This window comes from Sorex araneus, chromosome 7, assembly GCF_027595985.1.
Source record: "Sorex araneus isolate mSorAra2 chromosome 7, mSorAra2.pri, whole genome shotgun sequence".
NCBI lineage: Eukaryota > Metazoa > Chordata > Mammalia > Eulipotyphla > Soricidae > Sorex > Sorex araneus.
Window position 1 is genome coordinate 65,311,933 of NC_073308.1, and position 144,179 is coordinate 65,456,111.

A 144,179-nucleotide genomic window follows, 5' to 3' on the forward strand; every position below is an offset into this window, starting at 1 on the left:
TGACACGGCGACATGGTTCATCGTGTTTCTCTTTAATGAGAATTTGTAAATTAACCTCAGGTGTCAGATATAAACACGAATTGAGCTGGGCGGGGGCGGGGCGGGGGATCTATTGGTCGGCACGACCTGGAGCCGAGAACGTTGTTTAACGTGGATTTGAAGGCTGAGAATGGAACCTTGCATACATGAGGTCCTGGGTTCGATCCCTGACACTGTGATGGATTAAATCCAGTACTTCTGGTGCGGAGAGGTGAACAGGGCGCGTGGGCTCGGTCAATTTGTACAACTCCAAAGGAAAGAAATGGCCAAAAGGGGGTAACCTGTAGACCCATAAAAGAAAATATTATGTTTCACTCTGCTGGAAATTTCTCCTCCACCCAAGGCAGGACTATAGCTCTTTTTTTTTTTTTCCTTTTTGGGTCACACCTGGTGATGCTCAGGGGTTACTCCTGGCTCATGCACTCAGGAATTACCCCTGGTGGTGCTCAGGGGACCATATGGGATGCTGGGAATCGAACCTGGGTCGGCCGCATGCAAGGCAAACGCCCTACCCGCTGTGCTATTGCTCCAGCCCAGGACTACGGTGTTGTTTGCCTTGAAAGGCAGCATGAGGAGAAGGGAAAGAAGGACAGGGAGGAGGAGCAGGTGTGAGAGCCAGCGCCCTGCGGGGTCCACCAGCTGCTGTCAGAGCAGCAGGACGTGGAGGCCGGGCTGCCCCTCAGGTCCACGGGGGCTCCCTGTGGCGTCAGGGGTACAGATCTCCCCCGGTCCTTCCCTGTCCCCAAACACACGCAGCTCTGGCCCAACGGGCTTGGCAAGAGCCAGGGACGGCTCCCGAGTTCCCAGTAACGCTTCTCTTTCCATCACTCCCCGCCACGGCAGGCCAAGCCTGTCCACCTCCCTGCAACGTTGGGAATGAACGCGACGTCTTCGTTCCTAGAGAACAAGCCTGTGCCCCGCTTCCCGAGCAATCACTCACCTGGACGAGCTGGTTCAAACCATCGAAGGCGGGTCAGCCGCACAGAGAAATCCACCCTCGCTCCCTGGGCAAAAGTCGCTTCCTACTCGGAGATCAATCACCACTGGGATGGTTTCTCTGCACGCCACACACGGCAGGTGATTCGGGCTCTGGTTGGCTCTCCCCGAGGTTCTGCCTCCTCACTGCGATTTCCTGGCAGCTCTGTCCCATGAACAGATGAAATCACGCCAGAAGTCATGCCCAAGAAACATCTGCTGAGTAAAAGAGAGGGCACGGGGATGATCGAGTGGAAGACACCGAACGCTCCTCGCACCTTCCTCCCCGCTTCCTTCCTTCCTCTCGCTCTCTGGTCTTTGGACGGGATTCCTAGAGAGAAGGACAGGGCTGCTCTCCCCTCAGCCCGCTGTCTAAGGCTGGGAACGTTCTCTCCCTCTCTGCTCTGATTCATGCAGCCCCGAGTGAGATCTTCTTCGGCAATCATCCATGCTTTCAGTCGTGCGCGGCCTGGGAAGAACTTTGTTCGTTTTAGGAAGTCTGAAAGCCAAGAAGATGGGGAGGGTGGAGGATAGCCCATTTGTGGCACTTTCAACAGCCACTGGGCAGTCTCCAGCGGGGACACCATCCAAGGAGCCCAGGTTTCTTTCTTCCCCTTCCAGAACTAAGGCTCCATCATGCTTTTCTCTGAAAGTCTGAAACGGGAATTGAGGGGCTGCAGAGACAGATCCAGGGGCTGGAACACATGTTGTGCATGCAACTCCTCCCCACCCCCCCACAGTACCCCAGAATGTACCTAGATACAAGTACCACGCCCCTCTCCAGCACCAACAGGTATGTCCACACTCACCTGTGCCCAGAGGGAGCTGAAGCGAACAGTTTCCAGGGAATCTTGGATTGTCATTTCTTACAGGAAAAATACAGCCATAAGGTGTACCGTCCCTTGAGGAGATTTAATCTTTGACTCAGGTATAACTAAAGCAAGTCACCCAAGTTTTAAAAGCGAAGAGCCTATGAAATTGCCATTTAGAACACTCCATGGCTCAGCGTTCCATGACGACATTTGCCATCTGACCAGTAGAACAAATTGAAACGGAATTTCAAAGTGTCTCCAAAGTATGGGTGTGGGTGGGGAAATGAAAGTATCAAATAGCCCTTAATTGCAGTATAGTTATATAATCTGGTGTAAAGCCGAGATCAAATGAAACAAGCATGTTATTTACCTCTGATCTAAAGTGCTTCCCGTGGCTTCTGCCATTTCATTTCGGATGCGCAGAATCTCGCCATCCCTTCCAGAAGTCTTTGAAGGAGACGGTTTCTGCTTCGCTCATGGTCGAGGAATGGAAGATCTATAGGGCCAGACCTGGGGGCCGGGGACGTGTACCCACAACCCACGGCTCCTCTTTCTCATACTGGGCTCTTGGGTTCCATCTTAACCCTTTCTTGGTTACAGAGGGTTTAAGAATTGAAGGAATTCCTGAGGCAAATACAGTTTGTGACTCTTTGAACAATACATGCCTGAACCGTGTGGCCCTACCTATGACAGCTTTTCTTAGGAACGCACAGACCTTACCTTATTGATAAACAGAGGCTGGCAAATGTATTTGCCTTCCTGTGACTTCCTTTTCTTCGACTTACTTACTTATCTACTAATTTATTTGGGTGTTGGCCAACAGTAGTAATGCTCAAGGGCTATTCCTGACTCTGTGCTCAAGGCTTACTCCTGGAGGGGCTCAGGGGATGCACACGAGGTGCCTGGAATTGAACCTGGGTCGGCTGCATGTGAGGCAAGCACCTTGGACCCTACCTCCCCGGTCCTCTCTGGCTGGTAAGGGAGGAGAAAGCCTTTCTAGTCATTTGAGTCAGAGTAACTGAAACAGAACCGGAAGGCTATACCCACCCTAAACCCACCAGGCACAGAGTGCCCAGAACAGCACTTTGACCTATCACCGCGGGATGAACTTTCCGCCAAAGTGGCACTGGTTGAAAACCTGATTTGCATAGGCAGACTAAGTGCAAAGTCGCTTTCTTTGTTGTGCATCTGAAAGTGCTCTCAAGCCTGGTAACAAGGGCACACAACTGGAGTGCTTCTTGGATCATCTTCGTGCCCTGAGCTCTAGTCCGAACAATATCCCCACACAAACGCGTGTGTTTGTTTCAACTAGGTCTTGTTCATTCTGGGACAACCAAGGGATATGAATGGGACACACCAAAATCCAGAACGGAGCAGACAGAAAACCCTGCTGGTAGGGCTCAGCCCAATGGCAGGCTCTTAGCTAAGTTTTGGGGGAGTCAAAGGTGTGCGCGTGCGCGTGTGTGCATATGTGCGTATGCGTGCGTGCATGTGTGTGTGCACGTGTGCATATGTGCGTATGCGTGCGTGCATGTGTGTGCACATGTGCACATGTGTGCATATGTGCGTATGCGTGCATGCATGTGTGTGCGCGTGTGTGCATATGTGCGTATGCGTGCATGCATGTGTGTGCGCGTGTGTGCATATGTGCGTATGCATGCATGCATGTGCACGTGTGCATATGTGTGTATGCGTGCGTGCATGTGTGTGCACGTGTGTGCATATGTGCACATGCGTGCGTGCATTGTGTGCATATATGCGTATGTGTGCGTGCATGTGTGTGCGCGTGTGTGCACATGTGCACATGCGTGCGTGCATGTATGTGTGTGTGTGCATATATGACAGCTTTCCACCTCCCAGGGATTGGTCCTGAACTCTTGCCTTGCTCTGGGGCACAAACACAAAACACTTGCAATTTTTGGGGCGCTGCCTCTGCCCTCTGATCCCACCCAGGAACCCTCTGAGGGTCTTAGGAGTTACCTGGTATCCTACCCCTCAAACCCTTCACTCCTAGCCAGGTCTAAGCCACCTGGGCCACATCCTCCACTTTTGGAAACTCCCCGACGGCCTCTGGTCACAAATATTCCCAAGATCTTGTTGCATGCCATGGACGCAACTGCTCACTGGCCCACACTTGTTCCCTGCTTTCACTGAATACTATTCTGAGGAGGCCGAACACGAGACCCCCAGGAAGGACACGCTGACCTGGCATTCAGGACGAGAGTGAGTGTCTCCTACGGAAAAAGTCACCCGGGTTCAAAGGCGGTTAAAGACATAGTGCGGGGCACTGAGCACATGCCTTGCCTTCAGGGGTTCGATTCTCAGCACTGTTGGTTGTGGCCTGAAAAAGCAAATCCAAGGAACCAAGCAACCTTGTCTTGTGCCCACAATCATCAGTTCTCAAGACTTCCTCCTTGCTCTGTGCTCAGGGATCACTCCTGGTGTTGGGGACTGACCCGGCTTGGCTGTGTGCCATGTAAGAGCCTTGACCCCTGTCCTGTCTTTCTGTCCCCCATTGGATCTGAGTCGGAGACTCCAATTTTAATGTTTTTGATTGTCCAGCTGCCGGGACATTTCTTCACCGTGTCACATTTCGGGGCTCATGCTTCAGAACAGTGACATGCCCTGGAAAGGTTAAATGGACTTATTTTGGGTCAGAGAGATAAGACAGGGGGTCAAGGCCCTTGCTTTAACCCTTTCAACACCATCTAATCTGGGCTCTCCAGTTGAATCTGAAGGGCTTTCCAGGCAGCAACGGGAGAGATTCCCGAGCAGCGGCAGAAGGCTCGAGCACCGCTGGGTGTGGTCGGTGGGTCAAGAAGAATCACCCAAACAGTAGCCAATCTTGTCCCCGCCCTTTCGAAGGACAGACACCCTGACATTTCTCCATACGCTTAGTGTCAGGGTAGAGCTGGGAAGTTAGCGGACCTGATCCTCCTGCATCCCTGGGAGTTATTAATACCCGGTGACCGGTAACGGGAGAACCTGCTGTGTACTTAGGCAGACACCCAGGGCGGGGCAGCTGCCAGTCACCCTCTTTGGAGCCATCTGCGCCTGAGAACAGGGGCCTCTGATGTCCCGTCGGGAGCAGCAAGGACTTGGCCAATCAAGGGGTCAGAGTTTTAGTGCAGGGATAGGTGTTTGCATGCAGCTGACTGGGTTTGACCCCCAGATCCCTAGGTGGGTCCTGAGCTCTCCAGGAGGGAGCCCTGAGCACAGCCAGGTGTGGTCCCAAACCCAAACCAAACCATATCAAAAACAAAAACAAAGAACAACTTTACCACCCAACTAAATCGTTTCTACAAAGGGATGCCCACGAATTTGGGACCTCAGTGCTGAAGCGATGGTCTGGCAGAGGGGTGTTTGTCTTTCACACAGTGATCCAGTTTGATCCTGGGAATTCCATATGGTCCTCCCAGCAACATCAAGAGTGACTCCTGAGGGCCTGGAGCAATAGCACAGCGAGTAGGGCGTTTGCCTTGCACGCAGCCGACCTGGGTTCGATTCCCAACATTCCCATATGGTCCCCTGAGCACCACCAGGAGTAATTCCTGAGTGCAAAACCAGTATTAACCCCTGTGCATGGCCGGGTGTGACCCAAAAAACAAAAAAAAAAAAAAAAAAAAAAAAGAAAAAGAAAAAGAAAAAAGAATGACTCCTGAGTGTAGAGCCAGGAATAAGCCCTGAGCATCCTTGGGTTTAGCTCTAAAACAAACAGGCAAACAAAAGAATTTGGGGTGTGGAGTAGCCTCATATGTGTAGATGGCTACAGAGGTGCTGAAGGGGTCCACTGGGGCCCCCAGGGCATGGGGGTGGGGGTGGGCCGGAGCAGATGGGGGCTGGAATCGTCTGGGCCGGAAGTGGGTGGGAAGTGATGGGCCGCGGATCAGGGGTGACCAGTGTCAGGATGGAAGAGCCCAGGCTGGGAAGCAAATCCGTTCAGCCCTGGAAACGCCGAGGGGAAGAGGCGCTCTCCCCAGCGGAGAGCCGTGGGGACGGCATCATGCGAGTGAAAAGAAGCAACGCTGGTAAGATCCTGACAGTGCAATTAGTGACCAAGGTGACACCTGCAATACGGTTTCATGAAGCATCTTCAGGCAAGAGGGTCAGCTAGACAGGACACTGGGTGAAGGCACTTGTCCTGCACGCAGCCTAATCCTAGATCAATCCCTGATGCCCCACAGGGTCCTCCAACAACTGCTAGGAGTGACCCCTGAGCACAGAGCCAGGAGGAAGCCCTGAGCCACGCCACACCCTCAGCTCTGTGCTCGGGGAACCCTAGTCGGTGCCAGAAAAGAGACTTGAACCCAGGTGCAAGGCATGAACCCTACTGAGGCACTATCTTCCCGGCTCCAATACTTCCTTGCTTGTTTGTTTTGTTTGGGGACCACACCTGGTGGTGCTCAGGGGTGACTTCTGTCTCTGTGCTCAGGAATTACTCCTGGTGGTACCCAGGGGACCATACGGGATGCCAGGGATCGAGTCCAAGTTAGGCACATGCAAGGCCAGAGCCCTACCTACTGTATTATCCCTCCTTACTTTCTAGATTGATGTCGGGCGAAGGATTTCATCAAAGCCTTGTGGAGCTGAAGTTCTTTCTGATGGTCTTCCCAGCCTGGGTTAATTAGCAGCATCACTGTTATACAGAGCTTCAAAGTGCCGAGCATGTACTGACTTAATCTCGGGGATAAGCTCATGATGACACAGGCTTTCTTGCCTTGATGTAACAGAGGGAGAGATGGGGGCAGAGGGCAGTTTGGTTCAAGAAAGTAGTGACGTTCTCTGTTGCTATGCATGTGAAAAAAATAAAGAACACAGCCATGAGGTGAACCAGCTAAAGGCAAGCAAGGGTTGGTGACGTGGCTGACACATGTCCTCCACGGGGGACTTTCCTCATGAACTCCATGGTGTTTTTGGAGACAGCCAGACTCAGCAGAGAGGCCTGGAGAAGCAACAGGGCTGGTAAGTAACTCCAGGAAACAGATCTAAAGTGTGAGGGAGAAAGGGGAGTGGGTGGAACGGGGCGTCAGGCACTTGCCTTGTATGGGGCTGACTCCACCTCAGCATCACATTCGGTCGCCCGAGCACTGCCAGGAGAGACCCCAGGGCAGAGGCAGGAGTCTGCCTGAGCACCACTGGGCACGGCCCCCAAAGACAGAAAATATGAATGAAGTATGAAGGCTAACAAGGGGCATGGATTTGGCCAAGGAGCTCTTCAAATGGCGTGTTCCACGGAAACGTCTTTGGGTGGGCACAGAATCAGCCCAGACCCGAGGAGAGCGGGAAGCCACCATTTCTGCGGTTGGGTTTTAGTTCTTCTCTCCCTCGCCTCCTTCCACAGTCGCCCGTATATTAGCCAACTCTGAAGCCTGGGAATCGGTACTTTCAGCTGACTGTGTGGTACCCCAATAATTAACTCTGTGGAAATTCTTTTTTTTTTCCTTTTTGGGTCACACCCGGCAATGCACAGTGGTTACTCCTGGCTCTTCACTCAGGAATTACTCCTGGCGGTGCTCAGGGGACCATATGGGATGCTGAGATTTGAACCCGGGTTGGCCGCGTGCAAGGCAAACACCCTACCCGCTATACTATCGCTCCAGCCCCTTCTGTGGAAATTCTTCATGCAGCCAAGTGTATGCATTTAAATCAGGGGGGTCAAGTTACCTTAATTTTTCAAGTTTCATATATTTTTCCCCCCTGAATTCCTACATGCCTTGAGATTCAGTCTTCCTGCCTCTGGAGTCATAATTTAGTTAGTGATGTTTGTCAAGGGATGCTTGGGAAATAAACCTCATCCAAAGAGGACCTATCCTCCTGAAAATCTTGTGTGTGAGAGAAGGAAACAACACATTTTTAATCAAAGTAAGCAATAATGACAGGTTTATTTAAAATCTCCAGTAGAGAAACCCCCACTAGTTTGGGAATAAAAGTATTCAATGGATGAGAGCATTAAGTAAATATAAAAGATTAGCAGAAGGAAAATAAAACAACCATAGTACAAAGAAATTAAGTTTGAAACGGATTTAAGCAGATGTTCTTTAAATCTTTCAAATATTTAACAGAGTCCCTCGGTTTGGCAAACCACTGGTGTGAAAATGAAAGCCTATTCCTGTACTGTAAGCGCCATAAAAACCTGCTGATTAAGATCCAGCCCTCAGTACGATTGGTATTGAAACACAGAGGCAGTACAATTTAGAATAGCAGGAATTATTCATTTGCTCTCACAGTTAGCTGAAATAACCAACTGCAAAAGTGCTGTTTTGGAGAGAATAGATGTGGTGGGGGGAGGGTTTGGGGGGTGCGGTACAGGGTAAAATCTCTTTTTTTTTAAAAAAAATGGAAACACAGCAAAACTCAGACATCAGTTAGTTTCTTTAAAGCAACCAACGGACTTTTTACAGGATATTCTACAACTGTGCCTGGCACCTCCCACCCCCCCGCCCCTCCAATCTGCCTAAGCCCACTAGCCTAATCAACTCTTAACGTCCAAATATTCTGTACATATATATTTTGCAAAGAGCATATGCCTAACATTATTTTGACTGCAGTATTGTCAGCATACCATTTTTAGAAAGATTACTATGTATAGCATCGAGATTAACCTTTACTTAAAAAAACAAACAGAAACCCATGACTAAACCAACAATTTTAAAAGATCATGAAATCCCATGGGGGGGGGGGAACCAACTCAGCATGGGCTCCAAACCTGATAAAAACACACTCCAGGAGAGCTATTAATGCGAAACTTTTGCCAGATGATGATCTTAAAGTGCCAAACAGAAGGGGGGGGGGGAAAGCAACCCTTAGGACTGGTTTTCTGATCACCTGATTTGTCCTTGGCTTGACCGTCTCTCCCTCTTTCCTTTAGAGGCCCAGTCCGCTGGGAGTCTGCTTTTAGGGCGGTTTTACAATAGAATGTTACCATGTAAACTTAACAGGTTCTTGAGATCAACAGTATGTTACCACGGTTTGTAAATTTCAGAATCCAACAGTTGGTCACAGAGGTCAAGTATAATCGAGACTCCTTGGCAGTTCTCCATCCCGTCTGTCTGTCTGTCTGTCTGTCTGTCTGTCTGTCTGTCTGTCCGTCCGGTGTCCGTTTCGTCCATCCTTCAAGTACGTGCAAGGCTCAAGAGTTCGCCAGAGGCAGCAGCCAGCGGTGGTTTAGGACACGGAGGAAATGGGGTTATGTGGCGAGCCCATCTGGGTGAGGACTTTATCCAGCCACTGGAGGGGTCCGTGCAGATGGATCTCAATCCAGCAGGGGGTGCTCGTGACATCCTGGCGGTGGTACTCCGCTCCCCAGCCCTAGAAGCAACAGATTGGCAGTCACCCCACGGGCTGGACGCAGCAGGGCCCATGCAGCAATTAAAAGAGGGTTCACATCCTCAGGCACGTTGAAGGAAGCGCCGTGGCGTTCCACACGCACAGAAAGCCCACACAGCTTGCCCGTCCATTTTGGGGGTGGTGGGGGTGAGGGGGTGTTCAGTGGTTGCCCAAGCCCACCCGTGAATTCCGGATTCCACAAGTCCTGTCCCGCCGAAGCGAAGCTAGTCTCCACCAATGTGCATAGCAATAAAGTAAAACCAGAAAAAAATATATATTATTTTAAAAGGCACCGATCTGGGGCTAGGGAGACAGTTCAGAAGGCTAAAGAAGGGGCTGGAGCAATAGCACAGCGGGTAGGGCATTTGCCTTGCACGCGGCTGACCCGGGTTCGATTCCTAGCATCCCATATGGTCCCCTGAGCACCGCCAGGGGTAATTCCTGAGTGCAGAGCCAGGAGTAACCCCTGTGCATCTCTGGGTGTGACCCAAAAAGCAAGAAAAAAAAAAGAAGGCTAAAGAAGCTTGGCACACGGAACCCCGTTACTCCATGGTACCCAGTGCTCCCAAGAGCCAGCACTCAGTAAGGCCAGGTGTGGTGCCAAGGAAGACAAAACCAAAAAAGTACTGGTCGTGGGAAACATCAATTTAAAAATACATCACGAAGGTGTTAAAACCACCTTGCACTTTCCGTGCCCATTATTAAAAATAACAGTCTTGTAATCATTATGATAAAACGCTCGTGTTATTATCAAAGAAGGAAAAGGACAAATTGCCATTCTGCTTCTTTCTCCTTCCCGTCCACACTCCACTCTTGGTCTCTTGCCCTTAGAGCAGGCCAGCAAGAGCGGGTAAGTACCCGGAAGCATTACTGCTGGCAGCCCACCTCTGCCCCATCCGAAGCTCCCTTTATCACTGACTTGCCAGACACCTTCAGGATTACGAAATTAAGAGAAAGTTCGGTAGCAGTCTCTATGCAAGAAAGCAATTTAACGATTGCAAAAGCTCAGAAACTCTGGCATGGGGAAGACCAACAGAAGCCGTCCTGTTTTCTGTGGGACAGCAGGAGGCAGAGTGCTAGTTGACAGATGAGTGGCTTATCTCTACACAACCCTGCACTTGTATATATATCTCAACAAACTGCTTGCTTTATCCCAGTTTTTGCTTGGGGGGTTTATACCCAGCAGCATCAGGGGCTATCGCCAGCTCTGTGCCCAGGAGTGACCCTGGTTATGCTTGGGGGCAGTACATGGTGTTGGGGCTGGCTGCAAGGCAAGAGCCTTGATCCCTGTCCACTCTCTCTGCCCACTTTAATCTTTGAATGTTTTTCTGCGCTGGTTTCTTCCGGTAGAAAGTGAATTCTTTGAAGGCAGGGATCAGGTCTTATTTCATCTCTGATCTCCAACATCTACCACAAGCTCTAGAAACACTACTCAGCTGAACTGACCCGGATTTTTCCCAGAAGGAGTCATCACTGTGCAAATAATTGATAAAATATGCATCCGTCTTTAGCAAAGCTCCAGACTGGCCGTTCTATCCGCAAAGTGCTCTATACCATTTCCCGAAGATGCTAAGGACGGCGCAGTCCTTACAGCAATGGAAAGAAGTGTCACCAGTGACAGAGTTCAAAGATGTTGCCGTCTGCACAGTGGCTGTCATTTATCAGACTAGGGAGTTTTTTTTTATTAAGCTGTATTTGTCCTAAGCCCCCAAAGGTGGCTTCCTAGTGACATGCAGGATAGGGGGTTGACCCCTCCAACAATGAAACAGAGAGTAGAGCATCCACAGCACCTTGAAGCCAGAGACAACACGGGCCAGTTTACCTTTCTCCCTTCCCTGGGAGCGTGCAAGTCCTCTGTGCCGGGCGAATAAAACCTAACCAACTCCGCATGCATATAAGCACTCGCGCCGGAAGCGTTTGATAGGCTAAGGCTCTCTTAGCCCAAAGCAGAGCCAACTGTGTAAAAGGCAGGATCATCAGAACTGCCTGGGTCATCAATATGAAGTGAGCGTGAGGCGAGAGCCTATTGGAGCCTCGGAGTCATAAATTTCGTCTAGTGTGGTCCCGTGAGAACAACTGACTCTTCAAGGGGCCTGAGTAATGAGAACCCCAGCCCCCGGCTCCACCCACCTACTCCGAAGATGCTGACCCTGCCTGAACGGCACCTAGCAAGGCAGACGGACGAGAACCTCGGCCTCTTCCTTCCTCCAAAGCAGAAAACAAAGCTGATACGCTGCTCGCACATCACTTGCTCACCTTTAACATTTATGCTGGTGAGCAGGCCAAGTCAGATTCAACAGAGACTGTTAATCATGAACGAGAGAAGTTTTGGTAAACTCACTGGAACACGGTATATAGGTCACCCACTTGAAAAAAAAAACAAAACCAAACCACAAAACCTCTTTAACACTAAGAGAAAATAAAGTACCAGGCTCAGCAGCAAAGTATATTTTGTGAGAACAGGCAGTAAGAGAACATGCTGAAAATCTGCTAATAGGAGTCCACGATGTGGGAGGGAAAAGAAAAATCAGATGTCTTTGATGTAAAGGAGGATGAACAAAGTAAGGCTCCAAAATTGCCCTCTGTAATACACGCATTACAGAACAGGTTTAGCAACAAGTGAGCTGAGCTTCTGAAGCGAAGACATGAAAGGGGATTGCCTCACCCAATATATAATTAGTTCTGTTCCACAAGCTAACAGTGGATGCAGGTTCCTCTCTGAGAACTCACGAAAGCCCGCCAGCCACCAGAATGAACGTACTGATGGTGGGTGAAATTCAATCCGATGTTTAATTAAAGAAAAGAGATCTTTCACGTTTCAGTGGCAAAGCCAGCATCACTCTGCCTCGGAAGAGGCGGGAGCAAGGGAAAGGTTTGTGGAGGACCGTCTTCAACTCCCTTCTCCCTCCTCACGCCTCCAGCAAGGCCCCTGGTTCTCTTTGGGACAGGGGCATATTAACTCAAAACATGTTGTTTGTTTGTTTTGGGTCGAGGACTGGAGTGACAGTACAGCGGGTAGGGCGTTTGCCTTGCATGTGGCTGACCGGGGTTCGATTCCTCTGCCCCTCTCGGAGAACCCAGCAAGCTACCGAGAGTATCCTGCCCGCATGGCAGACCTGGCAAGCTCCCCATGGCGTAATGGATACTCCAAAAACAGTAACAACAAGTCTTACAATGGAGACGCTATTGGTGCCCACTTGAGCAAACCGATAAACAACGGGGCGACAGTGCTACAGTGTTTGGGGTCGCACCTGGCGGTGCTCAGGGCTTACTCTTGGCTCTGTGCTCAGGGTTCATCCTTGGCCAGACTCAGAGACCCCGTGTGGTACCAGGAGTGAAAGAATCCTGGTCAGCCACGTGCAAGCCAAGCTCCCTACCTGCTCGACTATCACTCTGGCTCCTTATTAACTTAAATTAAATCAAATTAACTCAAATGGCCTCAAATTAGAACTCAAGAAAAAAAAAACTCCAAAATCAAACCCAGACTGATCAAAACTGAGTTTCAGCATCACAAGTCTTTATTTTTAACCAAAAGTTCACCTGTTTACTGGTGAAACCTAAGCGCTGTCATCAGAAAGGTACTTTTAAAATGGAATAAAAAGGAAAGGGGGATTGACGACTGAACTGATCCACTGGGACACCCGGGCACTGAAATCTGTTTAAGATAGAGCAGAACGTATTCTGATAGACAAGGGCTCAACTAGCACCTTTTTTATTTTTATTTTTATTTTTTTGCTTTTTGGGTCACACCCGGCGATGCACAGGGTTCCTCCTGGCTCATGCACTCAGGAATTACTCCTGGCAGTGCTCGGGGGACTATATGGGATGCTGGGAACTGAACCTGGGTTAGCTGCATGTAAGGCAAATGCCCTACCTGCTGTGCTATCGCTCCAACCCCTCAACTAGTGCTCTTAGCATGAAGAGAAGTCACCAAAGCTGCTGCTCTGAGTGTTTAAGCCTAATGTCCCCTAATGATGAATGTCGCCAGCCTGGTGAAAGCAGAGTGTTGCTGGAAACTGCTTTCTCAGATACACAGCAGAGGGTGCAGACTTAAACGGGGGGAAGGGGGGAGTGAGGGGAGGAGGGTAGAGGGGGGCAGGACACAGCCAGAGTGAGCTCCCGCAGAGCCCACTTACCTTCACGAAGCTCATGCGGATGGTGCACATTTTGGTGAGTTCGTAGACCGTCTCGAAGCCGTGGTTCACAGACTGCGCCAAGAGCTGAGCAAATTCCTGGTTGTTGAAAATTTTCAAGCTGCAGCCACTCGGGATCTTGCAAACGGTCGTGGGGTGAAATCCGTGATGGTAGTTGCAGTTCCGACTTTGCACAAAGATGCTGCTGTCGCTGAGGCACTCGGCGTAGACCTCCCCGCCCACGTAGTAGAGGTGCACGCCTGCGGATGGCACAGGGGTTTAGGCCGCCGTGTGCAGAGACGCTGCGTGCCTCTGGGCGGCTCCCCTGGACAAATGCGCGTGGATTCCAAGGGTGGCTAATTAAACACAGGCCCTCAAAATCTTGCACAACGCAGATAAGATCTTAGCTCACTGGATCAGTTCATACAGTGTCCCTATGTCAGCCTGCATGAGTAGCTTTCTAGGAAATGACATGACAAGGTCTCATAAAAACGAAAAAATCAGTAATAAAGGCAGTGATTGCCTTTTGATAGTGTATGGAGTCGGGGATGTGGGGGACCGATGGGCTGTACCCAGCAAGACTCAAGGCTTACTCCTGGCTGAGATCACCCCGGTACTCAGGGCTTACTCCTGGCTGAGATCACCCCGGTACTCAGGGCTTACTCCTGGCTGTGATCACTCCTGGTACTCAGGGCTTACTCCTGGCTGAGATCACCTTGGTACTCCGGTCTTACTCCTGACTGAGATCACCCCGGTACTCAGGGCTTAGTCCTGGCTGTGATCACTCCTGGTACTCCGGGCTTACTCCTGGCTGAGATCACCCCGGTACTCAGGGCTTACTCCTGGCTGTGATCACTTCCGGTACACAGGGCTTACTCCTGGCTGTGATCACTCCCAGTACTCAGGGCTTACTCCTGGCTGAGATCACCTTGGTACTCCGGTCTTACTCCTGGCTGTGATCACTCCCGGTACTCAGGGCTTAGTCCTGGCTGTGATCACTCCTGGTACTCCGGGCTTACTCCTGGCTGAGATCACCCCGGTACTCAGGGCTTACTCCTGGCTGTGATCACTTCCGGTACACAGGGCTTACTCCTGGCTGTGATCACTCCCGGTACACAGGGCTTACTCCTGGCTGTGATCACTCCCGGTACACAGGGCTTACTCCTGGCTGTGATCACTCCTGGTACACAGGGCTTACTCCTGGCTGAGATCACCCCGGTACTCAGGGCTTACTCCTGGCTGTGATCACTCCTGGTACACAGGGCTTACTCCTGGCTGTGATCACTCCTGGTACACAGGGCTTACTCCTGGCTGTGATCACTCCCGGTACACAGGGCTTACTCCTGGCTGTGATCACTCCTGGTACTCAGGGCTTACTCCTGGCTGTGATCACTCCTGGTACTCCGGGCTTACTCCTGGCTGTGATCACTCCTGGTACTCAGGGCTTACTCCTGGCTGTCATCACTCCCGGTACTCAGGGCTTACTCCTGGCTGTGATCACTCCCGGTACTCAGGGCTTACTCCTGGCTGTGATCACTCCCGGTACTCAGGGCTTACTCCTGGCTGTGATCACTCCCGGTACTCAGGGCTTACTCCTGGCTGGCTGTGATCACTCCCGGTACACAGGGCTTACTCCTGGCTGTGATCACTCCTGGTACTCAGGGCTTACTCCTGGCTGTGATCACTCCCAGTACTCAGGGCTTACTCCTGGCTGTGATCACTCCTGGTACTCCGGGCTTACTCCTGGCTGTGATCACTCCCGGTACTCAGGGCTTACTCCTGGCTGTGATCACTCCCGAAAGTGCTTTGGGAAGGAACCTTATGAGGTGCTAGAGATGGAGTCTACTGCGTGCAAGGTAGACACCTTAACCCTGGACTGTCTCCCCGTGCCCTTGAGAGTGTCTTCAGACCCTACTTGGCCATGGAGTAAAAGCAGTCCTGGCTCTTCAACATACAATAGCACACCAATTCAATCAGCTTAATCAATGGCTGAATAAAAAGCAGTACTCCTGCATTAAAAAAAATACAGCAGCATAATAAGGCTGGGCTCTATGATGAGATCCTACACATCTCTGTCCCTTATCCTTTCTTGCTTTAAGTCTGCAGCTAAAACCGGTGGGTAGGAGGGGGGGGGGGAAGCTAAAAGAAGTGAACCAGAAAACCACAGGCGGAAGAAGTATTGCTGAGAGCTGGATCCAGGGGGAAAAATTCCACACTACTAGAAAGATGATTCCCTGTGTGCAGTCTGATCTGACCAAACCGCCATCTGCTCCAAACTCCTCCCGGTGAGCTGAGCAGCACCAGTAGCACAGGAAATGGAGAGTGCCCGGCCCTCAGAAAAAGGAAAGAGGGGAAAACCGTCCTGGCAAAGCCCCAACCACGCAGGGGGCTTCTCCCAGCCACCCAGCACAGGGTCACCCCCACTGCCCACGCGGCTTCACACGGTGTCCCTGACACAGAACTCTGCCCTGGCATAGTCAATGTTGCAACAACTGTCCCACACAAAATATTATGTGCGGAATTTGTATGTACACATTGGCTAGATTCCTACAATAATTAAATAGTTGCTGGGCCAGAAGCCCGCTTTTCTACCTGGTACAGAGACAATAATTGGAGTACTTTGTGTATTATTATTTTGCTCGGACTATAACATCAGGAATTCTCATTTAAACATTCAGACTGAGAGCCAGCCTGATTTACAAAAGGCCCAGATTTGATCCTGGGAACCGAATGATCCCACGCTGGGGAGTAGCTCCTTGGTATCATCCGATATGGCCCCTAAACTCCAAAATTATTTTTTTCTTTTTGGGTCACACTCAGCGATGCACAGGGGTTACTCCGGGCTCATGTACTCAGGAATTACTCACGCACTCAGGAATTACTCCTGGCGGTGCTGGGGGACCATACAGGATGCTGGGAATCAAACCCGGGTTGGCCATCTGCAAGGCAAATGCCCTACCCGCTATGCTATCGGGTGGCCCCCAAACTCCAAAATTAAAAAAAAATATATCTGATTGTCTGGCTATAAACCAATTTATTTACCCATTCTCCCCTTACTTAAACCATTGTGCGGATACTACTTTTCTACTGTTGTAACAATGCCATGATTCATGTCTGCTTATTTTGGATAATATCTTTAGGAGAGATTCCTGGAAGGTAAATCATTGGATCGAAGACTTTTGATTCACTTTGGCCAAACCACTTTCAGAATGCTTGTCTCGATTTACATCCTTGCCAGCAGTGTATAAATGCCTCTCTCCTGATTTCATCCAGGTCAGTCTTGAGTCAGTTTAAAATAAAAACAAAATTTTCCTGATTTATCCCTGGAAAACAATACCCTCTTAATCTGCACGCGAGGCTGGATGTATATTTGTAGATTCATAATCCTCTGTGCTTCTGGAAAGTTAATCATTTCTGTTGATCCCACTGGGGTTCTAGCTCTGTTATTACTCTTAATGAGGTACATATACAAGAAAGGTAGGACAAAATCTGGGGGGTGGGCGTTTTGGTACTTGAGGACTCCTGGTTCTGTTCTCAGGGATCTGTCCTGGTGGCGCTGGAGGGACCACGGGGGTACCTGGGGCGGGGCGGGGTCAGCTGCATGCAAGGCAAGCAGGCACCTTCCCTGCTCTGTGCTCTCAGCTCCCACAATTCGTTTCTGCAGGTGTTCCCCAGTTTTTCATTTTGTTCATGGTATTCTTGACTCTATTCATTTTTTTCAGTGTTGGGGCTGCACCCGGTGATACCCAAGGCTTCCTCCTGGCTGTGTGCTCAGGGGCCACCCCTGGGACAGCCCGGGAGACTGTGTGAGGTGCAGTGAGTGCTAGGGACCAAGTCCAGGGCGGCTGCATGCGAGGCCGGCGCCTCTCCGGCTGGACCAGCTCTCTGGCCCCAGAGCTACTGTTCTTTTTTTCAACTTAAAGAACTGTGAAATCTTTCAGTTAAAACGGTTCTGATCTCTCTTAATACTTGAAACGCTAAAGAAGTGTCTTAGCCCGCTAGTGAAATCTACTCCCTCCCAGCCTCTTGGCTTGCAACTCATACATCTCTCTGCATCCCCGGGGACATCCGACGTCGCCCCTCGACCTCACCCAGAAGTCACCTTTGTTGCTGCAGAACCATTAGATGTGACCTTTTATGTTTCACTTAACATATATTAAAATCTTAAGCTCAGGACAGCTGGGAGGTTGTTCCGAGGTTTTGCCTACACATTGATTTAATTGTAGTTTCATGTTTTACTAAGCCTCCCGTTAAGACTCTTTTCTCCTTTACTTTAAAATGCAGCTATTTCCAATGATCTGAGTTGTTATCGCTTATCTGAGTTTTTATCACTTGTTATTCCGAGTAGTGTCCTACCCGGTAATGTTCAGAAAACATTTTCCAGCTTTCAAAAAAAAAATTACACTGTTATTCTGACATGGATAGTTTAAAACTATAAATTAAATTGGGAAGAATAATATCTTTAAAGTGGTCTAACAATATTAAGTCATCTCTGCACAATGCACTGACTGCCTATTTATTCAAATGTTCTTTCTCTGAATAATGTGGCTTTCTTCGCAGTATTCTCACACACTGCTACTGCAGACTCATTCCAAGAAATCTGTGTTCTCTGTTGCTACTGGGAATATGATTTCCTTTATATTGTACTTTCAAACTGGTCACCGCTACAGTAAACTGACATGAAATTCATAAAAATCGATCCTTTGGGGCTTCTAGATAATCAATCAGATCATTTGCATAGACACACAATGACTATAAGCAATACTGAGCCGCGGGAACACTTCTGGTATGGGTGGAAATTAATAAAAGCTTTCTGGAAAGTAATTTGGCCAAAATGTACCTTGAGCTTTTGACCTGCTAATTTCAATTCAAGAGTCTATCCCAAGATATTCTATCAAAGCATCAGAAAATAATGATTATTTTGGCTTATTTCCCACAATTATAACCCCAGAGAGGGGATTCATTTGAATTACAACATTCCAGTAATCACTACTTTCCTCCTAATTGTTCACAGGGATGTTTTAGAAAAGTTTTTTTTTTAAATTATTATTATTTTTTGGGGTTCCTGTTCATCTTTAGAACTTGATGAAAATTATGTCCTGCCAAAACAAATGTATCCAAGATTGGCATATATATATATATATATACACACACACATATATATGTATTGGTATATCTATGTATACACACACACACACACACACACCATGTCAAGGGCAGCAGACCACAGAGAGATAGCTATATGTCATGAACCTGAGTTCTAGCATTTATTAAATTCATTTCTTCCTTAGTCATAGTAAGAAAAAATGAGCCAGAAATTCCTGTTTTAGGAATTGTGTATTTTTTTTTCCTTCAAGGTTCATAAAAGTTAAACTTCATCTCCAATGCCTTTGAAGCCGCTATTAATAGCCTTTAAAACTTTAAGTCCCACTGCTCTAAATATCATAGTGGGCCATTTGTAGAAATGTTTACTCTGGAAAGAAGAAAATAAAGTTTACAGGCTAGTTTAAAATAGGACAAAGAAATGCTGAAGAACCCCCGTCTAATCATGCATCCTCAGTTTCAGGGTTGCTTTAAATAGATGCACACACTCGCACACACGCACCACGCACACACTGCATGTACACACATGCATATACGCACGTACTGCATACATGCACACACATACGCACACGCATGCACCTCGCACACATGCACACATATAAGCACCACACACACACACACACACACACACACACACACACCTCGTGGCACGCATGCACACACCATACAGCACACACACATATGGCATGCACACACCACACAGCACACACGTACACACCACAGGTACACACGCGTGCATTTCCTTCTCACCATGTCGGCGGCCCCCTGGGTCCCTGAGCGCGGTTTCCCTTGAAGCCGGAGCTGCCCTTCCACACAGCACAGCCAGAGTACCCTCGCTTCCCGGACCCCCAGCCCCGTGCTCAGAGGATCAGATGCGGTGCCAGGGATGGAAGCCGGCCTGGCTGTGCACAAGACAGACACTGGGGCGCCGAGCTCTCTCTGCGGCTCGGGATGCGCCCCTCCTGAGACCCCGCAGTCAGCGTCCGTGAGCAGAGAGGTCACCCTACTAGCTGACCACGCACAAGTGGGGAGGGGACCCTCTAGGGGGCTGCCCCGCTGCGACGTCACACAGGCTGGGCGTCTCTTCCGTCACGCTCGCTGTGGCTCAGCCACTATGATTTCAGCGTTTCCCTGCGACCTGCCAGGAGGCAGGCTGATATTCTGCGAGGGTGTGCGTGGGCCACATCTGTGCTCAGGACTCAGTCCTCGTGATGTTCAGGGGAACTGAACCTGGGTGGGCTGCGTGCAGGCAAGTGCCCTACCGGCTGTACTATGGCTCTGGTCCTGGGGCGTTATTTTCACACCGGGGGACGCTGACCATATTGTCCCGACAAATGAATGGCAACTGCTTCTTCGCTTCTTCGTTTATGCCACTGGATATGAGGAGCCTGGGGGGACCTGAACATCTGACAGTGATGTAATCCTTCCATCCTGTCTGCCATCCGCGGGGCTGGAGCGATAGCACCAGGGCGTTTGCCTTGCATGCAGCCAACCCAAGTTCGATTCCCAGCATCCCATATGGTCCCCTGAGCACCGCCGGGGTGATTCCTGAGTGCAGAGCCAGGAGTAACCCCTGTGCATCACCGAGTGTAACCCAAAAAGAAAAAACAAACAAACAAACAAACAAACAAAAAACAATCTGCTGTCCGCGCTCCAGCCACGCCTGCAGACCCAATCGTGGCCTCAGGATTCAGTCCTGCCTGCTCAGAATCGCGTAGTGGGTCAGGAGTGACACCAGGTTCTGTCTGTCGGTTTTGAGGCCACGTCCAGCCACGCTGGAGACTGGTGGGCAGCTTGGCCAGCACTACAGCCCAGGCCTCAACATGCAAAGCCCACGGCCAGCCCTCTGAGCCACTTCCCCGGGCCCAGGAACGACAGGAGACTTGTTCCGCATTACGCATCTTTTCATCGGAACCTCCTCACGTTCAAGCATTAAAAGCCTGGAAGAGTAGACCAGCCCCACCCACCTTCTTACCCAAATCCTCTGCTGCCTGTCTCAGCCCTGGGTCCCAGGAGCCCGGGGCCCTCTGAGTGGGAAACGGTGCGAGAGAGGCCGACCAGGATGGCACGTCTGCCCGTGGCCACTGGCTCTGGGTGCCTCCTGCTGCTTTCGGCAGACAGAGCAGAAACCCCAGGCAAGAACTGACACACGTACATACACATAAACACACACACACACACACACACAAACACATGTGAGAATACAGAGATTCACACACACAGTGGTACTAAAAGCACAGTTTCACCTGAACACCTCGCAGGGTGGAATTCTAATCCGTTTCCACACTTGAGTGTCTCCTCCCCCCAGTGAACACTCAGGGTCCTGCCAGTAGCTGTGCTTCCGGTCACCTGCCTCATCTCTGAGTCCAGGGCTCAGGACGGGCGGTGACCATGTCCTCACCCGCACAGAGGACAGCCAGCCGTATCTGTTCACATCACTTTCCTACGGGCCTTCTTTGACTTCAGCCACTCGCCTCTCTCTCCCAGTCACTTGGGAATATTAGGTTTCTTTGTTTTAATTTGTTTGGAGTCTTAGGTCCCGAATTATTTTTTATCGAGGGGAGGGCTGGTGGTGCTGGGGGTAGAATCCGGGGCCACCCACATGCGAAACACGTGCTTTACCCCCTGAGCTACATCCTGGGCTGCCACACGTCAGCTGACAAATTGGCTAATTGCTGTCAGCTCCAGCGAGCTGGCCGACCACAAACATCCCTGATTGGAAAGGGAAGAACTTCCTGATGATACATCTTAGGAGGGTTTGCAAACTGGAGCCAGTGTACATGAGGGGGTATTCGGCACGGAATACCCCCTTCTGCCACCGGAAGGAGCACGTTGGTTGGGGAGAGAGGGGGGCCGGGGCGGGGGAGGGGGCCCGGAAACCCGGCAGATAGACACGGGAAGGGGCACACTTGCCTTTCCCGATGTGCCGCCTGGTGTTTTCGATGGTGGAGTTGCGGTTGACATTGGAGAGCAGCCCGAGGCAGAAGCGGTTCTTGTTGTTGGACGGGTCGGTGAAGCCGTCCACCAACACGCTGGTGGAGGAGGCGTGGAACGCTTCGCCCACACGGTTGTTGAGCTCATAGTAGACAATAGAGCACCAGTGTTTGGGCTCCTCGTACGCCACGGCCTGGACACCTGCAGGAGAGAAAAGCGCCGTGTCAGGCACAGGAGAGACGAGACTGGGTGGGGCAGGGGGGGGCCCCCCAGCATGGCCACGGAATAAAGCCATGGAACGGGAAGCGGCTATTCCAAACCAAAACACATGATCGACGACGCCCGCTGCACGGGGCCCTGGTGGGCCGGGCGTGACATGCCCCTGGAACTGGAAAATAACGGTCCGCAATGACCCTCGGACACCCCAGCTGCTCCCAGGTGCCCCCACACCACCCCCCACAGAGCCCCTCGAGGGCAGAGCTCCCTGCACCCTCCCCCTGCAGCTGGAACGACAGGAGTGGAGGGCATAACCTTGGTTTTCCAATTAGGGGGCCACTGTCCATTTGTTCACTCAAAGGAAGTAGATTTCCAGGGGGGGCAATGAATTTGTTTTTTTCTGAAGGGGGCGCAGTCAGATCAAGCAAGTCCAGGAACCTTCGCTCTAGGAAGTGCAAGCAGCGGCTCAGGGAGGGTAAAGGGGGAACGACGGGGAGGGCAGCAAAGACGCCCGAGCTTTGCCCAACCCCCCCCCCCCGAAGCTCCGAGCAGGCCCCACTGTTGAGAAGCCCGGGAAGCCAGTGCTAATTGTCGATACGCTGCTACTCCACCCCACAGGCTGCCAATCAGCACCCCGGCGGGGCGGAGGGCCGCGCTCCTGTCCGGCCGGCCGCAGACTCAGGAAGAAAGGTTGCCAGCTGGCCATTCCTGCGGGATGAATCATATCTCTCGCGTCCAGATTTCACGCTCACTTCCTCCTATTTGCTTTCCGTCCCGCAGAGCAGGTGTGCGCGGGCCGTCTCTGCGCTCCCAGAGTGGGCCAACAATGGAAATTACCCAACTTCACCGACAGGATGCAGCTTGTTAAGTCAAATCTCTTAAGACTAACAAATCTCCAAACAGAACACCCGCCTCAGCGGGTCGCAACGGGGAGGGTTGAACACCGGGTTCCTTTGGTGGTAAACTTTCTGCCACCGCTGCTTTGGAGACCCTGGGAATCCGTACCGTAAATACACCCAGAATGCCGAGAGAGAGCTGAGGACGCGGCACTCCTGCAAGCACAGTGAGTTTATTTAAAAAAAAAAAAAGAAAAAAAAGAAAAAAGGAAAGAAAACCTGTGAGACACAGGAATTCTAACTACAGGGGGGAAAGTTTATTTTTTTTCTTAACACCAACCTCCACAAAGGATTAAGATGTGCTCTCCTGGGGCCGGGGAGAGAGTACAGAGTTAGGCGCTGGCCTTGCGTGCAGCTGACTTGGTTTCCATCCCTAGCACCACAAATATTCCCTCCCCCCTCCCCGAGCAACAACAGGAGTGCTCCTGGAGCACAGAGGCAGAAGCCCTGGGTGATCCTGGGTGTGGCCCCAAAACAAAACCAACAAAAGTGCTCTGTAGTAGGATCGAGTAGAGAAAACAAGGAGAAAGATCATTTGAAATATATACACAGGCATTAACTATACTTTATACTTTTTTTTTTGCTTTTTGGGTCACACCCAGTGATGCACAGGGGTTACTTCTGGCTCTGCACTCAGGAATCACTCCTGGCGGTGCTCAGGGGACCATATGGAATGCAGGGAATCGAACCTGGGTCGGCTGTGTGCAAGGCAAATGCCCGACTCACTGTGCTATGGCTCCAGCCCCTATTTTTATACATTTAAGCCCACTGGGTCACTCAAGCTTTATCTGTGGAAGGTTCTTCTCAGTTCTCACGATTATTTAAAATTCTGCTCATTGAAGTTGGACGCTAGCTTGAATGCTGGCGAGCTTTGCCTGGCAAAGATCACATCGGTTCTGTGGCTGCAGGATCCCTTCTGCAACTCTTCAACTTTGCTCCCATAATGCACAAGCAGCTACAGACGATATGTAATACATGGGCCGTGTTCCAATAAAGCTTTATTTATAAAAACAAGCCTTGGGCTGGGCTGGCCTTTGGGCTCCAGTCTGCTGACCCCCGCAGGAACAAAACCACCAGAGGAGATAACAACAAGAACAGAAAAGCATTCTTCCTCATGGAAATATCAGCTGGCTACAAACTTAGTCTCATGGAGAAAAGTCTGAAGTTCTTTGAAGGAGCATTTTTAAGCAGGTCTTAAACATTTTAAACGGGTCTTCAGGAAGACCTGTTTCCTGAAGCCAAGCATTTAGGCAGAGGGATAGCGGTGAGCTATGAGCCAACCTGCTCCCAACTCTACCCATTTCCACTCGCCAACGTGCTCCCTCCCCAGTACAAATTCCAGAGACGTGGCAGAGGGGAGACCTTCTCCACAGCTGCAATCTGGTTCTTTATTTGTTAGCTCATCAGAATAGGGCATTCTCACCTCCTCAGGCACCACCACACCGGAGCCAACGAGAGAAGGACAACACGCCTGCAAGTTTAACAGGCGCTGTTCCGATTTATTATGCTGTGGGTCTAAGAAAGGTTACTTGAGTTCACCAATTTTAAACTCTTGAAAATATATAAGCAACTCAAGAATCTGAAGTATCTCTATGCTATATGTTTTGTTGCTTTAATGAAAAAGAAGGCATGTGCCACTTGATCCTTTTTTTTTTCTTTTTGGGTCAAACCTGGCGTTGCACAGAAGTTACTCCTGGCTCATGCACTCAGGACTTACCCCTGGCAGTGCCTGGGGGACCCTGTGGGATGCTGGGGATCGAACCCGGGTCAGCCTCATGCAAGGCAAACTCCCTGCCCGATGTACTATCGCTCCACCCCCAATTCTTTTTATTTATTTATTTATATATTTTTTGCTTTTTGGGTCATACCCAGAGATGCACAGGGGTTACTCCTGGCTCTGCACTCAGGAATTACCCCTGGCGGTGCTCAGGGGACCATATGGGATGCTGGGAATCGAATCCGGTCGACCGCATGCAAGGCAAACGCCCTACCCACTGTGCTATTGCTCCAGCCCCAATTCTTTTTTTAAAAAAAATGAATCCACCAGGACGACTCAGATCTGTTTCATGCTAAGATATCACACTACATCTTTAGTTTGTTTGGGGACCATACCCACCAGTGCTCAGGGATCACTCCTGGCAGAGGTCAGGGGACCATACGCAATGCTGGGCATCAAACACAGGTCGGCTGCATGCAAGGCAAATGCGTAATCCCCTGTACCATCTTCCTAGTCCCTATCAGATCTTTATGAAACAATAATCATATTTTTTACCTCAAAAAATTGTTTTACTTGATATTTTTGGGGGCACTTCTCACTTTTTTAAAAAAGTGATAACACGAAAACCAAACAGACTGCGTGAACAAACGGCATTTTAGATCTTGTTTTCTGGGCCATCCCCAGTGGTGGTCAGAGCTTACTCCTGGCTCCTGGCTCTCGGGGGTCACTCCCAGTGGGGTCTCGGGTGCCAGGCTGGCTGCATACAAGGCAGGTGCCCTGTGCTCTGCCGTATCTCTCTGGTCCTGAAAATAGCATCTGAGTTTCAATCTGCACAAAATGCACACAGACCCCAAGCCCCACGCCACCTGCCGGGGCGCCCTGGGCTCCTGCCCCTGGCCAAGAGGTTCCCTGGACGCGGGTCCACTGTCCAGCATGAGTGCTCTCGGGGCGCGATTCCCGCATCTCCTCCTGCCCTGACCGCCTCCTGCTCACTCGCACAGACCCTCGTTGTGCTCGGTCCCACTCAGCCACCTTCTGGCGGGCAGGCGGAAGGCGAAGAGAACTAATACGCTTAGTATTAAGAGTATTAAGAATAAGAGCAATGCAGTCCAGCTGCCGCCGCCGTCTAGAAAGAAGGGAGGGAAATACACGGGATTCCCGAACAACGCTCCAAGCGACAAGAGCAGCCCCCGAACGCGTCCCGGGGTGCCCCGAGCAGCATCCACTCCACTGTTATCGTGATGGTCACCGATCCCGAGTCTGTCCTTCACGGAAACAGCCTTTTCATCACCCCTTCAAAATGACGACAGGTTGAAGCTACACACTCGCCCACGCATCTGTTCCCAGACCTCCGCAAGAGAGAGAGAGAGATCCAGGATCCTCGCGCTTATTCTTCATGGAAAACTCTCGTGACCCCAAGAACTGCTTCCACGGGCAGCTCCACTGACCGGGCACCGTCTCTGTCCAGTCGTTCCACCTGGTCATTTAGAGTTTGTGGGGCTGGAGCAATAGCACAGCGGGGAGGGCATTTGCCTTACATGTGGCTGACCAGGGTTCGATTCCCAGCATCCCATATGGTCCCCTGAGCACCGCCAGGAGCAGTTCCTGAGTGCAGAGCCAGGAGTAACCACTGAGCATCATCGGGTGTGACCCAAAAAGCCAAAGAAGAAAAAAAAAGGAGTGTGAGAAAAAGCAACATTGGGATGGAGCAATGTTGACTTGAAGGCATGTGAGAGGGGGTGAGTCCACTTACTTCCTCGGCTGACTTCTGACGGCAGCGCGGGGGCCATCAGGTTCGTGTCCATGGGCTGCGAGCCGTCCTGGCTCATGGGGTCCTCGGGGGGCAGGTAAGCAGGCGGGGGTGTATCAGCTACAACATGAAAACAAAAGTGACCTCTGAGTGCGAAGGACAGAATGTAGCTGCTCTTCCAAGTGACGCTCGTGAGGCATTCAACTGTTACCCCAGGCTCAGGGGCACAGCACTGGCCTCAGCTGGGAGGCCCTGGATTTGAAGTCCAGCAACACACATACACACACACAACACCCACAACAATCATGTACACACCACATACACAGAACACATCATTCATACAACATACCACACGTACAACACACAATGCAGCACACAATACACCGCCTGCATATAGCACACACAGCACAACACATACACCCTCTCCCGCCACACACACACACACACACACACGTATACCACAGCACACACGTTTTGGCCTCCCCATCAGAAGCATGGATGCTACAGATGCCAGAACTGACCGTCACTTCCTGAAAACAACCACCCACCTGCTACCCTGGGGTGATGTCAGTGAAAAGTCAGCAGAGGGCAAAGAACAGTCTGTGAATCCCGGCAGACGAGGGCCACTGCGGGCCCCTGCCCTGTGGAACACTCGGAAGAGCACTTTCTGGTTGTAATTTATCGTTTATTTTTTCAGTTAAAGAACTGCGATTTACAAAGTTACTGGCAGTTGAGCTTGAGGCATGTAGTATTTCAACATCGGTCCAAAGAGCGCTTTCGTGTCCTTCACCGCTTGGCTCCCCGTTTCCCCTGGAGCCCGAGGGTGGCAGGAAGACTTCAGCAAAGGCGCTCTGGAGCCTCTCGTGGCCGACCTCTGCACCCTGAGGCTCGTTTGCTTTATGTGGCCAACATGTGGTGGAAACTGAGTTTCCTGATGCCAAGAACTCTCCCAGGACCACCTTCTTCCCCGCTTAAAAATCAACAGTTAAATAAAACACCCACTGAGCGGCTCCACCTGTTGCTCCTGTCTTCACTTTCAGAGTCTACCTGTTTCTTTCTTTCTTTTTTTTTTTTTTTGCTTTTTGGGTCACACCCGGCGATGCACAGGGGTTACTCCTGGCTCTGCACTCAGGAACCACCCCTGGCGGTGCTCAGGGGACCATATGGGATGCTGGGATTCGAACCCGGGTCAGCCGCGTGCAAGGCAAACGCCCTCCCCGCTGTGCTATTGCTCCAGCCCCATCTGCCTGTTTCTTAAGGATAACTCAGGCAAGACACAAACAGCAGCCAAGAACAGCAGCACAGGCCTGTGTGCTTGTTGTCTGGGGCCACAGCTGGAGGGTCTCAGTGTGCGCTGGGGCCAGGGGTTCCTCCTGGCACTGCTCGGAGGCGGGGGTGGGGGGACACGCAGTGCTGGGAGGGAAGCGGGTCTCCCACAGGCCAAGCGTGTGCTCCAGCCTGCTGGGTCGTGTCACCAGCCTCTGCTTTCTCCCACGGAGGGTCGCCTGCCGAAAACAAGCTCCGAGTGGCCAGAGACCGCGCCGGGAGCCCAGCAGCCAGGGCAGCCTGCTTGGGGGTGTCCCTGCGAGTTCCCTCTGAGAAGTGGCCAACACCGCAGGGACTCCGAGTGCAGGGACGGGGTTCTGGGGTCTCCCCCGAGCCCTTCCCTCTCTCCCTCCGCTTTCTTCCCTGCAGTGCTGGCATCATCTCAGCTCTACCGGGGGCCTAGGGGAAAGGGGAAGGGCGGCGGCTCTAGGACCCAGTTCCTCCCAGGTTTGCGCTGGAGCGGGTGCGAGCCCCAGGGGCCACCTCAGCATCAGCCCCTAGGGGGCCTCCCACACCCACACCCCCAACACTCGCCTCTCTTGTGTCAACTTGGCTTGTACCTGACTGTAGGGCCCAGGACAGTGTGTCAATCCAAGTAGGAGTCTTCCCTCTCCCCATGTTTGGGGGCCCCACCACCACCCCAAAGTGGCCAAAGGGAGGAAGACAGGGAGCCAATCACTAGAGAACACTACTTGGGGTTTCAACGCCCTGGCCCTCCCACTCTTGTCCTAAATGGTTTTGGACTCAAATATTCACCCAACCAGGCAGATAACTGGGCTTAAAATAAAAACAGCAATAATGATGGGAACGGACTGGAGCGACAGCACCGCGGGTAGGGCGTTTTTGCCTTGCACGCAGCCGACCCGGGTTCGATTCCTTCGTCCCTCTCAGAGAGCCAGGCAGGCTACCGAGAGTATCCCGCCTGCACGGCAGAGCCTGGCAAGCTCCCCGTGGCGTATTGGATATGCCAAAAACAGTCACAACAAGTCTCACAATGGAGATGTTACTGGTGCCCGCTCGAGCAAATCAATGAACAATGGGACAACAGTGCTACAGTGCAATGATGGGGATACATAGAAGAACGCAGTATGACATGTGACCCCCTTTTTAAAAAAATTTTGGAGGACAGACAGAATAGCCACTAAGTTCCAATTCAGTTAAAAAAAAAACAAAACGTCTCATACAGGGCCGGAGCAGGTAGGGGGCTTGCCTTGCACACGGCGAACCCAGTCTTGGTCCTCGACACCCCATATGACCCCTGAGTCCCACCAGGAGTGATCCCTGAGCACCAGCAGACGTCCCCCAGGGCCCAGGGATGTGGTGCAGTGGCAGAGCACACGCCTGGCATGGGGCGGGCCTGGGCTCCGAAACTCAGGCGCGGGTGCTAAGAGTCTCCCCAGCCGGGGGTGGCCTTGTGACAACAACAACAACAGCAGCACTTCAAGCAGCCCGATCGCCACGCCTGTCCCAGCATCTCCTTCTCTTGCACCACTGGCGCTGGCCAGGTGTGTCCCAGCCGAGAGCAAGGTCTACGGCAGGCAGCCGGCACCATCCTTTCCCCTGAGACACCTGTGTACCCGCCGAGACTCCGACAGGACCACTCCCACTTCGCTGTTTAGCACCGGCAGCACCGCTGAGGTCTGAAGAGGGGAAGGTCCCCGGTTTTTGTTCATCTGTGCTCTGGCCCTTGTGAGGTGAAGCGACAGCTGGTTTCCGGCGCTTCAGCGGTGATTTCTTTGTAGTTAAAGTCTACGCTCCTTGGAGTTGCGTCACCACATAGATGTGTTGAATTAACTACGGGGGCGCAGGGGCACATGTGCTCCTGCAGCAACGGTCCTTTTCTGAGGTCGTGCTCCCTAGTTTGCCTCCTTTGTCCGCAGCAGCCGCTGTACCAGTCACACCCCCCTCAGAAGGATGCGGCTGTCCCAAAGCCTCCCCGCACCACCCGGAAAACAGGTCTGCCATCCGCGCCTGGCACGGCAAATCAGACCCTGGCGTGCTGGGTTCTAGAGTCAGTCCTGCGTGCAGGGGGCATGGCCCACTGAGCAGAACCGAGAGGTTCTCCCCGGAGTGTCCTTGGGGAGTTCCGGAAACTTGAAGTGAAATAATTCATCGGGCATCAAAGCCCTCAAAAAATGCTGTTGTGCCCAAAGTTGGCCAGAGTTGCTGATTTTCTCGTCTCTACTATTCTCCTGGATGGAGGGGGGGTGTGGGCGACAAGTGGGTGCCTGGTGCTCAGGAGGGACCCTCAGACCACAGGCGGTGGGTGCCCAGGACTGCGCCAGGGCCAGCCGAGTGCCAGGCAAGCTCCTCCACCCCCGTGCGGTGTCTCCAGCGCTCTCACCCCCCAGTGGCACCACTCGAGGGCCTGCTGCCTCCCAGCTTCTCCCGGACCCGGGAGCTGAGCCCCCCGGTGAGCACAGAGGGGCAGCCCCGGCCCACTCACCTGGCATCTGGAACGGGCTGCCGGGGTCGGAGCTGGTGGGCGAGTGCGGGTAGGTGCTGCTGCTGCTCCCGGGGGAGTTGGGGTAGCTGGCGCTGGGCGAGTGCGGGAACGGGTGGCTGTTGGGCTGCTGGAAGGAGTCCGGGAACGTGGCGTTGAGGGGCATGTGCGGCTCGTTCTGGCCCAGGTTCCGGAACTGCGCCAGGAGGCTGTGCTGGGGGTTGTATTCACTGTGGCGCGGGACCAGCACTGGGGGCAGAACTGCAACCGAGAGAAACATCGAGACTCCAGTGAGAGGGCGACGACGCTGCTGGTCCCGTCCCAACCCGGCGGAAACATCCTGAAGGAACGAGCCCAAAGCCCCGCTCGTGGAGGCACCGTCTCCACGCAGCTGAAAAACGCAGGGACGACTGCAGATGCCTCAAAATTGCTGCTGAGGGCGCTGCAGAGACTGCATGACGAGAGGGCACTTCCCTTGCACGCAGCTGGCCCGGGCGGGGCCCTCGGAACCCCGTATAGTGCCCCGAGACCCACCAGGAGTGACCCTGAGCACAGAGCCAGGAGTCAGCCCTGAGCACAGCCAGGGGTGCTGCCCTCCCTGCAAAAAAACTGAGAATGGGCCGGAGAATGAGAACAGGGGTAAAGGGGTTTTATGAGGCGGACCCAGGTTCAATCCCCAGCACCACACACGGTTCCCTGAGCACTGGCAGGGGTCACCTCTGAGCACCACAGGGTGTGACTCAGTCCCAAACGAATATATGCACAAGGCCGGTGGCACCCACAAACTGCCCAAGGAAAATCTGCCAAAGACACTCAAGTAAAACGAGTTAAGGTTTCTCTATTCCTGGTGTTTCATTCACTAAAACCAAAGAGCAGGAAGCACGCATCTCATCCTGACAATTCCACCGTGTGGTCTGAAGAAGACTAGAAATTGAGGAGTTTTTTGATATTTGTGAAAATATAGTCACCATAAATGTGTTTACTTATTTTGAAGAGGGGGGTGAAAGCACACCCAGTAGTGCTCAGGGATTACTCCCAATTCAGTGCTCAGAAACCATATGGTGCTGGGAACTGAACCGGGGCTGGCAGTGCACAGGCAAAGGCTGCTGACTTCTGTCCTATTCTCTCTCTGGCCCTGAAGGGCTTTTTGTTTCCGGGTCACACACAGCGGTGCTCGGGGGTCACTCTTAGTGATGCACGGGGCACGATGCAAGAGTTTCCCTAAGTGAGTCTTCCAGTCCCAATACAGGGCATCCACCCACTTTAGGTCATGAGAACAGACGAGTGGTTGGTGGCCAGAGGGGAAGGAGGGCTGGGGTGGGCAAACAGAGGAAAGGAAGTGACCACCGGGCAGACCCCCATGAGACCTGCGGTGGGGGTCATAACCCGGAGCTGCCAAATTCTAACACTGTCCCTGACACACCAGTTGCTTCTAACCAAGGAACAAACATGTGGAAAGGAACAGAAAGAAGAGTGGGGGTGTGTGGGAGGGCAGGGGGGGGTGCGTGAGGGAGTGGGGGCTGCCCTGCCGCATCACTCCCACCCTCGCCACAACTCCACAGACCAGAGAGCGGGCTCCTTGCTCACAGGTCAGAGGGCAGAGCGGGTGGGACCCAGGTCGGCGCTCACCCCCGGGAGGGTCCCCCTCAATGCGCAGGGCAGCGGTTCCGGTGCGGGCGCCCCGCACCTGTGTATGCCGGCTCGGTCCCGGTTCTGGTGCGAGCGCCCTGCACCTGTGTATCCCGGCGTGGTCCCGGTTCTGGTTCTGGTGCGGGCGCCCTGCACCTGTGTATTGTGTATCCCGGCACGGTCCCGGTTCTGGTTCCGGTGCGGGCGCCTGCACCTGTGTATCTCGGCACAGTCCCGGTTCTGGTTCTGGTGAGGGCGCCCTGCACCTGTGTATTGTGTACCCCGGCACGGTCCCGGTTCTGGTTCCGGTGCGGGCGACCCGCACCTGTGTATCCCGGCGCGGTCCCGGTTCTGGTTCTGGTGCGGGCGCCCTGCACCTGTGTATTGTGTATCCCGGCACGGTCCCGGTTCTGGTTCTGGTGCGGGCGCTCTGCACCTGTGTATTGTGTATCCCGGCACGGTCCCGGTTCTGGTTCCGGTGAGGGCGCCTGCACCTGTGTATCCCGGCACAGTCCCGGTTCTGGTTCTGGTGCGGGCGCCCTGCACCTGTGTATCCCGGCGCGGTCCGGCTTCCCGTGCCGGGCGCAGCAGGTGGAAACGGAACGGAGACCCGCCCCCGCCCCCCACCCAGGGGCTGTCTCAGCACGGGGCGGCCACCAGGCTAGGAGCGGAGACCACCCCTGCAAAGAACCAGCGCCGAGAACTTTCCAGCACGGACAGCCACCGCGAGCCGCCCCAGTCCAGAGCCGACCTAAACCTTTCGACCGAGACCTAGTCTGCGCTCCCGGGCCACGGGTCTCTGGTCAGGGAGCCGAGGGGACCCCGGTCACGTGGTCCGTGGGGCATGCACGCACCCCCCCAGCGGCTGTGTAAAGAGCAGATGTGGGACAGAATATTCTGGCAGTTTCCGTGCTAAAGGTCATGGGGCACCGAGAAAAACCTGTGGCAGGGCCTGGGGGTGGCAAGGGGGTGGGCACACCGCTGGTTTGGGGGCTTATTCCCCCAACCCCGGCTCCCCACATCTGGCGAGAGTGGGCAGCAGGGCAGACCACCCGGGGACCCAGGAGGTGGCAGGTCTATCAAACCCGTCCTCAGCACCACCTGCCATGTCCGGGACAGGAGCGGGAGAGCCCAGCCCCGCAGGCTGGGGCGAGGCTCAGGGTTCAGCCTGGCACCACCCCGGAGGCTGCAGCTTGGGGCCCCCCGTGAGTGGGCTCTGCAGTCAGGGGGAGGGGTGGTGGTGGTGGTGGTGGTGGTGGTGGTGGTGGTGGTGGTGTGTGTGTGTGTGTGTGTGTGTGTGTGTGTGTGTGTGTGTGTGTGTGTGACCGACCTCTAGTCAACACAGCCACGGGAAGGGGATTTCGTCTTAATTTATTGGAGAGAGTGTTGGGGCCACACCTGGCACTGCTCAGAGGCTCATACATGGTGCCAGGGATTTGCCATATTTGGGGTGTGGGAGGGAGTCACACCCGATGCTCAGGAATTACCCCTGGAGGTGCTCCGGGGACCATGCGGGTACTAGGGATTGAACTTGGGTTGTCTGTGTGCAAGGCAAATGCACTATCCACTGTACTGTCCCTCTAGCCCAGTGCCAGGGATTTGAACCAGGGTCCCAGCCAACTTGGCAGCATGCAAGGCAAATGCTAACTTAGCTCCTGTGCTATCTCTTGGCCTGGGGAAAGGACTTAAAAAATATTTTTTAGATATTTAAGAAATAAAATAAGGAAGGGGGGAGCTGGAGCAACAGTACAGCAGGTTGTGCGACCTCACCTGGGTGTAGTTGCTTGCATTTGCCTTGCATACAGCCAGCCTGGGTTTGATCCCCAGCACACTATAGCGGTCCCCCAAGTATTGCAAGGAGTGATCCCTGAGTGTAGAGCCAGGAGTAAGCCGTGAGCACCACCAGTTGTGGCCCCTCAAAAAACAACACAACAGCAACAAAAAGTCTTTAGCTCTACAACTCTTGATACTCTGATGGAATTCTCCATATTTGGTTGGGGTCCTCAGCTAGCTGCACTGAAGACTTACTCCTGGCTCTGTGCTCAGGGCCACTCCTGGCAAAGCTCAGGAGACCCTATGGGGTGCAGGGAACCAAACCCAGGTTGTGGCTGCGGCCACATGCAAGGCAAACGCTGGACCTCCTGGACTATCCCCCCAGCCCAGCCCATGGCTTCCCCACCCCACCCCCCAGCCTCCCTGCATGGATCTAACTTTCCCAAACGCCCAGTCGGAGGGCTGATGATTAACTCAGAGCTTCCCGACTTCTCCGGCCTATTGTCCCGCTGGCTGAGGGGAGGACAGGCACTCAGCGGCACCCCTCCTCCCGAAATCTACCTCCTTTAAGCAAACACGCAAAGTGCCTCCAACTGTGCACTAGACTGCAACCACCCTCCCCATCATCCCAACGTCCCACCCCTCCCCCACCCCTCCACCAAGGGGATGGCTGTAGGGCCCACCTGGGGAAAGAGGATCAGAGCTAATTCTGGTCCCTCGGGAGCGAGCCCCTGCACTCTGAAGCAGGAGCCCACATTCACTCAGTGGTGTGAGCGCAGGTCCGGAGGGCCACACCTGCCAGTGATCCGGGCCCAGGTGGTGTCAGGGATCGAACTCAGGGCTTTGAGCTACGCCAGGCACAGACTCCAGCCCTTTAGGCTAGCTGCCTGGCTCTTCTCATGTGACGCCTAGTACCAAGGATGCTAAAAGTAAAACTGAGCATCAGCCTGAGATCGAGAGGAACCAACTTCCCGTCTACTTCTCTCTCAAGAACTAGCCCTTACCCCACCAGCATCCTGCACACACACACACACACACACACACACACACACACACACACACACACACACACACACAGAGCTTTCCCAAACCAGCAAGAAACCACAGAGGACAACCCATCTGCCGGCAGGATAAGGCCACAGGCACAACTCACGGGCCTCTGTTATTTCTCCCGAGGTAGAGGTAGGGGTGTTGGGGGGGGGGGTGGAGGGCTGGGAGGGGAGGTGCTTTCTGAGTCCAAGCAGCCACGGGCCACCATGAGTCACACAGAGGAGCATGCAGGCCGGCGCCAGGGGGTCACATAAGAGGCCGGTGTGAAACTCTCAGGCTCCGAGTACCCAGGGCCACGCTCAAGAGCCAGGGGAAAAGCAGAGTGCAGGAAAAGGGGCTGAGCAGCCGGAGACCCCGTGCGGGCATTTCAGGGCGTTTCAGGGAGCGGCGCAACGGCCTCGGCCTTCCCCGAGCCCAGCAGAGGAGGGACGTTTCCAGCGTCAGCGCTGACTCTGGTAGGGAAACAGAAAACCTACATTTACCCCAACCACTAATAAGGAGCCTGGGTTCTCGGGACTACCCTGGTCCAAGTAAACAGCCACCTGTTACATCACCCCTCTGCGCCCAGCTCCACCCACTTTCGCTTTCCGATCAGCGTCCACGCACTTGCAGGGGGGTGGGGGAAACACTACAACAGGACAAAACCCCAGCACTGCCAGTCCCCTTTCCGACTGTCCCCAGGCTGCCCTGGGCAGCAGAGCCAAACGGGGTCCTCGCCCCTTGCTCCCTGCACCCACAAACCAGCCTGCCACTGGCTTCGGTGACTTCCTTTCCTGCTCCACCAGGATTGTTATGCTCTTTTATTTGCAAAAGAATAAATGGCTAATAGAAACCCTCCCAAACAGTTTCTATGAGGCTCATATCTCCCTAATACCAAAAGCAAACAAAGACACCACAAAAAAAGAAAACTACAGGCCAATATCCCTGATGAACACAGATGCGAAGATCCTCAACAAAATATTAGCAAATAGAATTCAACAACTCATCAAAAAGATCATACACCACGACCAAGTGGGATTCATCCCGGAGATGCAAGGATGGTTTAACATCCGGAAATCAATCAACATAATCCATCATATCAACAAAAGAAAAGATAAAAATCATATAATCATATCAATAGATGCAGAGAAAGCATTTGACAAGATCCAGCATCCGTTTATGATGAAAACACTCGCCAAAATGGGTACAGAAGGGACTTTCCTCAATATAGTCAAAGCCATTTATCACAAGCCTATGGCAAGCATTGTCCTCAATGGGGAAAAACTAAGAGCCTTCCCTCTGAGAACAGGGACGAGACAAGGATGCCCACTCTCTCCACTTCTGTTCAATATAGTACTGGAAGTACCTGCAATAGTGATTAGGCAAGAAAAAGATATTAAGGGCATTCAGGTAGGAAAGGAAGAAATCAAGCTCTCACTATTCGCAGATGATATGATACTATACCTAGAGAACCCTAAAACCTCTACCAAGAAACTCCTAGAAACAATAGAGTCGTATAGTAAAGTTGCAGGCTATAGAATCAATACCCAAAAGTCCATTGCTTTCCTATATGCAAATAATGAGAGAGAAGAAAGTGACCTGAGTAAAGCAATCCCATTCACAATTGCGCCTCAAAAAATCAAGTACCTCGGAATCAGCTTAACAAAGGAGGTAAAGGACTTGTATAATGAAAACTATAAAACACTACTTCAGGAAATAAAAGAGGACACAAGGAAATGGAAAGACATCCCCTGCTCATGGTTTGGAAGAATTAATATTGTCAAAATGGCAATTCTCCCCAAAGCATTGTACAAATTCAATGCGATCCCTATAGGGATACCCTTGACATTCTTCAAAGAAATGGAGCAAGTGCTCCTGAAATTCATATGGAACAATAAGCCCCCACGAATAGCTAAAGCAATCCTTGGGAAAAAGAAAATGGGAGGAATCAACCTCCCCAACTTCCAACTCTACTACAAAGCGGTAGTCATTAAAACAGCATGGTATTGGAACAAAGGCAGAGCTGCAGACCAATGGAATAGGGTTGAATACTCTGACATACACCCCCAAATATATGATCATCTAATCTTTGATAAGGGAGCAAGAAATGTGAAGTGGAGCAAGGAAAGCATGTTTAACAAATTGTGCTGGCAAAACTGGACGGCTACATGCAAAAAAATGGGCTTAGACCTCCATCTATCACCATGTACAAAAATCAGATCAAAATGGATTAAAGACCTCAACATCAGACCAGAATCCCTAAGGTACATTGAAGATAAGGTCGGCAAAACCCTCCACGACATTGAAGCCAAAGGTATCTTCAAAGCTGACACGCCACTGGCCAAGCAAGTGAAAACAAAGATAAATAAATGGGACTATCTCAAACTAAGAAGCTTCTGCAACTCAAAAGAAACAGTGACCAAAATACAAAGACAATCTACAGAATGGGAAAGGATATTTATGCAGTACCCATCCGATAAAGGGTTGATAACAAGGGTATACAATGCACTGGTTGAACTCCACAAGAAGAAAACTGCCAACCCAATCAAAAAATGGGGTGATGAAATGAACAGAAACTTTTCCAAAGAAGAAATCTGAATGGCTGAGAGGCACATGAGAAAATGTTCAACATCACTAATTATCAGGGAGATGCAGATCAAAACAACAATGAGGTATCATCTCACACCACAGAGACTGGCCCACATCCCAAAAAACAAAAGCAACCGGTGTTGGCGTGGATGGGGGGAGAAAGGGACTCTCCTTCACTGCTGGTGGGAATGCCGACTGGTTCAGCCCTTTTGGAAAACAATATGGACAATTCTCAAAAAGTTAGAAATTGAGCTCCCATTTGACCCAGCAATACCACTTCTGGGAATATATCTCGGAGAGGCAAAAAGGTATAGTAGAGATGACATCTGCATTTCCATGTTCATTGCCGCTCTGTCTACAATAGCCACAATATGGAAAAAACCAGAGTGCCTGAAAACAGATGATTGGCTAAAGAAACTCTGGTATATTTACACAATGGAATACTACGTAGCTGTCAGAAAACATGAAGTCATGAAATTTGCATATAAGTGGATCAACATGGAAAGTATCATGCTGAGTGAAATGAGTCAGAAAGAAAGAGACAGACATAGAAAGATCGCACTCATATGTGGAATATAAAGTAGCTGAGAGGTACAAGCTTACAATGTTGCGATTCCTGGCAGACATTTCTCTGGACTTAGTTACTAGATACTAAAATACAGAAATCCAAAACTATGCTGCTGCTAGTGCGGCCTCCTGACTTCATATCTCTTCATTCTCAGCAATGGAAAACAAATTACCAAATGCTTTCTTTTCAGCAGATTGACTTTAGGGGGGAGAAACTCCAAATCAATAATAGTGAAATTTTTTTTGTTTAAATATTGAAAGTAATCAAAGTAAAGTGAAATTTACCAGTTACACATGCGGGGTGGGGGGGCTGGGGAGGTGGGGGGAAGGGGGGAGGTATATCGTCATTCTTGGTGGTGGAATATGTGTACTGGTGAAGGGATGGGTGTTTGAGCATTGTATAACTGAGACTTTAACCTGAACGCTTTGTAACTTTCCACATGGTGAATTAATAAAAGAATTAAAAAAAATAAATTAAAAAAAAGAAAAAAAAAGAATAAATGGCTAAGTTTAAGAAAGACAACCAGACCTGACAGTCGTGATGAAAGGAGAGAGAGAGAGAGAAAAGGAGAGAGAGACAGAGAGAGAGAGAGAGACAGACAGACAGAGTAGAATACATCCCAAACCACCACAACACTCGTGTCTGAGACCCAATCACAAAGTCCTTCCTCTCTCCCTCGGCACCCTTCCCTGCTCCTACTCTAAGAGAGGTGGACTGTTTTATCAGGATGCCGATCTTAGATTATTGGAGGGGGGTCAGGTGGGAGATATTTGGGTCACACCTGGTGCTCAGAGCTTACTCCTGGCTCCATGCTCAGGGATCACATTTTTTTGTTTGTTTTTGGGTCACACCCAGCAATACTCAGGAATTACTCCTGTGACTGAACCTGGGTCGGCTGCCCGGCCTGCACCCCAGGTAGTACACCCTACCCGCTGTACTATGGCTCCGGCCCCTCAGGGACTGCTTTTGACGGTGCTGGGGGACACTGCGCAGTGCCAGGCCTGGAACCAGGACAAGCTGCGTGCCAGGCGAGCCTTTACCCCTGTGTTATGTCACCACCCTCATGTGCTAATCTCGGTGAACATCGGAGGGAGCAAAGTTCTGGGAAGCCGCAGGCCCGTTTTATCGGCGGCTGAGCTTGTACAGTCCGCCGTGATGAGCTTCGCAGAACAAAGTTTAACATACTATCAGCTCTTCCAGGAGGCCACGGGAGGCCTGTCTTCCCCAGCCATCACCTCCTTTAGCTGAAAGCACCCCAGAGCCCTGTGTGTTCTGCTGTTTCCTAAGAGAAGACAGATTGGGGCAGAGGAGGGGGTGAACTGAGTGACGTTTTCTTTCATCCTCCAATTCTGGTCTAGAGCAGAACTGCAGAGAAACTTTCATACAACCCCGGGCATATAATACAGCTACATAAAGCCAACCATGGACGAATAACATAACCACAGATTCGTTTTGAAAGAACTGTTTCGTGACCCCCGCAATCCCACGTTTGGTTATACCACCTTCTATGGGTCTGAGCTGGTGAGGGAACACACAGGAAAGGCGCTTGCCTTGCACACGGCCCGCCGGGGATCAACCACTGTGTGGCCTGCACTGCTGGGAATAATTCCTGGGGGCCACCTGGTGTGGCCCCCAAACCAAAGCAACCAGCAAAGGTCTAGGGCAGGTGCTTCTCAGCCATGTTCTCCAGCCAGGTCCGTTCCTGTGCTAGTCCCCACTCCTCCCAGCTCATGCCCCGGGCTTGAGAGAGGCTAGTCTGGTGAAAGGGAAGAACCGCACTTAGAGAGAACACCAAGCCGGGATCATCAAAAAAGCCTTAGGACCAGGGCGGGTCGACAAAGTCCGTGTGCTGTGCAGATGAGGGCGCATGGACCCGAGAGGCCTCCACTGCTGTGACACAGGGAACACAGCTGGCAGCGGACCTGTGGCCCCTCACAAGCTCTAGGGTCAGCTGCTAAGGAGCCAAGCGGGTGCTGGGAGTGAGTGAGGGGCGGCGCGGGCTTGCGGGAGGGGCAGATGGGGGCGGGGCAGGCTTGGAGCAGCAAGACCTTATGGGGGAGGGAGAGAGAGGGAAAAGCGGGAAGCGGGCTGGTGGGCGGGGTGGGGCGGTTTGTGCACAGGGCGGTCTTATGGGCGGGGCGGCGAGGCGGTTTGTGGGTGGGGCTTGTGGGTGGGGCGGCCTTATGAGCGGGGCGGGGGTGGGAGGGGCAGGGAGCGGGCTGTGGGCGGGGCGGTGGGCGGGCTGCGGGCTGCGCGGGGCGGGGAGGGGGCTTGTGGGTGGGGTTTGTGGGTGGGGCAGCCTTATAGGTGGGGCGGGTGTGGGGGCAGGGAGAGGGCTTGTGGGCGGGGTTGTTTGTGGGCGGGGCGGCTCGGGGTGGGGGCGGGTTTGTGGGCGGGGCGGGCTGCCTTGTGGGCGGGGCTGCGCGGGCCTGTGGGCGGGGCTGCGCCCGGCGCCTGCACTCACCCGGGCTCTCGACGCGCTTGTAGTGGTAGGGGTTGATGCACACCTCCTTCTGCTTGGAGCCGAAGGGGAACTCGCAGCACTCCAGGGGCTTCAGTTCATGGTGGCTCTGCAGGTCAGGCCAGCGCCACACGCGGCAGTAGATGACGTGGGGCAGCCCCTTGCGGTGCGACACCTGCAGCCGCCCGTCCAGGGAGCGGGGGATGGTCACGCAGTTGCTGGGCTGGCCCGGGCAGCTCAGGGCCTTCTCCAGCTCCTCCATGGCGCCCTTCTTCTTCTTCAGCTTCTTCACCAGGGCGTCCACCGCCTTCTCGGCCCATTTCTCCTCCTCGTCGCCCTGTTTCCACCCCAGCAGTCTCTTCACGGCCGGGCTCGTGAAGGAGAACAGGCTGGTCACGTTCATAGCGCTGGCCCGAGCGGGGAGCTCCTCCTCCTGGGCGCGGGGACGCGACAAGGGCGCCTCTGCTGGCGGGGACGCGGGACCCGTCCCCTCTACTCACATAGGCGGCTGCAGGGTGTCAGTGCCTGGAGGTCCCCGAGAGCCGAGATGACCATGCCGGGGGCGTCCCGCAGATGAACCAGGGTCAACGCCCTAGGAGAGAAAAACGGGGAGAAAAGTTACACATCACCCATAGCACTGGACCACAATTAAATCACAGCCAGGGAGCGGGGTCGATCTTAAGTGCTGTTATGAATTGCAATATGCATATGCGATGAGCTGGGTATGGTAAAACCTCTCCCCCCCAATCCCCCCTGAGCACAGAGCCAGGAGTAAGCCCTGAGCAATGCCAGGTGTGACTCAAAAAACCAAAACCATAAGCACAACAAACTCATGCCGAAGTGGTCTAGAGGAAGAGCACAGCAGAAAAGGCGCTGGCTTTACCTCTGGCCAACCCAGACCCACCCCCAGCACCACGCGGGGGGCCCGAAGCCGGGTCAGGAGCGATCCCTGAGCACAGAACGTGGAGGGAGCCCTGAGCGCCGCTGGGTGTGCCCCCAGCAAACGCAACACGGGTGTGCTGGGAGACGGGGTGTCTGAGAAGTCAGTTCAGGTTAAACGAGGTCTTGCGGGTGGGGATGGGAGAGGGTGAGGCTGGTGACTGCGGACAGAGAGGAAGGCCGCTCGCAGCAACGCTCCCCCCAGACAGGCTCAGCTAAGGGCCGAGAGAGCCGGCAGCCGGGGATCCTGACCACACAGCAAACCGGCTGTCTCTGTGCTGTGGGATCTCCGGTCCCCATCACAGCCGTCCCAAGTTCAAAGCCACCCCATCCCGCTGCTCTGCCAGAGCCGCCCACGCAGACTCACGGGCGAGTGCTTCCCCTCCTGCCCATCACCCCCCTGAGCCCGGGGCCCCCTGACACAAGGAGGCTCTGAGCGCCCGGCTGGCCCTGCTGATGGGAGTTCCGCGATTACAGCAATAGACAGTGGCGTGCAAAGAAGTCCCCGGCGTTCCCCCGTCATGTGTTCTATTTAGAGCCCTTTCAAAGCACGCCCCATCCACAAAAACTGAAAGCGACAGGAAATAATAAAAACACAATGGTCTTCACATCTATTCTGGGTCCCCTTCCCGAAGCTGTCCTGCTGTGCAGGGAAGAAAAAGCCAGTTACTTTTCGAGGCGCAGGGCCGGCTGGCTCCTCCGCCCTGCCCGCCAGCGACAGGACTCTCTGCCTCCCCAAACGTGCCTTCCACGGGCAGGACAAGCACGAAGCACACCAAGGCCGCCGGAACCAACTCGCCTAAGCTGGCTCATTAGGAGCGTGTAATTGCTCTGCACCCAGGGAACACACGGAAGGTGAGCGAGATGACAAGGAGAAACACATTCCGGCCCAGACACCCAGTAGCCTCCTGCCAAAAATAACTAGGGGAGCTGGAGAAAATATAAACAAACCCACAAGCCAAACCAGGAACTTGCCCAAGATTTCGCCCCCTCCCCCCGCAAGGCATCAAAGGAGTACTGAGGGAGTCAGGAGGAACGGGACTAAGATGCTGGGGAGAAGGGGGGGTAGGGGGGGCAGGACCTGACACAACTGCAAGCACCAAACTTAAAAATGTGCCCATCAGAAAGGCAGGCTGGGAGGGAACCTGGGGACACTGGCGGGGGGAAGGGGGCACTGTGGTGGCATTGGGGCCGGAACACTGTATGCCTGAAACTCAACTCTGAGTAACTTTGCAGATCATGGTGCCTTAGTTAAAAAAACAAACAAAACCTTTTTTTAAAAAAACAAAACATGAAGACAGGGGCTGGAGCCATAGCACAGCGGGTAGGGCATTTGCCTTGCACACAGGCCTACCCGGGTTTGATTCTTCCGCCCGTCTCAGAGAGCCTGGCAAGCTACCGAGAGTGTCTCGCCCCCACGGCAGGGCCTGATAAACTACCTGTGGAGTATCTGATATGCCAAATACAGTAACAAGTCTCACAATGGAGACATTGCTGGTGCCTGCTTGAGCAAATCGATGAGCAATGGGATGACAGTGACAGTGATACAGTGAGGAAGACAGGGGCGGGAGCCATAGCACAGCGGACAGGGCATTTGCCTTGCACGTGGATGGCCTGGGTTCGATTTCCAGCAACCCATACAATTCCCTGAGCACCGCCAGGAGTAATTCCTGAGTGCAGAGCTAGGAGTAATCCCTGTGCATCGTCGGGTGTGACCAAAAAAGGAGTAACCCCTGTGCATCGCCGGATGTGACAAAAAAAAAAGAAAGAAACAAAGAAAACCACGAAGAGAGCGGAACAGTCCTCACTGCTTTGCTGTTCTTCTGCAGATGCTGGCCACAGTGCAGGTGCCAAGCAGCGAGGAGCCGGAACTGACCAGAAAGAGGCTGAGGGACACACAGCAATCTGAGCATGCAGATGGCATGGAAGAGACCCTGCAAGGCGGCTCAGGGGGGCCACCAGGCGTGACTCGAAGGCAGGCCCTCAGGTGAGACCCCAGCCGAGCCCACGGCTTCCCACGCTGAAACACTGCCCGGAGTTGCTGCAACACCAGGCCAGGCGGAGGCAGTGACGGGAGGGCAGAACCGGACGGCAAAGGCAGCACACACCGGCCAACGGGTTTCCAGAAGCGACAGTTGCCCACAGATTCGCCCAGCCCTACACACTCCCAGGACGATAAAGACAAGGAAAGCTGCAGGTTTGCATTTCAGGGTGTCAGATCCCAGCAAAACTGCACAACACCTACAGCAAACAGTTTCTGAAAAATACTATTTTAATGGACTGGAGCGATAGCACAGCAGGTAGGGTGTTTGCCTTGCATGCGGCTGACTGGGGTTCGATTCCTCCATCACTCTCAGAGAGCCCGGCAAGCTATCGAGAGTATCCCGCCTGCCTGGCAGAGCCTGGAAAGCTACCCATGGCATATTCAACATGCCAAAAACTGTAACAACAAGTCTCACAATGGAGACGTTACTGGTGCCCAGTTGAGCAAATCGATGAAAATGGGATGACAGAGCTATACTTCCAAATAATTAGAGTTGATCATTTTATATTTCGCTGTGCTCAGGGCTTACCTGGCTCTGTGCTCCGGGGTCACTTCTGGCAGTGTTAGGAGGACAATATGGGGTGCCAGGGACTGAGCCCGGGTCAGCGGCGTGCAAGACAAGTGCCCTCCTTGCTGTGCCGTTGCTCAGGCCCCATACAGCTGACCCGCTGTGTTTGCTACTATTGTTGTTCTGTTAGGCCATACCCAGCTGCCCTCTGTGCTCTGGGCTTACTCCTGGATTGGTGCTCAGGGATCATTCTGAAGAACCAATGTGGTGCTGGGGATCAAACTGGAGTATGCCCCAAGCAAGGTGACTGACGTGCCTTAACTGGTGGTGTCTCTGGCTCCTGTTTGCTCGGGGGCCATAGGTGCAGGCTATGCCTGGCTCTGTGCCTGAGCATGATTCCTGGTGCAGGGGATCAAACCTGGGGCACCTGCGTGCAAAGTCTGTGCTCAGCCCTTGGAGCTCTGCCTGACCCTCCAGCATGCTCAGGAGACAGGCTGGAGCGGTGGGGGGCACCTTCTCCCACGGTTTCCCTGGCTACGCCTCTGCGGACTGGACCCAAAGACAACGCGGATAAAGTCTTCACAATGGGCCACTTACGAGTCTTGTAAAAGAGCATTTCCCCTGCGCGTGCTTGACTGTAAGCAGCCAGCGGACTGTGACATACAGATACACGTCAATGATCTGTTATGTCAATAACAGAGATCATGTCAAGGATGTGTACGGGGAAGGTGTCAGGCTATGAGTCAAGACTCGGGCTCCGGGGCGGGGCTGTGGTTCCAGTGGTGCAGCACGTGCCAAGCACAGGCCAAACCCGGGGTTCAGTTCCTGGCACTGCAGCAGACCCGAGGAACACCAGCCATGGCCCTATTCAGAGGGGGCTCGAGGCTCGTGCAGCAGCGAGGGCTCTTGCCGGGCACACGGCGGGCAGCCTGCGGCCCCAGCTCCGGAGGGGCCCCTTAGCCCCTGCCAAGAATGAGCCCTGAGTGCAAAGCGACCCTGAGCACCAACACCGGGTGTGATTCAGAAACAAGAATAAATATCACTCGGTCGGGCCATTTGCTTCGCACGTGCGAGATCCTGGATTCAGACCCCGGCTCTGCTCTAGAGAGCAGGACCCCAGAGTCTGCGTGCAGCCAACACGGGAGCAACTGTGCATGCTGTGGGCGAGCCCCGTTCCTGCGGCCGCGGCACCAGCAGAGGGAAGGAAAGACCTGGGCAGAGGAAGAGAAGGCAGGAAGGATCGGACAGGGAGGCAGTCGCTTTGCATGCTGCCAACCCAAGTTCGATCCTTAGTCCCACAATCAGCCCCTCCACCCCCAAATGATGCCTAAGCAACGCTCAGTGTGAGTACCCCAACCCTCAAGAGATGGGGGTGTCAAGTTATATGCAAATTATCTACTGTACAGGCAGGAGGGGTTGGTGCCCTGCATCAGGGTGAGCTACACAATAAGGCTAACAGCTGGTGGGTCCACAGAAAACCACGGGAGAACATCAACCGCGGGTAGACTGCAGTTCTAGGTGGGGGAGGGGAGGGACACTTGAAAACATGAAATCAAGACGCTTCCCAGCTTAACACGAAAGCTGCGAGAACGGGGTTCCAACACGAATTCTTCAGGCCCAAGAGAAGGGATCGGAGGAAGAAGCCTGTTGCTCCAAGGCCTGGGGCCGAGCCTCCGAAGGGCCGGAGCATGCGTGGAGAAAGACCCGCTCGACACAGCAGGGACGGGGATGCCCCACGCAGGCTAAAGCCAAGAGCCACGATAAAAGCAAGTAGAGAGGCAAGTGCAGTTTGTGCTCTGACACCCTGTTATTGGACCCACGACCAAGCGTTCAGTTTCTCCTGGTACCATACGCTACAGATTCATGCTGTAGTCAGGAAAGCCTCAGAATGATCATTTAAAGAACATAAAAAGATTTGTTTAAAAAATATATAATTAAGTTATGATTAATCCAAAAACTACATATGAAGGGGGGTAGGGAGAAGCCCATGTTTACTCTGGAATACAATTACAACCCCACCCCCACCAAGGTCCCATGATCCCGAAAGAAAACTATTTCTTCTTCAACACAGAAAACAATAGAGGGAACAAATAGAAAACTTTAAGATTAGGTCAAACCCCCCAATTATAAGCATCACTTAAAAACGAACTAAATACAGGGGGCCTAAGCGACAGTATAGCAGGTAGGGCACTTGCCTTGCATGTGGCTGACTGAGGTTTGATCCCCAGCACCCCTTAGGGTCCCCCAAACTCCTCCAGGAGTGATCTCTGGGCATAGAGCCAGGAGTAACCCCTGAGCACAGCTGGGCAAGACCCAAAAACAAAAACACCAAAATAAATACAGCCAGTAAAAGGTGGGGGAGAGAGATAGAGATAGAGATAGATAGATAGATAGATAGATAGATAGATAGATAGATAGAGAGAGAGAGAGAGAGAGAGAGAGGTGCCTGCCATAAAGGTAGGTTTTGGGGGTGGGAGTTAAGGGGTGGTGGGAGTGAAACTGGGGACACTGGTACTGGTGCTAGGAAATGTACACTGGTGAAGGGATAGACACCTAACTCGAACACTGAAACCCAATCATGAACAGCTTTGTAGTGGTCTGTCTCACAGTGATTTAATAAAAAAAACCCTTTTTTAAAAAAAAATGTGGGCTGGGAGTTCAGGGGGAGCACTGCCTCACTACCTTGGGCTTCAAAGAGACACATCAGATATAAAAACAAGAAAAAAGTTGAAAGAAAAACGATGGGAAAATCCATATCCATGTTCTCACCCAAAAAGCTGACAGAGCTCATCAACCAAAGTTTATCTGAAGCACCACATCCTCCTTCAGAGTAATGGGATTTCCAAAGGACACATCATCCCATCAGAAGAGCAGCCGAGCCTCTGTGAATATATCATAATCACCGAGTTGGATCCAAATGATTGCAATCTCAATTGACATAAAGCGAAACAGACAAAACGACAAAGCCAAACCCATTATCTTAGCGGGAAATTAACACGGCAACGGATGCAAGTGGCAACAGAACCTGATAAGGAAGATGGACGAGATGCGGAGAAACTCGACCCAATTCCCGTCCACGGGTCACCTGCTGCAGCCACCAGCCATGCACCGTCTGGGAATAAATACCTCACCCGGTCGACTTCGGCCTGAGCCATGAGCACACCGCAGCATGCATCGAAGGAATAACACCGTGGAGATGACGGCCAGGATCAGTAACCACGGGGCCAAGGAAGAAATTACAGGGGTGACAAGAAAAATGTGCAACTGACTAACAGTTAAAAATGAAAAAGAAAAACACAACAACAAACAGAAAAGCCAAGGCCACAGCAAAACTTGAAGGACATGGCCCGAGCCAGGAAAAATCAATATATCTTAACACATGTTAGAAAATAGTTGATCTGAATGTTCTATGTATCCTCCACAAGCAAAAAAACAACCTGACTTAAATCCCAAGTAGAAGGGAAGCAAACGTTCCTGTAAAGTCAGGTGCAGGGAAGGTGGTCCGCAGCGTGACACGCCCTGAAGCCGACCCCAGCACTGCGGCCTCCCCACTCCCCCACCCCCTATCAGTGGTGGGGTGGGAGGTGACCCTGATTTCAAAAAAGTACCTTTAAGTAGCACTGTCATAGCACTGTCATCCCATTGTTCATCGATTTGCTCGAGCGGGCACCAGTAACGTCTCCATTGTGAGACTTGTTGTTAACTGTTTTTGGCATATCGAATACGCCCCGGGGAGCTCGCCAGGCTCTGCTGTGTGGGCGGGATACTCTTGGCAGCTTGCTGGGCTTTCTGAAAGGGACCGTGGAATTGAACCCAGGTCAGCCGTGTGCAAGGCAAAAGCCCTACGCGCTGTGCTATCGCTCCAGTCCGTATATACTTATACCTTTAATAGAGAAAACCTACAAAAATCAAAACCTATTATTTGGAAAGACAAATAAAGGCACATCCCCATTCTGGGGTCACCGACATCTCAACCTGGGATGTGAGGCGTGACTCCTTGGCTTGACTTTATGGGGGTCTCCCCTTGGCCCTCTCTGTTAGGGAGAAGCCCATGTTCATTCTGGAATACAATTACACCCCCACCCCCACCAGCGTCCCATGATCCCGAAAGAAAACTATTTCTTCTTCAACACAGAAAACGCTAATCAAGTGAGGCAAACCTCCTGCAGAGCTGATTCTTGAAAGCTCCCGATCACCGGCGACAGGAATAAAGGGAGGAAGTCATCCCTGATGGCCAGAGAGTAAAGGACAGCGACAGCGAGCCACTGCCCCATTCAACTGCACGGACGCAGCAACTGCGTGCGGTCACCTCGCTGCCTGTCCACGTCCATTGTCTGCACACAGCCAGCGGGTCTATTTCCCGCCTTCCTGTGTGTGTGTGTGTGTGTGTGTGTGTGTGTGTGTGTGTGTGTGTGTGTGTGTGTTGGGGGGATGGGTCTGGCTCACGGCAGCCTTGGCCAGCAGTGGGGGCAGGCACGTGCTCCTTGAGGGAGTGGAACGGGCGAGATTGAGCCCCTGCTCCACTCACCGATCCCCGTGCAAGAGAAACCCGTTCCCCCTGCCCCGGCCCACCACTGGGGGCTGCGTCACTTTCATCTCTCGGAGAAGAGGTAAGGAAACACAACACACCACCTGGTTACTATTTCCAGCCCACCCTGGGTTGGCATGGATCAATCTGGAAGGTTGTTGACTCTGTGTGTGTGTGTGTGTGTGTGTGTGTGTGTGTGTGTGCGCTTTTTTTTTTTTCATTTTTTACTCTTTGGGTCACACCAGGCGATGCTCAGGGTTACTCCTGGCTTTGCACTCAGAAACTACTCCTGGTTATTCCTGGTGGTGCTCAGAGGTCCATATGGGATGCCAGGTATCGAACCTGGGTTAGCTTGCGTGCAAGGCAAATGCCTTACCTGCTGTACTATCGCTCCAGCCCCTGGAAGGTTGCTGACTTAGACTGAAGGTTAGTTTTGCAAAAGAACAAGACAGCTGACATTAAGCATTCACGAAAGGGCCGCGATGGGCTGGAGAGATGGGGCAGGAGTAAGGCGCGTGTCTCACGGAGTCCCACAGGATCCCGCTCTGGGACCACACAGTCCCCCAGCAGCACCGGACGCTCCTGGAGACCCCCAAGTAACTCCAGGGTGGCCTCGGGCCCCCTCGGGCCCCAGCATTGAGCCATTTTAGTCTTTTCCTCCTGCTCCCAAACTACTTCTCTGTGCTTTTTAGGGTAAAACAAGAGTTTCTCTTAAAAAAAAAAATCACTCAAAACTGGGGCCTGAGAAATAGTACAGAAATTAAGACCCTTGCCTTATATGCAGCCAGCCCGGGTTGAATCCCTGACATCACATCTGGATCCCCCCTCCGCCCAGCCCCCCCACCCCCGCACCAAGTCCAGCCCTGTGAGGACCAATTCCTGAGCACTCCCACACTTCTCCCCAACCCCCAACACACACCCACAAATATCAGTCAGGACCTGCCAGACCCTGTCGCTGAAGGGTTTAGAATCTCCAGCAAGCACGGGTCAGGTGGGTTGTGGAGATAATGTGGCAGCACTTCCGGGGTTCATTAGCACTACTCAGGTTGGCATTCGTTCAACAAAGCTGACCAGAGTACCTGGCCCTCGGGTCAGGGCACAGAGTTACGGAAAGGACTCGGCATCCGGACAGATCTACGGTGACAGCTGACGAGTCAGCAACTTGCTCCAAGAGGCACCCGGCTCGGGCGTGGGCTGACGCGAGAGGTCAGGGCAAGGCTGGGGGCAGGCTGGGGAGGGCGAGGCGGGCCGGGAGGCCTGGGGCACGGGCATGTGGCCCGCTGTGAACTGGAATACGCGTGATGAAAGCGCTGAGACATAACCGTAAAATATAAAAGCAGAGAAACAGAGAACAATTAACTCCAGGGAGTCCAGGAAGTTGTCCCTGGGAGGAAACAGCAGACAAGCCATAAAGGATGAGCAGAATTTTGCAAAAACACTAGCGCAAACCTCTGAGAGCTCCGGACATGGCAGCTGCGAGAGCAGCCCTGCTAAGCCGACTCATCCTTCCCCACAAGCCCTGCAGCGCAGACCCTCTCTCTCGCCGGTCTGAGGGGCCGGGGGAGGGCAGTCCGGGAGGGCGAGCCTACTTGCTGCCGAGTCCCAAGCTGGGTGGCCATTGGCCGAGCCAGGCTTTGAACCCTGGGTGTCTGGCTCCCAAATCTTGATTTTTTTATTTTTATCTTTTGGCGGGGGCACACCCAGGGGTGCTCAGGGCTTACTCCTGTCTCTGCATTCAGGGAGCATTTGTAGCAAGGCTCGGGGAACCATAAGCAGTGCCAGGGATTGAACCTGGGTCGGTTACGTGCAAGGCAAACCGCTCACATGCTGCACTATAGCTCTGGCCCTAAATCTGTATTTTATTTTAAATCCCGGTTCCAAATTGCTGGTTCTAACAGAGACACAATACCAATGTTAGGGCTCCCAGGGGCTGGAGAGGAGCTGAGGCCAGGAGGACTTCAAATCAGAGGCGATGTGGTTCACATTGAGAAATGCAGCTCAGGTGACAGTCCCGATCGAGGAAGACTTTGCCATGCAAAAGATCTGGACTGCTTCCAAATCTGTCCCGGGCCGGTTCTGTGTGTTTGAAGGTGTCAGTGTATCTGCTTGAGTGTGGTGTTTTGGTGCCACTCGCATTAGTGTCACGAGGTCACAATGAAACTCTCACATTCAGTGTACAGAATGACGACTACCTGCCTACTTCTGAGTTATGCATTTTTAAAAATCATGCAAATCCAACAAGGATCAGAATCAACAATCTGATCAGAAACTCCAGTGAGCCCTGGACTCTACAACCTTGGCCAGACAACAGACTTTTTTCCCCTGCACCTTTTTGTACTTCCTGTTTGAGTTTATGTCAAAAGCTAAGTGGTCTTATCAGTTTAAAGTGCAAAATAAAAACATGAGTCAGCAAACAGAGATTTCCTTCCCTCCTCTCCAAACACAAACATCTCACACTGAGAGAAAAGAAAACACATTCTCTTATTACAGAAGCCCCCAGAAGTCTTAAAACTATCAAGCTCTTTGTTCTAGTAATGTCACTTTTAGAATTTTACTTTAAGGCACTATCTGAACTATACAAGTAATGCCATTTTTTATACAGGTTTTCACCAACACAGGAGAAAAGAGAAGTGTTTAATAATTGGAAAATAGGCAAACCATAGTACAATCCACTCACCAGAACAGTCTGCAGTCCCCACAGAAGGCTACTACTAGAAATGACTTTTTACATCAGAACGTTTATCTGCCTGGAGCGCAAAATAAATTAGGACTTATAAAAACGACGTAGTAACTTGGAACATGTTAAGCAGGACATAAAACATAGACCATGTGTAACATAAACAACGATGTAAAGACATCAAATTATTCAAAGTGACTGAGTTCGGGATGCTAGTAAATAACTCTCTCCTTTTCTAAATTTTTCAAACTTTCTTTTTGATGTGGGGGGGCCATACCCAGAGGAGCTCAGGGACTATTCCCAGCTTGGTGCTCAGAAGACTATTCAGAACCAGGGACATAACCCAGGCCTCCTGCATTCAAGAACTATTTCCTGCTACACTGGGCTACTTCTCTGGCCCCTCAAATATCTTTACTGAAAAACAAATTTCCCAAGTGAAAAAGACAGAAATCCCTGCCAGAGTGGAGAGAGAGTTAGGAGCTAAGGCACTTGCCTTGCATGCAGCTGACCAGATTCAATCCCTAACACCACAATATGCTCCCCCGAGAGCCATCAACAGTGACCCTTGAGCACAGTGCCAAGATGCATAAACCCTGAGCACCGTTGGGTGTGGCCCAACCCGCACTCCAAATAATTTTCTTAAGGCTCTGTACACAAGTTTTGCTAATTACCAAAACACCAAAATCAATTCAAGAGCTCAAATTACATGCAAACTCTACTTGTAAGTCCAACTGGATTTTATAAGGAATAAAAAAAAAAATGCATCTTAAAACTCTAAAATTCAGAACCTTTCCTGATGGATAGATCTCACTCATGGGAAGGAATTCTATTAGCATTGCCAGAACCCAAGGGAGGAAAAAATACCCCTTTGGATATGGCAATATAATTGTGCAACTTACACGATATTCGCTCATGTTAAAGAGGAAAAGCAAAACAACAACAAAAGTTCTCTTTAACTGCAGGGTAACTGGCTAGGGGTAAGTGGCTGTGTCGTTAAAAGAAATCTAATAAGTCCATTGCACAACAACAGACATTTTCTTCATCTGGGCCTCATTTAGTAAGGAAACATGTAATTCTCCAACTGTGTGACTATCAGCGAAACACTCTCTGCCCCTCAATACCACTCTGATTCCCACAGGAAGCTGTGAGAAAATCTGAGTATGTACCTTCAGATGCAATAAACGGGTGGCAGGCAGGGGGGTGGGCTGGGGGTGTGGCTGCCAAGAATCACAAACCAAATGTCTCCACTCCCGGGTGGGAGGCGGGGAGGAGGGGACTCTTGGCGCTCGATGGTTCTGTTGACAGGGAACTGGGTGAATCAGACAAGAATACGCGAATGATCCCATTAAAGACTGCGGGGTGGGGAGTGGGAAGCTGTTAACCGAATCATTTACTAAACAGATGACATTAGCTCTCAGAAGTGAGGAGGGAAAGAAATATCAAAGACCCCTGGTACCTTCTAAAAAGTGACCGGAGATAAAATGGCCATTGTCTGTGACCAAGTGGCTCCCTTAGTGGCTTGGTATGTTATTAACTTCTTGTTCTTTGGCTCGTTAAAGGCTCAACCCTAATGATAAAACACCATGGGCATGAAGAACCCAAGAATCAAGGAACTCTGAGCCTGGGGTATCGATTAACTTCGCTTTGAAACTGTTCCACAGGGCCGGGGAGACAGTACAGCAGGAGGGCATTTGCCTTGCACGCGGCTGGCCCAAGTTGATTCCCTTGTGTCCCACTGTGGTCCCTTGAGCACTGCCAGGAGTGAGCCCTGAGTACAGAGCCTGGGCAGAGCCAGGTGCTCCCCAAGTCCCCCTGCGCCCCCCCAATAAGCTCTCACACAAAAACAAACTGTTTAGCAGCTGGAAATGATCTTTTGAAAAAAGTGTTTGTCTTTGGGGATGGAGTGATGATGTGGCCTCACATGTGGCCAACCCAGGTCAGACCCCCAGCACCCCACGGTCCCTCGAGCCCTGCCAGGAGTGAGCCTTGAGCATCACTAGGTGTGGCCTAAAAACAAACAAAAGTTTGGTCCATGTTGGAGGAGTATTTTCCCAACTCTGCACCTGGTACCTGGCATATCACGGGCTTGCATCTGCAACTCAAGACCTTATAAATGAATGGACAGAGCAAGCCAGGGGTGGCCCCCAAAGACCCGCAGTGGGACTTCTAGGGACAGAAAAGGATGGCATGGTTTTCCCAGTTTGCTAAAACACTTCCATGAGCTGTCGAGTGCCTCAGAGATGTGCTGTGTGCCAGCTCCGGGTCTCGTCAGTGAAAAGTGGGGAGGCAGGCGACATCTGTGCTGACATTCCATCTTAGGTGGAATTCACGGCCTAATGAGAATGCTCGCCCGCACTAAATTAAAACATCCAAGAGGGTCAAAGAGTGAACGTGCCTGGAGATCTAGAATGTAACTTTCATTACTCCAAAATCAATCATTTAAAAGAAAAAAACCCCAACCGTGCTTGATTTCATTCACACACCCAAGTCAATGAGGTAGTCTGAACAAGAGCAGAATTGTCAAAACAGATGGGGATTGTCAAGAAGGATAGAACAAAGATGCTAAAAATTCCTGCCACTTATTAGAAATCACAGAATCGCAGGAGACTAGACCCCGCAGAAGAGGGTTACAAATACTTTCAGAGATGAAAGCTCCAAAGGAAACTATGCCAGAGATTTCGTGCCAGTCGGTACTGAAAAGCCTACACAGCAATCACTTCATCACTAACCCCAAGAGCAGCCATGAGCTTGGTGGTCAGAGGAAGAGGGAGAAATCACAAAACAGGGAGGAAAAAATATCCTAACTGCAATCAGTAAGCTCCGATATCACGCACACTCCAGGGGCTACTAAATGCGAACAGCAGGCTCTGCAGTAACTCCCATTTGTTCAGTGTTGATTCCGTATAATATTGATAAGAGAAAGCCTAGCCAACAGGGAAGGAAGCAACGCTACTGGAGGACCTGGTTTCGTTACTGTCTTCAGAAGAAAGAGGCAGTGTCCCAGGCCCTAGGTGCAGTTCAGTGAGGAGTTCCTAGATAACCAGAGCGGGGCTAACCCCAAACAGTTCCTAGTCCAAGAGCAAAAGATCACTGATTGTGGCAGGGAGATAGTTCAGTGGTCAGGACGCAGAGCCAGCACATGCCGGACCTGATTCGGTTCCCCATACCAGATGGGTCCCTGGAGGTCCTGGAGGCCCCAGCACTGCTGGGGTGGTCTGCATGCTCCCAGGATAGCAGGGTTCAAATAGCATCGTGTCCACAGGCCCTTGCTTGGAACTGCTGGGTGGATTTGCTGAGAAATGGCTACGGATCACCCCAGTCTGGGGCAGGGCTTCCGGAGGCAGGTGTGGGAGTGCTCCGACTCCCCCCAAAGATCTCTTACTGCGCAGCTCAATGAAAACAACACAACTTCACTCTTCAGACTGAGAGAGGGCAATGTTCAAATTTGCTATTAAAAATATAACGTCAAGACAGAAACAGAGAAGTAGAAATGGGTTTTCTCTGGTTATTTCCATCTCAGAAAACACCCACAAGTAACCATCTATGCTCCACGGGCTGATTTCAAGAAATAAACTACAGAAATGCTTCTTTTCCCCCCTGTTACAACTGATTGGTTTTGAGATAGTTGTCTTGCAGGAGAAAGACAGGTAAATTCTTTTGCCTTTCTGTTTCCTGGTTTCCAACGGCACTTTAGCTCAGAACCGCTAACAACTCTCAACTTCAAGGGGGCTTGAATGTAGTGCAGCAAAACTTACCATGAATCAAAAAAAAAAAAATCCAGGGGGAAAGCAAACCCAGAAAGAGGGAAGGGCGAGAAAACTCTATTTCTCTATTCCTCTCCACTTCAAAAGAGCCTTTTAAAGGATGAGATCCAGGCTTCTCAGAAGCCGGGCTAAAAGGAACTCTGCTCCATTGAGTCTCTGGAAGAAAAAGTGTCTGCCCAGAAGTCCCAGACAAGAAAGCCATCTAAGGATGTGGAGGAAGTGGGAGTGGCCTCCTGCCGCTCGGATCAAAGGGGAAGTCAGGCTGACAACACTCTCCCCGAAGTCAAACTCCACCTGAGCTTCTTCCTAAGTCTCGGCCCAAACATTTTCCAACTTTTCAAACATGGGATCTTTGACAGAATAGCTCAGTCGTCGTTTCTCCAACAAACCATTTTGGTTCTGATTTTCAAGTTCCGAAGCCGGTGGAGGGAGGCGGTGGAGACGGTGAAAGCCGGGTTCTGGTAAAGCAGTTATGCCTGGACGCTGCAGGCACCAGGAGCCCAGGCACAGGGCGTGCTGGCCCCAGCTCCCAGGTGGTCTGGCCTCTCAACAGCCAGTTAAGTGAGTGGGACTCTGGGAATCAAAAAGCAAAGGTCTCACAGCTAGACTGCGTTCCCTGCCTAGCACTTAGCACTTGTAAATTCATTGCAAGCTGTGATTTGTCAGCCAAGTGACTCCAAACGGAGAGTCCCCTTGCTGAAAATGCAGCGAGGAAAGGATGGATGTCAATGACAGATGAGTTCCTGAGGCCAGTTTTTATATTTGGATGCAGCCAGTTTGCTAGTGATTAATCTACATTGTTGCTAGAAAAATCTTCAAGGCAGGAACTGTCTCTGGTTCAGCTCTGCAGGGATTATTCCATCCCGACCCATCTCAGTGCTTAAGGGGCCCGGGGTCTATTTTTCTTATTGATTCCCTGGTGCAACGCAAGTGTCTGCCCTGTTTTGTTTTGTTAGATGATTCCTTATTTAGTTACGGAGGTTGAAGGCACTTAAGTTTTCTTACAGTCCTCAACTTCAAAAAACAAACTTGGCTGATGTGTCTTTTTGTCACTTCCTCTAAGAGTTGGTCATTCCTGAATTCCATGAAATTCCCAGTCTCAAATTCATGTCAGGAATGGAAAATTGTCATCCGGATGGACAGAGCAGCCTTTCAAGATGTCCAGCTCCTAATTCCCAGGCCCTGAGAGCTTTCATCAGTATCCACCTCAAGTCAAAAACTCTAAAGTCATTTGTCTTGCAATTGTTCACTCCTAAAACACAGGAAAAGTCTGAAGATCAGAAGCATTTTTAACATTTCACTTGACTGAATGCAAGAGGAAAAAGCCTACGGTCGGTGTGTCTTAGAAAAACTATTCTCTATTCTCTTTGAGTCACGGTTATCATGGAAGAGCAATTTTACAGATGACAAAGACGCTAAATGCAGTAAATTTCCGTAAGTGGCCAGTTAGGAATGAGTCATCACTGACAAAAGAATGAAATTATTTTAATTGAGCTATTACCTTATATTGGTTGTTTTTACAAACATTATCTTATTGACTCCCTGTCAGTAATCCTTCGAGGTCTGTATCATTATCTCAACTTGACTAATCAACTTGTGCGCCCAGAGGGTCAGCAACTTTCTCAAGAGGGAGGGCCAGGCAAGCAGTGGGTCTGCATTTTAAGCCAGAAATGGACTTGAAGTCTGTTTATTAATCACCATAAAAATTCTTAAAAAAGCAGCAAGTGACTCCAAAGTCAAATTCATGGATGAAAATGGAAGTGACTAAGGGGAACGTTATCCCTTTTCATTAAAGGGAAAACCTGTTATATGTCTTCACCCGCACCCCCACATGGTGCAACATGTTTCTCTTGCTCCCCTGAGCTCACAGGTGCTGTTTATGACAGACAATAAACACTCACATCTGCAGGGGCGAGTTGCCTCGGCAAGGCAGGACAGCCTGAACCCTCTCCCTATATTTAGATCCTCCAGCTCAGCTCCTAATTGAATAATTTAATCAGGACCCTCTGAAGGGAAACACATCCATATTCATCCCAGGCATCAAAGGAAACGTCTTTACAAGTTATATCCTTTGACCAAGCAACATCTGGTTGGCCGGCAGTCTCCCAATTGTTGAACCCCTCCTCTGGGAAGAGCACGGAATTTTATTTCTTTTTATCACTTGAAAAAATCACTTCCCTCCTAATTCAGTGAAACTGGGTGGAGGCCGCTTCCTGCACAGGTGAGAGAAATAAAACTTGTTGACCAGTCATTGTCAGGAATCTGAACATTCGCCGTGTCGTGGAGGTCCTTTGCAAAACGGAAACAAAAGGCAGACCCGCCACAAGAAAAACAAGGCCCGTGTCCAGGCTTTCTGACCAGCCCCCTCCAAGTTTGGGGGGTCACGGAAAGGATGTTTCTAGATGACAAAACAAGCGTCCTTCCCTTGGCCAGGAAAGAGGCAGGTTGGAAGGGCGGCTCTCTGCCAAGCTGCTCTGTGCAAAAACACATCTCGGAGCCTCTGAGTGCTTTTCCACAAAGCGGGCGCCGCCCACCTGGCCGGACTTGTACTGGGGGCTCATGGCCAAGGGCGCCCCACGGATCTGGGAACCATCACCTTCACGAACGCGGCAGTCTGGGAGATGAGAATGTCCCTTCTTGTCATCTGCGCACAGGAAACACTCAAGCTCGGGCTCCTGCCGCTTTGGGGGAAGTTCTGACTTGGTACAAACACCTACCAAGCACCCATCCTGCTTCTGCCCTGGGGACTCAGCCCTGAACCCAGGGGACAGAGAACGGAATTCTTTTTAAAGTCCATGCCTTTTCTTTTCTTTCTTTCTTTCTTTCTTTCTTTCTTTCTTTCTTTCTTTCTTTCTTTCTTTCTTTCTTCCTTCCTTCCTTCCTTCCTTCCTTCCTTCCTTTCTTTCTTTCTTTCTTTCTTTTTTTTTTTTTTTGCTTTTCGGGTCACACCCAGCGATGCACAGGGCTTACTCCTGGCTCTACACTCAGGAATTACTCCTGGCGGTGCTGGGGGATCATATGGGATGCTGGGAATCGAACCCGGGTCAGCCGTGTGCAAGGCAAACGCCCTACCCGCTGTGCTATCCCTCCAGCCCCAGTCCATGCTTTTTCTGAGGCGGACCTCCTGGGGTCAGGGGCGACACCAGCAAAAAGGTGGTCACTGCGTGTGGCCCCTGGGGATGAGCAAGGACTAGGGAAGAGCTAGCATGAGGGGCGAGGGGAAAGTGCCAAGAGGGGGGTCCGGAGGTTGGGGAGCAGACACAGCATCTCCAGGGCTGCCCAAACCCTGCAGGCAAAGAAGCAGGGAGCGGGGTAGCAGGTCGGGGAGTACCAACTGGTACTGGTAGCACTAGCAAAACCAGCAGCAAAGGGAGGGGGAAATCAGTCAGGAGCGCCAACTGCTGTGGTAGAAGATGCGGGTCACCCCCCCTGGTCCCCGCATCCCCCAGGAATATCCTGAAGGGATGGCAATGAATTAATCTATTTTACTGCTGAAGCAATAACGAAAATAACCATAAAGTTGGATTTGAAATTGCTCGTTACAGTCGCAAAATCCTGCAGGTTGGAGCAGTGAGAAGGGGGGGCCGCGGGGGTTGGGTCAAAGGTTGCAGAAATCACCCAGGAAGTTGGGCGGGAGAAGGGCGGAAGCGGGGCTGAACAAGGGTGAGAACAGGGCCCGCAGGAAGCAGGGGGAGGCCGGGAGCGGTGGTCAGAGGCAAGGAGGGCGAGGGGAAGGATGGCAGGGCTGGCACTGAGGGGACCTCCTGCCCCGCCGCTAAGGGATCCTGCTCGGAAACAGGGTTTCTCCACCCAAGCCCTAACACGCGGTGGGTCCCCAGGCTCTTCCCGAGGGGACCACAGGGGGAAACTGCACATCAGTAGGGGGTGTGGAATGGGACTAGGGGGCCACCCTGTAAGGCAGGGGGCCGCAGGAAGGAAGCAAGGTGGCAAGAAGGCCACAGCGGGGAAAAGGTGGAGAAACACTGGTCTAAATGGCTCCAAAGTCCAGCACGATTGGCACGGCTGGGCAGATCACTGCACAGCTGACCAGGCGGGGACTGAAAATGCAGATTTTCACGTCCAATCTGAAAACTACACTTTTAAAAGCATGTAAAAACCAAAACTGTACGTGTCTAATAAATGTGCCCATTTAAAGGTCTGGGAAGAAATAAAACTTTTGGATTTTTTTTTTTTTGATCCATCTTTTGGATTGAGCCAGGAGGAAAGGAAGCCAGTTTTAATTGAAATTGAAAACGATCAATGCCTGTTTTAAATTTTAAAACCCAAACAATTCAAATAAAGAAAAAAGGAGGAGACTATTCTACCCGACTCTAGAAGGCGATCTTGGCGGTGGCAAATTGATCTTTTTACCAATGGGAAAAGTAATCGTAATAGGACGTGTCTCTGCACACAGTGATTTTTAAGGGACTGAGTTTCTTAGAGAAGTTATCCCCCACAGAAGGGCTGGAACAGAGGGCCAGATCCATTCATTCTAGGTGACTACGAGATGAGCTAGACATTCTTCTTTTGTAAAGCAATTAAGGCACGAGGCAAGAAAAATTCAATTTTATGAACTGGCATTTGATAACAAAAATTGAGCCTCCATCCCCTCCTAGGCCCCTCGCCCCCCACTTTCCCAATTCAAATATCCTTTCATTTTACCAACGCATGAATTTTTTACCCACCCTCCCAAATATTCTGTATATTACTTAGCTCCCTTCCAGGGCCATTTGCTCCTGTCCTTTTTCTAAGCATACATATCTGTTCCTTAGGGAGAACAAAGCATTGAGTGAAAAAGGAGTTGAGGGCCGGAGCGATAGTCCAGTGGGTAGGGTGTTTGCCTTGCACGTGGCCGACCAGGATCCCCGGCATCCCATATGGTCCCCCAAGCACTGCCAGGAGTAATTCCTGAGTGCAAAGCCAGGAGTAACCCCTGAGCATTGCTGGGTGTGATCCAAAAAGCAAAAAAAAAATAGAAAGAAAAAGGAGTTGACAGAACCATAGACGTCAGCGCTGAGCTCAGCGCGGGTCCTGCACTGCTTCGTGTGACGATCCCTGGCCGCCTGTTTTCGATCTGCCAGAAGCTGGAATGGCCGGAGAGGCCTGCACGGGGCCACTCGGGAGGAGAAACAGAACCAACAGCAGCAATCCGTCTGGAGAACAGCGAGAGCCCCTCCACAGCGCAGGGCCGAAGGGACCCCGTCCACCTTTCACTGGGCTTGCGAGGGAGAGCTCCCAACGGGAGCAGCAACGTCCCTCAGCAGGGAGACCTGCGCCAGTGACTTACTCCGCCCGTCCGGTTAACACCCCCGCCAGTAGGGAGGGTGCTTGCCTAGCATGCAGCTAACTCAGGTTGGAGCCCCAGCACCGTATGCGGTCCTGGAGCAACTCCAGGAGTGATCCCTGAGCACCAAGCCGAGAGTAACCCCTGAGTACTGCCAGGTGTGAACCCCCAAGTAACCCAAACAAAAACAAACGAAAGAAAAAAAGAAACAGAATCTGCGAAGACACCGAGTCCGGTTCTCCTCCTCTCAGTGTATTCAGCCCAGAGAGCTTCATTCTACCAAGTCTGTCCCGGCATCATCAGAAGGCGACAGCAGAAAGAAAACGGACACGAATCAGTTCCCAGCTCCAACGAGCCGACAGTTACATGCATATGACAGTTACAGGGGTGGGGACCGGAGAAGCATCTTGTTTTATTGTACTGTCACCGAGCCTCGTGGAAATTGTTCCTTACACCCAGAAGGGTCGGGAGAGCGAAGCCGTGCTCAGCACTCTGCCATTTGCGACCCGTGCTGGTTCACGGCGTGAGCAACACATTCAGGTACGTATGCTGGCTTCGTGGGTTTGTTTTTTTTTTAACACATGATGCTCACTTAACAGACTACAGTACAATGTAAACATGGCTTCAGATGCATGGGGAAACCAAAATCTGCCTGTGACTCATTTTATGGCGATCTCTGCTTTATTGCAGTGTCTGGACTGAGCCCGCACTATCTCCAAGGTGTGCTTGTTTTGGGGGGGGGGGACTGAACTGCGTCCCGTGACAGAAAGGAACTCACACGAACACACACGTGCACACGCGCACACACACACACATGCACACGAACACACACGTGCACACGCGCACACACACACACATGCACACGAACACACACGTGCACACGCGCACACACACACATGCACACGAACACACACACACACACACACATAGAGGGCAAATGGCCATAATCCAGGTTGCTCTCTGCAACAACTCCCTCCCCTGGTCACTGGGCTCTGGGTGACCGGCCACGCAGTGGACGCCCGCGGCATACTGCTGCGGCAAGTCCGTGGGGTCAACACTAAGTACAGACCTAGAAATCGACAGTGAAACTCCCATTTTACTACAAACACGTGGAGACACAAAACCTCCTGCCGTAATACATCACTCTCCTTTCCAAATTCACCTACAGGAGAGAAAGCAGAATGTCGCTGGGGAAACCGCCCAGGTGTGCGCTCAGGCCTCTCTCCTGCTGGGGCTGGGGGCCACACGGCCCACCAGGGCTCAAGCCCCAGGCCAGCTTCGTGCCGGGAAAGCACCTGCCCTGCTCTGCTCTTTTTCCAGCCCCTGGCCTAGAACTTTCCACCTCTCACTCCCGGCATACCTGAAGTGGTCCTGCAGCCAGAGCGCGGGACTGACTGTCCCCAAGCACCCCGGCACGGGACACCGCTGTGTGCGGGGCCCACAGGAGCCACCAAGCAGGAAGGCGTCCAGGGGCTCGGCAAGTCCCCCCCAGAACCCCGAGTCTTCGCCCTCATCCTCATCGCCACCAGGAACAGCTGAGAGCACTTTAGACTCATGAGCTCAGGGACCACCACCGGCACGGGACTCAAGGGTCACTCCCGGCAGGGCTGAGGATGGAAGCCGCGCCCTGTGCATGCAGGAGTCCGAGCCCTGGGCTCTCGCTCCCTTGCCCCTCCCTCCAGACCTCCTCCCTCAGGCCTCCTAGGGCAGCACTTCTCAACCTGCCCTTGACCGTTTATTCCCTCCCTCGCCTCCACCCGCGTCATCTGCGGTGGCCTTGTGTCACCTGTGGAATATTCAGGCTGGCTCTCCTCACTGGGGTGCAAGAAGGAACACCCCAGCCATGCCCACCAACCCCCCCTTTTTTTTTGCTTTTTGGGTCACACCCAGCGATACACAGGGGTTCCTCCTGGCTCTGCACTCAGGAATTACTCCTGGCAGTGCTCGGGGGACCATATGGGATGCTGGAGATCGAACCCTGGTGGCCGCGTGTAAGGCAAACGCCCTCCCTACTGTGCTCCAGCCCCACGCCCACTCCCCCTCTGCCGCACCACCCCAGCATCTCTCCAGGCCCCTTTCCACCACGCCCCTCCTGGCCCCTCTCTCCCGTCTCCCGGGGCCTCCTGAGTCCCCAACACAGGCAACGGCCGACACCCTCCAGAAAAGATCCCGGAAGGAGGCCCCCCAGCCCGCACCCCTGCCCGGCCAGCAGTGAGGAGAGAGAGCCAGTGTCGGGGTGAGCCGGCCCATCCACACTGACCCACAGCCCACCCCGGGACTCGGGGGCAACTTCCTCCGAGGCTCCCCAAGGAGACCCCACCGCACCCCAGCCAGACGTGCAGAGGTGTGTGTCCGTGTGCCGGCCCACGAGGGAGCCAGGCTGCTGAGGCCACACGCAGGCGTCTGCCCAGGGCCCTCCAGGGCCCGTCCGCGAGCTGAGCACATCAGCACCGTGGGGAGGTGCTGAAACCCCAGCTTGACCCGACAAACTGGTTTGTGCCTTATCTCAAGTGGCTGCACTCCGGGGTGCGAGCCCTCCGGTTGCCCACCCGGGCGGGCGCATGACCCCGACTGCAGATCCGCCGGGAGGGCCCTGAGCTGGACAGCCCTGCCCAGCGCGGCCGGGACGAGCGTCTGAGAGGCGGCTTTCCTAGAAGACCCATCAGACACGACACCCAGCCCGCGCGCCGCGGGACAAGACCCAACCCGTCAGTGTCTCAAGGCCAAAAAAAGTGCTATCGACGCAGCTTGGGTGCCAATCACCGAAACGATCATCAAGCTAATTCCACTCCCAGCTAAGAGAAGGGGGGAAAAAATTCCAACCAATCCAGCACTCCTCAAGCTTGAGCACAGGAAATCAAAGTCCTGAACACGCCCATGAGAACGTGGGGGGAGGGGGAGACCGAGGCAAATAAGGGGGTTGTTAAGAATGAGGGCAGAGTGCAGGGCTGGCAGCCGACAGGCAGGAACCGGAAGTGCAGCTCAGGGGGGGCCAGAGCCCATGAGACACACGGATCTCAGACAGCCGCGGTGCCCCTGCCAGGAACACGTGGCCAGCCCAGGTGGATAGTGCCTTGTTAGGGTCCAGTGATGTAGCACTGCTCGCCCCCGCAGTGCTCGGGGCTGCCAGTGCTACCCCTGGTGGTGCTCAGGGAGCCGCATGATACTGGGGATCACACCGGGGTCCCACTTCTACGAAGCGTGCGCTGCTGTTCACGGTGTGTCCTCCCAGCCTAGCCACAATTGTTTTTTAAAGCTTTCCCTTTTATCGTTAATATTTTTCGGGGGGAAGGTGGGGAACAGCCGATGATAATCAGAGTTTCCCCCAAGGCTCTCGCTCAGGGACTACTCCTGGCAGTGCTCAGGGGACCATAAGTGATGTCATGGACTGATCGTGGGTCAGGCACTCAGGGTACTATCACTCCACCCCCCTCGCCCCCGCCCCCCCCATCTACAATGTTCAAAGCAACTGTTAGTACATCACTATTACTCCGTTTCAGGAAAAGCAGCGGCCTTTGATCAATTAAGACTCATCCCCCTCCTGCCCCCCTCCCTCTCCAACTTTGAGTTTGACGGACAGGAAGTTCAGGCTTCCTGGTCTCAATCACTTGTCACTCGGGAAGGCTTCAAGAATGGGCAGAGGATTCAAGAAGGTGGGGGTGGGGTCTGCAAGGCTCCTTCTGCACCCCACCCCCCAACTCTGAAATATTGGCAGATCATTTCTTCATTTCTATCTTTTTTTGTTTTGGGGCCACACCTGGAACTGCTCGGGGCTTACTCCTGGTCCTGCACTCAGGGTCATTTCCAGCAGGCTCAGAGTCTGCTGGACTCCTCCATTCGGGGAGCCGGGGATCCAGCACAGGTCCGCCATACGCTGGGCAAATGCCTTACCTGCTGTACCATCATTCTGGACTCTATCTTTTTCACTGAACAAACCACACTGCCACCTCACCTAAGTTTTGGGGTGCATTCTTACAAATCCACACGCACACACCGAGACCACATTTAAACTCATCACTAAAACTCAAGTCCCCATGGCGGGTCACTTCAAAGAAAGGAAGTGATGAGGCTGAGGATGCGGGCACACTCGGCCCCACCCACGACTCCTTAGAACTCACCGACAATGGTTCGGGGGGCAGTGAGGGTGATTAAGGCAACAGGTGGGGAGGCACATGGCTGCGACCACTGTCTCCTTATGAGAAAAGCCAGAAACCAGTGCTGATACCTCACCGTGTGCATTTAACGTTGTAAGAACTTCTCTCACGCTCTTTGGATTCATCTCAAGCATCAACACATTGACAACCATCGCTCTATCTCCAATGAGCAAGAAAACGCCAGTAGAGAGACAATCAATCAAGTACCGTGACATGGGCGGTAGAAGGAGGTGCGTTTGGGCCAGCCCTCTGTGGCGCTGTGGAAGGGTCATCAGCTCCAGAGCTCCAGCCCACCCAACAGGACAGGACGAGGCGGGGTGAGAGAAGGAAGGGCCAGGCCGGGCCCGGCCAACTCGGGATTCCACATCAGCAGTATCCACCTCCTGGAGACGCCAGCTTCCCCACGGTGACAGGGAAAACTCGGCTTCCTTTCCTCCGACAAGAAAAGCCCAGTCGGTGCTGGCAGGCGAGAGTTCCTGGTCTCCGAACACACAAGGAAGGAGAGACCCCAGCCCAGTGAGGACGGCCCAGAGGAGGGCGCAGAACTTTGAGTGTTAGCAGTTTGCTTTTTTGTCGGTTCCTCAGCATTTTGCTCCTGGGCTGTACCGTGTCTCCACCCAGCGGGGGTGGGAGGTGTCTGCTGTGGGCTGTAAATGTCCAACAGAGAGGGCCCGAGACACCTCAAAGAGTGGGCTGGGCTGCATATGGGCTGCCACGTGGGAGTCCTGGTGCCATCTCTGGCACTGTAAGTCCTTCTTGCCCACCTCAAGTAGCCCAGGAACAGGCTTCCTACTAAGAACAGTAACTTGCTGTGAATTACTGTCTCAAAAGTCATGTGCCTTTGCTTTGTTTGTTTGGTGGGTCACACCCACAGGGGTTGCTCCTGGCAGTGCTCAGGAGGCCATATGGGATACTGGGGATGGAACCCAGGACACCGTGTGCAAGCATCCTTCCTGCTCCGGGCTCTGCCTTTAGTCATTTGTGCATTGGAGTCTGATCACAGAATTGCTGTCACCTTCCCTTAACTGTCTTCTGCCTCTGCGTTTATTCCTGCAGTGCTGGGGATCAAATCCAGGGTCTCGCACACAGAAGGCAAGTGTTCTACTGCTGAGCTCCCCTGGCCCTGGTTTCCGCCTTTCAAACCATCTTTAGAAGGGTTCGATAACTGACCATCAGCCCAACCCTCTGCCCGCCTGCCCAACTCTTGAGGAAGTAGCACCAATCAACCAATGTGGCACAAGAATCCAACTCCCTTTCCTTCTGAATCTCCAGGGTCTCCCTGCAACTGTGCATGCATGATTCCATTGACCCGGGTGTGTGTGCGGGCACATACACACACATACACACACACGCACAAAGTAACACATGCTGTAAGACAAGCCACTAATAAATTCAGATACTTATTTGTAAAAGCTCTAGGCAATTTAAGTAGCACCTTGGAATCATTAGAGGGCCTTCTTCCCAGGTCAGTTGCTGTCCTTCCTCTTCAAATCCCTCATCCAGAATTGTCAGGCAAGCGCTCTGTCTACAAATTCCCAAACTTGGTACGTGACACTTCGGTTCCCAGCATTCCCGTTACTCAACTCTTCTCAGTTCCTGGAGTCCATTAAACTCCTTATAACCTGTGACCCTTATCTGGACTAGATTGGCTACGGCTCTCATCAACATCCGAGACTCTAAAATCACATTGATTTTGATAAATAGCCAACGTTTTCTAATTGCTCATTATGTGCCGTGCAAAGTCCTTTATGTATTTGGAACCTCAGGCTGTAATGTGTCCCCCCCCACCCTCCCCCACATTTTATCACCGCTGAAGCCAGCAAATGAATAAACCTTAGTATTTATGTTTCACTGAGTTGGGTTTTTCGGTTGTATATTTTGGGGGGTGTCTCAAACAGTGCCCAGGAATTCTGAGGCCCCACCAGTGATTCTGGGCCAATGGCTTCAGCATACAGGCCCAATGCTTCTGGGCCCTTCCTGGTGGCCCTAACCACTGTACTATCTCCTGACCCTTTACTTTCCTTATCACTACCTGAAATGGCACCTTACAACAAGCAGCATCTTTGACTAGAAGAAATATGGAGGCATTAAACGCACTTCAGCTCACTAGCATGGAAGGCAGAGACCTGTCTTTTCCAAGTGAGGAAAAAAGACGGTGTGAATGCTAAGGGTGGTTTCTCCCAAGTCATCAAAAAATAAAAAAAAATTAAAAACACAAGTACGGGGGGGTGGAGGGAGAGTACAGCGGGGAAGGTACTTGCCTTGCATACAACCGACCCGGGTTAGAGCCTTGGCACCACACAGGGTCCCCCGAGCCCTGCCCTGAGTGATCCTGAGTGCAGAGCCAGTACGAATCCCTGGGCAGGGTGGGGCACGGCCCCCAAATATAAAGAAAAAATAGAGCAAAGAGCAAATCCATTTGCGAAGACTTGGACTTAACCCTGGTGACGGGACGCGGGGCCTCCTCTCCTCAGGGAAGCCGGGCGTCCCACGCTGACGAGACGCGCTCCCAGCATCCTCTCCAGCCAGCCGCTGAGTTCTACCAGCAAGTGTGACGAGCCCCAGCACCAGGGCACAGAAGTCACCCCAGGATGCCCCTGTGCAGACACCGAGTGCGTGCCCTGCCTGGTCTTTGCAGACGTCTCTGCATCCTGTGGCTTCCACAGCGTTCCCCGTGCCACCCTGCCTCCCTGGTGCGAGGACCTGCGTCCACCCCGCCAGGCAAGCCCACGCAGGTTGGCAGGAGCTCTGCCACCTGCTGTCGTGCCCGTGGAGGCCCCTCTCTGCTTCTCTCCCAGACTCGCTCTGGCTCTACTGGCCCCATCATCCGGCTCCATCATCTGCCTCTGTCGCCCTCTCCTGCGTCCAGTCTAGCCCCAGTCCCAAGCACCTGGATATCTCTCCTTTCCTCCAACCCAGAAGTGTGGCGGCAGCTACGTCTGTGCGGAAAGGCATCTAGTTGTCACTTGGTTTTTTTTTTTTTTTGGTCACACCCGGCAATGCGCAGGGGCGACTCCTGGCTCATGCACTCAGGAATTACTCCTGGCGGTGCTCGGGGGGACATATGGGATGCTGGGAATCAAACCCGGGTTGGCCGTGTGCAAGGCAAACGCCCTACCCGCTGTGCTATCGCTCCAGCCCCTACTTCTCACTTCTTAACACAGTTGGTCTCTTCACCCCAACTGGACTTCCTGATTACCCCAACCCTCCCCCTGACTCTGGAACACACACCCCTCCTTGGCTCCACTCCAGCCAGTCTCAGTCCGGCTCGTTCCTCCAATCCCCACGCCTTGCTTCCACTTCCTTCTTCTAGCTCCTTCCATCATGCCGCCTCCCGTCCTGGGACGGAGTCCAAGAGGAGTGTGTCTGCGGGACAACCAAGACCACTGATGCCCTGTCTCACTTTCGGCTCTCAGAATCCCCACCCGAAGGGCCAAATGTGCAGCCCTTCCCCCAGCTCCGTCCCCTTACGTCCAGCCTGTCTCTTCCAACGGCAGCTTCACTGGCACGCACACACCAGCACGTTGCAAACAGTTCTTTCCCATTCTAGTTTTTCCCTTTTTGGGTCACACCCGGCGATGCACACGGGTTACTCCTGGCTCATGCACTTAGGAATTACTCCTGGCGGTGCTCGGGGGGCCATATGGATGCTGGGAATCGAACCTGGGTCAGCCACGTGCAAAGCAAATGCCCTCCCCGCTGTGCTATGGCTCCAGCCCCTTTCCCATTCTTAATAATGGTCTCACCAATGTTCCAGCCCCCTCCCCCCCAACTAGGAAACTTAAGGACAGCCTCGGTGACCTCTCCCTCCTGGGACCCCGAAGCCAGACAGCACAGAGTAATGATAGTTTTGCTCACAAAACAGCTCCTCCCACTGCTACCCTTCCCGGGGTGAGCAACGCCACAGCAGACAACTCAGGAGGCCCTTCTGCTGCCTCTCGAACTCAAAGCCTGGGGTTAGCCCCAACCCCACCAACTCCAAAACAAAACAAAACAAAACAGAAAAAAAAAAAACACACCCAAAGCCCAAAGCTTCTTCCTCCTGGCACTCTAAGGCCCAACCTCTCATCCCCATTTATCCTCTCTGCACACCTCTCCTGCCTCCCCTGCAGCCCTCCGAGGGAACACCGACACAGCCAGGGATGGCAGCTCACCCTCCTCCATCTGTGTGGACCACCTGTGTCTGTGTGGCCGTCAGTGAGCTGACCCGAGAATGCAGTTCCGGAGCCAAAGAGACAGCACTGGGTGAAGGCATTCTGCTTGCATCCCTCCTACCCGGGTTCGGGCTCACACTATGTATGGTCCACGCTCCCGGCCAGAAGAGATCCCTGAGCACAGAGCCAGGTCCCCCGAGCACCACCAGGTGTGGCCACCAAAAAGATGAAAAGATAAGAACTGGGCGACAGCTGCCTCGCTACATGTTAAGTGCACAGTGGCCACCGCAGGCCAGTGGCCCCAAGGCCGATGGGACAGGCTCTCCCTCCCTGCAGAAAGTTCCAGTGCTCCGTAACACTTTTTCCGTTCATGACCTTCTTGCACCTGAGAAATTGTTATGGAATCCCAGGGTGTAAACACTAATCAAATAGGCGCCAATAATATATTATACTTTTTTTTTCTTTTTGGGTCACACCTGGCGATGCACAGGGGTTACTCCTGGCTCTGCACTCAGGAATTACTCCTGGCGGTGCTCAGAGGACCATATGGGATGCTGGGAATAGAACCCAGGTCGGCCGCGTGCAAGGCAAATGCCCTACCCACTGTGCTATTGCTCCAGCCCCTATATTATACTTTTATTTTAAAACAAAACCCCAACAAGCTTTCGGCAACCCCACAGTCGGCTGTGCCACCCCATCTGGTGACCACAGACCCACAGAAGCGAGGCCGGGGAAAGCCTCCCGTGGATGGCCCGCCCTCGGGGTCTCCCGCACACCACTCTGCACAACAGTCTCTCCTCCCCATCCCTGCAAGCGACTTCTCTTTCCCATCACTGAGGTCCTCTATAAACTGGACCGATGACTCCTGCGGTGTGTACCACCTTGTGTCAACTCCGGCCATGCAACTGCTGCCTTGGATTTGTCATGTGTCTTCTCACTAATGACTAAGCGCTCGAAACTACCCTCGGAACTACTATGTATGCATAGAACCCGCGGTGCATACACTTATTACGATGTTGCATAAAATTATCAAACAAGGGCATATTAATAATCCTCCCTCCATTAAAATGTTTTCTTTCCATCTAAACAAACAAAAGGGCTTGCATTTATCTAATGAAATAATGACTTAAATGAATGCCTAATTATAATACTCAAAAGATAATTAGTTCCTTTTTTCCCCCCTTGTGGTGCTTGGAACTGAAAGAGAAAAGCTATAAAGGTCCAAAAGACTTCCACTTTCCGAACTGGACCTCAATAATCCGAAACACCTATAGGAAAAACCCATTTATAACACAGCTTCCCTACAATTAAGGGGAAACAAGTATGAACAGCTATGTGTATAAATAAGTTTAGGATCAATAGTTTGACCCACCCCTTCCTCCCAAACAACTGTCAAAGCACTGTCGAAGCACTGTCATCTCGTTCATCGATTTGCTCGAACGAGCACCAGTAATGTCTCCATTATGAGACTTGTTATTGTTTTTTGGCATATCGAATACACCACGGGTAGTTTGCCAGACTCTGCCGTGCGGGCAGAATACTCTCGGTAGCTTGCCGGGATCTCCGAGAGGGACGAAGGAATCAAACCTGGCTCAGCCATGTGCAAGGCAAATGCCCTACCTGCTGTGCTATCACTCCAGTCATAGAGTAAATATTTATTTACAGTCTAAGCTGAGAAGGATATAAATGAACAATTAACCGTGGCCTGCAAATGTATGCCTTCTTTAAACTCCAGCTTGCTTTCTCAAAAACATTAGCTAGGAGATCAACATACTGCACCTTAGACCTGGTTCCTACAAGAGAATAAGGCTCCTTACTTATCTGAACAGTGAGAAGGGCGAAGAGAGCTCTAAGAATCAACAAGTGAGCCTCCTGGCCTCCAAAACCTTCCAACACCCACTGCTTTATTCTGAAGAGAAAGCCGTCTTAAAAATCTGATTTCTGCTCAGAACCAAAACTACAAAGATGCTCAGATGCTCAAATATGGCTCCCAGTAGGCTAGCAGTTCCTCAAACACTCACGGTCCCCCAGATTGAGCTGGGAAATCAAAGTTTAAGTTTCTCCTCCTAAAAGATGGCATTCTTGATGCAGAAGAATATCCTCCAGAACCAAAGAGTTCTGTAAAGCTAGTAAACAGACTAGCTGTAGATCTCCTAAATCGATCCTATGTAAGTAATGCACATCAAAGCGAAGATTTTAATTTAGAGCTGAACTGACTTGCATTCCTATTGTCTTTCTCTCCTTTTTCCACCTCCTCTGGTTGTTTTTTTTTTTTTTTCATTTGAAAGGAAGCTACTCCAGGATCCATGTTAAAAATCCTTTACGTATTTATTTCTGTTGCAACCCAGACAACAGTCCCATCATCAAACTGCACTGAACATTTGCACCAGCAGTTAAGAGTAGAAAGAAACCGAGTCAGGGATTATGGTGTGGAGGAAAGAGGAAATGTTTCAGCTTGTTATTAAAGCCCACCTGCTAATCATCTCGGAAAGGACACCTCCAACCAGAACTTGCAGGTCAGTGGGTAGTAGGGTAGCAGGAAGGGAGAGGGGGGATCTGAGGAGGCGCTGTACCTCCCACCCCAGACCCTGCTCTGGGCACCCCCTTCATTGGCTTGCCCCCAAGTTGTAACGGCATGAAATGAACCTTTAAAAAGAAGTTAAGAAGAAAGTCATACACAGACCTACATTAAAGAAAATATGCATCTAGAGGCTGGAGAGAGAGCACAGAGGTTAAGGCTCTTGCCTTGCAGGCAGCTGATTGGGGTTTGGTCCCCAGCACCCCAGATGGTTGCCCGGGTTCCACCAGGAGTGATCCCTGAGCACAGAGCCCTGAGCTCCACCAAGTGTGATCCAAAATGGAGAGAGAGAGACAGAAAGAGAGAAAGAGAGAATATGCCATCTATTTCAGTCACTTTATGACTTAAAACCATTTTTTTAAGTTAAATGACCTTTCTCTTCCACAGACCTTTCTGATTCTTTCCCTAAGACCCTTGGCTCCTTCCCTAAAAACCCCAAACTTCCACCTTCAGTTAAGAATGTGATTTATTTTTATAGGTCAAGCAAGCAGACTGGTATGAAGGAACCGCCTGACTGACTTTGAACATTGAGCAACCTCGGTTGCCCAGCTTCTAGCAGGATCCTGTTCAGTACATTAGACATGGAGCCATTTTTTTCCATCTTTAAAATGAAAAAGAAAAGTCAATTTCCTCCCATAAGGAAAAAAATCTCTCTGGGATTGTCAAGATGAGATTCCTACTCAGCTCCGATGACATCCAGTACTTTTAGACCAAAAAAAAAAAAAGTCCTTTCCACCCCTTTTCAAACTGCAGGGACATGCCCAGACCCAAGGTTCAGACCATGACAAACACTCTAAGAAGAAACCAAGGGCCAAAAAGATAGCACAATGGGTAGGGCGCTTGCTGTGCACACGGCAGACCTCATATATGGTCCCAGAGCCCTACCAGGAGTGATCTCTGAGTGCAGAGCCAGGAGTAAGCCCTGAGCACCAGCAGGTGTGTTTGCTTCTGAGCCCCCAAAGAAAAAGAAGAAGGAAACAACAGGGGAGAAGCAAAAAGCATCAGCAATTCTGCTCGGTCCCAGTCACACCAGTCAAGCGTCCTTCTCCTTTGGTCCCTTGGCTGCTTCCACGGGTCTGGACAGGCGGAGCAGCAAGCGGGCAAAGCCAGCTGGGCACACAACCCCTCCCTTCTCCGTCCGGAGCATGACAAGCTCCAGTGTTTGCAGGGGCTCTCGGCAGTCTTACGGGGCCTGGGGTTGCCCTCCTGAACAGCTCCACTTGGGGGACAGAGGTGTGAGCACCAGTATCCTGAGGCATGGGGGTTCTGGGGGCAGGAGGATGAGAGTGGAAGGAAAGGTAAGATCCAGAGTTTCACCCGATTCTTAAAACCACCCCCTCCCACAACCCAACAGAACTATAGGATTATACAAAAGTCAATGTGAAATGGGGGCGGGGGGGGTGGCTCCAAAGAATCCACTGTTCTTATCCCAAGGTATGGTGTTTGGAGACTACGGGGAGGCCAATTTTGATGACATTAAACAAAATTAAGGGTTGAAGAGATAGTACAGTGGGGAGGGCATTTCCCTTGCATGTAGCTGACCTGGGTTCAATCTCCAGCCTCCTAGATGGTTCCCTGAGCACCACCAGGGGTCATTCCTGAGTACAGAGCCAGGAGTAACCCCTGAGCATTGCTGGGTGTGTCCCCCTCCCCTAAATAAAATAAAATAAAAATCAAATTATCAGGAGCGATAGCACAGCGGGTAGGGCGTTTGCCTTGCACGCGGCCGACCCGGGTTCGATCCCCGGCATCCCATATGGTCCCCCAAGCATCTCCAGGAGTAATTCCTGAGTGCAAAGCCAGGAGTAACCCCTGAGCATCGCTGGGTGTGACCCAAAAAGCAAAAAAAAAAAAAATCAAATTATCAGACTTTCCCTGAGCAGTGCCCCCAGCTTACAGTACAAGAAAAATGTGAGGGAAAATGATAGGAATTATCCAGAAAAACAAAGATCAGACTCATTTAGGCTTGAAATGTGATGTCAGGTTTACGCTCCCAGATATGCTCTGCTCAGATATTAAGTATTAACAATATATTTCCTTTCTTAAGCATCAAATGATTACCCAGAAAAAACACAAATATACACATATACATAATAGATAAAAAATTTTTCTAAAGGCCTAAACAACAAAAACAAAAGTTCATACAGAATCATAAAGCTCAGCAGAATAATGATTTGCCAAATCTTCTAAACCAAAACAGAAAACACTGTGTGTGTGTGTGTGTGTGTGTGTGTGTGTGTGAGTAAGATTGTCCTTAATCCAGCTAAGGTTATTAATCCAAACCACTTGCTCATAAGAAAGCCCAGGGCAAGACACTGAATCACTCTGAATTCAAGATTCTTCACCTACAAAATGACGAAAGTACTTTGGGCGAGGGATGCATTCTGCGGATTCAACAACAACATCTGAGCCTTTAAAAAACAAGCGCACCATGAAAACTCAGAAGAAACTGAGCTACGGAGATTTCTCCTATCCAAAGCTCTAAATCAAATTAGGATTCAGGACCCCAGCAGTAAAACACCATAGGGAGAAAAGTCATCCTGGGTAAAACGGCAGCTTTCACCGTCTCTTCCAAACTGTTACTTTAATCAAAGTAGCTAATGTGTATCTAGTTGGTATGGACCTTAATTGATACAGCGCTTTCACTCTCGGACCCCCCACAGACTCAGGAGCAGGCAGGAAAGGAGCTGCAGGAGGGAGTAGAAAGGAAGGAAATGCACAGAGACAAGGTTCTAGGGCAGCACAGAACCTCTGAGGGAAAAGCACATTCAACAACTGTGCCGACCGCAGCCAAGTGCCCTGTGGACCCACGAATCACGTGCAATGTGGCTCGTGCTGCCGGGGAGGTGAACTCTCGTTTCTGACTTTGTCATTCTGGTACCCACAAGTGGCTCTGCCTTTCTTCCGGGATAGCGCGATGTGAGCTGAACCACAAACTAAGGCTTGTCAGAGATTTACACAAAAGCCAAGCACCTTCTTCCCCTGACCTGTTTGTACACTCGTCAATTCTCTGTCTTCCATAGAGACCAGGGAAACGGTAGCTAAAGAAATAACATGTCAGCTGGTAGGCACATCAACACAGAGCCACTCAGGGCTAATAAAGGGATCAGAGATTTAAAATAATAATAATAATAATAATAATAATAATAATAATAATAATAATAGACGTGACCCTCGGATGTTCTAGAAAGTCCCCAAGGCCTGTAAATTCAAGTTCACACCAGGATTCAGCAGACAGACTCGAACTTATTAGCACCACCCCCCACCCTCACCCAACATCTGTTCTGACCAAAGAGAAAGCTCCTTAGACACTGCAGATGGAACCCCTCACCCCCGCTCCCCCAAAATTTCAGTGTCCTCTTAGCCTTTCGTTTCTCAGAATCAGCAGTGAGGTGGCCAGCAGGTTGGCCTTTCCACGTAAACAAAATCCCTACACCGCCCATATCTGAAGTCCAACGCCAGACCCCTGTTCGGCTGCCCCTGTAATATGGTTTAATTATGATGCCTGAACTAACAGGCTGACATCATAGACTTTTACAGGCTGACCCCATGTCATCCTGATGTATCATTTTGCACCAGTTCAGTGCTGTAAATCAATTTAAGATCTCAAGCAGGTTGGAGAGGCTGGTAATGCTGCTTTCTCGGCGGTCTCCAGAGACTCTACATTATACACAAACTTACATTATTTATAAGCCTCAGTGATGCCTCCATTAGCCTTGTAAGATTACACAAATGAGAATCTTTTATACACACACAACTTGGCCTTGATTGTGTAGGCGGCTGCAGCTTAAATACACCCGTCTAATTACACTCAGGATTCTTTTTCCTCCATCTACCACGTTGATCAAATTTATCTTTAACCCTGGCATTACTAAATTATTGAAATGACCAACTAGAATTCTTTTGGATTTCAACTCGTGCATTTGAGAGAATGAGAATTCCTTTTCACACTGTCATGAGCTCAGCCGAGGGGGGAAATGACTTAAATTCTAGGAGGAAAAAACCAGTTCTCAAGTGCCCCCCAAAGTCATTTTTCTAACAAAGACCACCAGCTCTTCAAGGGTATAAACCAAAGGATACTGCAAAAAAAAAAAAGAGGGGGGGGAAGGAAAAATGTATTTAGTTACATACCTATGGTTGGAGGGTTAAAACGAAATGAAGGGCAAATCCATAGCCAGGGAAGAAACCTGAGGCGGCCGGCCCCTCCAGGGGCTACAGCATCCCCACCTCACCCGCCCGACCTTCAGGAGGTTCCCACGAGTGGCGAGAGGGACACAAAATGCCCACCACCTGCACAGAGACACCCAAGAGCTCCAAGAGAGCGCGAGGAAGGACCAGCGCTTCCCACCAGCAGCGCCTGGCCCGGCCCGGCCCAGGGGCACGGGAACAGCAGGAACGGACGGCGGTGGGAGCCTCTGGGCCCGGCTTCCTCTCCAGCGGGACCAGCACACCTCGCCGGCCTCCCGTAAAAGCCCAAGTGCTTATTAGACACAAGAGGAAAAACTCCACACAGGCGGACACAACAGTTTTCTCATTGTGCTGCTGAACGCCGGCACGTCATCCGTCGGGCAATTAAGCGCGAGCTAGGGTCCGCAGTCAAGGCACTGCACATAGACACACACCCCCCCAAAGAATTCACAGTAACGGCCGCAATAATACACACAACACACACACACACACACACACACGCACACGCGCGCGCGCGCGGCACCGCGACAGTGCTGCGGAGAGTGGCGGCCACGGGAGGGGAGGAGAGGGCAGGGCAGAAAAACGTGTCCCTGGCGTCTCCTTCCACACCCTCTGCCACTTGGGGTGCGCGGGAGTGGGGCGGGGGGAGCAAGAGGAGAGGGGAGAGGGCAGAGGGCGCGGGGCGCGCAGGAGGCGGGGGTGGGGGAGAAGCACTCACGCACGCGGGGCGTCCAGGGGTGCTCAGGGGCCCGGGCGCGCCCGGCTCCTCCACGGGCAGCGCCTTCTTGCTGCGCGCCGCTCCGGGCCTGCTGTGTGCTGTGTGCGTGTGTGTGCGTGTGTGTGTGTGTGTCTGTGCGCGTATGTGAGTGTGTGTGCGTGCGCGTGTGCTTGTGTGTGTGTGTGTGTGTGTGTGTGTTTCAAAACCGGCTAGCGCCTCCTCTCCCGCAAACGCAAACCCCCCTCCAAATAAACACACACACACACACACACACACACACACACACACACACACACACACACACACACACACACACACACACAAAAGAAAGCAATGCCCCACGCCGGCGGCTCCCGGTACCTGGCGAGGCAGCAACTCGGGCCAACGAGCCCCGGTGCGGGTCTCTCACGGCCGCCCCCGCGCCCGCGACACCCCCCGCGGCCGCGAGCCCCGGGGACACCCACGAAGGCCGGCGGCCGAGTCAATGGGCAGTTGTTCCAGCGCGGGCGCACGAATGCACACGCCGTGAGGCAATCGAATCCGGTCAAGGGAAAGGAATGAGCCGCCACTCGCGGGCGCAGCGGGTGTAGGCGGAAGGGGAAGGGAAGGGGGGGGGGGGTGCTGACGCGCAGCCGCCAAAGCTTTGAATAAATGAGAGGGAATTTCGGGGCGAACTTTCCTTGACCTCGACCCCCTAGAGGCTCGTGGGTACGGGGTGGGGAGCAGGGTGGGGGGGATCCCGTCCGGGAGCGCAGCCCCCACCCCCAGCACCACCCCTAAGGGCCCCCTCTCCACCCCCCTCTACCCGGCGCGAGACCCGCTCGGAGGCGCGTCCCCCCTGAAAGCGGCGGCCGGGTGGCCCGGGCCGGGCCGCGGACACAATGGGGCGCGGGGGGGAGGGGAGGGGGCCCCGCGCACCCGACAAAGGCGCGGGCTGCTCCTCCGGGCGGCCAGGAGGCGCCCTCGGCCGGGCCGGCCCCCCACGCGGCGCAGGGCCCGTTCCCCAGGCCGGCGCGCGGGGCGGGGACGCGGGGACGCGGGGCCCGGGCGCGGGTCGGGGTCGCGGCGGGGCGGGCGGCGTTACCGGCTCGGCGGCGCGCCCGGCGGCCGGGGCGCGCGGGGCGGGCGCGCGGGGCGGGCCGGGGGGGTCCCGCGGGCCCGGGAGCGGCGGGCCGGGCGCTGCGGCTCGCGGGCGGTGCGTCGGCCGCGCCGCTCGCCTGCTTCCTCCCGGAGCCTGGATTGATCTGGTCGCGCTGGCGTCAGGGAGTCGGAGCCGCCCAGCCTCCACTCGGCCGCTGCCAATACCCGGCGCGCTCGGCCGCTCACACGCGCGCCCGCGCGCCGCCGCCTCCAGGGATCCTCTCCAAATTCCCGGGCGCCGCCGCCGCCCCCTGCGCTCCCGGGGGCCGCCCACCCGCCCGCCCGCCCGCCGCGCTCCGGGGCCGTGCGCGCCCCGGCTGTCCCGAGGGCTCGGCCACGCGTCCTCCCCGGCCGTGGGCACGTGGAGTGTATCTGGGGACAGTTATCTTGCGGGGCTGGCCTTAGTGCTCACGACTCCCCCAACACCCTCACTTCCCCCCCCCATAATCCACACACCCTGAGTCTCGAATGTTCTACACACCCCAGAAGTTACTGGCGCCCAGAGTTGGAAAGGCCGGTGACCTGCGTTTATACCAGACCTGGGACCCATAGGAGCGTTCTGTGCCAATTTGAGATTTCCCATCCTAGGTCCTGTAGCTCCCAAGGAAGAGACTTGCCCCAGTGGCGCTCCGATTTTTTTTTTTTTTAATCTGATTTTCACAGTGTTTTAGCAGACACCATCTCCGGCCCCCACCTCCCCGCCCCCATTAAGGACAAACTGGCTCTGGACTACCTGAGCTCCATAAACATTGAAAATCTCTTTTTGCGAGAGTTCACTTTTCTCTTGGCCAGCTCTCTGGAAGCTGGCAAGCGATCTTGAATAATTACCCTAATGTTGAGTTATGTTTAGAGGCGAATAATTATTCTGAGAACTAAATTTCCCATGAACCCACAGAGACGCTGTCACTAATATAAAGAAAACAGCGCTTCCCTGGCTACATTCCGTTTTTAAATTCTTGTTTGTGGACCGTTTTGGCGTTTCTGCATTTCGGATTTAGTTATTTAAAGGCAAGGCAACAAGTCCCATAAAACATACACAATCCTGTTTGTAAATGATAGATCAGCGTGTTTTGCTCATTTCTGCTTGAGCTGTCAGAGCACTTCCTGGTCAATTGCAGGGTTGCCTCTTATTTTCCCTGGAAACGGCCTGGACTGGTTCCCCTCTCTCGGCTTCCAGCAGGAGAGCTGGAGGAGGCCTGGGTAAATGCCAGCCAGATGGTGTCACCCTTGGTTCCAAACCTTCCCTGGATAAACAGAAGGTGCTCTGGCTATACAATGGAACATTATTCAGTCATTAAAAAGGCCGAAGCCCTCATACCGGCTGCATGAAGCTTGGAAAGCATTGTGTTTAGTGAAAGAAGCCAGACTCACACCATGGTGTGGACATGATCCCCGGGGGGTGAAATGTGCAGCACCCAGACTGACCTCGCTTGCCTGTGTCTGGAGCGTGGGGGGCGGGGGGTGGGGGCTGGGTGTTGACAGCTAAGGTTCTGGGGTGCTTTTTGGCAAGTGGGTGATGAAAATGTCCTAAAACCAATTTGCAGGAGATGGACACACAACTCTGCGTATACTGAGCCTTGGAGGCCTGCACACAAAAAGGCTGGGTTGTAGGGGCTGGAAAGACGGTGCAGGGGTGAGGGTGCGTGTGCCGGGCTGGATGGACATCCTCACCCCCGGCATCACAGGGTGTGTTTCTGGGGATCTCCAGGCACCACTGGGGTGGTGGGTAGTGCCCCCTACGATGCCGCACTGCATCCTCAGGGGCCTCGCGTTGAACTACCAGTCTGATCTGAGCACTGCTTGGGGAGCCCTAAACAAATACGTACAGTCCAGTGATTGAATTTTGTGTGGATTTTAGTTTTGAGACCTGGCTTTTCAGAAGAAGTCATAACTGCATGTTGGATGCTTGATTTAGGCTAGAGGGAAAATTCTATAAAAATGGAAGAGAGAGGCACGTGATTTCAAAGGCAGGTGCACAGGTTTTGTATACAGAAGCTCTGGGTTTCATCCCTGGAACCACAGGGTCCTCTAGTACCTCCAGTGTCACCCCCCACCCCATCCTCCCCCCCCCCCCCCCCCCCGCGCGAGGCGCTGCTTGGCTGCCCCAGCCTCTCCGGGTGTGGCCCTCCCTAACAAAATGATATGACACAACTCTTAGTTTTGTAGTTGTTTGTTTGCCGTACCTGGGAGTTTCAGGGGGCTGCCCACTCTGTTTGTCACCGGCCCGCGTCATACCGCCCATATTCCAGTGCGATCCACCGACCAAATGCCATTTACGTCTTCACACAGGTGTCTTTTGATCGATGAGATTCTCGTAGCCCGCGTGGATCACTGACAGCATGAAAATGTGAAGTGCGTGCTAGGAAGTTTGACGTTGCCTCTTGGGCAAAACCATACCCTTCAGTGCTAATAGCAGTGGATCGTCTTTCCAAGGGATGTTCGGGCAGGGGGTGGCTATGGGCAGTTACTTTGTCACAGTCTCACAGTATCACAAATAAGTGCTCCTTTGCCCCCAGCTTGCATGTAAAAGTTGTGAATATGTGCCAGGCTCGTCTGAGTTCTGCCCTCCCCCCCTGCCCCCCACCCTGGCGCACATGCCCTCTCAGACCCTCTGACTGGAAGGCTTCCACCCCCACCCCAGCACCTCACCTGCTCCCAAATGTCCCCCTCCTGAAGGAGACTTGCGCTGGTGACTCTAAAATTCCACCCCTTCATACATTTTGGGGCTGGAGCGATAACACAGTGGTAGGGCATTTGCTTTGCATGCAGCTGACCCGGGTTTGATAGCCCGGCAAGCTATCGAGAGTATCCTGCCCACATGGTGGAGCCTGGCTACCTCCCCGTGGCATATTCAATATGCCAAAAACAGTAACAACAAGGCTCACAATGGAAACGTAACTGGTGCCCGCTCGAGAAAATCGATGAGCAACGGGATGACAGTAACAGTGACAGTGACAGTGACAATACATTTTGCATTCTCCCTCTCTGCCTTGGAAAGGGTGGGATTCTGCTTCCTTCTGCTCACTGCCCTCCGGAGGGTCTGGAGTGGTGTCTGGCCTCATTAGACACGAGTTGATTCTAAATGATGTGTGCTAAAAGTTAGGGAATGGCATTCTGCAAAGTTACTTTTTGTTTTGCTGTGTTGCGATTTTTTTAAGCAAGGTAGTCTTGCACGGGTTCTATTTCTCTGCTCCTTTCGGAGAGCCCGGCAAGCTACCGAGAGTATCCCACCCGCCCGCATGGCAGAGCCTAGCAAGCTCCCCGTGGCGCATTCGATATGCCAGAAACAGTAACAGGTCTCACAATGGAGACGTTACTGTGCCCACTCAAGCAAATCGAGGAGCAATGGGATGACAGTGATACAGTGACAGTGAAGACAGTCTTTATTAAAACTTTGTTAGAAAGGTGTGAGAGGAGAGAAAGAGAGAAGTAGGTATTCAAGAGTGCGAATAACCGAGCAAAGAAACAGAAGCAAGTGAGATATGCGTTCAAGGGAGAACATGGGCTTAAAAACCCACCTAGACAATGTTGCTGTGATAAAAAGGACATTGAAGAGCCCCATGGGTTGTACGTGCTGGGCCTTGGTTTATCCCCAATACCGTGTAGGGTTCCCTGAGCACTGTCAGGAGTGATCCCTGAGCACAGAGCACAGTCAAGTGACCTAAATATATAAATGGCTGAATAAATAATTTTTTAAAAAAAGATTTAAAGGAAGTTGAATTCAGGAGGAACAACAAAAGCACCAACACTAAGTGAATGAAGGCACAGGCCCTGGTCTGTTGAGCAGGTTGGATGGCCAACATCCCACACAGCTCCCCTGCGGGCGCATGACAAACACACACACAGACACTCTTAGCCTTGGCCCGGGTTGGCCAGGGGGCTGGGGCAGGTGGGTGACTATCACTCCTATGGGTGTGAACCTTTCGCTGCCGGAGGTGGGCGCGGCGCCCGCGAGGTGGGGGCTGGGGGTCACGGGGTGGAGCAGAGGGGAGAGCTACAGCGTGGCCTGGAGGGGGTGTACCGAAGCGGGGACTTGGCACTGGGCCAGATGCGCAGGGCCGGGGTCCGGTGAGGTGAGCCGGCAGGAACAGTCTCTTCTCTGCCTGTCCTACCGGGGGCTGTAGCCAGGACTCCTCTCTGGGGGGTGGGGATGGAAGACAGCGGGTTTTGGAAGAGAGGAGGAAGCAACATATCTTCTCAGAGAGTTTGAGAAGAAAGATGCCATCGGACAGGTGGCAGGGAAGGCGGGCAATGCCCTGGGCATCGGTAGGAGGTGTGTTGTCGTTGGTTTTTTGGGTTTTTTTTTTTGCCTTTTGGGTCACACCCGGCAATGCTCAGGGGTTACTCCTGGCTCTGTACTCAGGAATTACCCCTGGCGGTGCTCAGGGGACCATATGGGATGCTGGGAATGGAACCCAGTCGGCTGTGTGCAAGGCAAACGCCCTACCCGCTGTGCTGTCACTCACGGCCCCTGGGGTTGTGGTCTTGAATGTAAAGACAAGTCAACTCACGTGGACGTGCATCTCTCCCCAGCCTGGGTCAGTCTCAGGAGCGGGGCTGGGGAAGGCAGGGGTGGAGGGAGCGAGAGCCGGTGGGAGCAGCGCAGGGCGGCCTCAGTGAGGGGAGGATGTGGTCCAGGAGCAGGAGGGAGGGCTCCCCAGGAAGGGCCAAGAGCTCCCGGAGGTGGGGAACTGCTCCCCAAAGCTGGGGGACAGTGGAGAATGGAGCTGCGACAGTTGGGGGGATACAGAGATGGTATTGAGCAGCCAGGAAACATGGGGGGGCGGTGAATAAGGAGGAAGACGAGACACTCCGAGGGAAGGAGGTGCGGGTGAAGGGAAGGCAACTGTGCCACACGGGTGTGTAGAACCAGCAATTGCTGCTTAGCACAGACAACCACGGGGGCCGTAACCTGGGCTGAGCTTTTAATATGTGCTAAATAAACCCTCAATATTTGTTTTAAGAGTGATCAGTTAACTAAATTTATTGAGGTGCTCATTTTGGGAAAGATAATAACATCAAATCGCTGTGTTCCAACTGGTGAAGGGATGGGTGGAGGGAAGGGATGGAACATTATATGACTGAACCCCCCTCAAAAGAATAAATAAAAATAAAAATCATATTTACAACATGGAACATAGGCATTTGAAAACATAAAAAAAATTACTGTGTTCCATACTTAAAAGGAACGTATCCTATGCCAATTACACCATTCACTTAAAGAACATTTTTTAAAACTTTTTTTTGTTTTGTAAAAAAAAAGATGGTTCTCTGAATAGAAGAAATGCATGGCTGAGTTTGCCCCTCTGCTCCTCTGTTGGATTCAAGTGCGCCCGTTTCCCTGGCCCTGCCAGCAATCACGGGTGTGGTATTCTTCCCATTAAAAAGGATTGTTCCAGTAATAACTGTGGTCGAGGAGAAGGTGCAAAGTATGAATTTTTGATGTTGCAATGCCTTTCCTTTCTCATCACACTCTTGCCTCCAGAGAACTTGAGCTATTCAGTGATCAATGCTCTGAAGCCTGTTGTTGAAATCCAGGAGAAGACCCCATGTGCCTTCTCGGGGCTCCCAGGCAGGGGCGGAGAGGGTAGCCCTCCCTTGCCAGATCTATCACGAACGTGAATTGGGCCTAAAGGATAAATCTACTAGAATCACAGTGGGTTGTCCTGAATTGCCTCTTCACAGGAACGGTTTATTGTGTATGTGATGGGGTGGGGGGGGCACACGGGACAGCGTTCGAGTCATACTCCTTGCTCTGCTCAGGACCACTCGTGTGGGACTTGGGACACCCTATGTGGGCATTGAACTGGGTGCGCTATGTGTGCCCGATAAGTGCCCCCCCAACATACTATCTCTCTTGCCCCGGGAATGGCTTTGTGGTATGACCACCTTCACCTCATTATCAAGCCTACGTTCCGAGTCTATTGATAAATTCTAGGAATTGTTACAAAGCTGCTGGCCTCCAGCCTGCCCGTCCTGCCAGCAGTTTGAACACCACCTATCCTATGTGAAAGTCATGTGATATATCATACCGGGGCAGTAGAATTTTGACCATTCTGCATGTTTCCTGGGACTCTTCCCTGTTCACTTAGCCAGTGGCTCTCTCGGACCACATTCCCAGGCAGGTGAGACCGCTTTGGTTTCGAGCCTTGCCTATCTTCGGCACTGCTCCCGGTGCCATTTTCCTGCCTTGCGGAACTTGGTGATACCCCAAACCTCACCGTGAATATTAATGCAAATGAATTCCTAATTAGCATTGACATACTGACAGCATTCTCTTCGTTAACTGACTTCTAACTTCTAGTAAGTCAATTGTTTTTTTTTTTTCTTTTTTTGGAGGTTGGGGTTGGGGCCAAAGGTTGGGCAATACCCAGAAATGACCAGGGACACTAGTCTCTCGATGCATGTCCAGGGGCCACTCCTGGTGGTGCTGTGGGTGGAGATTCGAACCAGGGTCTGCCCGTGTGCAAGGCAAGTGCCTTATCCCCTGGCCCAAGCCAACTCTTACGAAAGGAGGTCAACATAGGTAATTTATGAGTTTACTACCTATTGTTCAAATTGTTCTTTTCCCATTCATTCAAAGAATGTTCAGCCCCCTGGTGTGTGCCAAGAACAGCCCTGCACCAACGGCTGATTTGCCATCTCCTCTCCTTGCCAGTGAGATCACAGGGGACGAAGTTTCCATGGGTTTATTCCTTCCAGAAGTTACTCATATCCTCCTTCCAACTCCCTCATGTCCTTCCTTTCCCATGCCCCCGGGGACTTTGATCTCGTGCCGACTCAGGGTGATCCTGGCTCTTCCATGCCTTGGGTGCCCCTCATATCACACTGCTAAAATCAACTCCCAAAGGAAGGCTTGACCCATGTCAATCCCCTGGACAGGCAAGTTCAGTCTAGCACCACCCAATACACTTAACTCTAAAACATGGCCCCTCAAAGTATCACCCCAGTGGCATTTCTCAATGATCTACCTTATTCTTCACACACACACACACACACACACACACACACACACACACAGGCAAATTTACAACACTCTCCCTCCCAACACTTACAGACGCTATCCTCTGTTCAGACTTGGTTTATGATCCCAGCAAACCCATTGTGCAAAATTTGAGCTATTGTTTAAGGTTCCTCAACAGCTAGTAAACCAACCCAAACTCTTTTAAACATGGGACGGTTGGTTGGGTTTGCTCAGTTCAAAATCATTTTAACAAATAAGGGAAATGGAGTGCAAGAGAGTGAGGTCATTTGTCCACGGCCATAAAGCACATCAATGGCAGAACCAGGCCCCCTGGCAGGCCTCCCAGACCAGACCATCCCTCCTGTCCAGCAGAGCCTCAGCCTAAGCCTCTTCTGTTTGCTCACACATGGGGCTTCTCACTGTTTCACGTCACCCATCACCTGTTCTTTGCCACATTCATTGCACATCACACGCCGATATTGGAGATGGAGGAATAGAAGAACTCGTCTTCTCTCTCTCACACACACCACTAGTACTTACTCTGCACTGAGCTGATTCTTTGGCACAGATCTTTCCAAAAGAGTCTCCTTCTAGTGTCCTTACTTTAATTTTGTTGTTGTTGGGTTCAAACCCAGTGGTGCGCAGGTATACCCCTGGCTCTGTGCTCAGGCATCGCTCCCGGAAGTGCTCAGGGAACCATACTTGGTCCCAGGAACCGAATCTGGCTCAGCTGCATGCAAGGTAAGCTCCCTAACGGTTATACTACCTCTGCTGCCCCGGTGCCTTTACTGACTCAATTCACGATAGCTAGAGTTTATCAAGCCCTTACCTTTCACCAGGCCATACCTTTGGGAGACGGTCTGCCTTTAGTCTCAGAATGGTCCTAAGCCCTCTCGGCTGAGGATGACAGCCTGCTGCATAGGCTCTGTGTGTGTGTGTGTGTGTGTGTGTGTGGCGGGGGGCAGAGAGGGGGAGATGATGGTGACTGAGCCACTAGCTTGCTTCCTTTATTTTTATTATTATTATTATTATTATTATTATTATTATTTTTGCTTTTTGTGTCACACCCGGCGATGCACAAGGGTTACTCCTGGCTCTGCACTCAGGAATTACCCCTGGTGGTGCTCAGGGGACCATATGGGATGCTGGGATTGGAACCTGGGTCAGCCGTGTGCAAGGCAAATGCCCTCCCCGCTGTGCTATCGCTCCAGCCCCGCTTGCTTCCTTTAAACGAGAGCTGACTCCGTGCTTCCGCACCACCAGGCCCGGCTCTAGGCACCTGCCACCTCCTAGGCTCCAGAGCACCGATGCTGTCAGGGTGAGGCAAACAACGCTCTGAGACTGACTGCCCCAGGGCACCCAGCGAGAATTCTGATGCCTGCACCATGCTTTCCACAGCATCGGGCCCCTTTTGTGTGCTCAGGAAGCGTGGCCAAGAGTCTGTGCACCCAGCGTCCGGAGCATCGAGCTGAGAAGGCCGTGTCTGCTTCCAAACTCAAGTATTTTAGGTCAATTCATGTTGGCAAAATATTCCATGGCTCGGTAAGTTTTTTTTCTTTAAGTTTCTTATAGGGGCTATGGGGGTGGGGGGTTGAGACACACCCAGATGTGCTCAGAAGTTGCTCCCGGCTCTGTGCTCAGGGGTCACTTCTGACTGTGCTGGGGATCCAACTGGGACAGGCCACACGAAGGGGCTTGCCTCCTGTACTCCCTGGCCCTTTGTGTGTGTGTGGCTGGGGGGAGGAGACGGGGAGGGCATGTAACGCCTATGTGTCTTGAAGGGGTGACTTGACTTGACTTCTTAAATTTTTTTTTTTTTTTTTGCTTTTTGGGTCACACCCAGCAATGCTCAGGGGTTACTCCTGGCTTTGCACTCAGGAATTACTCCTGGCAGTGCTCGGGGGACCATATGGGATGCCGGGGATCGAACCTGGGTCGGCCACTTGCAAGGCAAACGCCCTACCCGCTGTGCTATCGCTCCGGCCCCTTGACTTGACTTCTTAAATGACTTGACTTCTGACAACTTTTTTCTCTTCGCTAGGCATGTTGTCAACAAACAAATTTTCCCAAGTTGAAAGATTGGCTTTGGCCGCCTTGAATACAAAACCTAGCTGAGACTCAGTTAAGATATGACATTCTTTCTGGTGGCTTGAAGACCGCATATAAGAATCCTGGGGCCGGTGAGACAATGCCAAGCTGTCAGAAGCCAGGCCTCACCGTCACTGTTGATTACAATGTGGCTGCTAAAGCTCTTATCATTGTATCTGCACTCTAGGCTGGGGAAAAGAAGAGAAGGATGAAGACTGAAAGGATGAACCAACCCTCAGGGACACGCCAATGTCACCGCCATCTGTGACAGGCCTTGCGCCACCTTCACTTCTGTCTCCCTCCCTCCAGCAAACACCACCATATCCACCCTCCTCTCCCATGTGCCAGGATGGCTGGGAAATGTCCTTTGTTTGTCTGTAATCTCAGAAAATTGCCAGTGCCACACGAATGGAATTCTGCCAGTGATGAGGAATGGGTAATGCATGCGGTGATGAGCCCCAATGACTGGTTCTGGCTGTGTGAGCCAACGGTTCAAGTGCCAAGTCCTCTAGAAGGTGGTTGTTAAACACGGTGGAAGTATTCACACTGCACAAATGGGCAAACCTGCTTTGAGGTCTACTGTTTGCCTGAGAGCATTTGTTAGACACTTACCAACACACCTCTCTGGATTTTAGCCAGGTAAACCTCTGCAGCGAAGGCTTGTCGTTGTGCCTTAGGACCTCTGTCATTTATGTCTGTCTATACTATGTGAGACTCAGGAACATTTCGATAACTATTTCTTAGTATTTCTCTTGAATTGCTAAACATAGTAATAATCCTACTCTCTCTCTTCCATAAAGACATAAAGCATATGTACATTTATACTGGGCTTTAATTATTCTCCAGGGAATGTACAAATTGCTCTCTAGAAGGAAGTTAAGCTGTCATGAAACAATTGTAAATTTCTGTTCTTAGGAAAGTTTTATATAAAAATTAAAAACTTAGAAACTTAGAAAAGTTTTACATAAAATATTTTTGTTTTAGGAAAATCTGGACTTGGACAGAAACAGCCATTTTTTGTCTTTGGGGCATTTGGAAACAGAGCAGCTTTTGGTTAAATAAACCTTAACTAAAGTTAAGGTATACTTTTACTCAGCTTTAGCATATAGTGTTTTTGCAACATTTGCTCTGTGAAGTGAAGTAGTCCGAGTTATCTGAAGAAATCAATGATTCCTTTTCTGTTTCTTTTGATTCAGGAATGCCAGGGGTTGAACCCACAGTTTCATACAGGGATGGTCCATACCTTTAACTCAGGAACTGCACTTTGTGACTTTAATGGAGGAAAATTCTTAGTTCCCTGCAGGGATGCTGGAAACGTGGGCTGGGGGTGGGGTGGGTACTTGGCCCCACTGAGCAGTTAGGGCCTATTCCTGGCTCTATGCTCAGGGGTGACCCCTGGGGGTACTTGGGGGACAAATACAGTGCTGTGGGTCAAAACAGGGCTGACCCATATGCAAGGCAGTGGCATTCTCTCTCTCTGGCCCCAAATACTTGTTCTTTTTTTGTTTTTTGGTTTTTGGGTCACACCTGGCGATGCACAGGAATAACTCCTGGCAGTGCTCAGGGGACCATATGGGATGCTGGGATTTGAACCCGGGTCGGCCGCGTGCAAGGCAAACGCCCTACCCACTGTGCTATTGCTCTAGCCCCAAATACTTCTTTTTATTTGTCTTCAACTCGAGAAACCGATGCTGGCAGCAGCACAGATGGCCTGGCTTTGATCTGGAAGGAAGCAGCTGGAAGGGTTTCAGCAGCTGAGCCAGAAACCGAGACTTGGACTTCAAGTGTTTTATGTTCATGACCCCTGCAATGAGGGGGTTCGCCGCCCAAACATATTTTAAGGGACTTAGAAGTAAGTCCCATAAAAAGAGATACACATGAATTAAAATTGGATAGGCCTTAGATTTCTTTACAAATCTGGCTTTGTATGACTGACTTTCGCTAATAGTGTCCAACCGGAGCAGATGTGATGACGCATTTTATTAGGAAAGAGAAAAGGTGACCCATAGCAATCAATCTGTAAGATTTGTGTAACCCACTGGACCAGACTCACTGGAGTGACTGTTTCAGTGTTTTCCGAGGCTGGTAGATAAACACGTGCTCCTTCTCTGGAGTCTGGAGAGGAATAAGAACCCAAACTAGAAGTCAGGTCGAACGACATAAAATAGGATCTTAGTATCTCAGAGGTGACTCCGAAGGTTGGTCACACTGCTGCTGTCCTAACTTTCTTGAATTTTACTTCCAGTGAGAACGTTGCAAGAACAGGCTGAAATGACTTCCCCGACTGTGGCTCAGAAAGCTCACTCCCCGGTGAGAAAGCCCTTCTTCTGCTTCCAGAAGGATCCATTCACTCTGCATCAGCCCCTGCCCAGATGAGCTCATCTTGCTACAAAACAGGTGATGTTGCAGCGCCCTTTCGCATTTGATACGAGGAGGTCAGAGCTTCCCCTGGTTAACACAAGGATGCTCCGCTTGGCCTAAAAGACTCCCAGAAGGTGTACTTTGTTTGTTTGTTTGTTTGTTTGTTTGTTTTTCAGGAGCTCAAGCTCAAATTTTGTCCACTTCAAAGTTCTGAAAGATCTTCCCCCACCCGCCCTTATTTGAAATGCACACGTGAAGCCAAAGACTAGGAAACAATAGGTCAAAAAAAAAAATTAGGCAAGCTACCATATAGAAGGATCTGGCAAAAGTCAAAAGGCCATTTTCATTCAATCAGCAAGTGTGATGGACTCTGTGCTGGGCACTTTTGCCCCGGGAGGGGGCTGCTGGCGTGAGCGTGAGCGCCGTGCCTTTGGCTGGCATTTATCTCAATCGGGCAGATCATGAATGAGGGCTAAAGTGTGATTCCGTTATCACAAGATAACGTGTGGTTTCCCCATGGGACCATAAACAGGGCTTCAGGAGAGATACTGACTTAAGACACTTGGGAGGCCAGAGATGCCTCTCATTCGGTGTATGTTTGGGGGGCACTAGAAGGGGTAGCCCCCCAAGCTGTGATCAAGAGGCTGGGGAGGCCCTGTCTGCAATTCTTGCCTAACTATGTCTGCATGTCTGGCATGAACCATGTCCCCTGTCCTGTTTCGGCGTCCCCTGCACCCCCAGGAAGGCTGGAGGGGAGAACTATGAGCTGCAGGTGAACAAGGAGGAGTCGTCGGAAGGAGTGAGGCTGCTCCTGGCATAGCCTTGCAAGAACTTGGGAGTGTCTTTTCTTTTCCTTGCTTTCTTCTGGTTTTGCTTGGGGAGGTCCGCACCCAGCCATAACTCACAAGCGTGCCCAGGCTCCGTCCCACCTCAGAGCCAGAGCGTGGGCCTGCAGTGTTTGTGAACTGCAGTAGGAAGCTTTTGAGTGCCTTCACACAGGGCTCTGAGAGGGTCTGAGTTGCATGTTTCTGGTTTCTCTGCCGCACAGGGAGAATTGCGGAGGATGGAGAGTCACAAGTGAGTCCGTTAGGAGGCTCCACGGTGGGCAGGTGAGAGGAGAGTGGCGGGGACCAGGGGCTGGGGGATGCAGCCCTGGAGTCTGGCGATGAGCAAATTCGGCCTTCCTTCCCCAAACTGGGGTTCTGTGAGCAGGAATCTGTGGATGCTGTTTCCTCAATTCTGACAAATGTCTCATAACAATAGCAGATGTTAACACCGACGGAAATTGGAAGCAACCCAAAATCTATTCTTGGAGGATTGGCCGATGGACGGAATGGAGTACTTTGAAGCTATAGTAAAGAGTTGGGACTGGCTTCCAGATAAGTGGCTAGAGGGAGGGAGAAGGAAGTATGGAGAGCCTGTTCTGAGTGCTTTGGATACGGAGAGGTATGATATGTTTATCTCCACATACTTGTTTATTACAAGTCAATCACGGAAGGGTAAAACAACACATTTTCAAAAAAGTTTTCAGGGGCAACCTGGAGGGGGATGGGTGAAGCCCCCACCCCGCCCCAATGAGCCCAACCACGGCTGCTGAAAACTTCCAGAACTCAATGGTCACCCTGCTCACGGCTGCTCTCCACATGCTCAGACGAGTCTCACCCGTGAGTGAATCTATTCCTGAACATACTTTACACCACTAATATGCCAAGAGTAGCACACCACATTTGATTGGGTTTAAAGTGGAAGGCAACCAATATTCAAGGGAAATGTGTGTGTGTGTGTGTGTGTGTGTGTGTGTGTGTGTATGCAAGGCTCAGCCTTCAACAACATGTTACTAATCTCTTATACAAGGGCTTAATGGCTCCTGGGTAAAATACAACAATCTTCACACACTTTGCTCTAGGAAAACTTTTTTGGATGATTTTTAGAGGATTACTCATAACAAGCAATATAAAATAAATTATTTTGGTTCTGCTTTGGGGGCAGGGGTTGGGATTCAGGATGGAAACGTTCAAAACATGGTGGTGGGAAGGTGTAATGGTGGTGGGATTGGTGTTTGAATATTAAATGTAGTCAAATATTGTGAACAACTTTATGAAAACAAAATAAAATAAATTAAAAAGCTTTTTAAAAAAGGGTTTTTGTAGAAAGCATAGCAAGACTGGGGCCAAGGGGACAGAGTTGGAAGCTCCATTTCTCTGAAGGTACCATGTGGATGGATTTGATTCTGAAGACCTGGGACTGTTTCAGTGAATCATATAGCAAACGCAGTTTGGTTTTTGTTTTCTGGGGGGTTTGTTTGTTTGATTTTGTTTCGGGGGCCACACTCGATGTGCTCAGGATCACCCCTGGTGCTGCTCCTGGAACTATATGCAGAGCCTGGGTCAGCTGTGTGCAATGCAAACAATTTACCCACTGTCCGCTCTCTCCAATCTCAGCTAATGTGATTTTTATTTATTTGTGTGTGTGTGTGGGGGCACAACTGGCTATGTTCTAGAACTCCCCTGACATTGTTGGGGGGCGTGGGGGACCACCATGTGATGCCGGGATTTGAAGGTGGGGCTCTGGCATGCAGACTGTCATCCCCCTGCACCCCTCCTCCAGGCCCAAAAGTAACTTTTAGGGGAAAAAAATCATAAAAACCCAAAGGAACCTGACTATGAAATAAGCTTGTAATAGAAAGAGAGGGTTAGCATCCAGTGACTTCGAAAGCAGCGCAGTAATCTGCAGGCTGGCATGTACTAAGGGCTCTGGATTGCCTGGTTTTTTTTTTTTTTTTTTTTTTTTTTTAAGTTTCCTTTGTATGTGCTGTCTCTCCAGTGGAACATGAATTGTGTGGTGGCAAGTGTCTATAACAGGGCACAAACCTGTCACATCACTGATGCATGTGGGATAGCATAATTGTAAATGAGTTGACTTCTCAGGGGTTCACTTACACTCAGGTAGAAAGCCAGCTACTAGGCTCTGAGACATTGTTGCTAAGTTACCTGTGCATTGTCTATAGGGGATGGCACATAGCAAGGTACTGACAAGGTACTGAAGCAAACTGAAAGCACGTGTCCTTTCGTTGACTTTATCCTATTTAAATTTAAAATTTAGATATCATTGTTCCTTCTCCCTCTCCGTTGTGGTTAGAGATCACACACACTTCTCTTCGGTCCGCAGGGCCCCAAGTGGCAATGCCGCTGAGATTCTCTTTGGCCCATGTGGGGAGGTGCCTAAGATTGAAGTCTTCTTTTGGGTCACACCCAGCGATGCTCAGGGATTACTCCTGGCTCTGTGCTCAGGAACTACTCCTGGTGGTGCTTGGGGACTGTATGGGATGCTGGGGATTGAACCCGGGTCTGCCGCGTGCAAGGCAAACACCCTGCCTGCTGTGCTATTGCTCCAGCCCCTGGGGTCGCAGTCTTGACCTCCTGCTTGCCGGGCAGGCTCTGGGCAGGAAGGGGCCCGGGCTGGGAATGGGCTCTGCTTGACTTCTCTGAGTAGTGTTGGTTGTGCTAACAATCTCACGACTGATTTGGGAAATTTTTGGGCAAAATTTCTTTTCACATGCCTTTAAACGGTCCCCTCCCCAGTGAGGAGATGCATATGAATGGCAAAATAAGCATCTGGTCTCTCCTTCCTTTGGCCTCTTTTCCACTAGAGAGAACTAGGTCCGTGGAACATTTTCTAAACGTGTTTGCTTCTCAGCTCAAGATTTCTGGAGCCCGTAGTTCCTCTAATCCATTAAAAATGTCCATACTTTGAAATTTTTGCTTTTGCAAGGAGCCCACCCCGTTTATTTGAATTGGGGGAGGGCTTCTCGGGCCAGAGAGAGCCTGTGCCTTTTCAAAGATCTACCTCTGCAAGTCTTTTCTCACACTACAGAAGCAAGATCCAGTTGATGGACTGTATTGTTCTCAATTTTAGCAGAAGGAAGAAAAGTACGGTCCAAAGTCCCAGAAAACTTGCAACAGCACATTTTCCTGGTACCATGATAGTTACTCTCAAATATAAAGTATTCTCCCCTTCTATCAACGAGATGGTCAGACTTCTTCGTCAAAACTCTGAGTAAACGGTTTGAGGCTCTTCCTGTTCCTGGAGCAAGCAGATATCATTGGGCTACACTAGCTACATGTGGCAGGGACAAATGGAGATGTTACTGGCGCCCGCTCGAGCAAATCGAAGACAAGTGATACAAGTGATCAACGATGGTTTGAGGCTTATTTCTGGCTTACTTTCCTCTTGGTAGATTTTTCTTGTTCTTCGACCCTCCGTTAAAAGTAGGGTCAGTAATAACAAGTCTCACGATGGAGATATTACTGGTGCTCGCTCGAGCAAATCGATAAGCAATGGGACAACAGTGCTACTAAGTGACATTTTTTTTTTAAATGTTAGCCTGGAGGGGAAATTGAAGAATGAGAATAGTCTCGGGCCCAAGAATTTCTGAGTAAAGAACTTCATCCTTTTCTTCCCGTTTTTTCTTACTTGGTGTAGATAGGACATGTTTGCTTCTACCCTGATCCTCCCTAGCAGTGTGGGCCTAAAATCTAGAGAAAATAGCAGGAAATTTCTCTGCCCACATTTGGCACAATTTCCCGGACATTTCTCAAGGTGAAGTAGCCCACAAAGGGAGGAAAACACACACGGTGGCACAGTCTCGAGGTGCTGTCTCCTTTGTCATCTCTGATGGGTGGGAGTCTGGGGCAACTGGCCCAGAAAATTGCCATCTCCTTCCCCTGCCCTGGAAGCTCTCGATGTCCTCCCTGTTGGGAATCAGTGTTCTTTGCCTTAATTTAGCTTTACAGGAACCTAGGTTCAATCCCCGTCCCCCAGCGGCCTCCCTGTGTGTTCCTTCCTCTCTCTCCCCGTCCTCTCTCTGCAGACCTCTTTGAGGAAAGTTTTCAGTGAACAGAAATGAACCTCGGTCAGCCTTGAGTCCTGGTGGTGGGGTTCAGGTGTCCAGGTGCCTGTGACATCACTGGAGTCGTTCGGTAAATATTTCCAGAGCATCTTCCATATCTATAGGTTTTTAGCAAGGCAGACCTCCTGCTTTTGGGGGATGACTGACGATCTGAGACGGTCCAAAGCATGTCCTGGGAGATGCTTTGGGTGGCACGCTGGCAGAGTTGAAGCAGCAGGAGACAGGTACGTGCAGGCTTCCCGATCTAGGAGCCCACACTATTATTCACTGGATCCATTTTTCTTCTAGAGGGGCCATGTGCTTTGCTTCTGCTATTTCTGGAAACACAGCCGAGGTGCAGGTGCTGTGGGAATGCATTGAAGAGAGCTTAGGAAAGGCTGGAAGGAGCGGATGCCCTTGGCAGAAATTCATGTCAACAGCGAGTTGGCGTGACCCCCTTGCCTCGCTTGGATGCAACACAATGGCCTCCCTTTTGTGTGTTCGATGTATTGTTGGGACACCCACCTGCCCTCAATGACAGGAAATCACTTACTTCCAAGGACCCAGCCACCCTCCCTAGGGAAAACATGCAAGGGACTTGTCCGGTTCCAAGGACATTGGTTCTGCAGCCAGAAAACCTGGGAGAGAGAGACAACGGGATCGGGGTCGTCCACTGCCACGGCTACTCAGGCGGAGGACCCATGGGGACAGCTGTGTCTGATTCTTCTGATGCCAGGACATGTGCTCCTGGGGGCCGCAAAATGCTCCCACTCACTCAGCTCTTCTCTCCTCCAGCTCGGGAACCCCACGGCGGAAGCCCTTGCAGTAGACGCTCTGAGCTCACACTCACGTGCTCAGCCCACCACCACATGGACCGAGGCTGAAGCATCCCCACCAGGCTTGCCAGGCTCTGCCATGCGGGTGGGATACTCTCGGTAGCTTGCCGGGCTTTCCAGGAGGGGCAGAGGAATCGAACCCGGGTCGGCCGTGTGCAACGCAAACATCCTACCCGCTGTGCTATCACTCCAGCCCACATATCTATGTGTGTGTGTGTAAAAATATTTCCCTCTAAGATTGGTTGCCTCCTACTTTGAACCCCATCAAATGTGGTTCAGTACTCTCGGAGTATGGATGGGTAGGGTATGTAGTATGTAGTGTCATGCAATCACATGTGATTGCATGGGTCATGAATAGGTTCACTCGTGGGTGAGGCTCGGCCCTAGCATGTGGAGAGCGGCCATGAGCAGGCTAGCGGTTGAGTTATGGAGGTTTTTGGCTGCCTGGGCTGGGTCCCCTGGGGCAGGGAGGGGTCTCACCGGTCCCCCCCTCCAGGGCACCCCGAATGAAACAGCCTGGCACCGGGTCTGGCAGCGTGGTTATGGCAAGTGTTATGTTATGTTCTCTCTGGGAGAGAAGGACATGCCTGTTGCTTTTTCAACTTTTTTTTTTTTTTGTCTCTAAGTTTTATTACCTGGACGGTCCTTTTCACTGATTCCCCACAACAAAGCAACACAGCAGAGCAATATCCTCCAAGAGATTGTTTGCAGCTGTCTGGAAGAAGCGGTGCCTCCTGTAACACAACTTTTTCATAAAGAGAGTTGACTTCGAGGAGTCTGACTATGGAGCGAGGCCAAGTCACTGTGATTTGAACTTGAAGGTGGACGGGCTAAGGACTCAGTGGGCCGCTCCTGTCTCCTCACCTCCACTCAGGGACAGTGTTGGTATCAGTGTGATGCTTTGGAGGTACTGTGGTGTTGAACAAGACAAACCAAAAAGGGTGATAACATTTAAAATAATATTCAAATTAGTCCAGGTTCAGCCTTCTTCCTTTCTCCTCTAGACAGTGTCCTTAGTTTCAGTGAAGCTAATGAAGCGCAGAAGTAGCTCCCAAATCTTGATTTATCTGTTTGTTTGGTTTGGGGCCACACCCAGTGGTGCTCCAGGGTTACTGCTGGCTCAGTCAGTGCTCAGGAGTTGCTGTTGGTGGAGCTCAGGGGACCATTTGGTGCTGCGGGTCTCCTGAATGCAAAGTCTGCACTCAGCCTGTTGAACTCTCTCTTTGGTCCCTGAATCCAAATCTTTGCTCAACTATTCAAAGTCTCCTACCAGTTAGGACTCATTCATTGATTCGTCTTAATATATCACTATTTTCCTAATCAAAGTCTGAGCTTCCGCAACTTTTTTGTTTAATCACTATGTCACAAAGTCACCATGCATGGTCATTAATGATTAACGTGAATTTGGAATAGTTTTAGACCTACAGAAAAGTAGTGGTTTTCTGTAGTACAATGGTACAAATGTTCCTATGAATTTCTTATCTAGATTCCCTCATGCTAACATTGGACATTACCACAGTGCACTTCTCAGAATAAGAAAACAGTCCCGATGTTTTTGGTAGGCAAATACCAGTGTTCCAACGAATATCCTTTCACTCTGCCAAGCCAGGACACCGGGTAGCCCTTAATATCCCACATTGTCTAATTCTAGTTTCCTGCCATCACATTATCCTTCCTTGGGATATTCTTTCCTCTCCCATTTTAAGTCTGACCTATTCATCAAGGTCATCAGAACATAGTCCCTGCCAAATCTCTCCTAATTATTCCCTGTCCCAGCATGTTCCCCAATGTGCAAGTTCAGAATCACTTGGTATCCTGAACACAGTGTCTGCTGAGCTCATGGTTAGAGCTTTTACATTTTGTTTCCTGCTGGCAGATAATAAAATGATTATATCTCATCTATTTTGGTATCCCTGGCACATCGGCAGTCATTATACACTCAATAAACTTGGTAACAAATTCATCCGTGCATGTTATACTATTTTTCATTAGCATAAACAAATGAGAATAGAATGTGAATATTAATTGAGCTTGAAAAGGCTGAAGGTTACTACCTTTCTGTTTTATAATACGCTAGAAACATTCGTGGATGCATAATTAGGAGTCCTTTTTTTGCATGCGAGCCACACGCCACTGATAAGTGTCTTACAGGTGGCACTGTGTTTAATTCTCAAGAGACTTTATGTGAAAAACATTATCCTACTCACATTTACAGTTAAGTGATGTGTCCATGACTGTGAGCAAGGGAGAGAGGAGCCGGGATTTTCCCGAGTGCTCCAGACCACACGCTCCTCACCGCTTTCTCCATCCAGAGCTTTCGATCCCAAACAACGGCGACCCTGAGAGTCTACTGGATGGATTTTGTTCGTCACCTTTCCTTTACTTCTAAAACCTGGGCCCCCTAAAGCCCATGGATACTGTTCTTGAAAATTTCAAATATATATATTTTTTTGCTTTTTGAGTCACACCCAGCGATGCACAGGGGTCACTCCTGGCTCATGCACTCAGGAATCACCCCTGGTGGTGCTCAGGGGACCATATGGGATGCTGGGATTCGAACCTGGGTTGGCCGCGTGCAAGGCAAACGCCCTCCCCGCTGTGCTATCGCTCCAGCCCCTCAAATATCTTTTTTTTTTTTTTTTGCTTTTTGGGTCACACCCAGCAATGCTCAGGGGTTACTCCTGGCTTTGCACTCAGGAATTACTCCTGGCGGTGCTTGGGGGACCATATGGGATGCCGGGGATCGAACCCGGGTCGGCCGCGTGCAAGGCAAACGCCCTACCCGCTGTGCTATCGCTCCGGCCCCCTCAAATATCTTTTTTTAAAATCTCAATTCCAATGTCTTTTAATATAAAACTTTGTTGATCCTTCTGCTCAGTATCCTGAGTTGAGCCATAGAAGCTATTTTACATCGTGTCCTCACTCTGGTTGTCCGAGGGAACCTGTCAGTCTTTTTGTTGGGGAGCCAAGTACTCCCTGGGACCCAAAGGCGACTCCAGGCTTAGTGTCTGCGCCCAGTAATGGTGGGGGCACCATGCAGTGCTGGGGGTGAGAACTGGGCTGCCTACATGTAAAGAAGATGCTCAGGCCTGAGGAACTCCATGTCCTTCGTGCCCTAAACTAAACTTCGAACATCACTGTACGTGGGGCAACACCCACTATTTGTTTTTCCTCTTTGTGATTATATTTTGAAGTCCTTCATTTTTTAAATTTTAGAATTTAAAAAATTCTAAAGGTTTATGCACACCAAGAAACTCTAAAGTAATGAATATATGATACTTTCTTTTCCCTAGCCTTCCTCAGGGACAGGTACTTAAAATTCTGACAGTTACTAATCGAAGAAGTACAGCATCCTAATTTTTATTTAAAAAAAATGGAAAATTTTCCAGTTGTTCCAAAAAGTAAGTATAAAAAGTAAAATCTCCCTAGTCCCACTTGTGGAAGAAACAACCCTGCAAAGTTCACGATTGTAAACCTCACTATGGCGACCCTCTGGGAGATTTCTCTGCATGTGAGCTTTCCGGGGTTGGTTCTGCAAGCAGTACTAGAACCCTGCATGCCCTGCATGCCCTGCATGCCCTGCGCTCAGTTCCTGTCCAGGTGTGCCTGCACTATGCACTTGATACTGCTCCCATTCAGGTGCTCCCATTCTAGTCACTTCCACCTTCTAGATTAAAACCCATCCTTTTCCTCGTTGTTTGTTTGTTTGTTTGTTTCATAAGTCCTCTGACTCAAGTGAGCACCTCTAGTTCGATTTCTGAGACTGTTACCATGGAGACGAGCTCCAAGATGGTCGCCGAGATGGCACCTGTCAGTCTCTCTCCCCCGGCCCCTACTTATGCCCGATAGTGTTTTACCTCTCATGCCAGTGTGGAAACTATAGGATCATGGGATTGGGGTTCTGGGTGTTCAGTGAAGCACCCCCCTGCTTTCCAGGGTGAAATCCCTCGCCCTGGGCATCTTCTCAAATGCTCAGCTTGTTGGCCTATGAGGGGGGTTTCTTCCTTGACATGGGTGTCTTTCTGCCTCTAATCCACTTGGGGACTCTCCTTTTGTCCCTTGCTGAGAAAACTTTGTTCTTCAAGGTTGGTCTCTGAGGAGCACTGTAGCACTATCATCCCATTGTTCATCAATTTGCTTGAGTGGGCACCAGTAACATCTCTATTGTAAGACTTGTTGTTACTGTTTTTGGCATATCGAATATGCCACGGGGAGCTTGCCAGGCTCTGCCGTGTGGGCGGGATACTCTCGGTAGCTTGCTGGGCTCTCCGAGAGGAATGGAGGAATCGAACCCGGGTTGGCAGTGTGCAAGGCAAACACCCTACCTGCTGTGCTATCGCTCCAGCCCACCTACATTCATAATGGAAGGAAATATTAAATTTCAGTTAAATTAAACAATTATATTGAAGTCGCAATCGTTTACAAGAGTGTAATATTTATTTTACGCATACAGTGCTGCCAGAAAACACTGCTAAAACATCATCATCTGTCCACCCCTGGCCATAGGTCTCGGAGGAGCCCAGCCAGGGTTTTCTGTGGCTGTGGGAGGTGTAGGAGGAAGTAATAACACTTCCCCCTTCAGCCATCTGGGACCCGCCCCTGAGCCTTTGGACTTTCTCAGGCCACACTCAGGCTGCGGTGTGCAGTCACAGGCACCAACAAATAAATGACATTGGTTGGTCTCTGAGACGTCCCTTCATCCAGGCGTCCCCGTTAGCTTCCCGCCCTTGGTCTCCTGGCTGCTCTTGGCCCCCCTTTCCCGAGGCCCCTTCTCCTGGCTTCTGAGGCATTGCGAAAGCTGGGTGTTTCCTGGGCCCGTGAGACTGGAGTCTGCCCTCAGAATCTCCTCTATCTCTCGGTATCTTCCTGGAAAATTCCTTCACCTCACACAACCTCAGACACCACTTGGGCCCACAGGTCCAACGCAAAGGAGCCTCTCTCGAACTCCTGCCCCGCATGCCCACCTGGTCAGAGCCACTGTCTTACCTCAGGGCAAACGTGTCAAAGTTTGCAGCCATATCACCTCACCACCAGTCACATCACCGGGAAGAAAGTCCTCTCCCTGACTTCCTCCTTTCACTTCATGGTGCCGCCACTGGCGGGTCAGGGAACGCGGGGTCATTTTCATCTTTGATGACACTCGAGTCCCGTCCATTGTTCGCCTCCTGAATTCGACTGCTCTCGTTTTCTCTTTTCCCCGTGCTTCAGCCCCACCTCTCCGCTGCTTTTCAGCTCTCTTATTTTATTGAGGTGACACTCGTTCCAACACTCTGTAGCTTTTCAGTTTACAACTTCACCCTCCACACCACCTGCCCGGAGTTCCAGTTTCCACTGCCCACCAGCATCTTCTCTCCCCTTTCGCCCTCTTCTCCACCGCTCTTCTCTTCCGGTAGCTACCACTGGCTTGACGGAATCCTAGAGTTGACTATAGTTTAGGGTTGTTTTTTTTTAGATTTTATTTATTTATTATTTTTCTTTTTTGGGTCACACCTGGCAATGCTCAGGGCTTAGTCCTGGTTCTGAACTCAGGAATTACTCCTGACATTGCTCAGGGGACCATATGAGGTGTCGGGGATCGAACCCAGGTTGGCCACAGGCAGAGCAAATGTCCTACCCGCTATACTACTGCTCTGGCCCTTAGTTTAGGGGTTTTGTGGCTATCGCTGTGGTTCATTGGTCTTGGTTATTAATCTTCTGCACAAGAGAAATCATATTGTATTTATACTTGATTGAATCCATGTAATAGCATAATTTTCTAAAGACCTACCTTTTTTTTTTACTGTAAGTGGCAAGATTTTATTCATAGTTAAGTAGCATTTGTCTCCATACTTTATCTTTTCTTAAAAATGAATTTAGTTTTCATTATTATAGTTGGCATGGTGAGAACAGTGTTAAAGCTTGTGGTATCAGTGTACGAAGTTATTGCATCTCTCACTGCCAAAGTGCCAGTGACCCCCCACCACTGTCCTTATGTCACTTCTAGTCCCTGTCTCTTCATTCTTCTCTGTCTCCCACTTTCGCTTTCCTCAGCTGCTTGGTAGTTTGAGTTCTCAAAGGCCAAGGGTGTGTCATGGTGCGATATTATCTATTCTCTTGTTTCGTTTCGCTGTGTACAGCAGATGAGTGAGATCGCCTGGAATTTGTCCTCTAACTTATTTTGCTTTCACGTAATGCCCCCAGATCCATCCACCTTGCAGCAAACTGCAAGATCTCACCTATCCTTATAATTGCCAAGATGTGGACACAAACTGTGTGGCAGGTCAGGGATGAAGAGATAAACCAGGGTATACACACAGTGCCCGGCGTTTTATTGTACATACACCATATCTTATCCTTTCATCCCTGTCGGCCACGCAGGTTGTTTCTGTATCTTGGTAGTTATGAGTAATGCTGCCATGACAGCAGGGGCACACGTGCCGCTTGCTTTTGTGTTCCTCAGAAGTACAGTTTTGAGTCATTGGACAGCGGCTACGAAGCAGCTCTCAGGGTGCTTGGGAGTTAATCCTGGAAATAGTTGGCCATTTGGGCTGCAAAATTTAGAGTTTAAAACCCAGTAATATGACGACTCTGTGAACTCAGCTGTGCTCAGGGGCCTTCAAGGCTAGGCCTGGCAGTGCCCAGGTACCACACAGTGCTAGGGACCAAACTATCCCATCCATGCAAAACATGCCCCTTTCCCACTGACCTAGCCGCCACTAAGCTGTTCTGCAACTCTCCACAGGGAGACAACACTGGGAAGGCCTATGTCATATCAGTATGAACTGCACTTTTTCGTTTGTGATTGGGACCACACCAGCCATGCTCGGGGCTTACTCCTGGTTCTGTGGACGCCATGCTATGGAAACCATCCCAGGTGGGATCTAACTGGGGTTGACAATGCAAGGCACGTGTCTGGGCCTCTGTACTGTTTCTCTGGCCCCCGCAGTGTCACTTTATTAAAAAATAAATTTTTAAAAAAAATTCTCACTGGACCCTGTTGGATTTCTTGAATCACAGTTTAAATTTGGAATAAGTTTCTAACACGTCTCACGAAATCTTGAACAATGGCATCCTTCGCTTCTTCAATTCCTCCCGTATCCCGCCTCCCCTCTGCTCCCAGGGCTCCGACATCACCACTGGTGCCCACCGATCTGTTCTTGTCTCTTCTCTGCTTTGGTTTCCATTAGCATCGTTTCTATGGCTTCGTCTTCAGACTTACTAATCTTTTCCTCAGTGTCAACTTGGCGGTTAACACCATCCAGTGCATCTTTTATCTTAGTGATTGTGGTCCCCCCCCCATCTTTCATTTCCATTTGGGTCCTTAAGAACTCTCTTTTCTGCCATACCCAGCTCCATTTCCCTCTAACTCCTGAAACATATGGAGTATGTTTACGGTAGCTGTCTCCTCCTCCACGAATTCAACAGTTCATTTCAATGGGTATGTTTCTGTTGATTCATTTTCTCTTCATTATAGATCATACTTTCCTTCTTTGGGTGCCCATTTATCTTTATTTCAGGCTGAAAATTTCTATTGAATGGCAGGCAATGAGAATTGCATATTGTTGCATGCTGAATGCATCTTTTTTTTAAATAAAAATTTTATTTTATTAAATCACCATGTGGAAGATTACAATGCTTTCAGGCTTAGGTCTCAGTTATACAATGCTGAAACAACCATCCCTTCACCAGCACCCATATACCACCACCAAAAAAAAAAAAATCACACAGTACACCTCCCATCCCACCCCCCCACCCCCCCTTGTAACTGATAAGTTTCATTTTACTTTCTGTTTACTTTGGTTAAATTCAATATTTCAACACAAACCTCACTATTGTTGTTAGGAGTACCCCACTAGATTCAGACCTACTGTGAAGACAAATGAGGTCGTGCTAGTGCGGCCGCGCGGTTTTGAATTTCCGTACTTTAACAACTAAGTCCAGGGAGATTTCTTCCAGATATTGGATCATTGCAGGCTTGAAAATCCAATCTGTGGTCGTCATAATATGGCGGACACCGCGCCCTTCATCCCCGGAGAGAAAGAGGTGAGAGAGAGAGAGAGAGAGAGAGAGAGAGAGAGAGAAATACCTTTCCCCTCCTGGGCGGGCACGGGGCCGAGGCTTAGTTCTCAGGCAGGAGACATTCTGCGAGGAGTTGCCCATGCCGAAAGAGGTTTTTCTGGGTCTGGATTCACACTCATGCAGCTGCAGAGAGGCCGCACATGCGTGCGGCCCCCGGGATCACATCTCGGTGGTGGGAGGGGCCAGTGCCTCCCACCTTCCCAAGAGCACCCTCGTGTCCTTTTGCTGCAGTTTTTGTCGTAAATCCCATCTGTGGTCGTCTTAATATGGCGGACACCGCGCCCTTCATCCCCCTGAATGCATCTTTATTCCTATAAGTCTTTTAGAACTTGGTTCTGCGAGGCAGTTAAGCTAGTTGGAAACAGCTGGATCTTTTCAAAGCTAACTTGAGACTTGTTTAGGTGGGACCAGAACAGCCTTTGACCCCAATCCGGGCTCCTTCCTGAAGCAATACCTTTCTGAATATTCTTTTACCCCTCAGAATTCAACACTTCCCTATTGTGGCTGCATTAGCCTAGCGCGGTCTCTGGGGTTTATTCTTGCCACTTTTTTTTTTTTTTAGTTTTTCGGTCACACCCAGCTATGCTCAGGGGTTACTCCTGGCTCTGTACTCAGGAATCACCCCTGGCGGTGCTCGGGAGACCATGGGATGCCACAGATGGAGCCTAGATCAGCAGCATTCGAGACAAACACCCTCCCTGCTATACTATCGCTCCATCCTCTCTTTCTGCTTCTTTCTGGTGATCTTTTCCTAGTTCTAGGGAAACCGTGCACGAATTGATCAAGCTTGGTGATCATGAGTCAAATCAAATTTTGCGGGGGGACCTCTGAATTTCCGAGTTCTCCGTATAGAGGCCTCATCTCTCTTGGCCTCTCGTCCTGTCACAGTGAGCTTTCTGGACTCCACATTCCAGCATGGCGGACCTCCCTGAATCGTGAGCTGTCTCCTACACTCTGCTGCTGACTTCTGTCTGAGTTCCTCCTTACCACACTGCAGTCTGGGACCTTCTAGAAGCCCTCAGCTGGGACTGCCCTTATTAGTTTGCATTCTCTCAGGGATTGCCAACTCCACTGCCTGCTGGCCAGGATCACTGTCTCACTGTCATCTCGTTGCTCATCGATTTACTTGAGTGGGCACCAGTAACGTCTCCATTGTGAGACTTGTTGTTACTGTTTTTGGCATATCGGATATGCCACGGGGAGCTTGCCAGGCTCTGCCGTGCGGGCAAGATACTCTCCGTAGCTTGCCGGGCTCTCTGAGAGGGGCGGAGGAATTGAACCTGGGTTGGCTGCGTGCAAGGTAAAAATGCCCTACCTGCTGCGCTATCGCTCCAGCCCATTGGACCATACTGCCCCCAAAATAGCTTTTAGCTGATCCACCTACTGGTGGCCAGTACTGGGAAATTATTGCTTCCTATCACTTGTCCCCTTTTAGTGCATTTTTAAAGTTTTGTCTTTCACATTGAAGTCCTTGATAAATCTGGCATCTAGTTAATGTGGGCTGGAGCGATAGCACAGCGGTTGGGTGTTTGCCTTTCACTCGGCCGACCCGAGTTCGATTCCTCCACCCCTCTCGGAGAGCCCGGCAAGCTACCGAGAGTATCGAGCCCACGCGGCAGAGCCTGGCAAGCTACCGGTGCGTATGGGATATGCCAAAAACAGTAACAATAAGTTTCACAATGAGAGACGTTACTGGTGCCCGCTCGAACAAATCGATGAGCAACGGGATGACAGTTTATGTATTTTTCTGTCTACAGAGGGACCAAATTGTGTCTCCTTCCAGGTTCCTCTGTGGAAACCCTACAATCCTCCAGTGTGACAGAGCCCGGGTGATGTAGAGAATAAGAGAACGCAGAGCCCAGGCCGAAGAGGACCGATGCCTTTAAGATGAGGAAGCGACATCAGGAGGATCTGCAGGCGCGGAAGGAGGGCCACACGAGGACACAGTCTGCAAGCCACGGAGGGCAGTCTCGGCAGAAACCAGCCCGCCAGCCCTGGCATCTCGGGTTTCCGGCCACCGCAACCAGGATGCAGATATATTTCTGGTGCTTAAGCCCTGCCGTCTGCAGGATTTGGTGAGGGCTACCGTAGCGGGCAGACACAGCAGGAATCGAACTGCCTTTGTAGAAAACCAGGTAGCTCGTGGACGAGGTCCTCTCTCCCCAAGTGCAGTGCCATCTGGCAGGGGTCCTGGGCCCGACCTTTTCATTCCGCTCCACTGGTCAGTGTGTCTGTTCCTGCACCAGGACGATCAGAATCATTAGAGTTTTAGAGTGTTTTCAAGGCTGGTGGTTAAGTGCATCCACCTCATGGCTCTTGGTCAGGAGTATTGATAATTCCCAGCACTTAGTGCTTCTCAGGCATCTGAGAATCAGCTCATCAAGGTCTCACAAGGGCAACGTAGGGATTTTAATGGGACTGTATTGAAACTGTCAATCTGTGTGGGAGTATTGGCATATTCTGAGTACCGAATCTTCCTGTTCTTGGGGATGGGATCTCTCATGTGCAATCAGTTCACTGCAAACACGATGCCGTAACATTTTACAGTTTATCCATAAAGCGTTTGCACGTTTGGGTGGGTTTTATTCTTAAGCACCTTTATTGCAATTGCTGCCACAATAAATTGGAATTTGTTTCTTCCTCTTTCTTCCTCCGTCCTTCACTTCCTTCCCTTTCTGTCTTTCTCTTTGTTCTCCTCCCCTCCCTCCCTCCCTTCCTCCCTTCCTTCCTTCCCCAGTGCTGCTCAGGGCTGAGACTCTGCACAGGGATTACTCCCACCAGGGCTCAGGACACCATACGTAGTACATAGATCAAACTCCGGTTGACCGCATGCACTGCAAGGGCCTAACCTGTTCTATCTCTCCAATCTTTGTTCATGATGTGAAATGGAAGGCTTTTATGTCCCAAAAGTTTAAAATGAAGGTTTATTTTATTTTGTGGTGGTTATCCTTTGTCAGACTAAGAAAATTATCTTATGTCTCTATTTTGACAGGGAATCCCTCTCTCCAAATACACAGCATGCTTATTTAATTTTTCTTAACAAATAGACACATCATAAAAATATGTATTATGTGGTAACTGACATATATGGATTTTCTAATATTAAACCATTCTTGAATTCTTGGGATAAATAAGTAACTTAGTCATGGTGTGTTTTGTTTCTGCACATGCTAGCGTTTGCTAATTTTTTTTTTTAGAATTTTTGCATCATGTTTTTAAAGTAGATTGTCCTAGAATTTTCTTTCCCTGTAGTACACTTTTCTAGTTTTGCTCTTAAAGGTTAAACTGCTTCAGAAAATACATTCCTCGGTTTTCTTCCTTTTCTTTCTTTTTTAACCATTCTGTTAAAATTTGTATGAGATGGAATGATGTATAGCATGAAATTTGGTAAAATTTGCCTACTGTACCTACATAACTACATTTATACATATATTACATCAAATAAATTCATATTTCTTTGGGGTTAGTTTGGGAATGTATCTTCCTAAGGATTTGTGCCCTTGTCTTTATTTTTAAGTTTCTATTGAAGGTGCACTTGTTCGTTGAACTCATAATATTACAACCGTGGCCATGTTTGAATGGGATGTTTCCTCTTTTTCCCCTATGATTAATTTCTTTATCTCTTGGGGGTTTTTCCTGGATCCGTTTTATGAGAAATTGGCTTACCATAAAATATTTCAAATAATCAGTTTTGTTGGTTTTCTCTTTTCTAGTTGTTCGCTAATTTATTAATTTCTGTCCTCATCTTTCTAATCTCCTTCCTGCAGACTTTTATTGGTTTTTTTTTTCCTAATGGATTAGTTTGTCATTTAACACATTTTAAATCTTGATTTTTTCTAACAATACTCAAAGTGACATCCTTACCTCATTTCACTAGGTTTGGGATATTCAAGTTCCGTTCATTTAAATCTCTCTCTCTCTCTGGTGGGGTGAGGGAGCGCCTAGGCCGTACCCATTGGCGCTCAGGGACTATTGGTCCTGGCTCTATGCTCAGGAGAGATCCCTGGCAGAGCTCGGGAACCATCTGTGGTGCTGGGATTCCAGCGGGAAGCAGAGCAAGTATCTTAACTCCTGTACTGTTGCTCCAGCTCCAGTGTCATTTGGTTTCTTTCTTGGTTTGGGGCTCCTCTGTCAGTGCTCACAAGATACCCCCAGCGCTGTGCACATGGTTTGCTCACAGCAGTGCTCAGAGGACTGTGAGCTATGGGGAATCAAACCTGAGCTCCCTGCCTGTGAAGCGGCACTCAATGTATTGAACTATTATCCCAGTCCCCACTTTAAGTGATTTTAAATTTAAATTTTTGGAACTACAGTTAGTGATGGGCTGGAGCGATAGTGCAGCAGATAGGGCATTCACCTTGCAAGCAGCGGACCCGGGTTCGATTCCTCCGCCCCTCTTGGAGAGCCCAGCAAGCTACCGAGAGTATCTCACCCACACGGCAGAGCCTGGCAAACTCCCCAGGATGTATTCGATATGCCAAAAAGTCACGATGGAAACGTGACTGGTGCCCGCTTGAGCAAATCAATGAGCAATGAGATGACAGTGACAGTGACAATTTAGTGGTCTTCTTTTAACTCCTAAGAGTATGTGGATTTTATTGTTTTTCTTCTTGATATGGTTTCAGTGACTTTTGGGGTTTTCGTCTGATTTGGGAAAATCTTGGTCCGGTCTTTTGTTTCACCTGGGTTTGGGTCTGGGGGACACACTGCTGGTGCTCAGGTCTTACTCCTGGAGGTGCCGGGGGGAGAGAGACCATATGTGATGCCAGAGATTTGAACTGGGGTCCACTGTATGCAGTGCAAGTGCCTTCACTCCTGTACTACCTCTCCAGCCCACAAACTCTTTCATAAATGTGCTGAAAGTCTTCAAGTCATCTCAAGTTTTCTAGAGCAGAAAGAATTCTAAGCAGACTCTGAACAATATTCAACAGTTTGTCATGGAAGATTGATGGGCTTGTTTATACAACATTATGCATTTTGTGCCTAGTGAATAATATTTTAATTTAATAAAAAGCCTAAGAATTAATTCTCCCCCCATATTTGTGTGCTTCATCCACTTCATTAATTGTATCTCAAAGCAAAGAACAAATTCATTATTTCTGTTTGAAATGACTTCATTTTTCAGACTGACTCGTGGCTTTTGGTTTGACCTGAACATTTCTTTCTTACAATTTGCTTTATGTCAAGATAATTCCTATTGATTTTTCCACCCACCTTTAGTACTTTCTACAATCTAGCAACTTTAATTGAAGTGTCCCTCTATGGTGGAATACATAAATTTTCAGATCGCCAAAGAGAATACTTTTCACATATTTATTCACTTTTTAATGTTCCAAATGTCTACAAGTTGCCACTAACGTGGCACGATAGCCTATCCATCAATTTGGTAAATAAGCTCTTGTCAAAAAATGAAAAATTGTTGAAAATACAGGTTATTTTTAAAAGTCATAAGGAGAAGCCTTACAGGGGCCAAACCATGTGGAAACATTCCATTTCTTTAACACATCAATGCTGGATTTACCACGGATGGCTCACACGTGGGTGTGACTTAATTAACACAAACTACAGGGTCAGCAGCATCCGCATGTTAATGAAATGCCCCCGTCACTTACAGAGTCACCTGCCAGGGCGGCCATAACAAAATACGACAGACAGCGGAGCTAGAGTTTCTTCCAATTCTGGATCCCAAAAGGAATGCCCTGTGGCCCTGGATTATTGGTTTCCATTTTTTTTTTTCAAGGCCACACCTGTCTGTGCTCAGGGATCAATACTGGTGGGGCGGGGGCACCAGCACGCCAAGGTGCCAGGTATCGACCAGACCAACACTGGAGGGCTGGAGTGACAGATAGCACATGAGTACGGCCCTTGCCTGGCACGTGGCTGACCCCGGTTTGACCCTGGTACCACAGATAATGTGCTGCGCGCTGCCAAGTGTCACCCCTGAGCATAGCCAGGTGTGACACCTCACCATGCATCTTCTCTGCGGGCACTCACATGATTGGGGGCACATCCTGTGTCTCCTGAAGCCCTGGGGTCTGCTTAGGAAAATACCCATCAGATTGAGTTAGGGCTCAGCTGAACTGCTCATTTTAACTTTATCACCGCTATACTTTTTTTATTTAAAAAAAAAATCAGGGCTGGAGTGATAGCACAGAGGGTAGGGCATTTGCCTTGCACACACTCTGGGTTTAATTCCCAGCATCCCATATGGTCCCCCGAGCACCGCCAGGAGTGATTCCTGAGTGCAGAGCCAGGAGTAACCCCTGTGCATTGCCGGGTGTGTCCCAAAAAGAAAAAAAATATTGGGGGTTTCGGGGAGTTGTGCTACACTTGACATTGTCAGGGATTCCTCCTGGCTCTGTGTCCGGGGATTACTCCTGGTGGAGCTCAGGGGGACCATGCCCAGTGCCAGGGTTTCAACCGTGGGCTGCAAGGCAAGCACCCTAAGCCCTGTTGTATCTCTCAGCCCCAGTAGTCTCCATATTTGGAACGGTCTATCTAGAGCCAGGAGAATGGCAGGAAGGTCAGGGGCGAGTGCAGGCGCAGGGCCCGTGAGTCTGCTCCACACCGGCTGGCAGGGTGCAATCCCAGAGGTCCTAGCCCCTCGGAGCCTGGGAAACACCACATCCCTCGATCCAAGTGTAGAGCTATCAGACAGCTGGGCCAAGTACCACTGGGAGTGTCCCCCGCACTCTGAGTGCTGTTGGGGGAGCCCCTCCCTAAACAAGGTCTATGTCTGGGATCAGGTTGCAAGACACATCACCTTGTACAAGGCAGATGTGCCAAGAATGAGCTCTCTGTTTCACCCATGCCTTTTCCCTTTGGCTGTTTTTGCCGTGAGAATCACCAGGACCAGACCCTGCAGTGCTCAGGAGCTGTGTGGTACCAGGGATCGAACCCAGGGCCTCACACAATAGCATTCCCCTCCCTGACTGCCTGGATATTTTAGGTGGTGTTGGCACCCCTCGGTCCTCGATTTCACATCACCGTGTTGGCCCATGACTGATAGCAGCAGCTGTTGACCGTGTCTCTGGCTTCTCCGTGTCCTCAGCATCCCTTTGTTGAATAAAATAATGAGTTTTATTTTTGAATACAATGAAAGATGATTTTCGTTGGCCAAAACCAAAGTTAGCAGAGCTCCGAGGCTTTCCCATCACAAATATGTAACAACACAATTACCGCTGGATTAATTTTTGCCACATCTGGTATGGAATTTACCAGAATGAAACCGTATCTGGTCTCCAGTTAACTTATTTCATCTGCTGTTTCATTTTGTACATATGTCCACATTTTTTTTTTTGTTAATCCCCCATAAGCTGCTTGGGATAAATAAGTCACATTGAGTGTTTCATTTTCTCACGTTTCCGTGTGTCCATAGTGTCGGGGGAGGTGGAGTGTCCAGTCCATCAGTGGGTTTGATGAAGTCCGTGGAGTGGCCTGTTGTGCAAAATATCCTGTGTTTCCCGGGATCCCCGATGGCGAGAGATCATATCTCAGCTGCAGCCAGCGAAGCGTTCTCACTCTTTCGGCTCGGCCTCTGTGTCCTTGCAGCTCTGCCTCTCCTGTGATTGATGTGAAACCCAGGGGAACTGGCTTTCTTTTGTTTCTTGGAAAGCAAATGACTTTTGAAGCGGTTCTCAGTGAACATCTCGGGCCCTAGATCTGTCTCCGGGAAGCGCATCCATCTCGTGGGAAGACTCCAAAAACCTCCAAACTTATGTCACTTTTTGTTTGGGGTTAAGCTAGGATCACATAACATTTGGACTATAATATTATAACCATATAGCCATATATATTATAATACGTAACATATGTATTTTTAAAACTGCTTGAGAAGCACTTCCTGTGTCCTCCATACACTCTATTTGATTGTCTTTAAATAGGATTGGGGGCTGGAGCGATAGTACAGCAGGTAGGGTGTTCACCTTGCACACGGTCGACACGGGTTTGATTCCCAGCATCCCATATGGTTCCCTGAGCATCACCAGGAGTAATTCCTGAGTGCATGAGCCAGCTAGGAGTAACCTCTGTGCATCACTGGGTGTGACCCAAAGAGCAATATACATAGGATTGGGAGTTGATTTTATTAAAAACTCTGGGGGCAATGGGCAGAAATGGCTAAATGCATGTTCAGTCCACCTGCAGGGGAGGCCTGAGGCCGGGTCACCTGGGGGAGGGGGCCCCCCGGGTAGCCTGCCTGGGGGCCTCTGTGCTGTCATTAACTGTGATGGACCATGGGGGCTGTCAGCCGACTCTGCCTCCTGCCCGGAGTCTCACTTCGGCCACCCCAACTATGTTCTTGGATTTCCAGTCTTGCACCCCGTGGGGCTCAGGGACCAATGTGTGTCAAGGATGGACCCAGTCAGCTTCATGCGAGGCACACGCTTTATGCCTCTGTTCCGTCTCTCTAGCCCCGTGAGCTCCTTGGGAATCTCCAATTTGGCAGAGTCCAGACTTTGGGAAATGAAGAGAAAAAAATCCCCAATGGGTCACGCATTCAAAGTAACGGTCGGGGGTGCGTGGGGGTCATGGTCCCTCCCCTTGTTCCTAGCCCTGGGTCTTCTCTCTCCCGCAGACACACACAGCCCAGTTCCCTGGTGAAATGCATGTACCCCAATCCTGTCGCATGCTCCTGAGAGTCATCTCAGAACCAGCCCTGAAGTGGAACTTCAAGAAGCTTCTGCCAGGCTCCCAAAAGGCTGGTGCTTCTGCATGCCAGTTTCATAGATGGTGTAGCCTGTAGCCCCGGGCACTCTCCCATCTCGCCCACCGCAAAGAGCAGCCCTCGGTGGTCTGTTCAGCTCTATTAGATTCCAGCTCTATTAGATTCACAGTTTCCTTCCACTGGACCTGCTCACGGAGAGTATCATGCTAAGTGAAATGAGTCAGAAAGAGAGGGACAGACATAGAGGGACTGCACTCACTTGTGGAGTGTAGGGTAGCATCACATGAGGCTGACACCCAAGGACGGTAGATACAAGGGCCAGGGGGATTGCCCCATATCTGGAAGCCTGCTTCATGAGTGGAGGGGAGAAGGCAGATGGAATAGAGAAGGGATCACTAAGAAAATGATGGCTGGAGGACCCAGTTGGGATGGGAGATGCACGCCGAAAGTAGATAATGGACCAAACATGATGACCTCTCAGTGTCTGTGTTGCAAGCCATAATGCCCAAAAGGAGAGAGAGAGTATGGGGAATATTGTCTGCCATGGAGGCAGGGAAAGGGTGGGTATACCTGGGATATTGGTGGTGGGGAATGTGCACTGGGTATTTGATCATTGTGAGATTGTAACCCAAACATGAAAGCTTGTAACTATCTCACGGTGATTCAATAAAATTTAAAAAATTTAAAAAAAAGAAATAAAAATGACACCATTCATATATATAAAAAAAAAAAAGAAAAGAAAAACCTTGGCAACTGAACTGCCACCTTGGGTATCATTCAGGATGGTGTCCACAAGGCCCGCCGGGTGGTGCGGCAGCTGGACCTGGTCTCGCTGCCTGTGAGATCGGGTCCACTGGTCAGCAGAGGATGAGGAGGGGTGTGCACGTGGCTGCCACCGAAGCAGGGGAGGCGGAGGGGGCGGGAGGGGTTGGGAGCGGTTTGGACCACAGTGCAGGCTCTGGGAAAGCTGGCCCAACTGATGGCGGTGGTCAAGCCTCTGACCCATGGGAAGGGCCTGGGGAGGGTCCCTGAGCACCACACCCACAGCCTCACAGGATGGCTGGGGAACGCAGCGGCACGTTTGGGGGACAGAAGAAGGAACTGCCCTTCAAATACGCTTCCCACTGCTAATGGTCGGCCTGAGCTATCGCTGTGGTTCCTACACGTAGATTCAAATGAAAAACAAAACAAGACAAACAAAAAAAAAATAAGAGGCATTGCGGGCTACTCAACTGTATAAATTCTATTAGTATTTTCTGACTACGAGAGAACTTCAGGTTTGATGAGGCATTGACAAAACCCACATCTCCCGCTTAGACTATTTTAACTTTCAAATGATACATTATTTACATATATGCACATAGTTTAAATGCACTAAATTCGCTACAGCCAACACAGCTGGATTGTGTTTGTAAGTTTACATGTCTGATGATTGGAAAAATTTCCCATAGATTAGCTTCTGGCTTCACACATTTTGAGCTTTATTTCTATTTTTCTTGTTCCTTTTTTGGCTTTATATTTGGAGCTACTCCCAGGGGGATTCAGGGGTTACTCCTATTGTATTGCTCAGGGCACTCCAGCAGTGCTCCGGGGGACAATCCAGGGATCGAACCTGGGCCTCCTACATGGAAACCTTTTACCGGCCCATCAACCTGGCCCCTCAAACCCTATTTCTTCTTCATCTACTTGCGTAGGATGCTGAATGTTGTAGGAATCACTGATTTATAAAATAATACCAATATTCACAGTGGGTAGGGCATTTGCCTTGCACATGGCTGACCTGGGTTTGATTCCTCTGTCCCTCTCAGAGAGCCCGGCAAGCTACTGAGAGCATTCCGCCCACATGGCAGAGCCTGGCAAGCTCCCTGTGGCGTATTCAATATGCCAAAAACAGTAACAACACGACTCACAATGGAGACATTACTGATGCCCGCTCCAGCAAATTGATGAACAATGAGACGACAGTGCTACCGTGCTACAATTCTTGCTATACTTCTGGGTGAGGTGAACCAACACACAGTAGGACTCGTCCCAGGAGGCCAGAGGGACAGCACTGGAGTTAAGGCCTTTGCCTGGCATGTGGCAAACCCTGTTTCAATCCCCAGCCATCGATCCATGAGCATGGCTAGGGGTCACACCAGGAAAAGCTTCTGAGCATTACCAGGGGTGGCCCAAACCGCTCCCCTCTCACCCCACCCCCCAAAGAAGACTATTTCTGGTAGCCATTTTTCCAGGATGTAGATTCCACCCTGCACAGCTCTCTTCCGGTCCCACCCCAGGCTGCCCCTGGCAGAAGGAAGGTCTGGGATGTCTGAGGGCACACAGAGAGGTGCCATCAGCCGCCACCACCTCCATCCTGCCCTTTGGCCCAGTGTCCAGGCTGCCCACCCTGCACGCTCCTGCTCTCCTGCGAGTAAGGCCGCTGCCTCCTGGTGCCCCGGGGGAGGGTGGAGAAGGCTCACCCCCCTGACAGTGGGAGCATCTGGTGCTCCCCAGGGAGTGGTCTCTGAGGCTCTGTTCACGCTGCTGTCCCCTCCTTTCCTCTCCAGCAACCCCCCGGCCCCCAGATAGAAATCACTGCAAAGTAGGGGCTGGAGAGATAGCACAGCGGTTAGGGCGTTTGCCTTGCATGCGGCCAACCTGGGTTCAAATCCCAGCATCCCATATGGTCCCCTGAGCATGGCCAGGGGTAATTCCTGAGTGCAGAGCCAGGAGTAACCCCTGTGCATTGCCAGGTGTGACCCAAAAAGCAAAAAAAAAAAAAAATCACTGCAAAGTAGCCTTCCCACGTATATTTCACCACAGATATTTTTGCATGAAATGAATTGTTTGGGGCACTGCTTTGGAGGTTACGGGAATGCTGTTTCGCTCTGTTCCTTTCTCACTTTTCCTCCGCAAGGCCTGCGTGTTTCAGGTGTCTCCTTGTCGCTGTGTGCCGCTGACGTCACTGCTTTCAACACCCTGCGTGCTATTCCTCCGTGAGAGTTTCCTATCTGGCCAGGACCCCCACCCCGCACCCCACCTACAAACCCTGCAATGACAAATAGCCTCATTCTCTCAAAGGAGCCTTCTCCTGGGTGACGTGATTCGTTATTTGTGAAGGTTGAGTCATGTAAACAAGTACAGGCGAAAGAGAGAGAAAGGGCCTGCTTTCCAAATGGCTGTTGGAGAAACGCCCTGACGGAGGGCCAAATTCCCTTTTCGAACCAAGGATAAGCACATTACAAAACAATACTTCTTTTCAAGATAGGCGCTTGAGTGAGATCAGTAGTCCCAAAGAATCCCGAGCTATTTAGACCACGCCTGGGAGGAAAAGACTTCTGAAGGCCCTCACAGCACATTTCCATGTACAGGGATGGGTTCTGAGGACGCCCTTCTTAGACCCTGCAGACAACCCTAACTCCTAAGAAAGTTGCCAACAGTGGTGAAGCCCCCAAACCCTCCGGGAGGACAGCCCGGCTTGACGGCCCATCGGGCCCCATCCAGCGCATGTCAGCAGGAACGAGTCATGCTCTGCACTGCAGGTATTTTTGAAAAGCTGGGCCCAGGGGACGCTCCCCCATGCCTGCCGGCTGGCCTCAGTTTGCTGCCGGCAGCTATCTTGCAGAAGCTCTGATGTGTTGCCAGAGGGCCACAGGAGGATTGTGGGGTTGTTCAAAGGGACTCTAACCCTCTTGTCTTGGCCCATAAGTCACAGTCCTGCGAGGTACGTCCTGGCAGCCACGACACCGGCTGCTCCGCGCTGCTTATGACAGGGTCTTCAGATCTTCTGCCGTCCTATCTAACAATACGTGCAACCACCGGAGACCCCCACGTCTCTGAGTAACAAGTACCACGCCAGGCCTGGGGCATCTGAAAGCAATCCAAGAGGTTAAGAAGTCACAGCAACAGCTCAAGGCCACGGGGGCCGGCTGGCATCAGCACGTCCTGATTTACCTGGCTCATGGCACCAGGTGATTTCTTCTTAGAAAGTGTGAGCCACGGAGGCCTGGCAAGATAGTACAGTGGGTGAGGTGCTTGGCCCAGTCCAGGTTCAATCCCTGGCACCCCATGGATCCCACAAGCCCCATTAGGAGTGATCCCTGAGCACAGAGTCAGGAGTAAGCCTGTGTAACACCAGAAATGATCCAAAAAAATAAACAAGCAAAAATAAATAAGAGGGGCTGTGGAGGGATAGCACAACGGGTTTGCTTTGCACGCAGTCGACCCGGGTTCGATTCCCAGCATCCCGTATAGTCCCCTGAGCACCACCAGGAGTAATTCCTGAGTGTAGAGCCAGGAGTAACTCCTGTTACTGCATCTCTGGGTGTGACCAGAAAAGCAAAATAAATAAATAAACAAATAAATGAGAGCACGGGGACCAGGGAAATGTTTAGAAGACTGGAGTGCAGGCTTCGCATGGGAGCCCCAGGTTCAAAATCTGAGATTGCATGGTTCCCTAAGTATAGCCAAGAGTGCCTCCCTTAAAAAAGGAAAATACAAGCAAAAAGAAAATACAAGCAAAAATCTGTAGGTTCCAGAGCTGGAGAGATAGCACAAGGGTAAGGTTGAGGTGCTTACCCTGCACACAGCAAATCTGGGTTCAATCCCTGTCATTGCAGGTGGTCCCTGAGCATCACTGGGAATGATCCCTGGGTACAGAGCCAGGAGTAAGCCCGGAGCACCAGTGGGCCCCAAGCCTAAATAAATAAATAAAAATTCCCAACAAACGAACAAACTGCAGTTTCCTGGAGTGGATTGATGGGGTCGGTGCAAGTGGCATCTGTACTCCAACCCCCGTCCTGCTTGCCAGGGCTGGAGGAGGTGGGCAGTGGTGTTCCGGTAAGTCGAAAGCACGGGGGCCTGGCTTTCCAGCTGGTCTGTCAGAAGGAGTTGTGTTTGGAAGTCCCACCCGGAGGGCTGTGGGTACGACTGCCCAAGGTGCTGTACCTTCTAGAAGCAGAGCTCTCGGGAGGGATGTGCTGGCCTTGGCCCCCAAGAGGGAATCGATAAGATCAACCATCCACTTACTTCCTTGCTTGACCAACCCGATGAAAAGTTTGCTTTAGAAGAGCCAGAGCAGCGGGCCCCATTACTTGGAAGCTTATTGGGAGAACTATTGGGGCTCTCCCCTTTCTGTAACTTTTTTGGGTGGGAACTACATCCAGTGGGGCTCAGAGCTGACTCTGCGCCCAGGGATCACTGCTGGCAGCACTCGGGGGTCCATGTGTGCTGCTGGGGATTGAACCCAGGTCAGCAGTGTGCAAGGCAAAGGCCCTACCCGCCACCGTACTATCCTGTTCTGGCCCCTACTGTGACTTTTGACACCGAAATTTGGAACCGCTAAAGGCAAATTTCAGTTTATACAAGGGCTGGTGAGAGACTGCCTGGAGGCACGCAGGTGTTTCCTCACGCAGGTGAGTCAGGTGGCTGGGGCCACAGCACTTCTGGGGTTCTTAAAGAGGCAGGACTTCCCAAACTCTGAAGGCGGAACTCTCTGACTGTGATTTGCTGTTGTATTCTTTAGCTCCTTCAATTCCATTTGTATGGATTCCTTCAGACTGAGTCGATTATTCTCTCAGTTGATTGAATTTCTCTTCTAGTGATTGCTTCCTTTCCATCACCACTACTGCGGATGTGAGGTCCTCCTCAATCAGGCTCGAGAATTTTGATAAGCTTAGGGACTTGCCTGGACTTCTGTCCCTGTCTAACAGCAGACAGGGACACCTCTGCTTCAGGGGCCGTGGGCCCCACCCCAAATTCTCTGCCACTTAGGTGATCAGTGCAAGGGCGAAAGGACTCGGTGCTGCTTGAGCCTGGAGGCACTGGGATGTCCACGGCTGCCCCTGAGAAGCTCAGAGGCCTCCAGGGCCGCAAACAGTGACGCTCAGAGGACCATGCGATGCCAGGGATCAAACCAAGGTTGGCTCCATGCAAGGCATATGCCCGAACCCTGTACTATCTCTCCGGTCCTGGATAATCTCTTTGAAGTAAAAATAAGCAACTAGATTGTCTGATAACCCCCAAAATGCACTTTGGCCCATATACCTCATTTACATACAAACATTTTCTCAGAATGTTGCATAGACATAAGTAAAAACCATAAAGCTATAAGACTTCTAAAGGAAACTAGAGAGAAAAATACTTTCTAAGATAAAGATTTTTTAGCTATGAACCCCAAGACATTAAAAAAAATTAATGAATTGGTCTTTGTCAAAATTAAATGTTCCTTCAGTTTTGAAAGACTATTCAGGGAATAAAAAAACCAATGGTTGAGTGGGAGAAAACTTTGTTTCTCCTTCTCCTCCTCATTATTATTATTACCATAAATTTAAGGGTTTAAAAGAACACAAAGTTATTCTATGTATTGGAGGGCTAAAAGTTCATAGGAGAAACTCCTTCTGTAGCCTGCAAAGGGAAGTTTGCTCTGTCCCCCTTCCAGCTTGTAGGGACAGCTGCCTCCTGATCACAGCACCCTAATCTTTGCTTTCCTCAGCACCTTCTCCCAAAATGGCCCTCTTGCTTCTCCCTCAGAGGGACTTTGTGATTGTGTGTCTGGTGCTAATAACCCAGGAAGACCTCTCCATCCCCGTCCTTACCCTTCATCACCTCTACCTGTCCATTTTGCTGTCCTAGGTAGTATGTTTGTAGATTCTGGGAATGAAGGCGTAGACATCTTTGTAGGATCGTTATTCAGCTGCCCCTGAATATACAAAGAAGGATCAAGACTCAATAAGAGAATAGCCAAACTAAAGTGAACAAAAGATTTGAATAGATTTGTAGTAGGCATATGTAACACAAAAAGGCAAATAGAGGGCAAATAAGATGCCCATAATCTTAGAATACATGCCCCAGAAGGGCTAAAACATTAGATTTCTGACCACATCAAGTGGTCATGGACTAACTAGAACTCCCAATGCTGCTGGACGGAGTGTAATTTTGTACAGGCACTTTGGAAAGCAGATCGAACATTAAACACACACCTGTCACGTGATCCAGCTCTCTCTTTTCTAAGTGTTTAAAGTGACAGGAGAAATGAAAACGTAGGTCCACCCTAAAGGCATTCTAAAAAGCAGCATCCTGGCCACTTGGGCCATAAGAAGTGGTCTTATGGGAAACAACCACAGACGGAGAAGACCAGTGTTCCTCAAAGGGGTGTCAATAAATATGACTCTGGTACACTCGGACAAAGGAACTCTACCCCACAATGCAGAAGGATAAATTCTTAATGATACAAACAAATGCCCAGAGCCCCTAACGAGCATTTTTAATTATTAGATTCCTTAAACACAACAATCCAAAATATACAAGTGAGTCTATAGTGGCAGAAAATAGATCATTGGTCATTTGTAGGAAGGAGATCGAGGGAGAAGCAGGAAAGATCAGCAATGGAATAGAAAGAACCTCTTGGCTGATTATATATGTTCAGGAAGCTTTTTCTTTTAGGGCAGGGTCAGTTTGGGCCACACCCACCAATGCTGGGGGTTATTCCTGCCTCTGTGCTCAAAAATCACCCCTGGCCATACTCAAGTGACTGTATTGTGGTGCTTAGGACCAAAATTGGGTCAGTGCCTCTTGTCCTATCTCTCAGGACCCCTGTTCATCAATCTTGACTGTACTAATCGTTCTATGGGTCACTGTCACTGTCATCCCTTGCTCATCGATTTGCTCAAGCGGGCACCAGTAATGTCTCTCATTGAGAGACTTGTTGTTACTGTTTTTGGCATATCTAATACACACGGGGAGCTTGCCAGGCTCTGCCGTGCGGGCTCCATACTTTCGGTAGCTTGCCTGGCTCTTTGAGAGGGGCGGAGGAATCGAACACGGGTCGGCCGCATGAAAGCGAATGCCCAACGGCTGTGCTATCGCTCCAGCCCAGTTCTATGGGTAAGTGTATTAAACTTTGCATTAACACATTAGATGGAGTCATTGTATGTTGATTCTATTTTAATATCACGGTTTAATTTTTTAAAATATGTAAGGCCATAAAAGGAAGTTTCTGTATATTATTTTAGGAGCTACAGTAATCCTCTGATGTGGCAAGAGACACTTGGTTTATGTCAGTCTCATTCACCTGTCCAGTGGCAAGGAGTCCCAGGGGCCCCCTTAACTATGAAGTCCTATCTAAGTTACTGACTCCAGTGGGATCTGGATGACTTAATCACTTATGCTTGCAAACTAAGTAATAATCCTCAGCAATAATCCTTTTCTTCCACCCAGTTCTGTGTACAAGGCACAAAAGTAAATTTTACCTCTGCTAGAGCATATGGAGATGCTTAAGAATGACACAAAAAGTAAATATGGTCCAGTTGGAAAGAGAAAAATCAAGGGACCATCAGATAACTACCTCTTCAGATCACTGGGAGACTGTACATTGGTTTTGTGTCATCATCCTAACCCATATTTTCAGAAGCCATATTTTAAAGATTCTAATGTCATAAGGAATCCAATGTCTCCCTCTTCTGTGATAACCACAAACCTGGTGTCCATTAGGGTGGTGGGGGACAGTAGGGTGATCACACATGATGGCTTAGGCTGATTAATGACCTGGAGCACAAGAACAAGTCCCTACCTTTCTCTGGACCCTCATTGTAAAATGCCTTTTCTGAAGGGAGGGGAGTACTTAGGGATCATTTCTGGGGTTGCTTGCAGGACCATATATATGGTGCCAGGGATTTTATATTAGCCTCAATACCACCCTTTGAGGCAAGAACTATTATTCTATTCTATAGATAATGAGCTCCCAGAAGACACCTTGTAGCCTACTTAGTTCTCAACTCTCGGAGAACCTGGCAAGCTACTGAGAGTTTCCTGCCTGCAAGGGAGAGCCTGGCAAGATGCCCATGGCATATTCATATTTCAAAACCAGTAACAATGATGGGTCTCATTCCCCTGACCCTGAAAGAGCCTCAAATGTGGCATCGTTGGGAAGGACGAGTTAAGAGAGGCTTCCAAATTCTCAGGGCTAGGTCAAATGGAAACATTACTGAGACCGCTGGAGAAAATTGACGATCAAGGGGATGATAATGATGATGATGATGATGATGATGATGATGATGATGATGATGATGATGATGATAATGAGGGTACCAGAGAAAGTTAGGGGTCATCCATGTGCAAGGCAAGTGCATTAACTACTTCTTTCTTTCTTTCTTTCTTTCTTTCTTTCTTTCTTTCTTTCTTTCTTTCTTTCTTTCTTTCTTTCTTTCTTTCTTTCTTTCTTTCTTTCTTTCTTTCTTTCTTTCTTTCTTTCTTTCTTTCTTTCTTTCTTTCTTCCTTTCTTTGAATTTTATTGAATCACCATAAGATAGTTACAAGCTTTCATGTTTGGGTTACAAACACACAATGATCAAACACCCATCCCTCCACCAGTGCACATTCCCCACTACCAATATCCCCAGTATACAACCCCTCTCCCACCCTCCCCTGCCTCCATGGCAGACAATATTCCCCATACTCTCTCTCTACTTTTGGGCATTATAGCTTGCAACACAGACACTGAGAGGTCATCATGTTTGGTCCATTTATCTACTTTCGGCATGCATCTCCCATCCCAACTGGTTCCTCCAGCCATCATTTTCTTAGTGATCCCTTCTCTATTCCATCTGCCTTCTCCCCTCCGCTCATGAAGCAGGCTTCCAGCTATGGGGCAATCCTCCTGGGCCTTATATCTACTGTCCTTGGGTGTCAGCCTCATGTGATGTTATTTTATACTCTCTTTCTCCCCAACAAAATGCCTTCTTAAAGCAACTGTCTGATCATACATCTGATTAGTTTATAGACGATATGTTATGTATTACTAGGTACTGTAACACATCCATTAGTTCTAGATGCTTTTAGACAATTCATCTTCATTAATCTTCATGACAGCTTTGCAAAATGGGCCATTATCATGTACATTTTACAAATTAAGAAAGTGAACCTCAGATAATTTGTCAAGATAATAGACTAGGTGGCAAAGTAGATTAATCTAAGTCAAAAGGCCAAATTGTTTTCACTATGCCATGTAATTTTTCTAACATAGCTAATAAATACTTGTTGGCTGATCAGTATTCAAGACCTGACTCTGAAAGCTACTATAACATAAATATCCAGAGTGTGGTGATGTGGGCAGCGGTGAAAGTGTTCGCTATAGGAGGTAATTATTTGTTATCTACCCTTCAGAATTTTTAATAGAAATTTCCCAGAATCTGTAGCCTATCCTTCTAATGTGCTCAATGGCAGGAATCTTTGAAGATATAGATGATAGAAAATGGTCAAACACCATTAATAATCAAACATATTAAATTTGGGAGTGTGAATGGCTAATTGAGGTAATTATATATTGGGTAAATCAAGATGGTAATACCAACTGGGTTTTTTTTTCCCTTGTAGTTTTGAAATATAACATCAAAGCAAGACTGCCAGAAATTCATCAAACAACTGTGGTAGCAATTGCAACAAGTGTGTTATTTGATGGTGTCTACTTAAAGGGGGCAAAAATTCAAGTCATTAAATTCATGATTGCACAATCAGAGCTCAGCATGTTGATCTTGCTTTTGTTCAAGTTGTGATTCCTGGGAGGTGACCCATGGGCAACGGTGCCTGTATCGAATTCACACCGGGATGTACTATGAGTTTCTAGCCATATGCTTAATTTTTCAATGGAAACATTAATTTGAAAATCTATTGCATAGTTGCGATGTTGGCTTGGATATAACATTTTTTCCTAATGCAACTCAAGTTAAAAAATAAAAATGATTTGCTGCACGGTTACTCTCACTAATTTAACTTTAGACTCTAGGCTAATAAATAAAACTTATTTTATGAACAGTTCACAGATTATTGTTCATAGGCAACAGAGAACCTGATTTGGGTTCAGATGTCAAAATGCCTGGTCTTAGTTCTGTTTTGGGCATCTGTGTGATTAGGGACCTAGAGTGATTCTTTTTTCTCTTCCTTTAACAAAAATGAATTCCACTATCACATTATTTGTTGATGTCAACATCTCTGCGCCTGTTGATAAGACTATAGATTAAACTGCCATTTTTGTTTAGCCTTAACTTCAATTTTCAGTGGAGCTATGAGAAAATAATGAAATATTTTGATATCTTTGCCCAGTATGTGAAATGAAAGACAAAAATATAGATGTCACGTTGGCTTTAATCAAGTGTCATTGTCAAAAAAGGTATAATGAGAATATCACACATAGATAACCTGAACATTCAGAAAGGTATTTATTCTGAGGAAAAGAATAAACTATAGACCTTAAATACAATAGACAACTATTAAATATGAAGTTTTCTACATAAAACTGCCAACCAGGTGACGAAAAATTTGCAATAAGTCAAGTGCAGAAATTATCCTATTGATTTGCAACTGCAACCTAAGGGATATAGTAAAACCAAGTTTTCAAAAGTGAAAGGACAATTAACCTGCTTCCCAAATTATCCAGCACTTTGGTATTAATTATTCAAGACCCACGTAGTCTGATCATGTCCAAAGTACAGTACCAAATGTGACCTAGTTCCTGATGAGCATGTACTGGAGTTTTTGTTGTTTTCCAAATGCCCCTTGCAGGGACTATTTATTTTTGTCAGTCCATTAGTCTGCAACCCTAAAAGATGACCAGCAGGAATAAAAAAAATGTGCATGTTTGATGTCTTTGAAAGCTGGCCACGCCCCATGCACATGCGCTCACAGGTGGAAAAATAATTAAGGGAACATCTGTTATTTTCCTTCAGATTTAGGCTTGGTTGAAAGAACACAAGGTACGCAGCAATGAGCAGCTGCTGACAAGCAAAGTTCAAAAACGGTTTAAGATTTTGCCATAATGCTTGCTCCTTCTCCCTTTGTAAAATGTTACTGTGAACTCAGAACCGCTAAGTCTCAAAGCGATACCAAGTTCTGGAGTATAATCTGAATGCAGGTGAGCTGAAACCTGTAAACACACAAGCCAGAGTTTGCTGTAATCTTTTTCTTTTCCACTTGATTTAAACACTGTGGTTTACAATGTTGCTCATAATATAATCTCCACACCAGTGTGACCTTCCTACCACTATTGTCCCGTTACCCAGTCCCCTCCCACCCTCCTCCTCCCTGCACCCTTAGCATGCAAAGTAATTTCTTTTATATTGCTTGTTACAACCAAATGGCTAATGGAATTATCAAAAGCTACTCCAGTAAAAGAAAATTTGTGAAAATAATTATATCTCACCATGGAGTCATTAAATCCTTATCAAAGGGTTTACTCTGTTGCCAGTTGAGCCTTCTGTGTCACTATTCTTGTTTACGGAGCTTAGTTGGCTTCTCCATTACTTTCCCATCTAATTTGGTGTGTGGGATGTTGGTATTGTGGAATTTGAAAGTGTCAAAGCTGTGCAACCCAAAAAATCCAGGAACTGTAGAACTGATGAGCTTACATGGTAGCGCTGTGGGGTGTGACTGTGGCTGTTAGGGCTTCTGGAAGTACCGTGGCTGGGGGAGCATCCCTGCCCCCACTCTGAGATGACTCTGAAAACCACTGGACCTGGAATTTTCATCTGGTTGGCAAGTGGAGCTGGGCTGTTGGCACGGTGACCTGTGGAATGCGTCTGTGACTGCTGGGGCTTCAGCAAGGTGGGAGCTCGGCTTCTTCCTCTCCCGAGGGTGCCCCAGAATTTTTAGTGAAAAGACCAGTGTACCTGTGAATTTTTACAGTTTGACTTGCCTCTCATTTGAGATTAGCCGAGAGTCTCCATCTTCATCTTTTTTTTTTTTTTTGCTTTTTGGGTCACACCCAGCGATGCTCAGGGGTTACTCCTGGCTTTGCACTCAGGAATTGCTCCTGGCAGTGCTTGGGGGACCATATGGGATGCTGGGGATCAAACCCGGGTCGGCTGTGTGCAAGGCAAACGCCCTACCCGCTGTGCTATCGCTCCAGCCCCCATTTTTTTTCTTTTTGGGCCACACCCAGCAATGCTCAGGGGTCACTCCTGGCTCTGCACTCAGGAATTACCCCTGGCCATGCTCAGGGGACCATATGGGATGCTGGGAATTGAACCCGGGTTGGCCGTGTACAAGGCAAACGCCCTACCTACTGTGCTATCACTCCAGCCCCTCCATCTTCATCTTTAAAGGTTGAAATTCAGGAGAATTCAGACTTGTCATGACAATGAGAGTGTCTTTTTACACTTTTGTATCTGGGCTTGAATAAGCCACTGAAAGTGGGCTCTAGACCAAGTGGTTTGAGTCAAAACCTTCAACAGGTTGTATTTTGTCCTTTTAAGTTTTCTGATACTCCATTGAAAATATAAGGGTTAATAGGTGTGTATACTTAGACAGATACTGGCAAATTAACCGGTCACTCCTGGTTGCCTGTGAGTACAAACAGTGGTTTATTCATTGATTTCCAATAATCATAGTTCTTACTATTTGCCCAGTCTGGTCTCTATGGCTCCAGCTATGACAAGAAATCTCTTTATCCCAAAGGAGTTGCCATGCAACAAATTGAAAGCAACTACTTTCATCTGAGAAAAGAAAAATTCTATAGCTCTGGGCAAAGGGAAAGATTTTTGTTGTTGTTGTTTTGACCACACCTGGCTGTATTCAGGGCTCACTCCTGGCTGTGCTAGGGGCACCATCTGGAGTGCTGAGGATCAAACTCTGGTTGGCCAGGTGTAAGGCAAGAGCCTTATCTGCTGTCTTGTCTCCAGCCTGAAAGTTTTTTATGGTCCCTTTTCACTGATAAAGTTAGGGATTTGCCTGTAGGTCGTATGCATTTACTGTATGCTCGCTGAAGATAGGAATTACCTGCATTTCAGGAAGGAAACTATGTGAGGCATTTGCAGTGAAGAGCATAGCAGCAGCTCACATGGAAACCTCTCCCAGCAGAACTGCATCTACTTCTGAGACCTACTGAAGAATAAGTATAGGAAACATCATGAATTTGGAAAGGATTTCAATGGCTATGTTATATTTTGCAAATGTAAAGGCAGAAAATTGGAACATAGAAATCTAAATGATTATTTTTTAAGGTTTCCAATTTTTTGTCTTCAATACTGTAAAACATTTTTGCACCATCATAAGATTTAGCTTAGGACCATCCTGAATGACCCACACAAATGGCCCTTTGAAGCAGAGAATTTCTTCTGCCCACAGCTGGAGTGAACTTGGCCATGCACAAATCCCCACACTCTCCAGTAAGGAGCTCGCTGCTGTTCATGATCTTGACCTTGTGAAACCCAAACCTACTTCAGTTAACCTGTACCTGAGTTTCAGACCCACACCCATGTGAGCAAATCAATGTGCGTTTGTTTTAGCTGCTTCTTGGGATAAACTGTTAGGGCAGAAATAGAAAACGAATACTAAGGAATTTGAACCAAATAACCATAGACTGGATGATTCCACTTCTATGAAACTCTAGAAAAGGGTAAAATTTGCAGTGATAGAAAGGATACTTGTGGTTACTCCTAATGGCTTTGGGTAGCAGATGAACAGCAAAGGGTCATCAGAGAACCTTTGGCGGTGATGAAAATACTTTGTCAAAATTCATAGCATTGTACACATAATCTGATCTTAATTTTATTATATGTAAATAGTACGGCATAAAAACATGCAGATAATGTTTCAAAAGTCTTCTTGCCTTTTGATTTATTATACCAACTTCAATTCAAAATTCTGAAAATAAAAGCAAGTATTAGCACATCTATCAATCACCTCCTGCTTCCTTATTCTGTCCAGTGAATACATTGTAAACTATTTCAAAGGTTCTGAAAACAATGTACAAAAATGACTGTAATGTGCTGGTACTAATGTCACCATCAATGATTGTGTATTTATTGCTTTTTGTTTGTTTTTGGCACCACACGTGGCTATGCTCAGCTCTCACTTGGGGCTCTGGGCCAATTTAATGACTATGTTGGACTTTGCAAATATTAAGATGGAAGAGTTAACATAAAATCTAAATGATTGTTAAGGGTTCCAAACTTTTGTTTTTGATAAAGTAAAACATTTTTCTAACTTTCTGGAGTGCTTGGAGGACCGTATGCAGAGTTGGGCATCGACCAGGTCTTTCCATATGCAAGGCAAGCGTCTTAACCTCTGCAGTGTCTCTACATAAACAAAGGCACATAATCAAATGCACATTAACTCATAGATGCTAAAAAAATTTGGGAGACACTAAACTTTTCTTCTTTAGTCTTGAGTCATTTCTTATTGCTAATAAAGTACTCATCTAGACATGCTGGTTTGTTCTTTCGGAGATGACATGAACACACTCAGGGGGATGTTTTATTTGGCATCAAATGAAATGGGGGCTCCCAAAGCTGCAGAGTGTTCAGTGGTGCTTAAGAGGAAGAACCTTTTATCAGAGACCACGTTTACATGACAAGTCTATGAAGTTCGTACCTTTATTAGATCAAGATTCTTAGAGTGTCATAAGAAGAGAATGTTAAGGACTTGCAGCAAATAAATACACAATACACATCACTTATTGACTAACTCTCTCATATACTAGAATTAAGAATTTGGGGTGTTTTTTTTTTTTGCATTATGGCTGACAGTTTCACCTTCCCTTTTTCCTGTGCCTGGGCAAGATAATAAAATCCATATTTAATCCTGTCTCAAGAGTTGGGGAAAAAGGCAGCTGGGATAGAGAAGGGATCACTAAGTCAATGATGGTTGGAGGAATCATTTGGGATGGGAGATGTGTGCTGGAAGTAGATAAAGGACCAAATGTAATAATCTCTCGGTATCTGTATTGCAAGCCATAATGCCCAAAAGTAGAGAGAGATTATGGGGGAAATTGCCTGCCATGGAGAATTTGAAAGGGGGAAGGGTATACTGAGGACATTGGTGGTGGAAAATGTGCACTGCTGGAGGGATGGGTGTTTGGTCATTGTATGACTGAAACTCAAACATGAAAGCTTGTAACTGTATCTCATGGTGATTCAGTTAAGTAAATAAATAAATTAAAAAGAAATATACATATATATCACTGTTTCACTGTCATCCTGTTGTTCATTGATTTGCTCGAGCGGGTGCCAGTAATGTCTTCATTTGTCCCTGTCTCCTACTAGTGCAGCCAGATGACATCTGCTCACTCCTGGTGTTGCAACAATGTTGCAGTTTCACTTGACAGTCTCAGGCCTTTCACTCGCAGAAGAAATATACATTTTTTGGGAGGATCACATGACTATCTTCGGAGGTTTTTGTGTTGTGGCCTTCCCCAGAGCAGCCTGTTCAACCCCCTTTTATTAAGCAGGTTGATGTACTAACCAATGATATTCAGCCACATAGGCAGAATATGCAAATTAACTTAGTCAAGGAAACAGTATCGAAGTCAGTTACACACCCGGAAGTATAGTCAGTTAAAGTAACAGTAACCTTAACAGAAAAGGATGTTTACATCCAGGCCTAGCTAGGCCTGGACATTAATGTTGGTATACAACATCCCATAATCTCAGGCCTAGCTAGGCCTGGATGTAAACGCTGTCCATTTTCTTGAGAGAGCAACAGGCTGCTGGTCAGAATTGATGGCAATGGTGACCTCCAGTATGAAATGATGCTTTTAAGAATGGTGTCTTGAGGGTTGGAGAGATAGGACAGTGGGTAGGACACTTGTCCTGCATAGGGTCAACCTTGGTTCCATCGCCTGTACCTCATATAACTTTCTAAGCCCCACCAGGAGTCATCCTTGAGTGTAGAGCCAGGAGTAAGCCCTGAGCAATGCCATGTGTGACTCCCAAACCAAAGAAAATAAGAAGCACGATGTCTTTATTATTGAAAGTTTATTAGGAAAACTCTAAAGGAATTTCAAAGTAGTGTCAAACAGATTTGGTTAGCTGATTTAGGCTGTTGGTCACCTGTGTCCCATGTATCAGACCTGTGGCTTTCCATGCCAGTCCACCAACCAAAGTGCAGACGGTGCTGGCTGCAGGTGAGAAGAGGCTGGACACTGCTCTATCGGACGCTGAGGTTAGGATTCAGCTCTCGAAAGCCAATGCCAGTCAATTTGGCAGCAGAGGGAGTTGTTTCAGGAATGTCTCCTTTTGACCCTTCTCCAGTATTAGGTAGCACCAGCAATTGGCACACTGTAACTAGATAAAGAAACAGAAGGGTTTATTTCAAATGTCTTTCCAAAAGAGGCAGATGACCCACAAATTAAAGAATGTGTCACATAGTTACAAGGTCAATTTGCTGTCATGGAAGTATCAAATGGGCGAAGGATCATCGTGAAGCCTCCATGGAATTTTGGCAACAGAAAGAGGTAGATTATGCGGGTGCTTCTATGAATAGAAACAAAACAGTTTAAAATGCAGAAAAGCCAGAGAGCACCCCTGATTGAATGATCCAGGAAGGTAATCAGGAGTTCCTTTGGAAGTTACCTCTCCTTTTCCTTGGTCTTTTTACGAATGTAACATGTGAAACTACAGTCTATGATAGTTAAGTTTCACTTCTGTAGAAATGTGATGAAGGGGAGTTAATTTTTTTTTCCAAAAGCCTAAGGATGAAAGGGATAATAAGATTATTGCATAGCCACTCTTGAGCTCTAATTTTTTAGATGTCCAAAGCACTTGCATATATAATCTCATTAAACTGCTATAATAAACCCTAGGATGAGATTCTATTCCAATTTTACAGGTGAGCAACATGACTCAGTGTGATGCAGAGTATTTTCCAATGTCACATATCTAGTTGTTGGTGAGGAATGAATCTGGACCTGGGTTCCAAAGATCCCACCCTGTCTAGTCACTGGCAGTATTGCCTCTGAATAAGGATAAATTTATCCTAGGGATAAGTTTCCCAAAAATGTGGCCCTCAGTATGGTCTTGTTTGAAGCTCCAACTTATTTTCCTTCCCAAGTAATTTGCTTTTAAGAGAAATGACAACATTTATTATACACGAACTCTTAATTAAGTACTAGTACATTTAATTTCTGACTTCAGTTATTGTACTCTAATTTTCAATTAAACTACTGGTACGTTTATTTCTGAATATTTCTAAAAATGAGTCTATACATACTTCAATTCATATGCCTTTGGACTTTATCTCATTTGGGGGGTGGTGTAAGGGTGGGCAGTGCTGGTGATCAAGTTCAAGACTTCACATTTGCAATGCAAACACTCTAACACTGAACCATATCACTAGCCCCATGAAAAATGGGTTTTTGGTTTTGTTTTGTTTGTAGGTCTAGAGTCCACCGGAGCTATGCTCTGTACCAGGGCTGTGTAACTGCCAGGCATCTGCTCTAGCTCTTTGAGTCATCACCTCAGCCCTCATGATTTTCAGTTGATTTCTTTCCACTTTTGAATCTTTCTGTTGTGATACTAATAAAGTCACAGCTCGGATGGGAGACATATATTTTTCTAATAGACATCAACTAATTGTTGGAATACAAATATCCACCCAGCTCCATTTGAAGTTCATGTTCTTGCATTCGGCCGGCACTGTTCTTGAGCTTGAAAGCAGTGAGACTTGACATGTCTTCTCTGGAGTTGACTTTCTCACGAAGACTATCATCCTGAACTGGAGAGACAGAACAAGGGTTAAGTTTTTTTGCCTTATACATAGATGACCCTGGTTCGAACTGTTGACATTGCAAATGGTCTGCGGAGCTTTGCTAGGCATGATCCCTGAGCACAGAGACAGGAGTAAGCCTTGAGCACTGGCAGGTATAGCACCCCCACCCACCCCGTGCAAAACAAAACCAAAACCAAAAATATCATCCCTGTTCCCTAAAATGGATTTTTTTTTTTGTTTCAGCCTCACCCAACCAGTAAGACGTCTTCCAAGAACCTGAAATCTTACTGAATTTAACTTAAAATTGTGTCTGTTGGGGAGACAGGTTGGGTAGGGGAGAGAACTTGGGGTCATTGGTGGAGGAATGTGGGCATGGGGGGGACTGGAGTTGGAACATTGTTTGCCTGAGACTATTGTCAAATCTATTGATTTGCAAGTCACTGTGACTAAAGAAAACAAACCAAAAAATATCCTTTGCCTTTGGGCCATTTCTTTAGGATGTAGCACAATGCTTATGCTATCCTTGCCAAGGGGAGAATTGGTAAGTCAATGGAACACTCCTCTAACTTAAAATACTTACACATTTATTGGCTTTTCTGAAGAAAATACAATGAGCTCTAGGTGGGCTCCAGATACCTTGAGAACCTGGGGTGAGACAGTCACTCAGATCATCACAGAAGAACAGTGTGATGCACTTCCTCTCTCTCTGCATCCTCTCACTCTGTCTCTTTCAGCTATCCTGGGGCTTTTAATAATGTCCCATAACATTGAGTCTCACCTCTGTTTTCTGAGGTGAAGTGGGCATTACCCAGAGGCCTTAGTTGGATCTCTATTATTAAAGAATTTTTTGAATACTCTTTTTAATCAACATATTCAGAAGACTCTATCATTCAAGAAAATTTATCATTTTTGCTCACTGTTTTAAATTATAATTTTTTTAATTATTGGGAAAAAATTAAGACACATGTCCAATATTTTATCACTCTTGATATCTAAAATTCTGTGTGTCAAGTGAGGCTGTGTTACTAAAAGTAAGAGTTGCCTAACTTGGTTTTGGTGATTGAAGTATAACACGTTCATTCCTGAGGACTCTTAGACACAAGTTCAATATGTATAGTTTGAAAGCAGAAGAAAATTACTTTCTCCATTAATCTGAAAAATGGAGACTAGCACCTCCTCTAGAACACCTTACAGAAGGTGAAGACAATTCTGGAGTCAGGGATAGAGTTCAGCAGCAGAGCACTGACCTTGCACATGTGAGAACCTGTTTCATTCCCCAGTATTTCCCCTTTATCCCACCCTACACACACACACACACACACACACACACACACACACACACACACACACACACACATGCACGCAGGCATGCATGCACGCATACATGCATGCAGTTGAGGATCTAGAGAGACGACACAGGCGACAAGAAACCTGCTTTCCCCTTCCCCCTACCCCGATGGGACGCAGAGATGATGCCACATCCGTCCACCATCAACATAAGCTCCCACATGGCCACAATCCAGAGACACACACAGAAATCTTGGACCCGAGCAATTTGCAGCAAAGATGGGCCGGGACTTTGCAATAGGCCTTCTCCGCTGGGCCGCTCCAGACTGGGGCAGGTGCCGTCCCACCACCGGCCCTCTAAGAGCTCCAGCCGTCACCATTTTCTAGAAGCCAGCGAGAAGCACCAGCTCCCATGTGGCCACAATCCAGAGATATACACAGTAATCTCGGACCCGAGCAACTTGCAACAGCGATTTCTTCAGACCCTAATTATTAAAATCTTAGAATTCCTAGATCGCACGGCTGCAAGAGCAGCTGTGTGACATTATATTATACCCATAACAAGCAATGCAAAACACATTGTCTAGCAATTTTATTTTCTACAGGTATGAGGGTACTAGGACTAGTAGAGAAAGAATACTTTGCAAATTATCTGCAACATAGACAGGGGGAAGTGTGGAAGGGCGTCAGGGTCGGGGGGGAAATACTGGGGATTTGGGTGGTGGAAAATGTGCACTGGTGAAGGGATGGGTGTTTGATGACCGTATGATCAAAGTTCAAACATGAAATGTTTGTTATTGTTTCTCGCGGTGAGTTAATAAAAAATTTTTAAAAGTAAAAAATAAAATAAAAGAAACCTGCTTTCACACAGCCAAACCCAGTTCAATATCTAGCACTGCCAAATACTGCCAGGAAATGATCCCTGAGCACAGAACCAGGAGTAAACCCTGAGCACTGCTGGGTGTGACTCCCAAACTAGCAAAGAACATGACAGATTTTCATTTAGTCTAAGAAGAAACAGTGCAATGATGCTGAAAAAGATGTGAGCTATCAACAAAGGCTGGGGCCAGTGTGATCCAATGCTATCTGTGCTTTTTATCTTTCCATTTGCCTTTAGTTCTGTCTTTGGGCCTCAGCAGCTGCCCCCACACCTACGGGAGGAACTTCTGGTATGCTTACTCCCTTTCCCTTCTGGAGGACTCGTCCCCTTGTCCACATGTTCTGTGTTTTGCTGCTGAAAGTACAACCACAAAGGGTGAGAGAGGGCTGACCAAACGGCTTTGGAAGAGGCCCAAAGCATCTGACTCTTTCTTGGCACCTGGGAAAGAACAAAACTTTTAATTATTTAGAATAGTAATGTTCTCCCTGTTCCCTGAACACATGCTATCCGGAGCAGCTGTGTGGCCTGGAAATGCCCTAAATGTGTCCCATCACCTTTTAATCAAAGAAGTCAGGAATATTTATCTGAGTTTCCTTGCTGGCTAAAATATGAACATGATGGGAATGGCATAACTCACCCACACAATACTGTCACAAAAGCTCTCCATTCCTTAAACTTGTAGAGTTAGCTCTCTTCCATCCCGGATGAATTTGGGGAAGTGTTTACAAATTGTAAGTGTGCTCCCAGAGTCCTATCTGAAAATTCCATGCTTGTGATGCAGCGCTGACAACCTGTGAAACAAATGAGGATTTCTGAGACTGTGGCAACACTTGCTGTGAATGTAACTGAAAAGAACATCTAATAAGATGCTCTTTACCCACCCCAAGACAAATCTCCTGACATTAAAAAAGTTTGAATAAACAACATTTCAAGACTTTGGCTTTGACCTTGAACCCACATTGAACCCAGATTCTTGTACTTTAGAAAGAGCAGTAAGGTCACTATTTCCTTTCTATGGATTTATTCCTCTCTATTGATTTCTTGTTATAAAGATTCTATTTCAGCAACATGTGCTCTTGATTAAGAAATCTTCCCAGACAACACCTTGGCCAAAAAAAACGGAAATGCTCTTTTGTTGACTTTCTCATGTAAGTATGAAGACACTAGTATTTTGGGAGGTCATGTTATGAACTCCTATTATGCCTGGGATAATGGCAGTCAGTGGGAGGGAATAAATAAAACACGTTCGTACTTTTGAAAGGCCCTGTGCTCCCTGGACAGAGGGTCAGTATCTGCCTTACTGATTCTTGGCGTACATAAGTGCCACAACACACCCTGTAGGGTTTGCTGGAACAAGTGGTAGTGCACGGACCGAGGCTATGCCTGGGGCCCAGGTGTCCCTCCCTCTTTCGGCAAGGCCTTGTCACCTCTCGCATGTGTATGCATCAACAGCACTAGTGGAAAATCACACAAAAACCATAGTGTTCTTCAGTTGTTTTTGTCCCAAGCATTGTCTAAAAGTAAACCAAAACTAGTGGCATGTATTGGCTTGGAGACCAGCCTCACATGCTGGGGGAAAGGGCAGCTCAGACAGAGAAGGGAATACCAAGCAAAAATGTGGTGGGAGGACCCACTCAGGATGGGAGAGGCGTGCACGGAGCAGACTATAGACTGAACACATTGGCCACCCAAGACCTCCATTACTAACCACAATGCCCAAAGGGAGAGAGGGAACAGAGGGGAATGCTCTGCCAATAAGATGGGGTTGGGAGGGGAATGGGGTGGGAGGGGGTGGGAGGGATGATGGGGTCAACAGTGGAGAACGGGTACTGGTGGAGGGATAGATACTCAAGCTGTATATGACTGAAACACAAGCATGAGAATATGTAAACCTGTATCTGTACCCCCACGGTGATTCATTAATAAAAAATTTAAAAAAAAACCAAAAAACAAAAAACAAGTGGCATGTATTAGTTAAGCACAGAGAAAGTTTTACTCTTGGGAAAATATTAAGCTAGTTATCTAAGTTTCACTGATAGTCCCTCAAATTCAAAGCTACCCCTTTCTTATGTTTCTCGGTGGGTGCCTGAGACAGAAGCTGAGCGGTGCTTCTTTGAATCAATTTCTCTTAGCTCTTTGGGGAGGTTCTCGGCAGAGCTGGGACTGAAGATTGATTTCCACTGACAGGGTCTCCAAGGAAGAATATGTACCTTACTCTAGAACAGTGTTTGTCAAAGGATGAATCACCTTCGATGGATTTTTGTTACAAATAAAGATTCCTGGACACATCTGGGATATGTAGGGATAAGGCCTGGAAACTACAATTTTGACATTTTTCCAGGTGATCACTTGGACTTCGGGGAAAATTCGCTGACCAAGACCCTGAAAAACCTCATTAGGCCTCAAGGAACTTGGTGTACATACATATTTATAGGAGAATAAAGACTTACTCTCTTAAGAATCCCAGATTTAAAAAAAAAATTTTGTAATGCACCGGGTTTGGCACTGGTAAAATCCTTCACATAATCATACCACTTGAAATCCTACAATAACCAAATATTCATTGGGTTAAATACACTCATCTCTCCGATAAAGATTCTCTTATGGACTCCAAAAATAAGGATCGCTGCATTACATTGTGGTGTGAATAGAATCTTATTGACTGTATCTTCTTTAAGTAAGAGAATAGGATATTTGAGAGAAAAAAAAATAACTTTAAGAGGACAAGATGAATGTTAGTATGTCTGGAAATGCTGACACTACAGAAATATTAGAAAGAAAGAAGTGCCATGGGTCAGCAGTAATTTGTCCAGCCAAGGTAAATCGTCTTATCAAAATGTACGTCTGGTGTCAGTTGCACAATCCCTACTGTCTTCTTTGGTAGATGAGGTCATTAGTGCTTGGGCACTGAAGGTTCAGAAATCATAAGAGTTGGCCACAATGAAAGGAAACAAAAACTACTTTTCCAAAAGCACCGTAGGAAGTAGTGATTTCCAACCATAAGTAATCTCTGACTGGGGCTCACCATAACCTTAGTTTTCATGGTGAGGAATGGGTGAGGCATTCCTTCTCTTTCTACTTAAGAGCTTTACGGAAGGCTTCACCTAAGCGAGCACCAGAGGGACTTGGCACTGACTTCTGGAATTTTGCCAGAGCACAGCTTTTGTGGGTTCCTCAGCAATTCGTCTGTTGAACAAGAACCTCAGCTAGTCAGCAGCAGCTAGGGGATTGAACCCCACTCTGCCCTGGTTCAAAGCACACACACATTCTTTCATTTACTCATTAAAAAAAACCTTATTGAGCACTTAGATGCTTATTATACATGTCAGATCACCTAAAATAAAAAAACTAAGATGGCATTATGGTGGGTCCTGCCTGAACTACCTCTTGTCACATTTAAATGATGGGAAGAGATGGAGTCAGAACAGTTAAGAAAAATCTATGACAAATAAAATATATTTATTTATACCATGCTTCTGTCTGTACAATTTCACATTCTCTTTTCTTTTCTATGTTCTAAAATAAATTCTTTTGGGGAAAAATCCAATCTGGAGTGAAAACTGATATTCCTACAGTGGTAGAAACTTTTTTTTTGTATACTTACAAGACATTTAATTTCTAGAAGTTCTTTAGAAGCAATTCAAAGTATGTAGAATGCTCCATGGCTAAAAATATTTACCACCATATTGTTATTATTATTATTGTTGTTGTTATTATTTTGCAGTGGTAGGGGTCGAACCCAAGGTCTTACATATGCTAGGCAAAAGCTCTACCATTGAGTCATAGGGCCAACCCCACTACCATATTATTTATAATAATTAAAAATTGAAAAAAGTTGGGAAAATTGTGAAGCATTTTATAGTCATTAAAAAATAAACTCAAGTCAGGGGTGTGGCTCAGTGATAAAGTGTATGACTCACACTGGGTTCAATTTCTAGCACTATACTCAAAATAAAAGTGATCTTATAGCATTTAAGCACATGAAATGTGTTATGAAAAGATAATTAAGAGTCAAAGAGCAACCTATAGTACTGTAAAGTATGATTAAAGCCAATCTTAGGAGACGCATTAAAAAAGACAAAATGCACCAAATTGCTAAAAGTAATTAAGATGGAAGCTATATGTGTTAAATGGTAGCTTTTCTTTGTTTTTTAAAAAACATTGTATTTGGATAAAATATAATTTATTAAAAATATTAAAATATGGGGTCTGGAGTGATAGTGCAGTGGGGAAGGCATTTGCCTTGCATGTGTGGCCGACCTGGGTTTGCTCCCAGGAATCCAATTAGTCCCCCGAGCACCACCAGGAGTGACTCCTGAGTGCAGAGCCAGGGATAACTCCTGAGCATCGCCAGGTGTGAACCCAAAAGCCAAATAAATAAATAAAGAAGAAAAGGAAAACACCACTCATTTACACTTTGCTAGTAGTACTCTCTATGCGAGTAAACAGATGGCAATTGCCATCTTAGGAGATGGGGCAAAGACATGGAAGTGGAGGAAAGTGAAAAACTAGGCAGTGAATAAGGAAAGTCTTGCAGTGAGGTTACTTACCCCTCTGTGGGCTATTCCTTGCCAGGCATAGCACTTTATAATTGCAATTCATTTTCTTTGAATAGTGCTTCTGATTTTATCTTAACACAATAATAACTTAGAGAGACCCGTTCCTTTCCCAAAGCAGTCTAGATTTTATAAAACATTCCTGTTAATAGAGTATCTTCCCTCGTCTAAAGCCCAAGGACTGGGTCAAATGCTTTTCTTGGCATCTCTCCAGTACTGGGTTCTAAGCTCTGGTGACTTCATTTCTTAGTGTCACTCTCCTGGCGGGCTGATAGCCCTGCATTGACTTCATTCTGTTTCAGGGAAATGGCTGACTAAGCAAAACAGAGCTGGGACGATTGCAAGAGTCCAGGAGGTATTTGTTCTTCCAGGATGCTGGAAGATCAGAAAGAAGGCTTTCCTTTAACGAATTCCTCGTCTTCTCACTTGGTTGGGCAAGATGCCAAGCTTAAGAGATCATTTGTGAAGAAAACCAAACATTCAGTTTGAGAACCATTAACCAAAAGTTTAGATCTCTCTTTTCTGTATCTCTAAGCGAGAGCTTTGTCATTCATTCTAATTGGCTTGAAGGTTAATTAGGCAATATGTGGTGAAGCCTTGAAAATGTTCATACCCCTTGACTAAGAAAGTCTAGGACCTAGGAATTTATCTAAAAAAAATCATCAGATGAGCTGGGAAGATATATCCATACTAGAAAAATGTATCTGTTGAAAATAATTATCGCAACAGTATTACCAACAGCTATTTGCAGAGAACACTGGTTGGTGGTGGGAAATGTACGCTAGTTGAGGGGTGGGCTTTGGGACGTTGTATGACAGAAACTTGATCATGAGTGTTCTCAGGATCTCTACATCTAACAAGGAAAGAACATGACATGGAAGAGTATGGGAGACTGTTATGAACCAGAGCAGAGAGCCTACGTCTAATTAGTATCGCTTGGTTACCTGGCCCTGCCAAACTTTGGGGTGAGGGGCTGAGAAAGGAAGTCTAGCTGTGTGTCCAGGAGGAGAAGAAAGCTGGTGTGGTGAACTCATCTTTGCCTCTATTTTCCCTTCTACTCACCAGGGATAATTTCTTCACTGATGCAGGACGCATGTAGCCTTCTCCCAAACAGGCAGGCCAGAATCATAATCTGTTCTCATTGCCAGCTAAGGGCCAGGAACTCCTGGTGAGGATGTCAGTCCACTCTGCCAGGGCTGGGTGTTCCCTGGGGCTGGAAGAAGACAAGTTATTTGTCTCTTGCCTTTTGCATTCCCAGCATCTATGGGGCGGAGACAGTCCATCCACTATTCCATTACTCCTCCTTCTTCTCCTTTGTTTGGAAAGGACAAGACGCTAAGCACGCCTGGCCCGTGCAGTTATGGGACCCACTGACAGACCCTCTAAAAGCTTTGACTCTATTGGACCAGCCCTGGCTTTTCCAGGTCTCTGTATTCACCCTCCTTGAAGTTCCATCTTGTCCATCATCTACTTTGGCCACATCTCCCCTTAGGTCTTTATAACTTGGTTGGTTGCTTCCTGTAAGATTGAGTCTGGGACTCAAAAGTTGTTTAGTATTTCAAAGCTGTTTTAAAGATGGTGTTGGTGTCTTTCATAATAAAATCCCTTTAATATGAAATAAGCTTTTAGCCAGATCCCTGTGCTGAGAACACCCAAATTTCTTGTCTGTATAATAAAATTTCTTTTTTTTCTTCCCTCCCTTGAAGCCATTCTCCTTCAAACTAAGACTTTTATTTCATATTAATCTAAAGCAGTAGTCCCTAATCTATTTTTTTTTGCCCCAGATATGAGTCTCTGGTTAAACTGAGTGAAAGTCCTTTTGTAGTTTCACCTCTTACCTTTGGGGAATCTGAATGTATGAGTTATTCTAATATTTCAATGTTCCCCATTTTCAAACTGTTTCCTTTCCAGTGTTTGCAACATCCAGTTTTTGCAACAGTCAATTCTTCCTTAGATCCAGGCTTTTTTCCCTGTAGAGGATCACCAAAGGCTACAGGAACACTAGACATAAATTATCTGCAAACACTTCCCCTCAAGCTCTATCTTCAGAAACATGTGATCTGTGGTCTTCCAACTGCTGCAGGCAACAGTTCTTAAATCTATCTTGCCTCTTTAGAGCATAGTATTGAACAGTAACAAATGCATCAACGTTTGGATGGTTTAAATTTTTTAAAACGTCTTTTTAAGAAGAAATCATTTATTGATCACTCTGGACAAGAGCTAAGTGTTGAAAGTAGGTAAAGGAATAAGCATGATAACTTTTCAACATCGGTATTGCAAACCATAATGCCTAAAATGAGAGAGAGAGAGAGAGAGAGAGAGAGAGAGAAAGAGAGAGGGAGAGAGGAGAGAGAAGAGAGGTGCTTTCCACAGAGACAGGGGACAGGTTGGGGTAGGGGTAGTTTGGGGGGTGAGTGGGAGGGAATCTGGGGACACTGGTGCTGGGGAACTACACTGGTGGAGGAATGCGTGTTGGACCATTGTATGACTGAAACCCAACCATGAACAACTTTGTAATGCTCTAGCACACAGTGATTCAATAAAATAAAAAATTAATATTAAAAAAAGAAGAAAAAATCATTTGATACAGGCATGAGGGGTTGTCCCTTGTCATTTCTTCCCTGTGACAGTTCAGGAACCCAGGGCTGTCCCCGTGTAGGAGCTTCATCATCTTCCAGATCACCAGGTCTTTGCAGCTGGCCAACAGCCCCAGAATCAATCCACGTTTGTGGATACACAATCAGTTGTCTAGCTTCACTTATTGGCACAGGAGCCTGGGGAATTCGGCTATCATCCACTTGACAAGCTTACTTTATGCCACGTGACGACTTCTTTGTTGTTGTGGAGCCACATCTGGTGTTGCTCAGTGCTTACCCCAGGCTATGTGCTTGGGGGTCACTCCTGGCAGTGCTTGGCGGGGACCATATGCACCCCTGGGGATTGAACCAGGGTTGGCCACGTACAAGGTAAGCATTTTAGCGCCTGTGCTATCTCTCCAGCTCTTGCTTTTATAAGAGACCTACATGAGTTTCTGGTTTTGTTAGCCTACAGAAATCTAAAAGCACTTTCTGCTTATTCTTTTAAAATAGAAGTGCTCTTTAACCCCTGGCAGTACTCAAGAGGAGGGGACGTGGTATCGGAGTTTTAACCCAGAGCCTCGCATATGCAAGGTAAATGCTCTGCCACTTGAGTCAAATCTCTCTCCAGGGGATTTCCACCTTTCAGCCAATGCATTGAAGCAAACCCGTTTCTCATTTCCACTGCCATGCAAGTTCATCTACCTTGTTCCAAAGACTCACAAATAAATTTCCAAGAGACCAACTAGTCGCAAAAAAATGTATCAGATACCTGGTCCTAGCTGATACTTCTGGCCTTGTCTGGGGTGGGTAAGAGGGCAGGGGCGGACCACGTTCCTGCCCCTTCAAAGCCTGGCAGCCATACTCATACCCCAACAGATGTCACCAAGCCTCTGAAAGGACTGTAGTGCTGTTGACTACAGCACTGTTGTCCCATTGTTCATCGATTTGCTCAAGCGGGCACCAAAATGTCTCCATTGTGAGACTTGTTACTGTTTTGGACATATCGACTATACCACGGGTAGCTTGCCAGGCTCTGCTGTGCGGTTGGGATGCTCTCAGTAGCTTGCCATTACCCAATTAAATATTCTGAATTTTCTAGAGTGACTTTTCCAAACGCTTCAATACTAACATCCCAGTGTGAGCATACCAGAGTGAATGGGATGTGACACAGAAGCCAACTAATCCCTACTAACAGAAACATTAGCACAGAATGCTTCACTTGCAAGAACAACTTAGTAAACCCTCAGACAAGGACTTAGTGACCCTCATGGTGAAACATAACAGTTTTCACAAATTTTCTGTCACTGAAGTATTTTTTGAGCATTCTATTAGCCATTTAGTGGTAACAAGCAAAATAAAATAAATTATTGTGGGCCTGCCACAGGGTCAGGTTGGAGAGGTGGTTGGGAAAACGGAAATAACGGTGGAGGGAAGTGACAGGTGGTGGGATGGGTGTTGGATTGTCTGCCTGTAGCAAATCATCACTAACTTTATAAACCAGGCTGTTTCAATTCAGTGGGGAAATAAAGCCTTAGAGCAGGCACATTGCAGTGCCCTTTCCAGTTCTTTCTTTCTATGGGGGGGCGGGGTGGGGGCCTGGGGCTCTTCCATGCAGACCTCTGAACCCTTTCCCTAGCCTCTCAATTTAGGTTTTGCAGCTGCTGTCAGCTCCTGCCGGGGTCAGCTGTCCGATAGCTGTGTCTCTATCACACCTTTCCCTCTTATAGGAGTGTGATTTCGGCATTTTTGTGTTATTGAGTGTAATATGGTAGGTTGTTGTTTCCGCAAAGATTCAAAAGTGTTTGTATATGAAGGAATCACCTCTTCTCTCTAGACCATTTCATTTGGGGATTTAGCAACACTCTTTCAGATCGCTGATGGCGGGGTTGGTGAAGGGAAGGGGAACTGGGTAGCCTGACTACATGCTCAAGGGGAAAAACAAGATATCGGAAAACAAAAAGCATCGTCTCCGAGTGTTGGCTTAGTTATGGTAACACTTCCTGATTATGGGCAATCACAGGCTCATCAGACCTGTCGGAACAGCCGTTCCAAGTTCAAAGTTCTGATTATGAAAGCAAAGAACCAAGCAGAGAGTTACAGTGAGAATCCGGGACGGCAAGACACAGGCCTGGAGAGACAGAGAGAGCAGTGGGGAGGCCGTGGAGTCTCAGTTGACAGCTGAGGTTACAGACAGCTGGAGCAAGACAAACCCTGTGCTAAATGGCTTCAATCTGTGAACACGGTCCAGGGGTCTTAACACCATGAGTTGAAAAATAGTTGAAACTTTTTTCTCTGGATAAAGAGAGCTAGAGAACTAGATTTAGCGATGATTTCACAGAGGTCAAGATGAGAAGGAGAGCTATTTATAGCCAGCCATTTAGAGAGCCTTTAAATAATGTGCTTTATCGTCTGCTTTTGTTGTACCACTTTGAAATTTGGGATTAGTTCTATGTTTAAATTTTGGAAATCACAACGGAGCCTATTGCGAACCTTTCTTGGTCTTTTCCTGGCAGATGCAATAGTTAATTCAGCCATTCATTCAATAAATAGTTATTAAAATCCCAAAAGTGATGGAAGACGTGTTAACTACTAAGGCAGGCATGGGACATACAATCTAGTGATGAAATTATGTTAAAAAGATGCTCAAGGAGCAACACTTATTTTTAATATTCTATGTACACAAAGTGAAGGTTATAATAGATACCTGTTAAGAAAGAAGGATGCAAAATTTAGCGAGGATCACAAAAACGGAACCAAATGGGCCACCCATAGAGTCTAGGGGTGGGAACTAATCAGAGAGTGGTGGGAATTTCAAGTTAAGTCAAAGCCGAATCCTTGCCTCTGGCCCTCATCACCTACCTGTATTATTGTGCTATTATTGCTTATTGATGCAACTCAGATAACATTATACTTGCATGATTTTCTTTAACTTTACCTAAATATTTATCTATTCTTTTTGTTTGTATTTTGATAACACACAGAGGCTCTCTGGGCTTCATCTTAGTCTGCACTCAGAGATTATTCCTGATGTGATTGATCAGGGAACCATACGTCTGGCAAGGAATTGAACCCTGGAGGACCATACACAAGGCAAACGCCCGACCTGCTCTGGCGCCATCTTTATATTTTTTTACTCTTGTTCATGACAGAGGAAACCTGCCCATTTCTTTTTCATCTTTTCTCCTCTCCTTCCCTCCAATATTTTTAGTTGCTTCATTTACATTTTCTTGTGATTCATAACTTTTACGTTCTATTCTAGACCCCTTTCACAGTGTCATTTAGTTTTATCAATGAAATGTATCCGTGATTTTGTCCTCCTGTTGGTTGTAGCTTCTCCATTAATTATTTGATTGGTTGAAGTTTGACTCTTCAAGGGAATCATGGGATCTTCATTCCTCGGGTTTTAAATATGTTCAGAAATTTGGTATGTTTCTTTATTCTACAAAAGACAACTGAACTGGAAATAAAAGTTTGGGCTTACAATTTCTTTCTTAACCACTGTGCAAGCACTTTCCTTTTCCTGGTCCCAGATGGACTGGCTGGGGAGGAGACTGAAGTGATATTGGCTTTCCCATCTGGGGGATATATTTATTTGACTGAATGCACATGTGTAAATATAAAGAGATGCCTGAAATAATGTTTACATATGTTAATGATTCAAAGTGATACTTTTTAGAGTAACATTGGTTTACATCATTGTGTATGTTTCAGAAGAACTTTTTCATAGTTATTTAAAAATGATTTGTCAGACTACACCCATCACCCAGATTATCTCACCAAAGCCATCTTCTGGACCATCTCTACCCTTTGTGTCTGCACTAATCACCTCAACCATGCAGACCAGAGATAAGTTTTGGATTGGTTTTGTCTATTCCTTTGTTTTTTCTTCTTCATATCCCATATCTGAGTGATATTGCCCAATATTTGTTTTTCTCTTTCTGACATATTTTTCTTAGCATAAAATGCTTTACCTCTCTCTATCATGCTGTCACAAATTTTCTCCACTTTTATTATTGAATGGTATTTCATTTTGTATAATAAATACAATTTCTTTTTTTACCTGCTCATATGTTGTTAGCTACTTGATTTTTTTTTCTATATTGACAAATGTAAGTACCACCTTGATGACCATTAAGTGTGCCAGTGTTTTAATAGTCTTTGAATAGATATTTGGAATGGAATTACAGGTGAGTCTACTTTAAGCATCTTGAGAAGCTTTTATTACTAATTTCTGAGGAGGCTGGGGCAGTTCACATTCTGACCAACAAAGTCTGAGAATTTCCTTTCCTTGACATCCTTACCAGCATTTGTTGTTTCTGGGTTTTGTGATATTATGAACTTCTCCTATGTGTAGATAATGTGAAGCCAATATTGTAGAGTTTCTAATTATTCTACTGGATTTTTTTAGGTCTTGTAATCAGCTCTTAATCCAGTTTGAATTAGTTTTATCTATGGTGTGACTTAGGAGTCTAATGATCTTGTTCGGGGCTGTCCACTCTTCACAGTGCAATTTACTAAGAATTTTTTTCATCCAACATATGTTTGTGGCTCATTTATCATAAATTTACTATCTATATGTATATGGACTAATTTCCAGGATTCATTCTAGTCTATATTCATTCAAATCCGTGTCTATTTTTTGTTCCATGATCATAATGGTTTTTCATTTTCACTGTAACTTTGTACTGTGTGCTTGTATTTGAAGGCAGGGATTATGATGCCTTCAACTTTCTTTTTTTCCTCAGGATTGCTTTGGATATTCTATGTTTTTCATGTCCCCATACAAATTTCAGTAATACATGTTCTATTTCCTTGAAGAATGCATAGGAATTTTGATTGGGATTGATCCCTTGCTTTGGGTAGACAGTCATTTAACTAGTGTCAATTCCTCTAGTCCAATAGCATAGATTATTTTTCCTCCTTTTTTGGGGAGCAGGGTGGCACCCAGTGGTTCTTAGAAGGGACCATATTGGGCTGCCAGGGATCAAACTCAGATTGGCAGTATGCAAGACAAGTGTCATACCCCCTGTACTATCTCTCTGGTTTCTATTTTTCCAAAAGTTTTGTTATTGGGGCTGGAGCGATAGCACAGCAGGCAGGGCATTTGCCTTGCATGCGGCTGACCCCGGTTTGATTCCCAGCATCCCATATGGTCCCCCGATCACTGCCAGGAGTAATTCCTAAGTGTAAAGTCAGGAGTAACCCCTGTGCATTGCCAGGTGTGACCCAAAAAAGCAAAAAATAATAATAATCAAAAGTTTTGTTATTTCTTTAAACAGTGTCTATTGTACAGACCTTGGAGATAGAATTTTGAATGATGCTTTTACTCTATTTTTTCTACTTTAATATTTGTATCTATTATTTATTATGAAAATCTTAAAAAACATCTTATGCTATTTTAAAGGTAAACAGACAAATAAGGAAATGTGGGAATAATTTCCTCAAGAATAATATTAGTAAGCTTTAGGAAAAGTAATTTCAAAGTGAGAGGAAGAAAACCCTTTTATTTGCGATAAAAGAGTAGAAAGATTCTTTCAGAGATTTAAAAAGAAATTCACATTAAGAAATAGAACTATTTGCACCAGATGTGCAAATATCCTGTATCATTCTGAAGAAATGGGTATGAGGTCATCTCTAGTGAAACCATTTTTTCATAAGAATGTATCATTTAAAAAATGAACTCCAGGTTTTTAGACTATTGAAATGTCTAATCTGAAGATTAATTGGGTGTGTCTGTTTTCTAACTCCATTACTTATGTCTAGATCATCATGCAGTTAAATAAAATGTAATATAATTTTATAGTTTCATGCAATGTAGGCTGATAATACAAGTTGAGTGGGGGGATAGTGAAATGATAGTTAATAATAATAATATTAAAAATAGTGGTGCTAATAGTGATAGCTACAGCATCAGCAGCTGTGATTATAAAATATGCACTCTGCGCCAAGAACGATTAATGCTTTGTGTCTGTTCATTATTTTGCTTGAACGTCTTAACAACCAAATTTCTAAGAGGTGAAGAAATCTTCCCGTCATTATATGACTAGCCTATGGCAAAATTGGAATCTGAAACTCAGTCTGTCTAATAAAGCAAGAAAAACCTTTGGTTTCTGTGTAAGATTTTTTTTTTCACTTCTCATATTGATGCCCTCAAATAGAGCTC

At 49.1% G+C, this 144,179-nt stretch overlaps 1 protein-coding gene across 3 annotated transcripts; it reads right to left on the minus strand.

Moving 5' to 3' along the window:
* Positions 1-7,689: 7,689 nt before the first annotated feature.
* Positions 7,690-76,614, minus strand: SMAD1 (SMAD family member 1). 3 transcript variants are annotated; one of them, XM_055144731.1, is made up of 7 exons: positions 76,340-76,614; positions 39,723-40,311; positions 29,674-29,931; positions 25,905-26,021; positions 21,302-21,523; positions 13,289-13,545; positions 7,690-9,134 (listed from the first exon to the last, which is right to left on the minus strand). In XM_055144731.1, the coding sequence occupies exons 2-7, from the start codon at positions 40,120-40,122 to the stop codon at positions 8,991-8,993; spliced, it is 1,398 nt and encodes a 465-aa protein (XP_055000706.1). In that variant the 5' UTR covers positions 40,123-40,311; positions 76,340-76,614; the 3' UTR covers positions 7,690-8,990. The 3 variants fall into 3 exon arrangements, with proteins under 3 accessions (XP_055000706.1, XP_055000707.1, XP_055000705.1); XM_055144732.1 differs by lacking the exon at positions 76,340-76,614 and adding an exon at positions 76,174-76,270; XM_055144730.1 differs by lacking the exon at positions 76,340-76,614 and adding an exon at positions 75,616-75,820.
* Between the last annotated feature and the right edge of the window lie 67,565 nt (positions 76,615-144,179).

Bases quoted from the DNA above. Each gene is read 5' to 3' on its own strand.
- SMAD1 (XM_055144731.1), bottom strand. From the start codon at position 40,122: ATGAACGTGACCAGCCTGTTCTCCTTCACGAGCCCGGCCGTGAAGAGA. The intron at 29,932-39,722 runs GTGAGTGCAGGC...TCTCGGTTGCAG, and splicing joins CAAGCGCGTCGAGAGCCCGG to TTCTGCCCCCAGTGCTGGTC. The intron at 26,022-29,673 runs GTGAGTGGGCCG...TTCATGTTGTAG, and splicing joins CAGCCCGTTCCAGATGCCAG to CTGATACACCCCCGCCTGCT.